Here is a 104787-nt window from a genome sequence, read left to right on the forward strand (position 1 = left end):
TCAAGCAGAGGTGAAACACTGGGGAATAGAGTGGGAGTCAGTCTTCTGAACAGCTCCACCTGTTGGCAAGCACACTGTGATGCCACAAAGAGAGGCTAGGGTGGGGTAGAAAAAGAGGAGCCTCTATGCTTGGAAGAGGAGGAGAAATAACCCACGTGTAATGGATCACCCAGCATCCAGTGCTCATGTGGGAGGATCCTCATAAGGCTGAGAGCTTCCTATCAGTGTAAGTTTCCTTCAGTACCCTACCACCAAAAGGCTGCAAGCACCTCCTGCTCCCCAGACACCACCTCCCTTGACCCTCCTTCCAAATTTCTACTCTCCAGTTCCTCACCCACTAACTCCTCTTCCGCTAAAACATACCTTAGTGTAGGGCTGCCAACAGTCCCATATTATAACTTATTTAGATTAAAAAATTGCCTGTCCCATACTAAATTAGCACAAGATCCTGTATTTTGACATATTAAAAATAACATCCCTCTGAAAATATTGCAAGCCAGTTTTTTATTACCTTATTTTCCAATGATATTAAGTTTCTAAAACTAGACAATGTAGCACAGAATCAATTCCATGATTTACTGAGCCAATGTACCTACTTAAGTTGAATTAATAAATGGAAATTTTGCCTACCTAGCGGCTAACATTAGCTGCAGCACCATTTACACACATCAGGTAAACAGATTCAGCAGGGTAAATGAAACAGCAGGAACTTCAGACAGTCCTGGGCTTAAACAAGAAAAAATGAGACTGTATAGATATAAAAGGTCAATGAGAAAGAAAGTACATCAGAGATAGTTCTGGCAAAGCCTTTTGTACATTAATTTGCTATTGGGCATAGAGGTGAAACTGATGTAAGGCAGCATTACAGCAACTGATAGACATAAGAAAGCACAGAGGCCAAAAGTATGACAACCATTAGCAAATTTTTGGTGACTGCAAACACTAGAAGTGACAGAATTGCAGCATACTGTGGTGTTACAATACATAGGAAATTGCAACCTTTTACCATACAGTTAAACACAACCTGCGTTGCAACAGCATGGTCAATGGCAATTAGCTTGCAATTCAAATATTGTTAAAACCTTGTCTTGTGCAAGAACCAAGGCAGAGCTATTAGTGACCAATGTTTTGGCCCCAAAGTCTACAAGGGATTGTTTACAGGATTTATCACCATCACCACCAGAACATCTCATGTCCTCAAGTAAAGGGAACAGAAAGATGTGCTAATGTGCTTGTGATACTCTACCATGTCACATGGCATTCAGTGCAAATTGTTCAATTTTTATGAAGACGGTGATGAATATACAATAGGTGTTCATCCACGCCAGCCCTGGTGACCCCATTAAAAGGGGGTCGTGCCCACAGTTTGAGAACTGCTGCAGGAAGATCCAGTCTGCTTCTCACATCTGGACCTCCCTCACAGGCCAGTTAAGGAGAAGCAAGAACTGCTGCTGGGCAGGTGGGCTCGGTCTCATGCCTGCCTGATTGAATTCTCTGTTCTGTACTCAGAGCCAGAAGGGGGCATAGGGAGGGAGCTAAGCCAGCTACTAGGAGAATCTTTCTGCCTGCCAATGCAGCTGCCTCCTCTCTGATCAGTGAAGGATGAGGGAGAAGCATGCCGAGTGTCACGCTAACAAAGCTCAAATCCCCAAGGTTACCTCCCTTCCCTCCATATGGGGGGGGGGTGACAGTTAGCAGAGAGAAGCAGCATTGTTCTCCATCCCCTGTGCTGGAAAATAGTGCAGTATAATCTATGGGTGTACATGAGTTAGTCAAAGCCATGATTAGTAACATGTGATACTAAGGAATACTACATTTATGACAGACTAGCTGGTCCACAAGACTTCAGTTAGAGACAAATGGAGACTAGCCCTCCTTTACCTGTAATCCTCCAGATTAGAAAAGCATTAATTTTTCAGCATTTTCCAGATGCATTTTTATTTATTTTCTTAAATGATACAATACAATTACTTGAAATAAAATTCCTGGGCTATGTATGAGTTTGGTAAATAATCTTTGGTTACTCTGGGCCAAATTTTCAATAGTGCTCAGCATTTTAATCTGGACCCAATTAAGTTCTAGGCACTTTCAAAAAACTGGCCCTTCTACATTAAATTTTGAAATGCCATATTTCCAACTCGATAACTAACTATAGTATTAATCTATTTATGTAAGTTATGACAACCAATCCTATCACAAGTTTGCTATTGCCATGTAACAACATTCCAAAGCATCTGAACAGTGACAGAAAAGTTCTTTATAAATGGAATGTAATAAATGAGAGGAAAAGTGAATGGTGTGAAAAGCAGGAGTGGCTTAATACAGTACAGTGTATTCTGTATGTTATAACTTAAAACATACCACCAAGCTGCCTCTTATTAAATAGGACTGCCAAACAAGCTGGGAACTCATAATGCCAATAAATCAAGTACAGCTATAGTATATAGATACCATAAACCATTTTTTAAAATGTGTCAGTATATATTTTTTGTTTAGGTACATATACCTCTGGCGTTCAGTGAAAAATTCCAACAAGAAAAAGCCAAATTCACTGGCAAATCAGGAAACCTTTATATGCAGTCAGCAACAATCTGGAGGTTATATATTAGTGGAACCGGCCAAAACATTAGAAAGTTTTAATTTCCCAGAACAAAAAGAGAAGGGTCACATGCTTTTCTGTAGGCCACAAGCATTGCACACACCAGGGGTTCCTTGCATTCTTCCATCTCCCTCCTGCTGCCCCCAAACTGCTTGTGTCATTCTCCCTCTATTCCAGGGATTCCTCCTGTATCCCCCACCCTGCATCTCAGGGCTTCTGTATAACCTCATTCCCTTCTTGCCCCAGGCCAGGGTCCCCCATTCCCTGCATGCCCCTCCATTCTTATGTCCTTTCTTTCTGTCTGGGAGATAAATCATTCAGAGTGTCGATTTTTTAAACTGCATCGGAATGAATGGTAGAGCTGAGATGGGGGCGGGGCCAGGGGGAGGAAGGTAGCTATTCTTGTGCTGGAAGGTGTTAACAGCTGCCATCAATCATTGTTTTGAACTATGGACCATTACGTGCTTATGTGCTCTTTCCAAAGAACAAATTATGGACACATTAGTCCCATCAGTAGCCCCAGTGCAGTGTGGAAAGCCCATTCTCTCAAAGCCAGCAATTATTCTGATCACCTCACAAACCTCCATCACTACAACCCCTCCCCAGTTGACTTGCTATCACCAAAATGGTTAGCCATAGACCTGTAGCAGTCTGGGGATAGCCTGCTTCCAGACAGCTATAATAATCTGCCTCTGGACCTGCCTGGTCTCCCCTCATGCAAACTGCTCACACCTGCTCTAGGAACATCTGCTTCTTCATGAGAAAGTTCTGGAACAACTGCTGGTCATTCCAGGTCTGCATGACAATGCGGTCCCACCAGTCTGTGCTTGAGGCCCTACTCCAGAAGTGCCAATTGACATATTGTGAATCTGCAGCTATGGCAACAGGCACGAACTGCTTCAGCTGGGTTGCAGATGCCATAGCTATACCCCCTTCCAAGAAGTGCTTTCGATAAGACAGATACCACTGCTGAAATGTCCACCAGCACCTCACAGCTGCTCTGCCAGATTCCTGAAATAGGAGTGAAAGTGCAAGCAGGAGAAGGTCTTTTATCAGTGCTGGATACATGGTGTTGTCTCCAATTATAAGGATTGTGCACACCCAAAAAATGGCTTGGCAGGCCAAGAGCACTTCCAGTCAAGTGTGGTGGGTTGGACAGAAAGTCTCTAAAAATGCATTATGAACCAAGCCCTAGGGCAGCTACAGCTAACAAAGGCACTAAAAACCTTGGATTTGCCCCTAGAAATCACAGTGTCTTGCAAGCGCAGGCTTGGAAAGAACGGGTTTGCGAGCACAAGTCACATGGACCCAGTGTAGAAATAAGCTTCAACAAGGTCGATAAGGCTGTGTGTTTAACCAGATGCAAGGGACTCCATGTGTTCCTCATTTCTCTCTTCTGATTTTCAGCAAAATCACTAGGGTTCTGACCATTGATATCAAAAACATTCCCTGAAATTGATCAGATATTGCATTCCAAAGTTACAGCCAAACAAAAAATGCCATTGAGTTGAGCATAAGACCTCACTTCACTCGGCCATTTATAAAATAACCTTGAGTATCTTCATTAATTCTACCAGAAATAGGTAATATTTTTTTTCTAAAATGGAAAAAAAACATGTCTTTTGTTACTAGCCATTGCAAGTTACTGTTGACCGGAGAAAAGTCAAAGCTTGAAAACTGGGTTTAGGAAAATGTGAGAAATTTTAGCCTTGAAGGAAAAACTAACTAAAAAATTATGCTTATTTATTTCTGAAAATATAAGTGGGTCTTGGTAGCCAACTAGCATCAACCTTTTCTCCTTAACAGAGTTTTGTTGCGTTGTTTATATTTTGTTCCATTTCTTATTTCACTTATTTAAATCTATATAATGTATTTCGTTTGACCCATGTAGCCTTACTTATGTCTTGGCATATAAAACACTTAAGTGAAAGTCATTTACATAGTTCACTCGTTCTAATAAAATATTTTATTTTTAAAAATTGCATGTGTTGATGGCGAGGGAATCCTTGTTCTGTGAGCTACATGAGATGCTACTCATCAGAAAATAAAAACATCTCCTCCCCCCACACTATATTTAACTGTAAGGAGGAAGCTCTTATTGGTAACAGAACCAGTATTTTTGGAAGCACATATATCAGAGATTAAATTGTTTACTGTCCTAAAATCCCAAAACTCTTCTTAATCCACCATGTTTTTTGTTGTTTTATATTGCTAGCTTCAATATCTTTTCCCCACATCCCCCAAGATGTAGAACAGCGATATCCAGAGGACAGCTAACCCTCACTTTTTGCTTAGAATTCTCATGCCTGGGTTTCTGAACAAGTTATTTTTCACACTGTTATTATATTATCCACAACTGAATGGTATTCAGCAGCATAGTGGAAAAAATCCATCATCTTGTTCAACACAAAGATAAAACTGGTAATCAACCAGTAAGATGAATGGATGACTTGGACATATGGAAGACCTTGTAAAAGATGTATTGACAGACTGCCAATAAGGAATTACTTAAATATGAAATACATAAATCAGCTAGTCCAGTTGACATACATAATTAGGAATGGAAAGAACTGGCTAATGAACTTACCAACAATTTACTTCTGTAAAACAGATGTGGGAGGTATCTAAATATGAAAAGAAATCATAGTAATACAATACTGTGTCAAAAAACAAAAAGGGATGGTACTTATTTAAATGCATTATTATTGCTGTTCAGAGATGAGCAATAAATATGATGTGGGACCTGGTTTTATGAGAAAAGATTAAAAGAGCTAAGTATGTATGACTGCTGAGCAAAGAGGAAGAGAGGGGAGACAGCAATCTACCAGTAACTAAGGGCCGTAAACACGAAAAGAAAGGAATTATTTTGGCAAGAGGGAACTACTAGGAATAATGAGATGAAATTATAAAAACAGTAAACGTAGAACAAACACCAGGAAAAGCTTCCAATCAGGATGTGGAATAATTTTCAAAGGGAAGTGGCAGAAGCCCTATTTCTTGCGACACTTATGATTAGACTGGAGAAAACATTAACAATGAACTGGCTGGCTAATCTACAACCAGTAACTCTTTTCCATATCTGGCTTATATGTTTTAAGTGCAAAGGTTTTTGAGCACACATCTATTTTAAACCACAGCAAAAATGAAGATGAAGTGAATAGTATTACCCATTACAACTTACCAGTCCTCAGTGTAGAGGGTAGCCTACTTTGTTTAAAATCAGGTTTTTATAAAACTGCAGAAAAATATTTTAATTAATGTTTATAAGGGTTTGAATTTAAACTGTCCCTTGCAGCGCACACAACCCAAATATTGCAGCACTATATTGGTCACTGTACACGGAAACCAGAAAGTGGAGATGACTAGTGTTTTAATGGCCCAAACTGAGCAAAAAAATAAAACAGCATAAATAGCAAAGAGGACTTTAGATGTAAATGTCTATCAGTCACCATCAGTAGGGATCTTTAAATGTATTTTTAATCGACTGTGTGAACATCTGACCTAGTTTGGTAGTATCTTCTTTCCATTTCTTATTTTAGGATGCTCAAGATTTGGATAAATCTAATAAGCTCAGCCCCATCCTCTTCTCAAAGATTTGGAGCAGAAATGCAAGTAAGATGTTCCCCCCCCCCCCCCCCCCGTTTGTATATATCAAACTTCAACAGAAATGTTCAATAGACCCTGATTCAGCAAAGTACTTTAGCATAGGCTTAACACTGTCTCACTGGCAAGAATTTATTAAGTAACATTTTTTCCATATGAACACTATTTTATTCAACCCATTTCTGAAGAACTTTCACTTTAATTTGCCTCTTTTTGAATTAGTTGTTTCTCAGGCAGTCATGAAACAAGCGATAAGTAAATTACATATTTTAAAAACAATTTTATAGTGAAACAACCAAAACCAGGGAACAGTATAGGTAGAAAAAAGCTTTAATATGAATTTGGAACTTTTTTTTTTTCAATTATGTACATTAACACTTCAAATGTTGGAAGCATAGGCTTAACCACCAGAGATTACCTGAAAAAGGGTTTTAAGTGGCAGTTTAAGTCAATTAAAAGGGTCCTTCACTTATTTAACCATTATCTTACATTTTCTTTTAAACAGGGAAGGGGTGTTACAAAGTACTCCCTTCCTCCTGCCCCTCTCCAACCTTCACCACCAGGGCTGAACATTCTGAAGTGTAGTAGGTTTCAAAATAGTTCCATTTTGATTTCACTGTTTCCAAACCTAAGGTCTCATGTTAGCTACACAAAGAGCACTAAATGCAAAAACAAACAACAAATTAAAACCTTAACATACATTGGTTTTATGCATTTATTTTTTTGCTAAGGGAGCAGGTTTTGGACTATGGAATAACAGGGAAAACCAGTAATTTCAACATATATATTGCAATCCTTTGCTGTCCCCAGAAAACCTCATGCCTGCAATTTTTTTATATAGAGAATGAACAGACGAATCTGTTTCTATTGTTGAATGCCCATAACATTTAAACAAAAATATTTTTCACTTCCTTGCAGTTATGAGTTTGAGACTTTTATTTCAATTATAGCACTGATATTGCACTGCATTTTCAAGTGTGGAGCACAAACATTAAACATCCAAATGGAATGAAAGTCAGAGTGCATAATTATCTTGTGAACTGATAAATTGTGCAATGTAGAAGTCAATTGCCTCAGTGAAGCAGTTGTTAGCCACATTAAAACACTATGAAGACAGACAAATCCTTAAAAATCCCACTCTTTTGCAAGACGTAGACTTGCTGGAAGACTTAATACTTTAAAAATATCAATGAGATGATTATGAAGGAGACTCTTAGGTTGTCAAGACATTTCTATACCAATATTGCCTACAAACACTATGCTTTATCATGCAGTTGACACTACTTGGTTTAGAAAGCAGTGTTCAAGGGCCGATACAAGCATAGTTAAGTTCCAACTATTTTCACTTCCCCAGAACAGGATTTTTGCAGAAAATCAGTCTTTTCTGCTGCAGATACCCTCCTTCACAACACCTTATGTTAAACCCCCTTAATATTCTATTTAGCTGTTGAGGTTCTATCACTTGCAGAAAGGGAATTTACTTTCTGGTCTAGTTGCATTGCCCCCAGACAGTGAGTTTATTGAAATTTTGGTCTTTAGTTGTTTGAACTACAGCTGGTTTGGTCTTCAGGAGATGCAGAGACAGGAGTTTCATCAGTTCTGGGACGTTTAGATGCTGGGGGATTGTGCACAGGATCATCAGAGGGAGAAGGTATCTCTGAAATATTGGGAAATAACGAAATTCACTTAGTTTGATTTCTTGTTTATTATTTTTCATTTAAAAAAATTAAAAGTTAATTTAGCACTCATGAAAGATGCTGAGTTGACAGCCCTGTATACAAAAGTCTTTTATCCACTGTACAGGCATCGTGCAGGAGCAGCAATGAAAGCTGGCTTGTAAAACCCACCAGTCTGATGCGGAGGTGAATAGCTCAATGCCAATTCATTCCTGGGTGTTGAGACTGACAGCCAAGATTTTAATTAACATCAACTGTGTTGCTGATGACTAATGTGGACATCTGTCCACTAGCAACTGGACTGAGAACAATAACTCACTTTATATTGTCCAAAATACCATCAAGCAGCAGCTTCCAAAACTGAGTTGGAGACAAGTTTCTGAAATTGTCATTAATCCCTCTGTATTCATGTTTGAACTAAAACTTTCATATTTAGCGAACTAGTCAAAGATCCATAATAATGTAATTTGGAATGAAATGGCTGAGCAGCAAGTCTTATATATTATGACCAGAAAGTGGCTTACCATGTTGAATTGCTTCTGAGGAGGAAGGTGTGGACACTAGATTTGTGTGTGTTGAGTTTGACATGTCTGTCTTCAGAGGAATCAAGTTTATTCTCCTTAAAAATAAAACAGAGATACAATTCAACTGCTTTTAATACTTCACTTCCACAAATTCTTCTTTGAAAGGTACTGTATAGTATATTATTTATAAATATATTCCACATGAGGATGGACTGACTACAAGTTGTCAAGATCAGTATCACTGATGAGGCACACCTGGTGGATGAACTTCGTGACTTTGTCCTCACTCACAACCATTTCAGATTTGGGGACAACTTTTACCTTCAAGTCAGCGGCACTGCTATGGGTACCCGCATGGCCCCACAGTATACCAACGTTTTTATGGCTGACTTAGAACAACGCTTCCTCAGCTCTCGTCCCCTAGCACCCCTCCTCTACTTGAGCTACACTGATGACATCTTCGTTATATGGACCCACAGGAAGGAGACTCTTGAGGAATTCCACCTGGATTTCAACAATTTCCACCCTACCATCAACCTCAGCCTGGACTAGTCCACTCAAGAGATCCACTTCCTGGACACTACAATGCAAGTAAGTGATGGTCACATAAACACCACCCTATACTGGAAACCTACTGACCGCTACACTTACCTACATGCCTCCAGCTTCCATCCAGGACACATCACATGATCCATGGTCTACAGCCAATCCCTAAGACACAACCGCATTTGCTCCATCCCCTCAAACAGAGACAAACACCTTCAAGATCTTTATCAAAGATTCTTAAAACCACAATACCCACCTGGGAAAGTGAGGAAACAGATTGACAGAGCGAGACGGGTACTCAGGACAGGCCCAACAAGGAAAATAACTGAACACACTGGCCATCAAATACAGCCCCCAGCTATAACCTCTCTAGCACATCATCAACGATCTACAACCTATCCTGGAAAATGATCCCTCACTCTCACAGACTTTGGGATGCAGGCCAGTCTTCACTTACAGACAGCCCCTCAACTTGAAACAAATACTGCCACTACACAACATACCACAGAAACACTAACCCAGGGACCAATCCCTGTAACAAACCTTGTTGCCTACTCTCTCCCCATATCTACTCTAGTGATACCCAACCACATCAGCCACACCATCAGGGACTCATTCACCTGCACATCTACTAATGTGATATATGCCATCATGTGCCAGCAATGCCCTTCTGCCATGTACCTTGGCCAAACCGGACAGTCTCTGTGTAAAAGAATAAATGACACAAATCGGACATCAGGAAAGGTAACATACAAAAGACAGCAGGAGAACACTTCAATCTTCCTGGACGTTCTATAACAGATTTAAAAGTATCCATACTTGAACAAAAAAACGTCAGAAACAGGCTTCAAAGAGAAACTGCAGAAGTAAAATTCATTTGGGCTTGAATAGGGACTGGCTGGCTCACTACAAAAGCAACTTTCCCTCTCCTGGAATTGACACCTCCTCCTCAATTATTGGGAGTGGACTACATCCACCCTGATGAATTGGCCCTGTCAACACTGATTCTCCACTTGTGAGGTAACTCCCTTCTTTTCATGTGTCAGTATAATAATGCCTGCATCTGTAATTTTCACTCCATGCATCTGAAGAAGTGGGTTTTTTACCCACAAAGCTTATTCCCAAATAAATCTGTTAGTCTTTAAGGTGCCACTGGACTCCTTGTTGTAATTATTTAATTACTGCTTCAATTAACTACAGTGGTATAGATGAGGTTTACACACACACACACACACACACACACACACACACACTTACTTTCCCTGGCTACCTTTGGTATGGGATATTCTGAACAGAAAATTTAACTCTTAAAGACAGAAATGTTTTAATTTTTAGATACACTTTCCTTGAATGAGTATGTGGATATAGAGCAACACAGTACTTGATTCTTGACTTCAAAACATGTTATATATATGAAAGACATTTTTAAAATTAAAATTGGCTGCTAAGACCAGGTTTCTACTCTGCGTCTTAAGAAAGTCCTTCCACTGTACGGGCAAGTCCTTTAACTGTAGTTGAATCTCTTATCTATACCTCCACTGGACAGTTCTGACTTTGCACCTTCTGGGGGAAATGCCAATTTTCTGCTGGATTACCCTTTCTTCTGCGGATGTTTGTTGACAAGCACTGTTTAAAAAAAAATTACACTTCCCCAGCAACTTATTGCTTGTGCTTTTCTTCTGTTAATTTTTAAATGGCGTATCTGGTAGATTTAAGTATAAAAAATGGGGCAGAGTGTGACAAACAAGGTAACTAAACACTTCAATGTTTTATTTTTATTTTTGCAGACAGCTATCTCTATGTTATGGCACAGAGTCACAGAAATGTAAGGCTGGAAAGGATCTCAAGAGGTCATCAAGTCCAGCCCCCTGCACTGAGGCAGCACACATATACCTAGGCCATTCTTAACAGCTGTTTGTCCATGCTGTTCTTAAAAACCTTCTGTGATGGGGATTCCACAACCTCCCTTGGAAACCTGTTCCAGAACTCAACTATCCTAATATCTAACCTAAATCTCCCTTGCTGCAAATTAAGCCCCTTACAACTTGTCCTACCTTCAGTGGATATGAAGAACAATTAATCACCAGCCATTTTAACAACCCTTCCATACTTGAAGACTTACCAGGTTCTCTCCCAGTCTTTTCTCAAGACTAAACATGACCAGTTTTTTTAAACCTTTTCTCATAGGTCATGTTTTGTGAACCTCTTATTTGTGTTGCTTTCCTCTGGATTCTTTCCTATTTGTCCACGTCTTTCCTAAAGCGTGACACCCAGTATTGGACACAGTACATCAGCTGAGCCCTCACCAGTACAAGCACAGTGGGGCAATTACCTCCTGTGTCTTACATATGACACTCCTGTTAATATACCCAAGAATACTATTAGCCACTTTCTCAATTGCATCACATTGTTGACTCTCATGCAATTTATGATCCACTATAACCCCCCAGATTCTTTTCAGCAGTACTGTTGCCTAGCAAGTCATTTCCCATTTTGTAGTTATGCATTTGATTTTTCCTTCCTACATGCAGTACTTTGAACTTGTCTTTACTGAATTTTATCTTGTTGAATTCAGACCAATTCTCCAGTTTGTCAAAGTCATTTTGAGTTCTAATTCCATCCTCCAAAAAGTGCTTGCAACCCCTCTCAGCTTGGTGTCATCTGAAAATTTTTAAAGCATATTCTCCACTCCATTATCCAAGTCATTAATGAAAATATTGAATGTACTGGACCAAGGACTGACTCCTGAAGGATCCCTCTCAGTTTTAAATGGTATTTATGGGATAATTATTTGAAATCACTTGAGCTCCGTTTATCGATTAACCCAGTATATAAAGTTTTACGGGGAGATTTTTAAAGACAGAAGTTGGAGGAAAGTGCCCAACTGGAGCTGGGCGTTTGTGCCTTTGAAAATCTCCCTTTTATGGCAAATATGCTTTTAGTTTTTGTATATCTTCAATTTGGAGAATAATCCCACGTAAAGCCTAAAATGTTAAGCCATCAAATTCTTTGAACTACAATTCGTACAATTTCTCCTTAAGCTTGACTGAGCATGTTTATATCCTTGTGTGTACATGAAGGAAGAGCAGAACATAAAACAAGCTTGCCTGGTCTTGGACACAGTTATCGGAGTAATTTATTGGACTAACACTACCTCAAAGCCCACCTGGTCTTTTTGGAATGCATTCCTTCTCAGGTCTCAGGCCTCTCACCATCACCTCTTTAGGAGTGGAATCACGCAATTCTCCCACTCTCAGACAGGGCCTTACACTGTAGTCCCCAGGTGCCATCTGTGATTACCTCAGCAGGCCTGATTTACATTCAGTTTCTTTAGTTCTGTTACCTTCAGGAACAGTGGCCAGTGGTTAAAACAGTGACCACACAACTTTCTTAAAGCAAAGTATTTATTTAAAACAAAAGTATTTCAGAGTAAAAGTCTTAAAACTATAAACTGAGTGACTATATTCATATCTAACTTACCAGGAGTCTATCCATCTTCCCCATGGTGATCCTGGTAAGTCTAAGATTCCTATGGACACCTCCAAGCCCACTAAGCCCTGGGTGGCATATCTGTTTCCTTAATAACACAGTTCACACCCCTCTTCTTCAGGGAGTGTCCTTAAAAAGTTGTGTGTTCGGCAGGCATCTTACAGCTTTTGACACACCATCTGTCTTGGAAGGTGAAGCACTGTAAACCAGGAAGGTAGATGATGTTAGGTTATCTTTATTATTAGCTGCAAAAAAGAAATCAGTTGAAGACTCTCCCTTTGCAGATAGGCTACACTGTACTTTTGTCCAGTTAAGGAGCTGAAGCAAGTGGCATTCCTGATGGTTTTTTCCCCTGCTGTACTGTTAAACCTGCAGGTTACTTATCAGTCCACAGTGACAGAGGCTCGAGTGGCATCATTGTGTGATGAAAAAACCATCAGGAATGCCACTTGCTTCAGCTCCTTAACTGGACAAAAGTACAGTGTAGCCTATCTGCAAAGGGAGAGTCTTCAACTGATTTCTTTTTTGCAGCTAATAATAAAGATAACCTAACATCATCTACCTTCCTGATTTACAGTGCTTAAAAAGTTGCTCAGTCTTTTTGATCACCCCCTTTCCAGAGATTAAGTCACTTGTTAACTATGTACAACCCTTTGACCTGTTAGCTCACAGGACTAGCAAAACAGCTATGTATCTTTGAGCTGGAGCCTGGAAGTAGGCCATTGTTCTCTAATTACCCCATGTGTTTGCTGGGAGGCTGCTTATCTAGAGCCACTGTATTGCTTTCCTGATTGTTTTTCCAGCAGCCCTCTATTAAGTTAGATCAATATATTCACAACCGTAAGTCCAAAAATCCTACATAGTATATATTAACTTTGCCAACTGCCTCACTGAGATCACATGCAGCATTCATAAAGCTATTACATATCTGTATTCTTAGATTATTACATAAAAGCTCCACATCCACTACAGTCTGCATTACTGTCACCACAGGTCTACATTATTGTCACAAAAAGGGACAGTGGATATTTTCATTTTAATGTTCTAATAACATTTCCAACTTAATTTTAGAAAAATCTCACCAACTGCACATCAAAGTGGCACATGTAAATAAACCAAATGAATCTGAAGCTCCCGACTGCAAACTCATGCAGTTATTCTGTGACTACATTCCCGCTTGTCTCCTATTTGATAACTTGAAATAAGACATTCACTGAAGTACCTGTGTATACCACTGAAGATTCTGTCTTTGATTGTGGGAATTGGGTCAGAGAAAGAACCAGTTGCATCCACAAGCACCAAAGAACAACATGCAAGTTAACTTCAGTGTTTGGATAAAAATATATTAAATGGCAAAAAAAAAAAAAAAAAAAAAATTAACGCAGAATTAAGGTTGCCCAGTAATAGCTCGTGTCCTTCCAGAATGTTGAGTTCAGCAAAACTCAAACTTCAGAAAACCAAGAAATATAGAGTTAACGTAAACACCCATGTAACCTTGACTCAGACCTGCTGGAGCTAGTAATAGCCACTGGAAATAATCCGTGTGCACTGCAGCTGCATTCAGCGTGCGAGATGTAGCTGTATTGAATGGTGGAGACAGTAGGTGGCGCAGGTTGGTAGAGGTGTGTTTGTGAGCTGAGGAGATGAGGATTAGTTTGAGGAGTGTCACAGAGAACTGTGCTTGTGATATGAGGAGATCAAGGTTTGCACCCACCACATATGTACAAGTAAAGGAAAGGGGAGCATGTGTACCCTCCGGAGCCAGTCTGCATCATTTTATTGCAAAACTGCATAGGTTTTCTCAGTAGCAAGGCATTCGGGGGGTGGGGGGACAGCGAGCAGGTCTTGCCATTAGACTTGTCAGTAGTGAAGTGAGATACGAGAGCAGTCCATGGGTTTACTGCTGGGTAAGGGAAAACATAAGTGCAGATGCTATCCTTTGAGTAAGTGTAAAGTGGTTGTTAAATTTCACAAATGTAGTGGTGTTAGGAGAGTAGGCTAAAGTGTTTGAGTGCAGGGCAGGTAGATTCTTTCCTGTACAGTAAAAAGTCAGAGTGCTACTATGTGTGTTATGGGTGTCTAGGGGCATCAGTATTTCTGTACTTCCTGGTTTTCTGCAGTTTGAGTTTTTCTGAACTCGAAGCTCTGGAACGATATGAGCTGGCACTGGGAAACCTTAACTCTTCATTAACGAAGGTTTTTTTGCTATTTAATTTCCTAGATTATTTTTTTTAAACAGAAAGTTGCAGTTGTAGATAGCATGCAAGCCAAGTGGTCTACCAATCCTGGCCCTATACCTTTCTCCCCCCACCACTCAGCCCCACTAACCAGCCCTGTCCCTTCCTGTCTGGCTGCCCTCCCAGCTGGCCCCCGCACTCTATTTTGTCCAGGCTTCCCCCCCACACACCATATGCAAGGTGAGTGGGGGATATTTCTGGTATGTTCATGTGCCAGTGTACCCAGGTTTGCAACTGGACCTGGTCTTGGAATCCAATCTTCCCCCTATGGATGACCAGAGGACCCCAAGGTTCTTTTGATAGCCACCATAACTTTCTGAAAAGGAGCTGTATTCTGTGTACTGTTTGTCAGTCTGGGTTTTCCCTCATGGCTCCCACCCCATGTATTCTCAGTAGGTGTAGCATCTACATATCGACCTGTAGCATAGGCGGCTCAGAGAGGTATAAAGTGGCCCATTTATCCCACTGTGATGGTCTCACCTGAATTAGAACACCTCAAGGAGATGAATACGACCTGAATCAACAGCTCTGAGACACGTGAACTGGTCCATTCATGTCAGTGGGTGTTTCCATTCCCCCATTCCCAATGCTGGAGAGTTTCTGATGTGTGTCATGCATGCCCATCCTCAGCGTCAGAGGTGTGTTCAGTGTTCTTGGTGCTTTGAGTATGCCTATTCTGAGCTCCCCACATCCTGGTTCACAGAAGGGGGTAGGGAGAGTGGCTCAGACTGCCTCAGTAAGGCAAACCTGCCCCAGAACATGGCTCCCATTAGGGAGGCAGACCCCCATAGATGGGCATGGGTCCCCAGATCCTGGTACACACATAGGGAGCAGGGCTCAGACACTCCTGGGGACAGGGACCCCCAGATCACAACTCACCTGAGGAGGGGACAAGGAGAATGGTTTAGACCCCTCCCCAGAATCTGGTTCATGTGAGGGGCACATGGAGGGGGTCAGCCCCTGAAACATGGGCAGGGATTCCCTAGATTCTGGGCACATGCACAGAGGGTAGGAAGCAAATCTCAGACACCCCCAAGGAAGCAAGACCCTCCCTACCCCAGCTCACATGAGGGGGAGCAGGGAGAGGGGCCTCCATACCTCTAAAGAGGCAGGAGGCCCTCAGATCTTGATGTACACATGAGTGGGCAGGGAGTGGGGCTCAGACACCCTGGGAGTAGGCTCCCCCCTGCCAGAACCCAGTCTCATGGAGGGATAGGGATCCCCCCCAAGATCCTAGCACACAGAGAAGTGGAGCATGTGGACTGACAGGTATCCCATCCCTATTCTCACTAGACCCCATGCCATTCACACCATGTATCCCTCACCTGCTACCCCCAACTTTTCACCTCCCCTACCTCCCATCCCCACTTATCTCCCTTCCCACAATGCAATCCTAACCTGTCTCACCATTGCCCCACACATGCTGCCCCAGCAAGCATTTTTCACCCCCCAAAATAAATAAAACCTCTAAGATGGATTTTAGCTATATGCCACCAACCGCTTCTAAATTTCTGTCCAAGGGAGGGGGGTGAGGGACTCAAACTGACATTGTCTGGGTGGATCAAGTTCATACAACTACTGCTTATCCCCTGGAGCTATCCAGCTAGTGTGAAACTTTGAAGGCTAATAACTAAGACTGCGAATTTTGCACCTCTGTGAATTTTGCAGGCTGACCCCAGGATCACCCCAGTAGCTGGGGAAGCCCCAAGGCCAGCTGCACTGGCCGCTACTCTGGCAGCCGGTCCTCAGTGCTGCCCTGGAGTATCACACTCCCTCCAGCAGAAGCACTGCCTGCTCTGCTCCCCTGCCCCGCCTTCCCCCAGGAGCAGTCTTCAGAAGCACCCCCATCCGTGCAGGTAAGATTTAGTCACAGGTATTTTTAGTAAAAGTCACGAGGCTATGACTTTTTGTTTATTGCCCGTGACCTGTCCATGACTTTTACTAAAAATACCAGTGACTAAAAAGTAGCCTTACTATTAACCTGTTAAATCCTCTGTCCTTTCATGCGTGGCACAATCTATTAGTCGTGTAGATAGATTGGTGAGTTGTCACATGTCTAACTGCAGAAGTAAAATCTTTTTCAAGTAACGTTTTAATTTGATTTTCCCCAAAGGCTTGTGCTCTGCTTGGGTAACCCTCAGCGTCTGGGATTCTGAGCGATGATCTGAGCCTCGATTTCATCTGTATTTGATGTTTACAGAATTATAGGTTGCCAGAATCTGTAAATTTTAAGAAAAGCTGGAGAGAGGGGTTGGGAGAATGGACTATATGTCAGAAACCCCTTAGTTAAATGGCCCCAAATTTGGATTGCTAACAGAATCCCACATCCCCAAGAGATGCACCAAATTTCAAGCCAATCTGAGTAACTGTAGATTTTAGAACACTTTAGAGTTGAGCTTTAAACAAAAACGTGTCTTAACCATAACCATAGCAGAGTTGTCTCTCTGCTATAATTAAGAAGTCATTTTGACTTTTCACTTGGAGTATAAACGGAACATAAGTGTAATGAAAAATAGCTATAGAATTACTTTTAAACCTCGATACTTCTAAAGTAGCACAAGAACAGCTTGTTTTGGCCTTCACATTTATCACAGGAAACTGCAATATAAACCTTACCTTGGCGTCTTACTCCAACCGTGTAAAGCATTTAGAGTAATCCTCCTGGGTTGGTTTATTTTAGCACTATGGCTGGCTGGCTGCATGGTTTTCCTCTCGTCTGAGGATGAAGCTGGAATATTTTTGATGCCAACGGGTGTTGAGGGAGAATCCCTGTTGATTATTGCTGCTGGTGTTTTAGGCTGGAGAGTGAGATTACTTGGATCCATGGTCCTGTTTGGAGGGGTTCCATCAACTGGCCTGGGGACTGGGGAGGCAACCTTGTGTGACTGACTCTTCTTCATTTTCTTCTCTGTTGCACTAGCTGTCGTGACACACACCACCGGTTTCTCTTTCAATGGTACTCCAATCTCACCCTCCTCAAATGTCACAAAAGAGCAGTATCCATCCGTGGAAGAAATAGCAAGAAAGGATCCATCGCTGGACCTGTTTTTTTTTTTTTTTTTTTTCAGAGGGAAGAAATCTGAGAAACTGACCTAGTCCTGACCACTCTCCCCAGAAACATATCCCATGTCAATCATACAAGTTGCCCCATCTCCAGCTAAACGTGTAAATGTAAATAAACCTGAAATGACCTGAAAGACATCATCTAAGTCAAACAATCAATAGTTCAAGAAGCACAGCCTTGACAATTGATTTAGTTCCTCTGGCTTTGTCTGTGGTATGGAATAACCCATTACTAACAGCAGGTGCGTGCAGCCGAAGTGATACTGAATACAATTTAACTGCAGGTATACAGTTTTAACCATGATTTCTGACCTGGTGCTGAATGCGGTTTGTCCTAATTTACATGATAGTTAAACTGTGTTCAGCATTGGTTTGGCTGCATTTCTTGCCCTTTGTGCTGGCAGTGGGCAAAGCACTGCGGCAACAACATGAACAGGCCCTTGCAATTCACTTCACCAAACAGTGACCACTGGTGAATTAAGAAATCTTAATTTTCTGTTAACATTCTCATGCATCCCCTCGTCGTCATCATACATGAGCATCACTGACAGGTTTTGAAAGAAGCCCCGTATCCAGTCCTCAGCTGGAAGGATAGTGACTACAGTACGGACCAGTAGTTCTCAACCTGCGGCCTGCTTGCAGCGCAATCAGCACACAGCTGCGACATCCTCAGGGCCATACAAGCAGTATATATACTGTGTGGATGTGGCCAACATAACACAGGCATATGCAGTCCACAATGGTAAACAGGTTGAGAACATCTGGTACAGACCCTAGAGAGGAAGGATGGTCCAGTGATTAGGGCTGCAGTCTGGGCCATGAGAGAGCTAGGTTCAATTCCCAGCTCAGCCACAGACTGTGAGAGATCTTGGGTAAGTCACTTGGTCTTTTGGTGCCTCAGTTCCCCATCTGTAAAATGTGGATTATAGCACTGCCTTATCTCACAGGGGCGTCATGAGGAAAAGTACATTACAAGATGGCAAGGCGCACAGGTACTATGGTAACCATACAAGTACAACTGATTGATAGATGTGTAAAGCAAGAAATAGGAGGATCCTCAGGGTTCGGAGAAGATAAGAGTGACAACTCACTCTACCATGACAAATCTAAAGGATCTGTCAATTACCTACCATGAAATGTCACTCAGAGTATGATAATGTATGTTGGATACATAACCAAAGGGAAAGGACTGCTGTGTATCATAGAAAAGCACAGAATCTTCTGAAGCAACAGCGAACACCAACCGATAGGGCAGATTTATTAGAGCAGGGATTGACGTCCGTGAAGCTTCGTCTAGGAGTACAAAGAAAACAACACTGAGAAAAATCACAAAGAGACCACCAGTCCATTATAATGATATTGCTTGTACCTACTTAATTAAGTGCTTGAACAGAGTTTTTATCATTGGAGTGTATCAGTACCAACATTCTGGCTGAGAAGATGGAACTTGTATTATATAACACTATTTTCAAGTATATACAATTTTCTGGAAAAGCTACTCTTTGGACTTAAGTTTCTCCTATTTAGTCTTAGCTTAAAAGGTTAATGGGTGGGGCAAAGTTCGGTCCTTTCAGCCTTATTTAAATTATTCAAGTGGGAATGACAATCCTCTAGTTAAACTATTCAGAAGCTTTTTTTGTACTTTAACTCAAAGTCTGAATAATCAAATCTCAAAATTTACTTTAATTCACAATCTTACCAAATTTATATAAAACACAACTTGATATATAATCCATTTTCTGCCATTTCATTTCCTTTTGTAATTTTTAAGTTCAACTGTTGTCTAATCTTCTGGGCTAGGATTAGTTCTTTGCATGGCTAGAGGACAAAGATACCAAAGCAAGTTTTTTCCAGCTGGTGCTAAGAAGTAAGCACTAACTGGCCTTTATTTGCAGCGGTGCTGAACACACAGGTCCCACCGACTTCCATGATGATGCCTTTGAAAATCAGGCCACTTATTTAATTTTGGGCATCTAAATTTGTACATTTCAGCCCTAGTCTGGATCTTTTGCTTTCATGAGAGTGTTGTGGAAGTAGCAGCGACATCTCTGCTTAATAAAGGACTGACAGATTGACAAAATCCCATCTAGTTCTCTTCCAACAGCATCTCTGAAGATTATGCTGGAAAAAAAATGGCACTAAGTAATAGGATCCTGTAAGGGATACTATACTTTGAGTTATAAACTTCAAAGGAGAGGGCCTTATTGTGTTCCAGTTAGAATTGAGGAAATCTGTGCCTTTTAGCAAGAATGGGAATAGTCTTGTTTAAAAACCCTAGGGTAAAATCCCGGCCCCACTGACTTCAGTAGGCTCAGGTTTTCCACTTCCTGACAGCCAGTTATTGTGCAGTTTGTGTACAAATTTCCCCTCACCACATCTCGGCCAATGAATCCCAGTCTTGACCAGCAACACTAGTGCTATTTTAGTCTTAGCTCTCCTGAACAAATATCTCCAACTGTTGCAAACTGTGACAAATTTTGTAGTGGTTCTGTGATGTGTGTGCAATCAGGACTAAAAAAATATTTTACTAGGCGATTCCTTAATGCTGAGCCAAGTTATTTATGTTTATTCACACCAGTGAGTTAAAACATTGTAGGAAAACAGCACACAGTGTTTTTGCAGCATAAGAGGCCAAGTGAGAACATTTATCCACTAAACCAAAAATCACTCAAAAGCACTTAGTGAATTTAAAGCCTTAGAATCAGCAAATAGCTTCTTAGATGTGGTACAACAGTTAACATCCTGAAGGAATGTTAAAAGGCTGGGACATAAAATAGTATGACCTGCAGCTACATAGTCAGGTTTGCCTTCCAGCAGATTTCCTGTAAAAGAAGCTCCCCAAAAGGATTACGGTACCTTTCTTATATGCTGGTCTCAACTCAAAGTAGACCGGACAGCAGCGAACAGCTAGAGTTGCCTTTCCAGGACAGGGCAGGTGAGCTATCGGCCTATTAGAAAGAAGAAATGTTTTAGAAAATGGCATGTGAAATGGATATATATACACAGACACAAACACACACACACCTCCCCCATATATATATTTTATAAAGAAAATGTAGGTATATTAAACCCTACCTTTTAAGATTTTTTCTTGAAAAAACATATGTAGTGTTGGTTACATTCTCTCCTGATTCAACACAGCCAGCTGAGAAAATAAAAAAAGTTTCAAAGCATTACTCATCAATTCAAAGGTACTAAGCACACAAACTTACATTTATAAACATTTTATTTCCCAAGCATTAGCCTTAGGTCAAAGGGCCAGGTTTTTGTGATCTGACCACAACTTGAAAATAGAAAAGGAGTACTTGTGGCACCTTAGAGACTAACAAATTTATTAGAGCATAAGCTTTCGTGAGCTACAGCTCACTTCATCGGATGCATCCGATGAAGTGAGCTGTAGCTCACGAAAGCTTATGCTCTAATAAATTTGTTAGTCTCTAAGGTGCCACAAGTACTCCTTTTCTTTTTGCGAATACAGACTAACACGGCTGCTACTCTGAAACTTGAAAATGAATCCCAAATACTACTTTAAAATCTATTTTAGTTTTCCTTATATACTGCTCCAAAACGAGCTTCTCTTTACTTTTGCAAATGGCTGCCAAATCAATGCCTATGCAGATAACAGACCCCGCTTTGCAGTGTTGGTCTTATTAATAGATCAGAATGCTTTTAAGAAGAAGGAGGACAAAAAGGAGTAGAGTCAGAATAAGTCAAAAAAGAAAATACTCCTTTTTTGGGGGGGGAGGGATAACTCAGTGGTTTGAGCACTGGCCTGCTAAACCCAGGGTTGTGAGTTCAATCCTTGAGGGGGCCATTTAGGGATCTGGGGCAAAAACTGGGGGGTTGGTCCTGCTTTGAGCAGGGGGTTGGACTAGATGACCTCCTGAGGTCCCTTCCAACCCTGATATTCTATGATTCTATGATTTTCAAGTTGCAATGGGGGAGGTTTAGATTGGATATTAGGAAAAACTTTTTCACTAAGAGGGTGGTGAAACACTGGAATGCGTTACCTAGGGAGGTGGTAGAATCTCCTTCCTTAGAGGTTTTTAAGGTCAGGCTTGACAAAGCCCTGGCTGGGATGATTTAACTGGGACTTGGTCCTGCTTTGAGCAGGGGGTTGGACTAGATGACCTTCTGGGGTCCCTTCCAACCCTGATATTCTATGATTCTATGATTCTATGATTCTGACAGTGCGGCATTATTGATATACCAGGAATTTCATAAAGAATGCCTCATGCAAGTGTTAACATGACATTGAAGGTCTGAGTTTCCTGCTGTTGGTTAATAAAATGTCAAACTGATTGCAAATTTATACAGAGAGATACACTGAATTTAGCCTACTCTGTAAAATAGGGAACCACAGGTGGCTACCAGCAGCAGCATGTAACAAGAACAAGATACTGTTAATCCCTCTTGCTGCTGTAGCAGGTGGCTATATTCTGCAACATGTCCATATTTCTCTGACATTTCAAAAAGTGATGTTCCTGACACAAGGGCAAAGTGCCCATCCAGGGCTGCCACATGCACCGGTACATCTTCCCTTCACGTACCTGGAGTGAGAAGCAAAGAGCCGTCAGGAGTAAAACTAAGCCTGCGGAAGAATGATTTCATGCTGTCATCATGAAACATCCGATAGCTTCTCACCTGTAACATTTCAAAAGAATAATTTTTTTTTAAATATCATCTCTGAAAAACACCATTAATTCCAGTCAATACCTTTATCTTAAAGTGTGACAATCAGCTAGTTATTCGATCGAGTTTAATGGGTCTTTAGTGAGTCTTAAAATAATTTAAGATTTTACTACCTCTAAATTGTTTTTGTAAATTATTATTTTGGGTGGTTTCAAATCTCTATGGCTAATGGTAGTCTCCCTGGATCCCTCTTCATATACTGATTAGCATACTTCAGAGGCATATTAGACTTGACTATTCCTGTCCGTTCCCTCTATTATGTTATTATAGCTATTTAAATTAAATTAAATTAGTCACCAGTAAGGGAAACAGATGAAGATACATTTTATTTACAGAGTAGCACTGTTGCTTGGGTATAATAATACTGAAAAAAAAAGGAAAAGAAAAAAATGCAATGGAAAAAAATGCAAGTGATGGATGCAAGAAATTCAAATATAAAGAGAACCAAAAATTAAATAAAGACATGGGAAGACTATTTACTATTTTAAGTAAATAGTCAAGTTAAATTAACTGAAACTAAGAGCCTGTCCCTTAGGTAATGTTACTTTAACTCTAATCCTAGAGATTTAAAAATGCCCCCTCAGATCCATGTTAGAGCTGTTTTTCAGTATAACCAAACCTGCTTAAGATTACTTCCCAAAGAAAAGAGATATGCATTCTTTTACAGACAACTCTAAAAAGTTATTTTACTATCATTCAGAATTAATTTGGGAAAAAAACCTCTTCTGCTTCTCTCTTGGGATTTTAAACTTTTTACCAATATATATTCACTCAAAAATTATATTACACCCACTAGATGACTGCAAGCTACTGCAGTAGTAAAATGTTAATGCAATATAACTAGGGCTGTCAAGCGATTAAAAAAATTAATCGCGATTAATCGCGCTGTTAAACGATGGAATACCATTTTAAAATATTTTTAGATGTTTTCTACATTTTCAAATATATTGATTTCAATTACAATACAGAACAGTGTATAGTGCTCAGTTTATATTTATTTTTATTATAAATATTTGCACTGTAAAAAAAAAATAGTATTTTTCAATTGCAAGTACTGTACTGCAATCTATTTATCATGAAAGTTTAATTTACAAATGTAGAATTAAGTAAAAAATCCCCTGGATTCAAAAAATAAAACAATGTAAAACTTCTAGAGCCCACAAGTCCACTCAGTCCTACTTCTTGTTCAGCCAATCGCTCAGACAAACAAGTTTGTTTACATTTGCAGGAGATAATGCTGCCTGCTTCTTGTTTACGACGTCACCTGAAAGTGAGAACAGGCATTCCCATGGCACCGTTGTAGCCAGCGTCACAAGATATTTAGGGCATTTGGCACGTAAATATTCATACGTCCCTTTATGTTTCAACCACCATTCCACATGCGCCCGTGCTGATGACTGGTTCTGCTTAATGACAATCCAAAGCAGTGCAGACCGACACATGTTCATTTTCATCATCTGAGTCAGATGCCACCAGCAGAATGTTGATTTTCTTTTTTGGTGATTCGGGTTCTGTAGTTTCTACATCAGAGTGTTGCTCTTTTAAGACTTCTGAAAGCATACCCCACACCTCGTCCCTCTCAGATTTTGGAAGGCACTTATTTGGGAGGCATAGATTTTTAAACCTTGAGTCAAGTGTCATAGCTATCTTTAGAAATGTCACATAGGTACCTTCTTTCAGTTTTGTCAAATCTGCAGTGAAAGTGCAGTCAGTGGGTCATCATTCTAGACTGTTATAACATTAACTATATGACAGAATGCAGGTAAAAGAGCGCAGGGGACATACAATTCTCCTCCAAAGAGTTCAGTAACAAATGTAATGAATGCTTAATTTTTTTTTTTAAACAAGCATCAATCACAGCATGGAATCATGTCCTCTTGAATGGTGGCTGAAGCATGAAGGGGTATACGAATGTTTAGCATCTCTGGCACATAAATACCTCGTAATGCCAGCTAAAAAAGTGCCATGTGAATGCCTGTTCTCACTTTCAGGTGACATTGTAAATAATAAGCAGGCAGCATTATGCTCAGTAAATGTAAACAAACTTCTTTGTCTTCACAATTGGCTGAACAAGAAGTAGGACTGAGTGGACTTGTAGGCTCTAAGTTTTACATTATTTTGTTTTTGAGTGCAGTTATGAAAAAATACCTACATTTGTAAACTGCACTTTTACCATAAAGAGATTGCACTACAGTATGTGTATGAGGTGAATTGAAAAATACCATTTATTTTGTTTATAATTTTTTACAGTGCAAATACTAATCAAAAACAATAATATAAAGTGAGCACTGTACACTTTGTGTTCTGTGTTGTAACTGAAATCAATACATTTGAAAATGTAGAAAAACATCCAAAATATTTAATAAATTTCACTTGGTATTCTATTACTTAACAGTGCAATTAAAACTGTGATTAATTTTTTAATTGCAATTAATTTGAGTTAATTGCGATCAATCGACACCCTAATTATAACTATTAATAACCTTAAGAGCTGTTGCCTGACAGATATCTTTGAAATTATTCCATTTAAAAGAAATTCTCTCTGTACAGACTATTTTTTGCTTCTCACTCCTTGAACTTTACTCAAAGGCATTAGCATTGTCAATTTGCTAAGTTGTAGGAGCAGATGAACTTGCAAGAGGCAATCACTAGATGACGATGTTATTTGTGATAGTCACTTCCACAGTAAACTAAAGTCAGAGAAAACAATAGGAGGAAACATCATCTATTCCACACATTCATATAGCAATAAATGAAAAGACAAAATGCAAAAATATCTGATGTACAAGTAAATTATTTCTAAAACTGAATAGTTTTTTCCAAATTTCACTTTCAAAGAGAGCAGCCCTTGTAAAAAAAGTAACAAGGGTTATCTCACAACATTGTTAGTATTAGAACAGTTTACCTCGCCTTCAGCTCCTGATGGCATCTTGGTAACATTGAATGCTACACGCTTAGTCTGTGTACTGTACACCCGCAGCACCCTACATAATGGAGAATATCGTTACCCACAAACAGGTACCTTCCACATTGAGCAATATCCTTGTCTATTTCATACAGAGTTACAGCACCTTCCTTTACAATCAGAACGTTCTGGATCCATTTGACAGTTATGTGACAAGAGGACTTCCTACTAAAGGGTAGGAGATTACTACTACTAAATATTACAGGACACGACATTAACAAATAACCACTAAGGGCATCTTTACCCTACAATTTTTTGCTGCCCCAAGTTATGTAGCATATAGCCACAGTTAGCATATTGCCTGTGTGTGCGCATGCTGAGCTCCCTGCATCAGCGCTGTGCACATTCACCAGGAGTGCTTGTTTCAATGCAGTGAGGAGCATCATGATGTGCAACTTGCCACTGTCTAGCACACTATCTTTTGGGAAGTTTTGGCAATGGATGATGGGGCAGAAACGATGATTAGGATTGTAGGGTCAAGTTCCCATCATGCAACTTTCTCCACTTCCATGCCATCTCTATCCCATAATTTTCATGTCTTTTAAAAAAATTCCATGTACCTGTGTGACTCTTTTTGCTGTCCACCATCTCTGACAAAAACATGGAGCCTGCACAGCTCTGCACTACTTTGTGAGCACTGCAAGCAAAGGACACACGATCCTCTGGTATTTGCAGAGCCACAAGAAGAGCTGCAGGGAACACAGACCTTTGTTGATTTATTCACAGAAGCTTATCTGTGACGTGTGTATGTGCCCTTAAGGAAAAATCAGGGCTCACAGTGAGGTGGAAAAGACCTGAACAACTTCCTGGGACTTCCCTGGTGACTCCCATTAATTCCTACAAAACATGAACTTTCACTGAAAAAATAAATCATTTCTAGCCATTGTTATTGCAGTTTCCTTACAATGTGAATTGAATGCAGGCTTGTGCAAGATTATCTTCCTACATCTGCACGGGAGAAGTGTGAACAGAATTCATGTTTTTCAGGGTATGAACTCTGAAGTCTAAAGATAATTTAAATTGTCACTTTACTATTTCATAGCTGATAGTTTTTTAGAGAAACATCTAAAGATCATGGTTATCCCATGGAGATTCAAAAGGACTATTAGGTCTTTCTACTTGTCCTCTCTCTGAGCCACTTGCAGGATCTGCTCCAGGTGAGATCAGTACCCTCTGTAATAGAGCCCTCATCATTATGAAGTCTTTCCAGACATACCCATACTGTTTTCTGTTTCTTAATTTCATCCTGCTACTACTTGTTACACCTCTGGAATCGAGGCTAGTAATCTAGAGGCGAGGAAGAGGGGGAGGAAAGATATAAGTAAAGAGGAAGATGAAGGGGGAGGGGATTTATTAAAAGGGCATCACTTTACACCTCCAGCCCCTGGAGAGAATAAAACCAATAAAAGATGTAGGTTAACATGTATCCATCTTTTTGTCTTCAACACACAATAGAGACAAAGGGATAAATATAATTAAAGGGGTAATTGGTGATAAAAAGGTATCTAAGATCAACTAAACTAAGGAACTAGCTAAACAACGCTCATGTAATTTCTATGTTCTATGAAGACAGCCCATTGATATGCTATTATTCTGCATTATAGAGATTCAGAACACTTTGGTACTAATGAAATCTCAAATCAGGGATCACTCTCCCAGAGGTTTATTAGCCAGTTGTGAAGTCTATCAAAATAGGATGCGTATCCCCAAACAATTTAAGGTGAACTGCAAAGTTAAAATGAAAAAAAAAATTGCATTAAACACAGATTTGTTTGCCAAATGACCTTACTAACCAGGCTGCTGAGGGTTGGGATATGGTGTGGGATGAAAAGAGGGACATTCAGCCCAAAAAAATGAAACTTCTGGTATCTTCAGTGATTCAAAAATGCCCAGTGGAGGATAATTTGTTTAAAAATTTAATTAAAATTATTTCTTTGTTGAATGTTCCCTCTAAGGACTCGGATGGCATTCAACACAGAAATAAATTTTGAATTAACACCAATTCTCACTTCACCTTTTGCAGTTCCCTTTGAAGGACCAATGTGAACAGCAATTAAAATTCACATTTCCAGATATTGGTAGTTGTGAAGTGAAAAGCATTCAGTTCTTTTCTTGACTTAATTAACATACAACAAAGAATAGTAATAGGAAACACTTAAAACAATAACTCACCTATCACAGCTAAGAGTTGCAATGTACTGGCCTACAGGATCCCATGTTATTCCTTGTACATAACTCTTGTGCTCATTAAAAATTGAAACTTTTTGCCCTGAAAATACAAATAATTTCTAAATTCCAAAACTCAATTTCTATTTCATAAAACATTTTTCATTTCAGAAATAAAACAAGGCCAAGTATTTCAGAATGTAAAGTCATATATATTTTTACACTTAAATAGATAACTTTCTTGTAAAGTGTCTTATAATGATGGTAGTGGGAGAAAAGGCTTTCTAATGATATAAACTCAACCCACAAAACTTTCCACCAACCAGGATGCCCTGGTGCTGGGAGGTCTGAGGGGCTGCTGCGAGTCCCCCAAGTTACACTGCAGACAGTGGCACCATTGACACTCATGCTTAACGTGTATGCAGAGGAATCAATTAAAAATATTACAAGAAAAGATTCCAGAGTATTACACCTGTCCAACACACTGACTCCGTGAACATTGCCAGTGTCACAATGAAGAAGCTACTGTCTCATACTTGCATGGAGGACAACTGTGTACTTTGCAGGAAAAACACTCCAGCATGAGAAGAGGTGCTCGAAGAATTTTGTCATCACATGGCACAAAGAAGCTGCTGCCTCTCACAGTGAACTTTCTTAATCGTTCCCATGAGGAGGCTGACACTAAAATTATCTCGCATGCCTTCAATGTCACAATGAAAGGTGTGCACAAGACACATATGAGCTAGTGTCGTGAGATGCTACCCAAAACTTCCGCAACATTCTGTTTTTGTGCCTGCTGCTAGGGAACAGAATCGCTGTATATTCCTTAGAGATGTGTTCCTACCACTCAGACTTTTAAATGCCACCACACTGCCAGGATGGGACAATACTGGAAGACCAAATTATCTTACTAGAAGTATTTGATTCACCCTCCTAAGACTCTCTCCACCCTTTGAAGGTGCTTGGAATGGCTGAGACAATCACTGATGAAGTCATAAATATACTGGAGGCATTCATATGCCAAGTTTACTATTTGAAGACCAATATTAAAGACACTTATAGAGCTACGTTGATGGATGTTTTCCAAGAAGAAGAAACACAGAAAAATTGCCACTGACAAGGGGTGCATTTATACCTGCTATCAAGAGGGGCAAATTATCATCAAGCAGTGGAATGGCTCTGGGACGATCAAGCACATCCAAAACTATCCTCCCCTTTTTGGCATGGATAGGTCTTGGATGATGGACTGATCACACCAGTGTGTGAGAAATGCCATGCACTCCAGAATCAACCCTTCTGCTAATCAAACGCTCACAAGTGCAAAGACCAGATGCTCACCACCCGGCAAACATTTGGCCAGCAGTCTGCTTTTTAGAGATGTACGAGTGCAGTGCAGACGAGAATCAGTGCGACATGTCTAGCAGTGGTGCCCTAGATGGAGACAACATTGACGATGACTGATGAATAAATGTTTTCAGGCCTATGTGTCAAGGCTAGCTTCCCTAGAATTACTAAAGATTAATGTCTTTTTTATGTAAGCAATGAATCTCTGTCTTAATGTATATATTTGAACATTTTCTCAAATATACATCTATATAATTGTTCAAGATTTATCATGTTTGGTACCACTGTGGTTGTGGGAGAAAAAGCTTTCAAAAAGATACCCAACTCGTCCTATCCCTGACAACACTGTATTATCAAAATTTCCAGCCACCAGCGGACCGGGAGCTGGGAGGGCGCTGAGTCCCCCTGCCATGCCACAGAGTGTGACTCCATGGAAACTATGATTCTGTAGATTGTGTGAATCAAATGACCTCTCCCTGACACTTTTGTCTCTAACCTGTTCACAAAATAAGATTTCACTATGTCCTGCTCCCAGACTAAGAGGTATTCCTCACAAATTCAGGAAATAATTTGACCATATTGTCTTTAAAAAAAAAAAAAAAAAAAAAAAAATGCTTTCAGTTATTTTTTAAGCATGAAGCAATTCTACTTATCTCAGGATGGATGCGACAAAGAAATTAGAAATTTAGCAATTACCTTTATTGACATCCCACATTATAGCTGTGTTATCTACCGATGCAGATGCCATGCAGTTTCCATCAGGGGTCCAGCAAATATCATACACATCTTCTAAGTGGCCTCTGGAATCCAGGGTAGTAAATTGTGATCATTAGTTATAGCAAGAACAAGAGTTATGAACAAAGAGTCAGATTTTTTTTTAAATGTTAAAAGCCTATGACCAAAGGTGATCAAGTATTGCAATAATGAGATGGCCAACCACTGCTTTTTATTTTTAAACTATATATATACCTGCTAGTAGGAGTGACACACCCCCAGCTAACCTCTGTATAACACTGCATCTTTCAAAGAAATAAAAACCCTGAATTCACAAATGACTTCAAATGATGTATAATTAAAGATGTGAAAAAATGAACATCCCCAGGATTGTGTGCAATACAAACAACACACAATTGTTCATGTATTAATAAATTATATAAATACGAGAAAGGTCACTTTTTCAGAAAACTTTCCTTTACAGATAAATTTTTTCACAAGTAATGTTCAATAAAATGTTTGCATATCAAATCTCCGAATCTAAGTTTAGTTCATATTGCATTTGAACCAATGTCTTCTGATATCAAGCCCAAGTTAGGAGAATCTCCATAAAAAATAAGTTTAAAAAATGGTAAGAATCACTAACATTATTTTGTAGATTTACACCACAATGTGACTTTCCGTATGATAAAATATATGTTACATTCCCATTTTTAAAGATTCCAATTTTTTTTTAGAGAAATTAATTCTAACTAATTTATCTTGGAAGCTGTTTCAGTCTTGTATGGAAATTATACGAGCATTTTTAAAGGCATATTTTATACTATACACACTTTGTACCTATTCAGGTTTATCAGGTATTGAGACTAGATTTTTTTTGTAAAACAGTGTGAATTACTAATGAATGTAACGACCATAAGGGATGCAAACTGAGAGAACCTGGAGACCAAAGTGCTCTTTATCCACAGATGCTGCTCAAACAGGGGATAGCATTCCACATATTGTCCCACAAAGGGACAAAAGGTGATTTCAGTTTCCACAGCCTTTCATTCCTTTGCTTCTCCACAAGAGTGACAACAGGCTGCCATTCGAGTTCCCACTGTGGTAGTGGTGCCCTGATGTCTTGCCCAGTAGGAACTGGACTGAACCCACGACTCATTTCACTTCGATAAATTAACTATTTTAACTGTGAATACACATACATTCTAATAAGCATCATATATAAATGTGAAATAAAGACTATTTTGTATTATATGAATACATAATATAATTGTCACTTTTACTTTTTCTTTTAATTATTGTAATTTGCAAATAATATTTCCAGACAGCTGGAAAAAAGCTTTTCAACAACTCTAAAAACTAGTTTAAAAAATTTGGCTGGGAGTGACATTTAGCAAACAGGCATGAACCATTTTAGCTTTTGGCACTTGTTTGTTTAATATTCATTATTAAATTATGTTCACTATAAATTCAGTAATTACGTTCACTATAAATTCAGTGCTAAAAATGTCTGTTTTCTTTGTCCCTGTGCAAAAGTGGACAAAGACAGAGCTTTTGACGTAAATGAGCATATAAGTAGGTGCAGAGAGCTATGCCACAGGTGTCAGATCTTCTGCCTTAAAAATCTTAGAAGACTGGGGAAACAGACTGGTACAGAACACCAGCACGACTGATACTAAATGGGGGCAGAAGCATACTAGGAATACGCTATGGAGCAGGTGAGTTTTGCAAAAACTGTGAAGAGGATTTGCTTATGTTGAGTGGAAGGCTGTTCCAGACACAAGGAGCATCATGGAATGAAGAAAACTCTCCAAAAGCCCAATTAAATTACCTTAAAGTTTTAATTACTGTCCAATTCTCTTTGTTCAGCTGAGCTTCATCTTCATCTTGAAATGCTATTGGTTCTGGTTCTTTGTTATCATTCAATTTCCACAATAAAATCACAGCATCTGTGGAATAATTTGACTTGTTGATAAATTTTTCTGGTTTTTTTTATAATGAATTATTATATTGGCCTTATCCTACTATTATGTTTCATGTAATGTGAAAGTCAACCAGCAAAAATATTTAGACTAGCCTTGGAGATTTTTTTAGGTGATTGACCTAGAAATGCTTTTTTCCCCACCATTACCTTTATTACGTAGGAACAGGAAACAAATGTATATGTTTGTTTAATGAAAAAGGCTAGATCAACATAAATCAAAACTATCTGATTAAGAAGGAAATTTCCAAGATCCAAGTGGGAGTCAGCTTCCCAACTTTCGAATGACTTTCAAAGGGTACCTAACTGCCCTTTGTGCCTTTGGAAATCTTCCCTTAAAATATTACATATGTGTGTCGAACCCAATAGAGAGCTATCCAATCCCTTTGGTCCTGAGGATAAAGCACTGGTCTGGGACTCAGGAGATGGATTTAATTTCCAACTCTGCCACAGAGTCCCTTTTTGATATTGGGCAAGCTGCTCAATGCCACATCCATAAAATAGGAATAATTCTTTCACATCTGTAAAACACAGAAAATACTTCTCTATCTCACAAGGAGGCTGGAGGAATACATTCATTAGGATGTGTGGGGCACTCATGAATTATGGTGATAAGGAGAGCAGTGGTTAATACAAACCCAAAGATAGACACTTTCTGTGCTCATTTTTACATGAGATGTATGTATCTTCTTTATATTGGTCTTTATTATAATGTTACTCACCATCTCCTCCTGATGCTAAAATCTCACCACTGGGAGAGAAACGCACAACATTCACTGCTTTGGTATGGCGAGCTAGATTGGACAAAAATTCCACAATTGCTTTCCCATCTGGTCCTTTTTCCACTTTCCATATCTAGTTATAAAAGTATTACAGATAATAAATTGGCTTCTATACCTGAAAATTGATCTATTTTCAGTTTTGTAATTAGTATGTACCATTTTCTTCAGTTCAGTTATTTATATATTTTACAAGGAGGCAGGAAGAGTGCAGTCACTCAAAAATTTCAAAATTCTACCCAAACTAGACAGGAAGAAGCAGATTAGCCAGAATTTGAAGACTAAACTCAAACTGACAGATCTCATGCCCCACTTTCATATAACCGTTCATCTGAGTCACTCACTGGTAGCCCATGGAAAACCAGAAGAAGGTGAAATTTTAAAGTAAAATTAAATTCCTTGGTAGTTATTCTGAACACACTAAAATCAGGGAAAGTTTGGAACTCACACGAACAGCTGTGTCTACTCCTGCGGAGGCCAGTCGATTGATTTTCCCATCTGTTCCATGTTGGAAGTCTAAGCTATACACCGGCTCTTTGTTGTGCCATGCTATTTCACAAGTGATGACCTTCATTCTTTCTAAAGAAAAACATGGCAAGTATTAGATATTTTGCATTTATTATGACAAAAATTATAATCAAAGTTAACAATACGGTGTCCACAAGCACCACAGAAATAATATGAAAAACATTATAGTAAAGCACAAAAGTTTACTACGTTTAAGGAAAGTTGTTTTAAGTAACTATGGTTTATAGTAACTAAAGTTTTCTGTAAGAACATTCTCTGAAAACGTACATTTGCTGTGGGCATATCATTTTTCCCATTCCCAGACCTCAATATGATTGAATTCTTCATGCTGCTCTGATCCCTCTGCTCCCTGCTCTAACTGCAGCACAAATTATTGCATAGATTGGTGTTTGAGTCACAAACGTTGTCGAAGCAGCACAAGTAATTACTCCTGAGGGCATTCTGCACCAAAAAATTAAAAATTCCACGCTTAAAAAAATAAAAATTCTGCACACAATATTTTAAAATTCTGCAAATCTTATTTGTCAAATAAACGTGGAGTCTCCAGCATGGCACTGGGGAGCACTGGCCACTGGCTGCACAGAGGTGGGAGATCACTGTGCCATTTTCCCCCACGACACAGACTCAGCAGTGAGGCTATACCCAACCCTAACACAGCACAAGGACTGGGTCTGCACCAGAAACGCCCCAGGGCCCTGCCCCTCTGTGACAGGTGCCCCAGGTGTGGGCAGGCAGGCTCAGCAAGGCAGGATCCAAGTGTGGAGGGTCTTAGTATGGGGGGACCCAGGTGTGGGTTGAGAGGGTTCTGTGTGGGGCAATCTGGGTGCGGGTGGCTCAGTGGGGGATCCGATGGGGGGAATCTGGATGCACAAGCTTGTTGGGGGGTTCTGGGTGCAACGGTAATGGGACTCTGAAGAGGGGGTCAAGGTGAAGATAGTTGGAGCTCAGCAGGAGGGGTGTTTGGGGGGGGAGAGCTTGGCAGGAGGTGTGGGGGGGCTAAGTGGTGGTGTCCAAATACTGGAGGAATGGGGCTCAGTGGGGTGGGGATCCAGGTGCAGCTGGTTGGGACTTGGTATGGTGGGGATCTGGGTGTGGGTAGCTCATTGGGGTGGTCCAGGTGCAGGGGAAGTGGGGCTTGTCGGAGGGGTTCTGGGTATGTGGGGGGGAGTGAGGCTTGGTGGGAGGGTCTGGGTACGAGGGGGTCTGGATGCAACGGGGTTGGGAGGATGGGGGAACAGCTCCCTGTACAGTGATCCCTCCCCCAGCAACTGAGGTGCGATGGGTGCAGGAAGCACGGGGGTTATGGGGAGAGAGTTTGCAGAGCTTCCTACAGTCAAGGGAGAAATCTGGGGGTGGATCTGAAACAACCCTGTATGCTGTTCAAGGGAAGAGGAAATCCCATCCTCCCCAGCCCAGCCAGAACCAGCATCTGAGCCCAGTGCAGAGTAGGAGCCACCAGCTGGGTCTTCCCCAGTCCCAACCCACAGTGATTTACCTCTCTGCCGGTTGCCCTGGACACTCGAAACATAATGCTGGGGAGGGTTGCATGACTGTTAGTGGCTTCCTTTTGCTTTCCCATCAGAAAGTCATTTTTCTGCAGGGAAGCTAAGAAATCTGCAGGGGACATAAATTCTGCACATGTGCAGTGGTGCAGAATTCCCCTCGGAGTAAGTAATGCTAGAAAAACGGCAAGCAGAGAGGGAAGAGTAAAAGAAGAATTCACTATTTAGTGCAGACCTCATAGACCATAAAAGTGATCTGCATTTTAAGGGAAAATTACCAAGAAGGTAAAATGAAAAGAAAAAATTAGCACGTTGGAGTGGGAAGGGAGATGAAAGGCTAGAAGAAAAAGGGGAAATAGAGACAGAACAGAAGAAAAATCATTCCTCCTAGGAACACAGGGGCTCCTTAGTCACAGAAAAGATACTGTGGCTCATCAATAATAAAACAATGCTCACTTACCTAGCAGCTTTCTTCCAGAGGTCTCAAGGATCTTTGCACATCACCACTATTCTGCAGAGAGGAAGACTGAGGCACTCAGCAGAGGAGGACTGTCACACACATAGTTAAAGGCTCGAACCAAACTCAGGTAAAACATGCACTCGTTTGCCAAACTGAGTATGAAGTTTGAAAGGAAGGGGAAGCAAATCAAGCTGGCAAATCCCTGCAAATGAAGAGGCCCCCTTCAAAATACTCCATGTCTGAGCAACACCCTCCCGCCCGGAAATATTCGCCTGACCCTGGAGCGACACAAACCCACCAGTGGGGTACGGAAAACACCAGGAAGTCACAGCAAGGCTGAATTCCGCCTTTTAGCTGCCCCTCACCAAATCCCATCTCAACAGAGCTGGGGCTCTGTACACCCAGCACGTCGCCTCCACACCGCACCCTGCAACCCACCGGGGGGGCTGCACCGCACCCTGCCGTTCACTGCTGGCACCTCCTCCTACGCCCCGCCCCAGCACCCCGTACCCCAGCTCCCGTCCGTAGCGCCGCTGGCGGGGGACGCCCCGAGCCCGCGGCCGCCCCTACCTGAGGCTGGCGCGCGCGGAGCAGGGCAGGCGAGTCCGGCCGGCAGGCGGGGCTCACCTTTCCCGCGCGCGCCGCAGCTCCCCCACAGTGACCGCGCATGCGTCCGAGACCGGCCGGGTCGAAGGAAAGGGACGCGCCCGCCGCTGACTCGTGCCCGGGGGGACATTACGGGGCAACAGCGCCACCTGCTGGGCAGCGCCGCTGTGTTCCGCCTCGGCCCAAGCTCCGAGGCACAGCTACAAGTGGGGGCTGTATTACGTGTGTGTGCGTAGAGGTGGGTGGGAGCCGGGGGTGCGTGTGTAAGGAAGGGAGGGAGCAGAGTGTGTGTGTTTCGGGGAGGAAGGGAAGGAGCAGGGTGCGTGCGTGCGTGCGCGCATAAAGGAGGGAGGGGTCAGGGTGTCTTTGTAGGGAGGATGGGGAAGCCGGGTGTCTATGTAGGAGGGAGCAGGCTGGATGCATTTAGGGGCAGAGCGTGTGAGTATTGCTTCACAGAGTGATGGAGATTCAAGTATATTTTCCTCTGTTCATTCAGTCGTGGCAAAGTGAAACTTTCTCGAGTTCAGTCGTTCCACTAGAGTGGGTCAGATAAGAAAAGGACCTTCCCCAGGCCCGCTGCAGCTGTCTGCTCCGTTCTTTCAGTCTCCCGTAAGATACTCCAGGTAGGTGGGCAGAGCCGTGGGGTTAGTGCAACTATAAGAATCCTACCCTCTATAGAGCAGAAGGGGTCTTTTTTGTTAGAGACAATTGCTTAAAGCACATTTTCCTATGTAGGTATTGGGGGGGAGGGCGCGCTAGAGCATACAGAAATGGTAACAGAATTAAGATGGTGGCACTATTCTTACGATTATTTAAATTAATTGTACCTAACTCAACATGGACGTCTCATCCATAGATCACAAAGCACTTCATAAAGCTGAGTATTGTCCCCATTTTACAGGGAGGCAGAGGGGTTACAGCACCAGCTCTCAACTTTGTTTTTGGAATTTACACAATTTCTTATAGCTGCCAAATTGTGTTAAGCTTCCTTAGTAACACAGTCTAATTTCCATTCTTGCAAGTTTTCATAGGACCATAAGCTTCATCTGATGGCCAACACACTTGGCCCAGAGCAGTAGCAGGATGTCTGGTGACATGAAATTGCACAAAACTTGGTAATTAGCCCCAGGGCTGCTAGAGTACATGAGTGAGTGCAAGAGGGTGCCTGGGGTGTGTAAAGGGTAGGTGCTAGGCCGTCAGGATGAGTGACTGCTAAAAGCTGTGAGAAGGTGGTGCTGGAGTGAGTCAAATTGCTAACAGGTGTTTGGGGGGAGGGGCTGGCTGTTTAGGAAGGAAGTTGTGGGAAGTAGGGGTACAATCCTGTGGCTTGGAACTGGCTGAGGGAATGGTTGGAGACAGCCTGGCACCTGTTCCTCACCTCTTTCCCTGGGTCTGCTGTTGGTGCCATCTGCATTTGTAGTGCAACAGGGAATATGATGTGGGGAGAGAAAGAGGCTGGGTGCAGACCCCTCGGCAACATCTGCTGTACTCAGTTAATGGTGACAGCCCTTTCTGTAGCCCAGGGGTGGGCAAACTTTTTGGCCCAAGGGCCACATTGGGGTTGTGAAACTGTATGGAGGGCCAGGTAGGGAGGGCTGTGCCTCCCCAAACAGCCTGGCCCCTACCCCCTCCCACTTCCTGCCCCTGACTGGCCCCCTCAGAACCCTGACCCATCCACCCCCCCCACCTGCTCCTTGATCCCTGACTGCCCCCTCCTGGGACCCCCCCAGAACTCCACCCCCTATCTAACTCTCCCTGTCCTGACCCCTATCCACACCCCTGCCCCAACAGGCCCCCTGGGACTCCCACACCTATTCAGTCCCCCATCCCCTGATCACCACCCCAGAACCTCTGCCCCATCCAACCGGCCCCTGTCCTGACTGCTCCCCAGGACCCCTAGCCCCCCCCTTACCATGCCACTCAGAGCAGCAGGAGCTGGCCGGAGCCAGCTACGGCACTGCACTACCCAGCAGCAGTGGCAGGCCAGAGCGCGGGGGGCATAGCGAGCTGAGGCTGTGGGGGAGGGGGGAACAGCAGGGGAGGGGCTGGGAGGTCAAGGGCCAGGCAGGACAGTCTATAGTTTCCCCATCTCTGCTGTAGCCCATCTGAATGCATGATATAGTTAAGTATTCACAACCCCCTATTCAAACCTTAAAATTGAGGGTTTTTTTTTTTACAAAACCCCATGATTATGTGCCAAAGATTAAATAGTGTTTTGGTCTGTCTGCTGCATTCCTTCTGCCCACCCCCAAATATGTGTATCAATTACAAAATGGCCAACCCTTGCAAATTTAGGTCTTGCTATGCTTAACGAAGCTCATGCCAAATGTGTTTATATGGGAACAATTTTTAAGCTCTTGTGGAGCTGGGCACAATTCAAGCTAGTGACCTAGTGCTGAAATGCTCTGTAGCAGTGGTTCTCAACCAAGGGTAGGCATGCCTGTGGAGGTACGCAGAGGTCTTCCTAGGGGTACATCAATTCATCTAGATATTTGCCTAGTTTTATAACAGGCTACATAAAAAGCACTAGCAGAGTTAGCACAAACTAAAATTTCATAAGAGATGTTTATACTGCTCTATGTTCTATACACTGAAATGCAAGTACAGTATTTATTATCCACTTGATTTTATAATACAATAAAAATGAGTAAGCAATTCAGTAATAGTGTGCTGTGACACTTGTATTTTTGTCTGATTTTGTAAGGAAGTAGTTTAAGTGAGGTGAAAATTGGGAGTACATAAGACCAATCAGACTCCTCAAAGGGTACAGTAGTCTGGAAAGGTTGAGTGGCAGTACTTGAGCTATAGAGCAGTAATGCCCTGAGACACTCAAATCTCCATTAAGTACCAATGTTACCCCTTTCAGAATGGAGGATTGCTTTCTGGAAAGGTAAGTTAACTTAAGTTCTGGCCTTTTTGGAGCCTACACAGCAAGAATCTACTCTTTGGTTACACAGGGAGTCTTCCATGCATTACTCTGAACCAAACAAATAAAAACACAGCAGTAAAGTATATAGTACAACATCCAAATTCACTTCTAAATACAATTTTGCAATATAAAGGCATTCCAACAAGTGCTTAAGGACTCTTAAACTGAGTTTTATATACAATTTTTTCCACTCAATCTGTGTCATCTGCAAGGTTAGAACCCACCACGTCCCAGTCCACAGCACAGACCTCTTCCATAACTGGTGGTGGTGCTGGTGTGTTCATGCAGGGATTATGGGGGTGGGTGAAGCATGCTGATATTCTTTACATGGACAAGCCCTTACAGGGAGGGATGGCACATTGCCAATGGGTTACACAAGCTTTTGTGGAACAGCAGTGGAGTGCTGGACATCTGGAATCTTGGTTTCCATTGCTGGCTTTGGAAGCAGTGCATGGTCTAGTGGTTAGACTCAACCAAATGTACCTGTGACAGATTTGTCCAGGGTATTGCAGGAAACTGCCCAACCTTCTTGAAGTAAGTTTATGTTTCGTAGGCTAGGGACTGTATGCAATTCCATGTGGGGAGGGAGACCCAAGTCTTCCAGGAACTAAGATGAGTGGAGTTAGGCAAATTTACTCCAGTTGTAACACTTCCAGAGAGCTAGCACTGACTGGAGAGTCTTGCATAGACTTGTTCAAACTGAACTCTCCAGGGACCAGAAAAAAGGACTTTAGTTTAAATAGTTAATGGAGGGCTTTCCTTCTGATCCAGCAAATGGATAGAACCTTCTATCCAAGTGGAGCGCCCCAATCCTCAGGGAAGTGTTGAAAGGACTGACAGACTAGAGCCCTTGTGGAAGATGGGGTATGATCTCTACTAAGTTTAGTGTATGTTTCTGTAATTTTACCTTAAGAATAAATGTGCTTGCTTAGACAGAGCTGTGTGGTAACTTAATTGTGGTACTTGCACTGTTTATGGTCCCTGATGAAAAAAGTAAAACTGCTTAGATAGTCTGACTGCTGGGGAATTCACAGTATATGTGCAGCCCAGAAATAACCTGAGTAGGAGGGAGACAGATGTGACAGCTGAGGAGCTGGGAGCTTAGAATGGGTGTCCTTGCTGGACCACAGAGCAGGAGCAGAGATGCAATTACTCTGAACTGTGACAGTACCAACACCCTTTGTTTGAGAAATCTGGCATTGAACCTGGGACTTCAGAACATGAAAACACTAGCCTCCAGTATTTCAGTTAAAGAATCAGGTCTCTTAGCATGGAAGTAGAGTCAAACAGCTATATGTGATTTAACTGCTAAAGAGAGTGACAGAACTACACTTAGTGTGGATTCCAGAAGCAAGCAAATTGACATTTTTAAAGGCTGCAAGGTAAAGTGGATGCCAGATTTCTCATAAGGATGAATATTAAAAAAGCCAGAGATAGCTATTATGCGTATTCTTATTTAAAACAAAATTAATTTTTTATTGACCAGTTAAAAGTTTTGATCTGACAGAAAACCAGAACGTGCTTTTTACAAAAAAATACATCTATGTACTTTAACAAGTAAACCTACTTCCATTTACCCGCTGTTCCTCAATTTAAATGTACAGTATAAATTTTTAATTTTCAATATAGACATTGTATTTTACCAGTCATCTATAATAAATTCAACTACAGAAGTATCTGGACAAAAAACAGAAAATAAATAAGACAATGAAAAATTGCACACCAGTTTATAAAAAAATGACTTAGGTATAGGAACATTGTTATATTTCAGCTACCTGTTCAAGATTAAACATTAAATTTAACCATTATAAGCACAATAGTATTTCTTTATCCCTACTAGCATAATACTAGATCAGGTATTCAAGATACTTTTAGGCTAAACAGACTAGCAAAGTACAACTAAGGGAACGCAACCTAATTTAAAACAGGACAGTAAAGTTGCTTAAGCCAAAAAATGTAGGTTTTGTAGAAACAGATGTTTAATATTAAAGGGATGTTTTCATGATTGTTCTAAAGGTTTTAATTGAAACAGATTTTGTTTAGATCACTAGTCATATGAGGATGACACCTCTGTTGGCTGAAGTATACCATCACTATCCCTATATGTCCTCAGCACTTAAAACATTCACCTGTTTTGCAGATATTGCAGCACTGTGCTAATACATGAGAACCAGGAAAAGAGACTAGAAACAAAAGGACTAGCCCCTTTTTTGTCCATAAAAAAATGTGCAAAATTTAAAACAGCATAAACAGTAAAAGCAAATTAGATTTAAGTTTTCAGCTTTAATAAACTCATTGCTCATTAACACCAGAAGTAAGGTAATTTGTTTGCTTTTAAAAGAATCTTTAACTTAAATGCCCTTTTAATTACATAATTCCTCTAACAACTGAGTAGCCCATTGTAATCATACAGCATGCTGCATTATTGGTATTTTCATGGGAAGGTAAATTAGGACTGATTACAGTAATGTCATTTCAAAAAAGCTAACCAATGGGTTTCTATGGCAGAATCAGTAATCAATATCTCAACAATTCAATGGTTGAGGGGTTTTTTAAGGACATATTTTGTCCCTATTATGTATTTGCCAACATCACAAAACCACTATACAATTTAACATGATTAACAGTCTTCACTCAAGGGGGTAGTATTAAAATGGTAGTATTTCTGGTCAGTATTGAGTTGCATTGGCAGAGCTATGAATATGCTCACAGCACATACCAAAACTATGCCTACTTGTAGTTAGTACCACAGCAATATGCTTTGAGTGGTATGAGCATCTGCAATTCCTACTAGCTTTGGTGGGAATTGCAGGTATTAGCACTTGTTGTGCCAAAAAAAAAAACCCACAACCCATATTGCTACCAGGGACCACAGCCCAAAAATTTCATGTACCAACTATATTTTATCATAAGTAAAGGCAAACTCACAAAAACTTGCCTGGTTCATTATTGTTTACAAGCAGAATACTTATATTTACAACCATGCTATTGTGGTTTGTTTTCAAAGGGGGATCAGAGAGGGTAAGTTTAGTTTTGGGGGAATAAATACATTTAAGGATCACTGAGAATACAAAAGTTAAAAGCCAAATGAAAAGCTCTGTAAAAACTGTTTAAGATTCTAAAGTAATAGAAAATATTTGCAAGTTTAATTACAAACATTTATTTTTAAAACAAAATTCTTAAGTTAGGTACATCCACGGCCTGTCAATGTTGACTGTTCCTTTTAAGGAGAAAGTTAAAAGGTACGTGAAAAGTACCCACAGTATTTGTGACACCTGAGTGCACACAATATATATATTTTACACTGAGTTTGTATCTAAATCACTCAAACATAAAAACAAAACCAGTCTTTACAATTTGGAAACCATACAATATAGTGGAAGATTCAGCAAGTTTCTTAATGTCTTCAGTAAAGGATATTAAGTAGTGGTAATTTCATGCATTTGTTCCACAACTTGTCCTAAAATTTCATCAACTATATCAACATCATAATTTACTTGCTGCAAATCTAGATCAGGCATAATTATAGCCAGTAGCTGTCCAACGTTAACTCGGAGGGATCGCAGTTTCAGGCTGTAAGGAAATAATGTTGATTATATTAAGGAAGATTTTTTTATCTAGAGTGCAGATAAATTGAGATTACAGTCCATAACATTTTATATTGAACTTTATAAACAATGTGACTATTTTACTGAAAACAGAAGGTTCTACAAATCTGAGTTTTACAAAGAAATGTATCAACCAATATAAGACATGATGAAATTTAAATTTAAAGTTATCTATGAAGTAACTCAAGGCAAGGAACTAGCTGGACTAGTTTTTCTAAGGTTTGAGCACCACAGTTCCTGAGCTGGAGAATTACATGTTCATTCCGTTTTAAACAAACATTAAGGGCAGAACTTGGTTCCATCCTCATTGCCACAAAATAGAGGCTCTTTTGAAGCAAAATGAGAGAAATTGTGTTAGTTTGGGTAGCACAAACCCAAATACTGACCCAGATACCTCACTTCAATCTCAATTTTGCTTTCTCAAAATAATTCCAAAGTATTAAAAATTGGAAGTACATTCAGAAACATGATAAAGCATGGCACATCCGGCCCAACAACTCTGAACAGACTTGTATGGAATGGTAACTCAATCTAGTACTACAATTTGCAGTAGCATTTGAGGAAGGGTGTCAGTAATCTATAACAAAACATTTAAGTCTACTCTACAGAGTTAGGTCAACATAGGGAAGCTTACACTGACGTAATTTTTTTAAGCATCTACACTACAGTAAGTTGTCCACTACGCTGACCTAATAATTTCACCTCTTTACACGAAAGAGTGTGCTTAGGTTGATGTAGTTAAGTAGATGCAGTGTCTGTGTAGACACTTGGTTGCTTAGATCACCTGTTACTGCCTTTGGCAGCCCGAGCCCCGTTGCCCCTGCATGGAGCCAGCCGCACCAGCCCCAGACAGGGCCAGCGGCCCCAGCCCTGCCGCTCCCACACGGGGCAGGCCATGTGGGGCCAGCGGCCCCAGGCCTACCCTGTCGTCCCTGCATAGGGCAGGCCAGTGACATCAGCCCTGCCACCACTGGCCAGCAGCCCCAGCTCTGCCCCATCGCCTTCGCATGGGGCAGGCAGTCTGCCATCAGCACCAGCCCCACTGATTGGCCCACCGCCATCAGCACCAGCCCCACCACCCCCATACAGGGCAGCAGGGTTCCTACAGTCAGCCCCACACCAACTGTCAACCTTGCAGTGGTGGGGCTCTGGCTGTCAGCCCCCTGCAATGCCCCCACTTAAGTTGATGCAGGCGCTCCTGATGAGGATGCCCACCATTGGCACAAGGAGGGTAGTGTGGACATGAACAGCCTATTTAATTACTGCACTGGCTGTAGGTCAACATAACTTACATTGACTTAATGTTGTAGTATAGACATGGGCTAATATACATTTGGAGTAAAAATGCCTCAGAAAATGTCTTCTGTGCATTGTATAGTAGTAAGAAAGCTGTTAACTCCAATAAAAAGCCATTGTTCTACCTGAATAAAGAGAAACTTTTTCTTCTATTTTTATTTTATTTTTTTAGGATTTTCAGACAAACTACACATTTAGATTCTTTAACACTTGCAATCAGGACACATATAGATTAATCTGAAATATTTTTGGAGGATAATAAAGTGTGAAAATTAGTGGGGAAAGGAAGGGGTAGTGAAGATTCAGAAAGCCACAAAAGGTCACAAAATCAATCATGAACTTTGACAGTGTTTTAAAGTACAAGCCTGATAGGCTATTCCAGGCAAATTTCTGGTTTAAAAGTAAGAAAAGTGATACCTTTCTTCAACAGAATAATTGACAGGATCTTCAATGTTACTGGTTGTAGAATCATTTGCACATGCTACCACTTGAGGAATTGTAGCTTTTAACTGTGCAACTTCTCTTTTAAGCTCTTCGCACTGAAAACCAATTTGAGTTTTTTCCATTTCCAGCAGTTCAATCTGAGACAGGTAAATCAAAGTAAGTTAATTTTATATTTCTGAAGTCACGGTGGAGTAATTTAAAAATAAGGGGAATTAAATCACTGGTTTAACTAATGTTCAAATCACTTGATTTTTAAAAGTTTACTGATGCTTTAAAAAAACTAATCTGAAAATTTGTTTTACTTCAATAAATTAAAAATAAACTAAAGTATGCTTTTAAAAATCATTACTGGTTGAGTATCTTATCTATTTTACAAAATTGCTACAGGAAAACAAAATACTGAAAATTAAAACCATGATCCTGCAAACACTTAAGCAGGTACGTAATTCTGCTCACATTAATATCAGATTTTCTTCAGTGTGACTACTCATCTGCTTGAAACCAACATGTGTACAAAAGTGTTTGGTATCAGAGGTTAAAATTGTAGTTATTAAAGAGTCTTAGTGCCACAAAATCTTTCCGTTCAAAACAAAATTGCTTCAATATTAATAAGAAATTATATTAGTGAACATATATTAGTGTATATATTCAATATATTAGTGAACCTACTTTACGTATGCCAAAATTTTCAAAAATAGAAGCCTAAGGTTAGGCACTTAAAGCTAATTTAGGCACCTAATAATTAGATTTTCAAAAACACTTAACTTAGGAGCACAAGTTCCATTGATTTCACACTGCATACCCTGATGGTTGAGTATAGACTGGACAAAGCATTTCAGCTTTCTTGACTTGTGGAAATTCAGTACATCAAAAAGTGGAGTTTAGTGTGAACACAGCATGGGCAATTTACTTATCAATTCTGTATCTGCGTGCATGTTTTCAGATTAAGGCTATTAATGAGGCTCTTGACTTTCAGTATAGATGAGCATTTTAAGTATAAAACTTGGAAGGGTGCAACGTATAAAAACTGAAATTCTATGAACAAATAGAAAGCTAAAGAAACATACAAAACATCCACATTAGCAATTTAATACTAGAAGATAGGGAAATAACAAGTAACATTTAAAGAACTGATCTTTTAAAAACTAATATTTTTATCCATCCTGTGTGAATTCCAAAAGAATTGTTAGTTTCTAAAGATAGCTGTCACTTCCATGGTTTTAGCTAATTCTTGGTGACCAAAAAATGATAAGAGTATAGATACTCTCCTCTAAAAATATTTTGAAAAAGATGGAGACAAATTACCCAAACTGATCAATTTCCATAACTTATATACACATTAAACTATAGCAATTTTGTTTAGAATAGTTTTTTTAAAAAAATAATGGTTTCTCTCCAAAATGAAAGTTTTACTCGTCACAAAAGACGCCAGATTGGGTGGATTTGGCTCAGAAGTGTTCGATGACAGCTGATCTAGGATAAGGTCAACTGATGATAAAAACCACAGCAGGGTCAGCCATGAGTGGGCTACTTAGCTCCTAGGTTCTTGGTGTGTTCTTTGAATGCAAGTATTTAACACGTAACCAACACACTTTTCTGGGTAACAGTGACAAATTGGCAAAGTCCTGGGACTATCAACTTGGAATGTAGGTTCACTTAGGGGTAGCTCAGGAGAGGTGGTAGAGGCAATGGCTAGAAAGAAAATCCATATACTATATCTGCTGGAACCTACATGGTGTGGAGGCAGAAGTATAATCTTGGAAGATGGATTTAAAGTTTTTTGGTTGTGAGAAAAAAGAAAATGAAGGGGGTAGCTATCATCATAAGCTCAGATCACTAATGTCATGAGGGTAGAAAGAAGAGGAAAACGATTGATAGTAGTATGGTTGTTGATAGATGATAGGGTTGTTTGATGTCAGTTTGCCCCATCATCAGGTAGACCTATGGAAGAGAAGAACAACTTTAGAAATGAGCTGGCAGAGTTGGTGGTTATGGTTGAGAGTAACACCTTGTTACCAGCAATCAGGTTGGTGAAAGGAGCCCAACAGAAGGAGCGGTGGGTAAATTTGGCTTTGGTAAAATAAATGCAGGAGGAGAAAACTGGGTTAAGTGGTGTTTAATGGGATTTCAGTGGTGAATACTGTTTTAAAAAAAAAAATCCCAAACGATGATATATTATAGTGGAAAAAGCAAAGCCCAGGTAGACTACTGGTATATTTTGGTAAGAGAACACATGAAAATGTGAAAGACAAAGGTTGTTCTGCCACACATTCACTCAGTATAGCAAGTATTAATAGCTAAAATGTATAACCTAAGAGGACAGGAAAGAACGAAATTGAGGAAGAAATTGCACTGGTAGTTTATGTAAGGGGGCAGAAAGGAAGTTTGCCAAAACAGTAAAGGAAGGTTTTCATGCTTTGCCAAAGACAGTGAAGTGAGTGGAGGGAGAATTAAGAACATAAGAACGGCCATACTGGGTCAGACCAAAAGGTCCATTTAGCCCAGTATCCTGTCTTCCGACAGTGGCCAAAGCCAGGTGCCCCAGAGGAAATGAACAGAACAGGTCATCATCATCAAGTGATCCATCCCCTGTTGCCCATTCCCAGCTTCTAGAAAATAGAAGCTAGGGACACCATCCCTATCTATTTCATTAAGGCAGTGAAGGTAATGTGGCAGAACGAGTGGTACCTTTTGGATAACAAGCTGGTGATGGAAGTCTGATTTACAAGAGTAATTAAAAACAAAATTCAAAGTTTGAGAAAGCAGGTTGTGATGAGAATAAAAAAAACACACAAAACATGCAGTTGCTAAGGTGAAAATGGAGGCTGAAGAGGAATTATACAGAAAGCTGGAGGAAGATGTCAAGAAATTGGCTTTTAGGTTAGCAAAAAAAGAACAAATGCAGAAAGCTCTATCTTGTGTTTCATGAAGGATGGGAATTGTGTGATGATTAACTCTAAAGGTATAGTAGAGGTATAGAAAAAAATATTTCCAAAGGCTGTGAAACAAGAGAACTGCAACTGCAAGCACCTTCAACAATTATGGAGAAGCCTCAAAGAGGTATTGATCTCTGTAGAGGAGTTAAAAGCACTGAATAAGATGAAGAATGGTAAGGCAGCAAGTGAAGATGAGGTAACTGTTGATATGATCAAAGCAACTCAGATACTCACTTCATACATTACTATGCGTTTGCTGGGATCCCACTTAACTGGAGAATGGGATAGATCAGGGACTGGCAACATTTGGCCTATGGCCCACCAGTGGGCCGGGCCGGTTTGTTTACCTGCCGCATCCATAGGTTCGGCCGATCACAGTTCCCACTGGCTGCGGTTTGCCGCTCCAGGCCAATGGGGGCTGTGGGAAGCAGTGGCCAGCATATCCCTTGCCCTGCACCACTTCCTGCAGCAGCGAACTGCAGCCAGTGGGAGCCACAATTGGCTGAACCTGCAGACGTGGCAGGTAAACAAACTGGCCTGACCTGCCAGGGGGCTTACCCTGGTGGGCTGCGGGCCAAACGTTGCCGATCCCTGGGAAGGCACAGGTGATGCAAATGATCCAAACACTTATTGGGCATCATTCTGTTAAATCAGATTCTTAAAATCCTTTAAAGAATTTTGGAGGTAAGGTTTTGGTGCAACGTGGAAGAAAATATAGGAGAGGAGATTTAAGAAGGGAAGGAATACTACAGACATTTGCAATGAGACAGAAGTTTGAAAGAATTATAAATGGAGGGCATAACTGCTACGTAGCATTTATTGATCTTGACAAAGCATATGACTTGATTCTGCATTGTCTGCAGTATTGAAATCAATGGGACAGGGACTACTGAAATGGATATAATAGAGGAGCTTCACTGAGGATCAAGAACTATGGTGGTAACAATACATGGAATTTCAGAGAGTTCTGAGGCAACAGTGGGAGTCAGACAAAGTGTGCCGAGTCCACTTTTCTTCATCCTAGTTATGGAGTTAAATAATAGAAGAACCAAACCTGTGGAGACAGAGAAAGGTAATCTACGCTGACCATCTGGCCCTTCTGGCTGACAGCAAAGAGGAACTGGTAAATATGGTATCAAAGTAGGCATCTGTGTTTTGAAGATCATGATTTGAAAGTAAACACAGAAGACTGCAATTATGCAAGTAAGGAAGAGTGGTAGAAGAGCTGTTGACTGAAGTTTCTGGAGAGAAGAAAGAATCTGTATTCTTGGGAAGTATACTTCATGCCATTGGACTGAACTGAAAAGAGCCCCACAACGTCCATGGATGGCAGTGAAAGGCAGGAGTACTGTGGAACTTGCAATTAATTCACAAACAAAGGAAAAGTTCACTGAATTTGTCTGTCCCTGCCTGTTCTGATTTGGTAACACTGGGTAGTACAAAATAATATACTGAAGAGAATGGCAGGCAAGCAGAGAGTAAACAGAGTGCACATGGAATGAGTTGGGGGAAGATGAATTTGGGACTCTCAGTGATAGCAAAGAAAGCATTGGAGAAAGAGAACAGCAAGAAAGGACATGAAAGACAGAGGACACGATGGAAAGACTGTCAAGAGAAGTTTGAAGAGAAAAGGACTGGAACTCCAAGACCTACGAACCTGTGCCATGAACTAGAAGGAGTAGTGAATAATCATAGGCACCTCCAACCCCAAGGAAAATGGAAAAGGCGTTGAGAAGTGAAGTTGAAAGATGGCTGATGTAGTCCCCTGCGTTGTCTATCCTGTTTATTCACAAAAACAAATAATGAACTACCCAAAAGCAATGAGAACTCCTGTATATTTGTCTATCAGGGTGTCTCAAGCTTACTCTGGAGGGATCACTTCTAAAGAGAAGAGAGAGTAACTCTATGCCGATTCAATGCTTGGTATCTTTTCTGGCAGTTTTTATTAGTTGTGTTACTTGAACATAGTATGTGATAAATGTATTTACCAGAATTGTTAAATTAAAAAACTATTTTAAAAAATTCATACTTAAATTTTTGAAATAAAAAGGTAACAGTATACTAAACAAAAAGGTATTCACCCCTCTAGCAATTTACAGCAATCAAGATCTAGCATATACACAGGAGATGTCAGCTAATGAGATAATCCTAATTTATTTCCAATTAACTGATTTGCAGCTGGATAATTATGAAAATTTGTATGTGCAATTGCATCCACAAATTTTGACCCTGATCCTGCAGCGTACTCAATGTGGCTTTTCTCTTTGCTCATAAGGAGTCCCATTGACACCATAGGGAGCTGTGCGGATCGAGCTCATTACAGGATCAGGGCCTTGGTGAATAATTTTGTAGCTATCTTTTAAAAAGAGACAGGTCCTGTATATTCACTTTACCTTGCCATAAACCATATTAACAAACATACCTCACTTTTATATTGATCTCTCTCAGTATTACATTTGTCCAGTTGTCTGAAGACATCATCAAGTTGCACAGCAATTTCATCCACCTCATTTTTATTTTCATTGTTAGCACATTTGCTGCATTCTGTTTTTAAGTTTAGCAAAGTACTACACTGTTCTTTTAGCTTTTCCATCTCTTTTAAGGCCTGCTCATATAAAATACCCACTTCTTCTGGACTTTTCTCTTTAAAATTTTCTAGTTTGTCATCTGGGAATATAATAGTCTCAGTTGACTGATGACACATTTCCTTTTTCACATAGTTATCATTCATTTCTAGTATCTTCTGCTCTAGTATTTTCATCTGGTCGGTTAACATTTCACACTGTTTTCGGTAATTTTCTTTTTCTTGGTTTGCTACTTGCAGCCGATTTCTTAGTTCATTTAATTTGATGCTAAAATCCACAGAAGATGCCTCAGAAGCATTAATGATTTCTTGTTGGCTTGTTTCCAAAGTTGATCTGGGTAGCTGCATATCTATATCTTCTACTTCTTCTTTTTTAACCACTAAACTTGGGATCTCAGTTTGGGTTGATGCAGTCCACTGCTCATATTTATCTTCTGAACTACCTGCACCACAAGGCTCCTCTTGCATGCTGCTTTGTTCCACGTTAATATGCTCAGTTTTTACTATTGTAACATCACAGTCTGCTGCAGGCTTTGGAGTACTGCTCTCCTCTAAGATGATGACGTCCTCATCATCATCTTCAGTGTGATTGTCAAATGTGTGGTTATTTAATCGTGGTGTCTTTAAAGTAATAGGCGAACAACCAGAAATCTTCCGTTTAAGGCTGGTTGGGGGAGTGGGGGGGAAGAAATGAAATATTCAGGTAGTGCAAACTACTACATTATTCAAAATAATTTCTATTTTCCCAACTGTGTAATTTCAAAGTTTGTGTGAACAGTGCTTAAGAAAATAAAGTACACACTTGTTGGACTGCACTGGTGATGCTAGATAATCATGTGCACTTTTTAATTTCTAAATTTTGAAGTCAACTTTAGGAGTCGTAAATCCTACATTTTGGAGAACTCCTGAAAACTGGACATTGAGTGAACTGACGCTATACACAGTGAATAAGAGAGGATGTCTTTCTGCTCTTCTATTGTAGTGACTGTTGGTTGTGCTTGGTACAGTTAAGAACATTAGGAGAGATCAGGTTTCATAGCTGAACTGAATCAAAAGGATTCATCCAAGGCTATTTGAGACAATGGAAGCAACAACATCTTTATTTAACTAATTCAGAATTACAAGTAATTAGCTGAAGACAGGCCAAGTCAAGAGAAAGGTGTTCTCTCTGCTGACATCTGTTCCATTCAAGAGGCTCTGACTAGAAAGACTGTTACATTAAGAAAAAACTACATATCACTAGTCAGGGTACATATCAACCACTATTTTTACAGTAAGCTAGCAATTGACTTGTTTTCACACAATATCCTGAAACAGACTAATAAATTTTGGGCCAAGAAGTGAAAATATAATAAAAGGTGACCTGAAATGGAAGCTTTTTGAGAAAAATATACTGGAAAGATAGCTAACACAAGGCAGTCTTTCCTGACTAAGAGAAATAGGTAATCAATCTTCCTCCTTGTTAGCAAAATGCTTCCTACATTTGCTTTCACTCTTCAGAAAGCCTCTGATCTAATGGCTGACAGCTATCATAATAGCTCAGATAATAAATCAATCATTATTATGGTTGTCACAGCCTGGCAACTGACATATTACAAACACCATAGTTAGTTTCATTTGCAAATTATTTATTCCTGAGATGAATGGAAAGCTACTTTGTGCTTATTCACTAACCTTGTTTCAGGATCCAAATGAGGTGAAGATACTAATCTATTATTTGAAGTGTTTATAGATCTTGTAACAGAAGTGTTCAAGGCTTCTGTTAAGTGTGATCTTAGAGCACCCTCCTTTCTACTCATAGATGACAATGCATTTTTGATTGAAGAGACAGAAGGTGTTTTAAAATACATTTCATTATTAACCTGTAGAAAAAGCAATATTTAATTAGACTAAGCACAGAAGTTTTAGACACCTTGAAGGTAGGAAGGGGTATTTGAAATCTAAATTTGGCAGAACTATGTACCCTATTACAGAAGTTCACAATGGTGTCCCATACCTGGGCTACCCTCCACATATAGCTATAAACCTGCCTCACATTTAGCGATATGAGAAGGGCAGGATGGTCATGAGCCCCTGGTTGAAAACTCCTGCTCCCATTAGAACAAAACCCCAAGCTGACTCGTACCCCAACCACCAAAACCTTATTCAAAAATGCCATCCATATTCCGTTTCCTTTTAATGTGTTATATTTATGGATGATGGAGCTACTTTGAATACTTTGAATTCAAAAACACTAAAACATCCAACCATTAAAATCCTAGCCAAAAGTTCTGCTTAACCATGAAGTAAGAATATACGTTACTCAGGGAATAAACAAAAAAACCGTATGGTGGAGTTTTGGAAATAAAGATTAAAATGTCCTAGCTTGGAAACAGGTCCAAATGGTTTATGGTTAAGACCTGTTAAGGAAATATTATAAATAATCTGAACATCTTTGTTATTAAATTTTACTAAACTGCAGTTACCGTAAAGAACTGTGCTCACTAAAAATAGGTAAAATATGCTTAAACACCATTAAAAAGACTCTCATACATTAATGTGCAAGACTGCTGCATATTAAGGGGGGGCAATTATACTGAAAGAAACTTAACAGGACTGGCACAGGAACTAGACTGTTTGAAGTCACTATTTTGCTAACACATGCTGTGGAAACAATCAAGCACTTTGACAGTAGATAGCAGCAAAAGTACTATTTCCATTAAATAACAAAGCTTAATGAATTATTGGTTTTGCTTAACTGTATATAACATGTGAGATCTTGTAATTGGCTTTTAAGGAAGTATGGAATTAAGTCAATGTATGCTAATAACATGTATGTGAGGGATATACACATGCTATACAAAGTAAAAGTGGCCCTAACTTATATGAAGCAAGAAAACTTATCCTCTTACCACAGACAAGTGAAAATTTGGTACAAGAAAGATTCCAGTTGGTGCAGTGCAAAAATAAAAAACTAACAAGGGTCCAATTCCATGAACTTAAATGCAAAACCACTGAAACCCATTATAGTGGGGAAAAAAATTGTTTTCCCTCTGTTGCAAGACAATGCAAGATCTGGAAAGCCCCAGGCTTGTACTGCTGTTTGCACCTGGGAGAGACAGTGTGCAGCTTTAAAGTCTTACAGACAGAGTTGCCCGCATGTGGATTCACTTTGGGGAAAAACAGTCTCCAAATTGCACAGTATGGCTGAAATGCTGTGACGCTGATAAAGTAAAAACTGTCTATGCGAACAACAACTATTGTGTAGTGGCTAAAAAAAAACCCACTTCTGGTATAAATGCAGAAAATGTTACTTTAATTGGTCTATGTTCTGTTTCACATCTAATAATAGTAATAAATATTTTGAACCAGTTTATAATATAATTATAAGAAAAATTAGTGTCAAAAATGCTTTAAAGACAAATCAAGCTTATAATGTAATATTATACCCTAGGAGGCTTTTCCATAAAAATAATCTTGCACCCCCGGTTTGTGCTTTAAGCTAGTATTAATAGTAATTTAAATAATAACTGCTATAATCTTAAAAATGAGTTGCTAAATAATAAACTTTAAAAAGGTACACAACAAAAATATAATGCAAATAAAACAAATACCAATATAAAAAAGAACAAAAGTAGTGGAATGTAGACAAGGCATTTATTGGGAGGGACAGTTAGGAGTCAATCCTTTAAACCCTACATAAGGGTTTTTCTTTGGCTACAAGGACCGATAACTATTAACCCAGAACAAGCAAGTCCACAAACAGGTCAAGTCCTTCCAGATCCAACCATTCTCAGGAAGGACTGCGTCTCCCCTTGGACAGAAGGTCCTGTCCATTTGTTAGATCAGAAAGGTGGTCCTGCATCGGTTTAAACTGAAGTAGTACAGAAGACCTTTCTTTGTTTGCAGGTCTCCAGAGAATCAGTTTGAATCAATATGTTCAAACTTGTACAGGTGGTGGTACCTTTTGAGAGATGTGTTGAAACCTGAGTGAGCTAATTTACCTAATCACCCCCTCTTAGCTCCTGGAGGGCTGTAGTCCCCCTATCCCCATAAAATTACATACAATCCCTGGCCCACAATGATATATAAACTTAATACAGTAAGGCTAAACTTAATCCAATAATATTTTTCCAGGGTACTGCAGGAAATTGCCATATGTCACAGTGGACATCACTTCTCCTATAGCACCACTCACTTTTGGGGCTGCACTGGCCCCCTTTCTTCTTACTTCAATCATGAATAGCAGGCTGATGCTTTCTACCACTGCAATTTTCTCCCAGCATATAAGCTTTTTGTCACTGGGGCTCATGGTGTTTTTTTCGAACGGGCAGGTTGCACCTAGTTTTATAGCTAGTAAATCCTCAAAAAAAAAAAATACTGTAAATTAGCTTAGTTGAGAGTGACAATAATAACTACAAGAAAAACAGGTTTCAGAGTAGCAGCCATGTTAGTCTGTATTTGCAAAAAAGAAAAGGAGTACTGGTGGCACCTTTTTTTATTTTTTACAAGAAAAATATAAGCCTCAAGACTGGACACCTCATTTCTAAACAGAGGTGCTCAGGTGTCTCTACTCTACAAGCACTACAGCAGCAGCACTGCCACTGTAGTTTAGACATTTTACAGCAAAAAAGAGTTTTTCCTATCACTGTAGTAAATCTACCACTTTGACAGGCGGTAGCTAGATTGACGAAAGAATAGTTCTGTAGACCCAGAGGTATCTACACTGGGGCTTAGGGTTAGCTTAACTGTATGTTCCAGGAGTGTGAAAATTTCATTCCCCTGGAACACCATAGCTAGGCTGACCTAAATTTTAGGTCAAGACCAGGCCTATGTTTGACTAAAGTAAGAGTTTTTTATTGAACGCAAAAGGGGACTGATAGTGCACCCCATAAGGCTTTATGGAAATATGCTTATGAATGGTTTCAGAGTAGCAGCCGTGTTAGTCTGTATTCGCCAAAGAAAAGGAGTACTTGTGGCACCTTAGAGACTAACAAATTTATTTGAGCATAAGTTTTCGTGAGCTACAGCTCACTTCATTGGATGCATTTGGTGGAAAATACAGTGGGGAGATTTATATACACACACACACAAAGAGAACATGAAACAATGGGTTTTATCATACACACTGTAAGGAGAGTGATCACTTAAGATGAGCCATTTCATGTTCTCTATGTGTGTATATAAATCTCCCCACTGTATTTTCCACCGAATGCATTTGATGAAGTGAGCTGTAGCTCACGAAAGCTTATGCTCAAATAAATTAGTTAGTCTCTAAGGTGCCACAAGTCCTTCTTTTAACTGTCAATGGATCTTGGAAGGCTCCAATCCACATCAGAAGTCTACATGAGGACATTCAAGGTAGCATGTGAATCATGGCTGCTACCTGTAAGTTCAGAGTCATGCATGGACATGCTACTTGCCCATGTGACTCCAAAACTCCATCTTGTAGCTGGGATTCTACACAGGGGGAGGGAGGGGTATCTACCCACAAGAAAAAGTCTATGTAAACCCCTGGGAGACCCCTCCATTTTGTCTTCAGCAGGCTCAAGAGATATCCTTTGGGGGTGGAGAGGCTACCTGAAAGAAACTGGATCAAAGGACAGTAACCACAGGGGGTGCGAGTGATTGTTGGACCCAGACTAGAAGGAGACTAGTTTGTAAAAAGCGGCTTACTGAAACTCCTCTGAGGGTGAGGTTTTTTCTGTATTCAGTTTTCTTACTGTATTAAGCATAGACTTGCAGGTTTTATTATTTCATTTTACTTGGTAATTCACTTTGCTCTGTCTGTTACTACTTGGAACCACTTAAATCCTATTTTCTGTATTTAATAAAATACTTTTTACTTATTAATTAGCCCAGAGTATGTACTAATACCCGGGGGGGGGGGGGGGGGGAACAGCTGTGCATTTCTCTCTATCAATGTTGGAGGGCGAACAATTTATGAGTTTATTCTGTATAAGCTTTATACTCTGAAACTTATAAAGTTTGTGGATGATAAGCTGGGAGGCACTGCAAGTGCCTTGGAGGATAGGATTAAAATTCAAAATGATCTGTACATACTGGAGAAATGGCCTGAAATAAACAGAATGAAATTGGACAAATGCAAAGTACTCCACTTAGGAAGGAACAATCAATTATACACAGTCATTCCACAGTACTCCCTTCCTACTCATACAAAATGGGAAAAGGGATCTGGGGGTTATAGCGGATCACAAGCTAAATGAGAGTCCACAGTGTTGCAAAAAAACCCATCACCATTCTCGGATGTATTGGCAGGAGTGTTGTAAGCAAGACACAAAAAGTAATTGTTCCACTCTACTCCGTGCCGATAAGGCCTCAACTAGAGCATTTTGTCCAATTCTGGGCACCATATTTCAGGAAAGATGTGGACAAATTGGAGAAAGCCCAGAGGAGAGAAGAGGATATAAACTGGCTATCAGCAAGTTCAGGCTTGAAATTAGGTGAAGGTTTCTAATCATCAGGGAACTGAAGTTCTGGAATAGCCTTCCTAGGGGAGCAGTGGGGGCAAAAAAAAATATAACTGGTTTCAAGATTGAGCTTGATAAGTTTATAGAGGGGATGGTATGATGAGACTGCCTACAATGGCATGCAATTTATCTATGACTGCTAGCAGCAACTCTCTCCAACAGGCAGCGATGGGGAGGGCTGAGTTACTACAGAGAATTCTTTCCCAGGTGGGTGGGGCAGGTTCTGCGGCCGGCAATGTATAGGAGGCCAGAGTAGATCAGGGTCTCAAACACGCGGCCCGCAGAGTTATTTGCTGCGGCCTGCCAAGCTCCCTGCGCACACCCCTCCACCCCCAAGTTATTTCCTGCAGCCACCAAGCTCCCCTCCCCCGCTACCTCCCCTCCCCCACAGCACGCCATGTCCCCACTCCTCTGCCTACCTCCAGGTGCTTCCCACCACCAAACAGCTGTTTCAGGAGGGAGGGGAAAGAAGTGGGGACCCGCACGCTCAGGAGAGGAGGCGGAGAAGAGGCAGGGATTTGGGGAAGGGGTTGGAATAGGGGCAGGGCCTCATGGAAGGGGTGGAGCAGGGGCGGGGCTGGGGGCAGCGGGGGAGAGGTGTCAGTGATGCAGCCCTTGGGCCAATGTACTAGTCCTCATGTGGCCCTCGTAGTGATTTGAGTTTGAGATCCCTGGACTAGATGATCATGATGGTCCCTTCTGATCTTAAAGTCTATGAGAGCAACAAAAACGATTAAAGGTCTAGAAAACATGACCTAAAGACGGAACATTGAAAAAATTGGGTTTGTTTAGTCTGGAGATGACAAGACCGGGGGGGGGGGGGAAGAAGAGAGATATGATAACAGTTTTCAAGTACAAAAGAGATTATTACAAGGAGGAGGGAGAAAAATTGCTCTCTTTAATCTCTGACGATAGGAGAAACTGCAATGGGCTTAAAATTGCAGCAAGGGCGGTTTAGATTGGACATTAGGAAAAACTTCCCATCAGGATAATTAAGCACTGGAATAAGTTGCCTAGAGAGGTTGTGGAATCTCTGTCATTGGAAAATTTTAAGAACAGATCAGACAAACACCTGTCAGGGATGGTCTAGATCAGTGGTTCTCAACCTATTTACCATTGTGGGCCACATATGTGGCTCGCTGTGTGTTATGTGAGCCACATCCACACTAGATATATTATACACACACACACACACCCTATATGGCCCTGAGGATGTAATGTAGGCTGCAGCCGTGTGCTGATTGTGGGCCACTTACGGCCCACAGGCCACGGGTTGAGAACCACTGGTCTAGATAATACTTAATCCTACCACGAGTGCACAGGACTAGACAAAGACCTCTCAAGGTACATTTCTATGATCCTACAATTCTATGATCTATCAGAGCATATTTTTAATTTTACCTGCACATTTTTATAAACTTTTTCTTCAAGAAAGCTATGCTTGCTTTTATATATTCTCTAGTAATTTCAATATTTAAATAGTTCTATTTACATTGGTTCAATTACTTTGGAAAGTACATTTTAATACTTTGATAATTAATCACTGAACTTTGAATTCTGCTCCCAAAATATATCTTCTTACTAAATGTATTTGAAAATTTGGTACATGGGGAGCAAAGGGAGACATGCACACTATTTTATGCACATCATAACATATGCATACTAACAGTGTTCTTGCACACTAAATTTGGTTATTAAAGTAAAAAGATGATCTGAATATATATGGGACCAGGTTTTCAAATGTTTACACTTTTTATTTGTTAGCACTACAGTGTTAATATAGTTATGCCAGAGAGCCTGTATTTTTTTTTCCCCAATCTAATGAATCAACTGAAACACTAACTAAGTTTGAAATAAAAGGACGAATTCTGCAAATAGCTTTTATAGGTAAAACTCCCACTAAAGATAAGTATCATGGGGTAGCTGTGTTAGTCTGTATCCACAAAAACAAGTGGCTGCCTCATTACAAAAGCAGCTTTGCCTCTCCTGGAATTGACACCTCCTCATCTATTATTGAGAATGGACTACATCCACCCTGATCAAATTGGCCCTGTCAGCATTGGTTCTCTACTTGTGAGGTAACTCCCTTCTCTTCATGTGTCAGTATATTTATGCCTGCATCTGTAATTTTCACTCTATGCATCTGAAGAAGTGGGGTTTTTACCCATGAAAGCTTACGCTCAAATAAATCTGTTAGTCTTTAAAGGTGTCACCGGACTCCTTGTTGTTTTCACTAAAGATAAGGTTGTCTGTGCAGAATGGAAGGCAGACTTTGGCCAGAGGAACCTTTATTGTGAGCAATAATACAGATCTGAGGTTGAATTGGCAGGACTGACAATTTTTTTAAAAAAATTTTACTTGTAAATTAAGCAAGTTGAACCTAGAACACACAACATAGAACCTCTCAATGCAGTTTTAAATACCTTAATTTGATCAAATAGTCAAAAAGTATATGGTTTCTTAAACAAGCATAATGTGATCAGATACAGTATGTGTGCACTTGCATATATAAAAAAACAAACATGAGAAACGTGAATATTTGTTTACACATCTTCTAAATAAGAGCAGTGGGCTCATTTCCTTTAAAATGTACTAGTAAAACAAAATGCATATTTAAAAATATAGTGTTGTGTAAATTGTTTGAAGCCCCTTTCAGAATGTTCATGTAAAAATATTTAAATGTATTACAAAGTAGTTTGAGTAATCTCCCTTATTTCCTCTTAAACAAAATTGGACACTAAGAAAAAAAAAAATATCCCGAGCTTCTGAAGTGTGCAGAGTTTTGAATTTACAGCTTTCGCTAAATGTACATTAGCAGCTACAGTGCAATATACTGCATGTATATTCTTGAATGAATTACATCTGGGAAATCATCATTCAGGTGCATTTACAGCCAAAACTACCAAATTCAAGAGCAAATCAAGATTGAGAGAGACAGTTACCTGTTGGCTGTACTCCAGTCGCCTCCTTAGTTTTTCCCTGTCTCTTTATACATTAGGGGAAGAAAAAGTTTAAATCAAAATATAATTCACTGTGAAATCAATTTCGAGCTTAAAACAAATACAATACTCTTCACCTTTCAAAGATGAAAAGAATGGACAATGGTTTTCACTAACATTCTGAATTACTGAATATAATCTATGCATGAAGGTTATTAGGAGTTAAAATTAGCATAACCTCAATTACTTGTCAGATTTGACCACTGCAAATAATCCTTTTTAAGCTAACCCTTTTCATCCGTACTCAAAATGATAGCCTTCCTGAACTGTCAATTAAGGTCCTTTTCATGCTCAAAATTACTACTGTGTTGGGGCAGTCTGTTACACCCAACTGTAAGTGTAGGGTAGACCAGGGATCCTCAGTTTATGTAGCCTGCACTACACTTAGTGTGTCATCTTCCCATTCATTGTGTGGACCACCTTCCCCACCCCCCAATTAAGAATTATGCAACATCCCTGAGCCAGTGCCAGCAATTGCTCTAATAATATTAGCTTATGAGAGTATTTACATTAATACATATTTAGCTGTCAATTTAGCAACTGGAAAAGAGGAGAAAGAGCATCACGTGATCAGCAAACGCACACAAAAATGACACCAGTGGTCCACAGAACAATTTGAGAATTTCTGCATCAGTCCATGCTAAAAGGAGATATATATATAAAAATATAACATGACATTTGTAACACTGTTCCCTTACAATGGTTTGGTCTACTCTTTTAGGGCACAAACCATGCTGTAACTTGGTAATATCCCTACAACAGTGGGTAAATTAAAAACTTAAAGGTGTTTTACTTCTTATATTTCAATTCTATAATAGGTACATCTTTTCACACAAGTCTTTGGTACTCACTTTTTCTTACAAGTTTTCTCATATGTCGGATGTATTAGGTCATCATCTTCAGGTTCTTCTGGTACACTGCAATTCCTGATTAAGAATAGCGAGACAAATGGTGCTCTAATCAACCGAGAAAAGTCAAACATGCAATAGCATCTAGATATTCCTCCAGATCCCACTTTACCTGAATTGTGGATCAGGATTCAACGAACAGTACCACTTCTCTGGCAAGCGATCTATTCCATCTGGAAGCTTCCGCCATTTCAGACAAGAATCACATTGAACCCATGTCTGGTCAGGTCGTTTTCTGTAAAGAAACATTAAAACATTCATATGAAAATGTTCCCCTCCCCCGCCCCCCACTCCTGTGCAATATCATGTAGGAGTAGAGAAAAGAGAAACATGCATGTATTTTAGTATTGAGGCCTTTACATTATAGCTTTAGAGGCATCTTACTTACTGTAGATCCTCTACTGGCAAATCTAGAGGATATTCTTCATTTTTCTTTGCTTTCATTTCATTCCAGTAATCATTAAGTTTTTCTCCCAGTGCTGCTATTGTAAGTCTAGCAAACAAATAGTGCCTCATGAGAAACATTTTGTAAAATGTTTATTAGCCAGGCAAACATTTACAGATTGCATAGAAGTGTTAGTGTGATTATAGCAGAAAGTTATTCAAATTAAAAAAACCCGTAGTTTTAAACTAAAGCACTGGACTTGTGTGAAGCCTTACTTGTCAATAACTTAGGGCTTGTCTACACTACCCGCCGGATCGGTAGGCTGTGATCGTTCCAGCGGAAGTCAATTTATCGCATCTAGTATAAATTGATAATCGACCGCTGACTGCTCTGCTGTCGACTCCGGTACTCCACTAGAACGAGGAGCGCAAGCAGAGTTGACGGGAGAGCATCAGCTGTCGACTTACCGTACTGAAGACACCGCATTAAGTTAATCTAAGTAGGTAGATATCAGCTACACTATTCACGTAGCTGAAGTTGCGCATCTTAGATTGATCCCACATGGTAGTGTAGACAAACCCTTAGTGCTATGTTTCTGGCTTTGATTTGGGCAAACTGCGCGTTCAAATAGTGGACAAGTCTTTGCACTAATAGTGAAAATAAAGGTCTCTAAAACCCAGTTTACAAACGACTTTCAGAGAAGAAATAAAATTAGAATTGAGTAACCTGATGGCCTGTGGGAATGAGTCTCTGGTTAGGTATGAGGGATTCTGGGCAAACACAGTGGTGGTGAAAATTTAGCCCAAAGTATAATTATAGTCTGTAGAAATAGCAGCAGTTGAACAAAATAGCCTTTGATTCAAAAGAATGGTGAAAGATTAGGCAATACAGCTATTGAAAAATAATTTAAGTAGTCCATTTGGTAGTCCTATTAATACTTGTTCATGAATATTAGCCCTTTTAGTCCTTTTCTTTTTTGTATATTGATTCAACTATAATATTAACAAAGATTCTAAAGAATAAAGAGTATGTGGAATTCTAAGGCCCAGAATATTGGTCCTTGACCTATAAGTAACCCTATTCATTAACTCTATGCATTAGGATGCATCTAATAATCCGTGGTGCTTCCATGTCTATAAAACTCCAAATATTCATGGAAACCATTCCTTTAAAAAAAAAAGTTACAATATAATATAATGCTTATATAAGCATATATAAAATGGATTGATGAGGGATGATTATTACAGCAGATGTTTCCTATTGGGGAATCAACAGGGAAGAATCCTTATGGGGGAAGAACAACTCCCTGAGAGATATTATCTTGAAAAATGTTGGTCCTCAGCTGTAAAAAATTATGCCTTCACATAAATCAGGAAAACTAAGAATGTACAGATATTAAAGGAAATCCCATCAGAACATAAGAAATACCATCCCAGAACTATGTTCTGATGTCATTTTGGCAAAGAGGGGTCATGGGCTAAAATCCCTATACAACAACAGAAGTTTTGGAACTTGGTGGGGAATGAAACTGTGCATCCCACCAGTAACAGTGAAGAAGAGACACAGCATCAGATCTTTACCTAACACCTCTAGGGTAGTAATTATCTATTCTTTCTGTAGAGTGCTGTAATAATCTGATTGAACATCAATTCCAATTGAGCCTGTTATTCGATAGTCTTGGATAGTCCTTAAGTCAGACATGCAAAAGTCCTCAGCAAGATCACAACAGACTTAGAAGAGGAAGAGAAGTTTTGAGATTGGATTTAAAAATTTTAAGTCAGAAAAAGAAAGAACAAATGAATGTTCCAAAGAGAGGTCTAGAAAGACCACCACAAATGTAGACAGCCACAAAAAAGCGAATCATAACATGAAGGAAGGAAGAAAACTGGAAGGCAGGAGTAAGTAGCATAGCAAAATGGATAAGAAGCCAGTGAATTGAAGAGGCAAAGATGTGGGAATAAGCAAGTTGGAGCAAAAGTTTAGTACATGAATTAAGTAGGATGGTTTTGGACCAAATGAACAAAGAATTCTACAAGACCAAACATGACCTGTAAAAATGAAAATACTAGTCTAATGGGAAATACAGATGAGACTAGTGGGAACAATTATGGGTATACAAGAAAGAGACAGTAAAGGAGGAACAGAGTTGACATCATAACCAAAGTCAACAGAGCTCCTACATGCAGAGAGGTTTTCAGGAGCATATTCAGTTGCAGGGTTGAAGCCTAAGGGAGGACAAGGAAAGCAGACTTCATAGGGTGATGGGAGCAGATGCACAAAAGCTAGGTGTCTTTGGAAAGGTGGGGGGGAGGGCAGGTAAGATATCACTAAATGTTCATATACAATTGTACTAGTGTATTAAATTTATTTCAATATTTTTCACTAAATATTTACCATTCAGCTCAGTTAAGTGAATTATTTCTGAAGTCTCCCAAACTCCCTTCAAATGAGAGAAAATATATACATCTCCACTGTTTAATAAATACAAGCAGCACAATTTTAGATAAAAGTTGAGGAAAAAGTTACTGTCATTGTACATAAGGGTTACCCGAATCTCTGTTCCCAGTCTGGTCTCTCTGAATGCAACCCCCTTGTGTTAGGCCTTGTCCCTTTACCCATCTTGTGGTGTGTTCCTCTATATTATATATAGTTTGTATATATTATACAATATATTAGAGATTGCATACATCCCATTAACGGATATTATCTATACAGTTTGTTAACATATCTTCCCAACGCTTTTTGTATATGTAAACTGAATACATCATGCTCTCCCCACAATTCTGTTCACAAGAGCACAGCTTTGCAAAATTTAGTCAGCCTTGCCATTAGAAAATAGGAAGCCTGTTAAGCTAAAATACAAAGAGTGGTGGGTCCTACCACAGATTGGAATGCACTTCTACACTCAACTGGGGTTGGAAAGTACTAGCCAAATCAGAAATAAGAAAATAATAGAACAAAACAAATTAAAAACTGTTACAAACTGATGGATTAGATTTTAGTGATGTGTAAAAAGCTCTGTAACTTGTAAAATCATATTACAAATATTATCTGATAAGCCAGAGGTGGGCAAACTATGGCCCGCGGGCCACATCCGGCCCATGGGACCCTCCTGCCCAGACCCTAAGCCCCTGGCCCAGGAGGCTCGCCCCCGGCTCCTCTCCCGCTGTTCCCCCTCCCCCACAGTCTCAGCTTACTACACTGCTGGCGCAGCGAGCTCCTAGGGCAGCATGGCTGCAGACCCCGCAGCACAGAGCACCAGGTCAGGCTGGGCTAAGGGCGGGCTGGATAGAGGGCAGGGGAGTGGCCTGTGGGGTGGATAGGGGTCGGGGCAGTTAGAGGGCGGGGAACAGGGTGGTTGAATGGGGGCAGGGGTTCTGGGGGCGGTCAGGAGACAGAGAAGGGGTGGTTGGATGGGGGCAGGAGTCCCAGGGGGGGGAAGAGACATGGATAGGGAGTGGGGGCCGAGCCACGCCCCCCTCCGCAACCAGCCCTCCATACAAATTTTCGAAACCCAATGCAGCCCTCAGGCCAAAAAGTTCGCCTGTTCCTGTGATAAGCTAAGCTATCTTAGAAGCACAAGCACATTTTCTGTGCAAGAATAGCTTCCCAGAAAGAAGGCATGTATGTCTCCTTCCCGTACGGCTGCGTGTTTAAACAATAAATTTGGGTAAGTTTGGTTATTTGGTATCTTGAACATTTAAGAACAAATCATGAGTATAATCAAACAATTGTCTACTTTCTGTCAATAGGTGGGATTCTGAAATTCTCCCATTCTTGAGACTAGGTCCTGGGCTACAGTATCCTGTGGATCAATTGTACTTAACAGGTCCAAGTGAGTTCAGGTACCTGTACTTCTTCCCTGAAAGTAACCTAAGCAGGCCTAACTTCTTCAGATCCAGAAGGATCCAGGGTTTTAGTCTGGTTCCCCTAAACAGCAATCCTCCCTCTTGAAAAAGAGAGAGTTCTTTTTGAGTTTAGATCCCATTGATCAAACGCCTTTTTCTATCCTGGAATTGTCAGACACTTGACTAGTTATGAGACAAGTGGCTTATCTTGAGCCATTCTTTCCCTTTCTGCTTGTTCTCCATCCACCCCCACATTGTATGAATACAGTGGTTTAGTGTAAACATCCCAATCAGGTCAACATGCACTATTCATAAACTATTACAGAGCAGCTCCAAATCCACAGTTACCACAAACCTATGTGGCTGAGAAATCTGAGCTGCTTACTTTATGGTTCATCTTTCAAATCTAAGATTTAACAGAATTTACATTCTCATGACCTATTCAATTCCTTCGGTTACAGGTGATTGATATTGCTCAGCCTGCCAGAGAAACAGGAAAGCTGTATCTCAGAATTTTAAAAAGGATGAGTCAACTTTTATTATTAAAATGGACAAAATTACTAATTTACAGCTTTAACTATAGCATTAATTGAGACTCCTTAAAATACACTCTCCAGTAAGTCAATTACTTAATTATCTTTGCATGTAAAAAACAAGGAAAAATAGCAACTCCAAAGCATCTTCAGATGTAGATGACAATATATAAAACTTTTCTTGCAGATATTACTATTAAAGAACACACAATAGCTAATAAATTAACTTGGCGATTTGTTGTTTCTATTTCCCCTCACTTTTCCCTCAAATACACATTCAGCATTTTAAATACTCCACTGGTTAGCATATGAATTCAGCTTTTCAGCCAGTTAACTCTATCCATAGAAAGATGTATTTAAAGAGAAAAGCATGTAGGTGTTTGAAAGATAAAGTAACTTTTTAAAACAGAACTAACTACCTTTGTTTTCAATTTGGTAGCTATTATTGTCCAAAATAGTGGTATTATTTCATGACAATTTCAGATTACAAAGTACTTATGCAATACTTAGGAAAAAACTGACATTTTATAGCCAAGAAAATAGCATGCTATGAAAAATATTTAATGCACCCATTGTAAACCCATTTGATAATATGTCTAGATAAAATACATATATATTCACCTGTATTCATTGGTATAATCAAAATCTTGTTTATTATGAGTTGGTTTTAGGAAGTTACATTCTATAACCCCAACTACACCAACACCCATGTTGTTTGCCTGTAAAAGATTAATATAGAAATTAGAAAAAGATGCCAACTTTTATACTGAAACATTCCTATTTACAAAGAGAAAAAACAATTGATAGTTTGGATTTTACAAAATATATTCAATTTAGCAACACATTTGTTGGAAAAGTTTACAAGCCACTTTAATTTTGACATGTAGTTCCTCTTGGGGAAAAAAACGGAATTGTCTTGTTTTTGTTTTTTTTTACCTATCATGGGTGAAAACATATCCAATGTGGATAAAGGAAGGCTTTAAAATAGGTCCAAAGTGGGCAGGTGACAAAAGCTCATAGGTAAGCATAAAAAACCCATGTTAACAGGGAGCTAGATGATTGGGGGAAGGGAGGAAGACATGGAAAATTACAATAGGGTCAAAGGAGCAACAAGAGGGAAATCAGTGGGGGAATCTGCTCAACATCTCAGATGTCTACACACAAATGCAAGGAGTATGGGGAACAAACAGGAAGAATTGGAAATATTAGTACATAAGCTAAACTATCACAAAGACTTGATGGGATAAATCTTATGACTGGACTATTGGTATAGAGGGGCATAATTTGTTCAGGAAGGACAAGCAGGTGATGTAGCATTATACATCAAGAATATATACGCTTGTTCTGAGGTCCAGAAGGTGATAAGATAACCCAGGGAAAAATAAGGGTAACATTATGGTATGGGTATATTATAGCCCACCAAATCAGGAGGAGGAAGTGGATGAGGCACTTCTAAAACAAAACAAATATCAAAACACACATCTGGTACTAATGGGGAGATGTGAACAACTCAGACATCTGTTGGAAAAGTAATACAGGCAAAGCAAAAAATGTCCAATAAGTTCTTGGAAATGTATCCAGGACAAATTTTTGTTTCAGAAAGTGGAGGAAATAACTATGGGGACAATCATTTTAGACTTGATTCTGACCAATAGGGAGAATTGATTGTGAATCTGAAGGCAGAAAGCAATTTGGGTGAAAGTGATCATGAAATGCTGATTTCATCATTCTAAAGAAAGAAAGGAGCAAAAGCAGCAGAATAAGGACATAAAAAGGTAAGGGAAAATTCCAACTTCAAAAGGATCTTTGATGTAGATGTCAATATATAAAACTTTTCTTTCAGATATTACTATTATAGAACTCAGTAGCTAATAAATTAACTTGGTAATTATTTGTTGTTTCTATTTCTCACCTCACACCTCCCTCAAATACATGTTCAGCATTTTAAATACTCCATTGGTTAGCAAAAAAAGCAGACTTTAACACACTCCGAGAACTCATAGGTAAACTCCAATGGGAAGAAAATCTAAGGGAAAAATTAGTTCAGGAGAGCTGGCAGTTCCTCAAGGTGACAATATTAAAGGCATAACTACAAACTATTCTATCTTTCCTTCGTAAGAGGCCAAAAAGGCTCCATCAGGAGCTCTTTAATGACCTGAAAATCAAAAAGAATTCTACGAAAAGTGGAAACATGGTCAAATAGATAAGGAGGAGTACTAACGAACAGCATAAGCATGTAGAAACAAAAATCAGAAAGGGCGAGGCACAAAATGAGTTACACTTGGCAAGGCACATAAAAAGGGAATAAGAGGAGGTTCTTTAAATACCTTAGGACCAAGAGAAAGACTACGAAAAGCGTGGGTCCTCTACTTAGCGGAGAAGGAGAGCTAATAACTGATGACATCAACAGAGTTGAGGTGCTTAATGCCTATTGTTTTGCAGTCTTCATTAAAAAGGTTAATGACCACCAGATACTCAACACACTTAATACCGACAACCAGTGGGAAGGAATGCAAACGAAAATAAGAAGAGAACAGGTTAACGAATATTTAAGTTAGATGCATTTCAAGTCAGCAGGGCCTGCTGAAATTCATGCTGGAGTACTTAAGGAATCAGCTGAAGCCACCTCGGAGCTCTTCGCAATTATCTTTGAGAACTCCTGGAAGACTGGAGAAGGACAAATGTAGTACCTATCTTTAAGAAAGGGAAACCAAAGAGGACCTGGAGAATTATAGACCCGTTTGCGTAATTTCAATACCTGCAAAGATACTGGAGCAATCATCAGTCAATTTGTAAGCACTTGAAGGAGAACAGGGTTATATGGAATAGTCAGCATGGATTTGTCAAGAACAAATCATGCTAAACTAACTTAAATTTCCTTCTTTGATAGGACTACTGACCTAGTGGATGGAGGAACACAGTAGACATGATATACCTTTATTTCAATAAAGTTTTTGACACAGTTCCACATGACATTCTCATAAGCAAATCAGGGAAATGTGATCTAGATGAAATTACTGTAAGGTGGGTGCACAACTGGTTGAAAGACTGTACCCAAATGTTATCAGTTTGCTGTCAAATTGGGAGGGCATAATTACTGGGGTCCCAAAGGTCTGGTACTATTCAATATTTTCATTAATGACTTGGATAATAGAGTAGAGGATATGCTTATAAAATTGGCAGACACCACCAAGCTGGAGGGAGTTGTAAGTACGTTGGAGGACAGGTTTAAAATTCAAAATGAGCTTGGCTCAAAATTGAAGAATTGATCTGAATTCAACAAGATGAAATTCAATAAAGACAAGTACAAAGTACTGCATTTAGGAAGAAAAATATCAAATCACAACTACAAAACGGGGACCATCTAGGTAATAGTACTGCTGAAAAGGATCTTGGGGTTACAATGGACTACAAACTCAGTTGTCAATGTGATGCAGCTGCAAAAAAGGTTAATATGATTCTGGGGTGTATTAACAGGACTGTTGCATGCAAGACACAGGAGGTAATTATCCCACTCTACTCGGCACTTGTGAGGTCGCAACTGGAGTAATGTGTCAAATTCTGGGCACCATACTTTGGAAAAGATGTGGACAAATTGGGAAGAGTCCACAGGAGAGCAACAAAAAATTTTAAAAAGGTTTAGAAAACCTGACCTATAAGGAAAGGCTAAAAAACTGGGCATGTTTAGTCATGAGAAAAGGCGGGGGGGGGGAGGGAAGGGACCTGAGAGTCTTCAATTATGTTAAGTGCTGTTATAAAGAGGACACTGAAGGTAGGACAAATAGTAATGGGCTTAATCTGCAGCAAGAGAGATAGGAAAAGCTTTCTAACTACAAAGGAAGTTGAACAGTAGAATAGCCTTCCAAGGGAGGTCATGGAGTCCCCGTCATTGGAAGCTTTTAAAAACAAGTTGGACAAACACCTGTCAGGGATGGTCTAGGTTTACTTGGTCCTGGCACAGTATAGGGGGCTGGACTTGATGACTTTGAGGTCCCTTCCAGCACTAAATTTTTATGATTCTATAAAGACAATAGACTTAAAAAAAAAGGGAGGGGGGATTTTAAACACACTATGAGAACTGGTAGGTAATGTCCCCCGGGAAGAAAATCTAAGGGCTAAAAGAGAACTGGCAGTTTCTCAAGAAGATAACATTAAAGGCACAACTTCAAGCTATCCTGATATGCAGGAAAGAGGACTATAGTAAGGGGTCAACATGGCTCCATCAGGAACTCTTGAATCACCTGAAAAAATAAAAAAAAAATCCTACAAAAAAAGTGGGAACTTTGTGATGTTCTTTTGTACTTAGCAATTCGGGAGAAAATCAGAAAGGCTAAGAGACAAAATTATTTACACCTAGCGAGAGATATAGAAGGCTAAGAGGTTCTTTAAATACATTAAAAGAAAGACCAAGGAAAGCGTAGGTCCTCTACTTGGCAGAGAAGGAGAGCTAATAACTGATATCAAGAAGGCTGAGATGCCTATTTTGCTTCAGTCTTCACTAAAAAGGTTAAAAGTGACAACACAACTAATATTAACAAGGGGTAGGAATACAAACCAACACAGGGAAAGAACAAGTTAATGAATATTTAGATATGTTAGATGTATTCAAGTCAAAGGGCCTTATGAAATTCATCCTAAGGGTACTTAAGTTACTAGCTGAAGCAATCTCTGAATCATTAACAATTATCTTCAAGTTCACATGGAGGATGGGTAAGGTCCCTGACGGCTGAAGGGCAAACATATTACCTATTTTTAAAAAGGGGGAACAGGGAGGTCCTGGGGAATTATAAACCAGTCAGCCTAACCTTGATACCTAGAAAGATACTGGAACAAATTGTTAAACAACCAACCTGTAAGCACCTAAAGTACAACAGAGTTATAAGTAATCGCAAACATGGATTTATCAAGAACTAATCATGTCAAACCAACTTAATTTCCTTCTTTGACAGGGTTGTTAGCCTCATGGATGTAGGGGGGTAAGTAGATGTGATATCACTTGATTTTATTAAGGCTTTTGACACAGTCCCACATGACCATTCTCGTAAGCTAACTAGGAAAATGGGGTCTAAATGAAATTACTGTAAGGTGGGCGCAAAAGTGGTTGAAAGACCGTACTCAATGAGTAGCTATCAGTGGCCCTCTGTCAGATGGGAAGGACATATCTAGTAGTGTCCTACAAGTGTCAGTCTTGGGTCTGGTCCTATTCAATATTTTCATTAATGATTTGGATAATGGAGTGGACAGTATGCTTATAAAAATCATGACAGCAAGCTAGGAGGGTTTGTAAGCACTTTGGAGGACAGGATTAGAATTCAAAATTACCGTAACAAATTGGAGAATTGGTCTGAAATCACACAAGACGACATTCAATAAAGACAAGTGCAAAGTATCTTACTTAGGAAGGAAAAATCAAATGCACAACTACAAAAGTGGGGAATAAATGGCAAGGCAGTAGTACTGCAGAAAAAGATCTGGAAGTTGTAGTGGATCACAAATGGAGCATCACTCAACAATGTGATACTGTTGTGAAAAACGCTAATAACTTGGGGTGTATAAACAGCAGAGTTGTATGTAAGAGACAGGAGGTAACTGTCTCAATCTACTTGGCACTGGGGAGGCTTCAGCTGGAGTACTTGTCCAATTCTAGGTGCTACGCTTTAGAAAAGATGTGGACAAATTGGAGAATGTGTCCAGAGGAGAACAAAAAAAATGATAGAAGGTTTAGAACCTATAAGGAAAGGTTAAAAGAACTAGACATGTCTTCTTGAGGAAAGAAGATTGAGGGGAGACTTGAGAAGTCTTCAGGTATGTTAAAGGCTTTTATAAAGAGGATAAATCAATTGTTCATGTTCACTGAAGGCAGGGTAAGATGCAATGGGCTTGAACTAAAAAAAGGGAGTTTAGGTTAAATATTATGAAAAACTTTGTCTACAAGGGTAGTTAAACCTCTGGTATAGGGAAGGTTGTGAATCCATATTACTGGATGTTTAAGAACAGATTGACTAACTTGTCATGGATGGGCTAGGTTTACTTGGACCTGACTCAGCACCAGGAGCTGGACTGATTACTTTGAGGTCCCTTCCAGCCCTACATTTCTATGCTTCTCGAGTCCCTCTTTTCTCCTAAAAGTGACACATTCTTGCCTACGCTTTGTACATCAAGCTTAGTACTAAAGCAAGCATTTATCATGAAGTTCTTAGTACAGCTTTCAGTATTAAACTGATGCATTGACACTACAGAAACCAAGAATTTTACTAAAGCTACATCAAAGTATAACATTTCTTAAAAATCAGTATTTTATTACTATTATATTTCTCAATAAAACAAATTAGGTAAACTGTTTTGAATTAAAACTAGTTTCTAATTCACAAATATTAACAAAAAAAAAGAAAAGGAGTACTTGTGGCACCTTAGAGACTAACACATTTATTTGAGCATAAGCTTTCGTGAGCTACAGCCACAAGTTACACAAGCTACAGCTACAGCTCTAAGGTGCCACAAGTACTCCTTTTCTTTTTTGCGAATACAGACTAACATGGCTGCTACTCTGAAACAAATATTAACATGTTTTTCAAGGTTAAATTCTTACCTTTAATTGACAGCCAACCCTTTCATAAGCTTTGATGAGTCTGTTTTTGTGGTACATCATTATTCCATAATGGTCTTTGTTTCTACAGTTAAATCCAAAGGTGATTCTTACAGTTTTAGCCTTTTTTTGGATGTTAAGGATAATTTGATCACCCAACAGTTTCTTCATACTGAAAGTTCATTCAGAAATGATCCAATACTTTCAAACTGGAACAATTCCATCAGGCCCCAGGTTTGGTATAGCATCTTAATGAATATCTGCAACACAACATTTTGTCACAGAATTGACAGCATACTTACATCATGTCTTCCCATTCAGCATGCAATGATGTACGTATCAGTAAAGGATACAGCCAAAAATTTTGGTCTATAAATATCGCGTTCAATGTATGCAAGACTTTTGGAAATCAGCTGCGTTTTCACTTTTTGTCCTCTGATAATGATTTGCATTCTTGGCTTCAAATACAAAATACTGCTGTAAGCCTGCAAAACACATGGTAATTTCTATTATGCAAGCCAAACCAAACCAACATGAATGATTTATAATACATTCTCTCTCTATATAGAGTAAATGCTACTTAACAACCACCCTGATGATAACTACTTCCTGTTAAAAACATTATGCCTGGAACTGAAACCATCCAATTAACTAGAATTGGAATTGGTCTGGATATTGGCGACACACTTGCTGCTTATTGACTTTTGTTGCCTGCAGCTCCACAGGCTCCCAGCACTGTCATTCCACATGGAAAGACCCAGGCGTAGGCAGGGTTGCAGGGCTGCAGTTAGGGACAGAAGTGTTAGGATGTGTGGAGCCCAGGCCCCAGGGTTGCTGCTGCCTAGATGCTGGGGGCTGCACGATACCTCTCCCTGTCCTCTCTGGGCTGCATCCTGCTCTTGCAACAGGGGCACGGCCTTGGCACTCTCAGGCACTTCCCCTGGCTGCAGGCAGGTTTTCAAGTGGTGGAAAGAAGACAGACAATTCCTTCACTGAGGAGACAAGCTGATAGTATGGCTTGCCTCATACAAAAAGGATCACCTTTTGCATCAAGCTTGGTTGAAAAATAGTGGAAGGTCTTTGGGGTGAACTTTGCTTTAGAAGGCATTAAATAAGTCTAGATTCTAAGAGCATTGTGATTTTATTTTATATGTAACCATTTGTTTCCAATACTTCTTCTCACTTGAATCTCTTTCCTTTGTTAAATACACTTTTTCTTTGCTTTCACTAGAAACATATCTAAGTGCTGTCTGTTAACGAGAACAGCGATCTGCAGGAAAAAACTGGAAACTGCAGTGTACTGCAACTGGGAGCACCAAATCTGTGAATACTGAGAATTTCCAGTGGAACAGGGGCTGGGTACTAGGAAGACATACAAGGGCCTGGAGGTTGGACCATATCTATCATTGACCTGCAGAGAGAGGGTGAGTGTGAGTGTGGAGCAAGCATAGGCTGAGAGGGAAGTGCTTGTGTTGCCCATGACTGGCAGAGTTAGGGAGCTGCCATACACTAAGGGCAGGTTATAGTTAGGTGCCTCACAATCCTGGAGAAGCTGAGATGCACCCTGGGGAAGCATCACAGACAAATACTGCAAAAGCAAATGGATGGTCTTCAAAATATTTTATGGCCAATGCTGCTGTAGGATAATCATTCTAATTGAAAACAAATATTTTAACCTACTTTCCAGATTTGTCATTGATGTTTTTGGGGTGTGTTTTTTTTTTTTTTTTTTTTTTTTAAGTAAAGTAAAGTAAACAGTATACTTACCCTTAGCGAATAGTCACTTTCAGGCACAATCTGGTCCTGTCTCTCTTGTTTTTTATACCCTCTTTTCCCTGTTGCTTCATCTAAATCTTCTGGAATTCTGATGTCATATTTATCCTTATCAAAATCGAGTTCCGTTTCTCCATCTTTATCTCTGTGGAAGGCAGTCCAAAATATAAATAAAATAAATTTATATTAAATTATTTAAAAAATTAAAAACAAATAACCCAAAACAATTACTGAAGAAGGCAGAGCACCACAGAGGGGTGGAAGAGGAAGATTTTAGCAGGCAAGCTTATTTCAGCTGGAGATTCTGAAGTATGGTTGATTAAAAAGGAACATATCTTCGAAGAAGAGTTCTCTAATATTTATCAGGTAACACTGCAATGACATTCATTTGTTCTAAATGAATCCCAACAATACTACTACAGAAATACATCCTAAAATATTCAAGGAGCTGTCTTAGGACATTATTCTGAGTCATTAGCTATTATCTTCAAAAACTCATGAAAGATGGGAGAGATTCCAGACTGGAAGAAGGCAAATATAGTGCCAATCTATAAAAAGGGGAATAGGGACAACCCAGGGAATTACAGACCCAGACCATAGTTATCAGTCAAGCTGAAAGGGCATATCAAGTGAGGTCCCACAGGGATCCCTCCTGGGTCCAGTTCTGTTCAATATCTTCATAAATGATTTAGATAGTGGCATAGAGAGTACACTTAAAGTATTCAGGTTTCAGAGTAGCAGCCATGTTAGTCTGTATTCGCAAAAAGAAAAGGAGTACTTGTGGCACCTTAGAGACTAACAAATTTATTTGAGCATAAGCTTAAGCATAAGCTCACGAAAGCTTATGCTCAAATAAATTTGTTAGTCTCTAAGGTGCCACAAGTACACCTTTTCTTTTAAAGTTTTCAGACAATACCAAGATGGGAAGAGTTGCAAGTGCTTTGGAGGATAGGATTAAAATTCAAAATGATCTGGACAAACTGGAGAAATCGTCTCAAATAAACAGAGTGAAATGCAGTAAGGACAAATGCAAAAATACTCCACTTATGAAGGATCAACTGCACACATACCAAATGGAAATTACTGCCTAGGAAGGAGTACTGTGCAAAGGGATCTGGGGGTTATAGTAGACCACAAGCTAAATGAGAGTCCACAGTACAACACTTGCCAAGAAAAAAAAAAAAAAAAAAAAAAAAAGAAGGCAGCGCAAACATCATTCCAGGATGTATTAGTACAGGGGTTCCCAAACTTGGCTTGCGGCTTGTTCAGGGTAAGCCCCTGGAGGGCTGCGAGACACTTTGTTTACCTAAGCACCCGCAGGTACGGCCACTTGCAGCCCCCAGTGGTTGCGGTTTGCCGTTCCCAGCCAATGGGAGCTGCAGGAAGCGGTGACCCGGCCTGCACCGCTTCCCACAGCTCTCATTGCCCAGGAACAGCGAACCGTGACCACCGAGGGCTGTGAGCGGCCGTACCTGCAGATGCTCAGGTAAACAAAGCACCTCAGGGCCTACCAGGGGCTTACCCTGAACAAGCTGTGAACCAAGTTTGGAAACCCCTGTATTAGCAGGAGCATTGTAAGCATAACACGAGAAATAATTCTTCTGCTCTACTCTGTGCTAATTAGGTCTCAACTGGAGCATTTTGTCCAGTTCTGGACACCACATTTCAGGAAAGATGTGGACAAATTCGAGAAAGCCCAGAGGAGAGAAGAGGATATAAACTAGCCATCAACAAGTTTAGGCTTGAAATTAGGCAAAGGTTTCTAATCAGAGAACTGAAGTTCTGGAACAGCCTTCCAAGGAGAGGAGTAGTGGCAAAAAACCTAACTGGCTTTAAGACTGAGCTTGATAAGTTTATAGAGGGGATGGTATGATGAAACTGCCTACAATGGCATGTAGCCCATCTATGACCGCTAGCAGCAAATCTCCTACAGCCAACGATAAGCAGGGCTCCGAGTTACTATAGAGAATTCTTTCCCAGGTTTTGGGGCAGGTTCTGTGGCCTGCAATGTACAGGAGGTCAGACTAGATGATCATGATGGTCCTTTCTGACCTTCAAGTCTATGATAGGAACAAAAATGATTAAAGGTCTAGAAAACATGACCTATGAGGGAACATTGAAAAAATTGGGTTTGTTTAGTCTGGAGAAGAGAAGACTGAGGGGGTGCTGATATGATAACAGTTTTCAAGTACAAAAGAGGCTGTTACAAGGAGGAGGGAGAAAAATTGTTCTCCTTATCCTCTGAGGATAGGAGAAGCAGCAATGGGCTTAAATTGCAGCAAAGACGGTTTAGGTTGGGCATTATGAAAAACTTGTCAGTAGTTCAGTATTGGAACAAATCTCCAGGCAGATTGTCTAACCTGTCTGTAAAAACCTCCAATGTGAGAGGTTCCGCAAACATCTGTCAGGAATGGTCTAGTTATTACTTAGTCCTGCCTTGAGTGCAGGGGACTGGACTAGATAACCTACTGAGGTCCTTTCCAGTCCTACATTTCTATGATTCTATAGGGCACAATCTTGAAGAGGCACATGTATGGAGAAGTTGACCAAACAAATCTGTTCTCCAATTTCTACTGACTTTGAGAATATGACCAATTAAGCCTTTTATTCTGCTATGGTAAATATGTGGGGAAATTCTGGATTAGATACTGTAAGCGTCAACAAACTAGAATTAAACTTGAAAAGTTCCAGGCATTTTAAGTATACTACTACTAGGCCACAAGAAAGTTTAGTTAAGGAGCTGCCTGGTTTCTCTCAAACATCCATTAAAATATTAAAACAGATAAGATTTAGCAAGATATCACATTTTAGGGCTAGTTTTCAACTGCAAAAAAACTTTGCAGGTATAGCAATGCCAACAAACCTCTCTAGCAGCGCTCCAACTTTTTCTAGCAAAAGTAATTCTCTTGCTGGCACAGTTAAACTACCTCCTCAAAGGGCATAAGCTATACCAACGAAAGTATTTTGCCTATATTAACTGTGAACACAGGGTTTTTTGCTGGCATAACTAACAGACATAGCTATGCCACCAGAACACTGTAGTGTAGACCTGGCTTTAGTCTCTTTGCCTCTGGCTATTTTACTTGCTCCGTTGTGATAGTTTAGTGGTAGTGGATGAACGACCTTGTAACTCTCAAGTTTATCAGTCTGATTCCGCATGTTCCCACTAAGTTACTACCAACTCATGCTCATTAGCTTTATAGCTTTAGAGAGTTGTTCCACCAAGACTTCTAAAATCTAGCTGCTTACCACCAAACTGATGCACACTTAAGTTCACAATTTAGCAGATACTGGACTTCATCTTACCTTCTAAGGTTCCAAATGATGATTCTTGTTCCTTTTTTCCCCATGATAGCATCAAGCTCTGCTAGTAACTTCTCCTCAGTAGAGAACAAAGAATATGCTTGGATAGCCTTTAGGCTGGCTTTGTATTCTACTGGATTAATTATTTGCCGTAAAAATTAAGTTAAAGACTTTAACATTTCACAAATTAAAATAAATTTCTAGGTGAGCTTCTTTGGCATAGCCACAGTACTCTGGGCTTTCTCTGTAACATGTCTCAGACAAGTGTTTTGTTGCTATTATTCAACCCCATAGCCCCCATCCCTCCTTATATACAAGGAGGACATCAGCAATACTGCAATTTCCATCTCTTGAGAGGGCAAGAAGCATTCCTGAGAGTCTCTTCACATCCTACTTTTACATATGCAAGTGCACCACTTTTTATGTCTGAAAATACTTAAAAGGATATGTTGCCTGTTAAATGATACTATAGGAACAATGACATGTTCTGCCTTTGTAGCTTCTAGGAAGGTCTGAGATAACAGGCCAACGCTCATGGTCTCTCCATTTTTGGTGAAAACAATTGCATCTTTTCCCAGGCGCATAGATCCCGATTTAAATCCATTTCCATACAGTCCCACTGGAATGCGGCCATTTATCGTAACTTTGTCACTGAAACCAAAGCTGAAACACATTGTTAGAACATTTTGTAAAAAGTGTAAACCCACAAAAGATTGATATCAAAACAGGTTTAAACAGATGTTAATCTCTACTTTTGACATCAGTGACTACAGCACAGCTAAAAGATGTATTTGCTCAACAACTAGACAAAGGCTGAGGATCAGATTGATGTTATAATGCTAAATTTCTCCCTAGTGTCATCTATTGCCATCTTTAAATATGTCCAAGGGGTATAACCTGTATGGGATTATACAAAAAGTGCTCCCAAATCAGTCTAATAGTCAATTATAAAGACTGAACTGGACCTTGGTGAACAGTTTTTCCACTTCTCTCAATTGCTTTTGCAGTAATTTGTAAACAAACGTCAATTTTGCATTGGTAAATGAGACAGACATTTCTTTAGAAGTGATGATCTGTAGTTGTGCAGTGAATTTAGCATTAAGCCCTTAACTCACAAGAAACAGTAATTAGAAAAAACACAAAAAGAAAATATACAACTGTTCATTACAGCAATTCCTCAGCCCTTAATTGTTCTACAGTACCTGCAATTTTGAACAATGTGCAAAATCTTAATTCTAATACATTTCACCTACAACCCACTAAATCAAAGGAGCAACTGAACGGTTACGTGGCAGTTAATGGCACTGAGCTAACTACCTTTCAACTTTGGCTACGTGGGTTTATATTCACACAAACTGAGTTTAACAAGTATATCCTTCTCTTCTTCCCCTATCCTATGCCACTTACGGACATTACAAAACTACATATTTCAGTATTGCTGCTGACTCTAAATAGGCTCAGGAACAGACAAATGGAGATGGGTGATTCAGGAAGAGGAATTATTTAAGCTCAGCACCAATGTGGACACAAGAACAAATGGGTATAAACTGGCCACCAGGAAGTTTAGACTTGAAATCAGACGAAGGTTTTTAACCATCAGAGGAGTGAAGTTTTGGAATAACCTTCCAAGGGAAGCAGTGGGGGCAAAAGATCTATCTGGTTTTAAGATTCTACTCGATAAGTTTATGGAGGAGATGGTATGATGGGATAATGGGATTTTGGTAAGTAATTGATCTTTAAATATTCAGGGTAAATAGGCCAAATCCCCTGAGATGGGATATTAGATGGATAGGATCTGATTTACTATAGAAAATTCTTTCCTGGGTATCTGGCTGGTGAATCTTGCCCATGTGCTCAGGGTTTGGCTGATTGCCATGTTTGGGGTCGGGAGGGAGTTTTCCTCCAGGGCAGATTGGAGAGACCCTGGAGGTTTTTTTGCCTTCCTCTGTAGCATGGGGCATGGTTGACTGGAGGGAGGCTTCTCTGCTCCTTGAAGTTTTGAACCATGATTTGAGGACTTCAATAGCTCAGACATGGGTGAGGTTTTTCATAGGAGTGGTGGGTGACATTCTGTGGCCTGCGCTGTGCAGGAGGTCGGACTAGATGATCAGAGTGGTCCCTTCTGACCTTAGTATCTATGAATCTATGAATCTATGAGGAACAAAATGTACTGAAGATCTTGATGAATGCTTAACCAGCATCTGCCTATCGCTTGGATCTAGCTACTAATCTTAGTCTCATTTTCACAGGCACTAAATTAATTTGCAGATTTGATATAAAAATATGCAGGAATGAGCAGAACATTAAAATCTGAAACTGGAAATTGGAATGATTGTGGGAGACCATAAAAATATCCACAAAACAGTTACCCACCTGAGCATTTTGTGCAGTTTATCTGAAGTCATACCATTTCCATTATCAGTAAATGTCAAACATATGTTGCCCTTTATTACTGTTTTGTCTATCCATATCTGTTTTGCATTCACATCTGGATCATAAGCATTGTCTGAAAGTCAGGGAAGTGTGAAATTAACAAGAGCACAAATTAAAATACTATAGCATCCATACATTCAAAAATACATCATTCTGGTGAAGGGCTTATATACCAAACGTTCTATGAAAGTATTTCCCAGGTAAGTGGATTCAGGATGTCCCATCTTTTACCCATAAAACATTAAATTCCATACACTTCTTTCCTTCACCCTCCTTTTAAAACCAGCTAAAGCCATTTTTAAAAGTTAAAATATTGTACAGGGTCTACAAAATGATTGGCTTATAGTTGTTGTTTTAGGATCAGAATTGAAGGCCAGTCCCCACTCCGTGTACAACAATTTTTATAATCACTCATGTAGACAGATACCATATTATCTGGGCTGTTTGCTGATGACTTTCCACCACTAATCACTCAGAAAGATATAGGGTTAAGCTATGAGTGCTGGTTACCAAGTAGCTTTCAAACAAAAGGCCTTTCCAAAGACTAATGAGGATCTGCCATTTAGGAACCACTTAAACTATTGCTGGCAATCCTGATGAGCAGCCACTGGAATTAAATGTAAACCCTGCAGAATTTTAGCAATTTGCATTAAGGCCCATTCTGAATTTGTGAGTGAACAAACATGTAAAAGCAAAGGTGCATAACAAAAATGTCCTTTATCAATTTATATTGTCAATTATATATATTTCTTCACAGTGTAAATATAGAGTGGTACTTTGCAAAATTAAATTGTAGTAATACAATACCTCATAACAGCATCTGCCACAAACTAATTTGGGGAGAGGGGATAAAATTTTTTCCTTGACTAGCGCATACAGTTTTGTAAAGCACTGAACAGCGAGATTTTGCTACTTTGTTTAAAAATTACCACAGACCCTAAACAAAAACCATAAATTGAAGATGTAATTGATGATGAATGTCAATTCTAGAGTTAGAAATGCATTTTAGTTTTATTTTCATCTTTTTGATTAAGCCATCAGCTTATATGTAAAACATGTAAAAGTTGATTAATACCCCCCAAATTGACTCAATTTTAAATAAAAGGATTACCACCACCCCATCCCCTATCACAGGGGTCAGCAACCTTTCAGATGTGGTGTGCTGAGTCTTCATTTATTCACTCTAATTTAAGGTTGTGTGTGCCAGTAATACATTTTAACGTTTTTAGAAGGTCTCTCTTGAAAAGTCTATATTATATAACTAAACTATTGTTGTATGTAAAGTAAACAAGTTTTTAAAAATGTTTAAGAAGCTTCATTTAAAATAAAATTAACATGCAGATCTTATCAGTTTTGTGCAGTGGTTCTTAACATGGGGGACGTGAGACATGCGAGGTTTTTTTAGAAGGTAAATCATTGAAAAAACAAATTAAGCACAGACACACAAGTACAATTACTTTGTTTCATCAAACCTATGTATTTATTAACATACATTTTTAATGATTACTGTAATATACAACTTTTTAAAGTTTTCAAGCTAATTGTAGCGTAATTTTTGATAAGGGCTGCAAAGCGCTGGGCCCAGGCCAGGAGCAGAGCCCTGGGATGGCTGCCAGTACCCCATGCTGACAGGAGGGCTGAGCAGGCCCGGATGGCTGGAACCCCAGACCAGCAGCGAGGTGAGCGGGACCGGCGGCTGGTATCCCAGGCCAGCAGCAGGCTAAGCAAGGCTGATGGCCGGGATCCCAGCCGGCAAGGGGCCGGTAGCCAGAACCCCAGACCATCAGCAGGTTGATTGGGGCCGGAGGACAAAACCCCAGACCAGCGGTGGACTGAGCGGCTCAGGCTGCCGCCCGTCTGGGGTTCTGTCCACTGGCTCCTGACAGCCGGGATCCCGGCCTCGCTCAACTTGCTGCCAGCCTGGGGTTCTGTTCACCCAGGCAGTGGGCTGAGCAGGGCCGGCGGTCGGGACCCCAGCTGGCAGCAGCGTGCCAGTAAAAATCGGCTCGTGTGCCACCTTTGGCACGTATGCTGCAGGTTACTGACCCCTGCCCTAGCAGGAATATCAGCTCACATTAGAATTGGGTGAACTATGGTTTTAAACATATGCAATATGCCCAATGCATGTGGTCAAAATGAATGAGATCATAAGAAGAGTGGTGTTAAACTTTCAGTAACACTTCAAAATACCTGTGTTATATTATTTAAGGTTTGTGCTGAAATAATAGAAATAAAACCTGGTTCATTGGGTTCTGGGTACAGTAAGTAATTGTCTATATCAGTTTGTTTAATGGATTATAAAAAACAGCTTCATCTGGCCTTAGCTAAGGTCCCATATTTGGCAATGACATCACTTGTTTGTTAAAGTGTATTAAAAAAAGTAAACTCTAAGGCAGGGGTGGGCAAACCTTTTAGCCCGAGGGCCACATCAGGGTTGCAGAACTGTTTGGAGGGTTGGGTAGGGAAGGCTGTGCCTCCCCAAACAGCCTGGCCCCGGCCCACTCCCACTTTCCATTCCCTAACTGCCCCCCTCAGAACCCCTGACCCATCCAGCCCACCCTGCTCCCTGTCCCGACCCCTATCCACACACACCGGGACTCCCACGCCTATCCAACCCTCCCCCCATTTCCCATCCTCTGACCGCCCCCAAACCTCTGCCCTGTCCAACTGCCCCTGCTCCCCGTCTTCCCCCCCGGGACCCTCTGCCCCTTATCCAGCCCCCCCCCCCGGCCTCCCTGTCCCCTTACCATGTGCTCAGAGCAGCCAGAGCTAGCCATGCCACCACACTGCTCAGCAGGAGTGGTGGGCCAGAGCTCGGGTGGCCCAGCAAGCTGAGGCTGCGGAGGGGGGGGACAGTGGGGGAGGGGCTGGGTGCTAGGGGCCTGCGGGCCATAGTTTGCCCACCTCTGCTCTAAGGGTTCATTGCTAATACCTGCCTGTACAAGTTGGAGCCAAACAATATGGATATAAGCATCCCTGTAAACCCTTTGGTAAATATTTGTAATCAAATGCTCATAAAAGTGTTGTTATTGTTTGGATGTTTATTATTTAGGCTTTTAGACCTATTTAGAGCAATTACAGAAAAACCATTCGGCCTTTAGATTTAATAAAGGAATTTATGATTGAACTGGTGTCATGGTAGTATCCTATATTAATAATTTCAATACACACAGCCCCAAAACCATTCCCTCTACCATACCGCCCCTATTTATAGTTCAAGATATAGCAAAGGTAAAATTCCACTGAAGACGTCGTCATAAGCAAAAAGGAAAATAAAAATCTTGTTTTCTAGTACCTTGTATAAAAAAATGTTACTAATTTGCTGCCTACTAGGGAAACAGCTAACCTATTTTTAAAAATCCAGAGATTGTAATGACTGATCTTCACACAAAACCAGATGCTAAAAATTAAGATTGACCTCAGTTTCCTTCAAACCACCACTGAATGGCAGTAGAAATGGGCAGTTTCTCCCACTCACCCTACTTCTTTTGTCCTTCTCAACCAGCTATACTCCTGTCAAAAATATAAAGGGAAGGGTAACCATCTTTCTGTATACAGTGCTATAAAATCCCTCCTGGCTAGAGGCAAAACCCTTTCACCTGTAAAGGGTTAAGAAGTTAAGATAACCTTGCTGGCACCTGACCAAAATGACCAATGAGGAGACAAGATACTTTCAAATCTGGGGGGGGAGGGGGAGAGGGACAAAGGGCTCATCTGTCTGTGTGATGCTTTTGCCGGGAACAGATCAAGAATGCAGTCTCAGAACTTCTGTTAAGTTAGTAAATAATCTAGCTAGAAATGCTTTAGATTTCCTTTTGTTTAATGGCTGGTAAATTAAGCTGTGCTGGATGGAATGTATATTCCTGGTTTTATGTCTTTTTGTAACTTAAGGTTTTGCCTAGAGGGATTCTCTATGTTTTGAATCTGATTACCCTGTAAGGTTATTTACCATCCTGATTTTACAGACGTGATTCTTTTACCTTTTCTTTAGTTAAAATTCTTCTTTTAAGAACCTGATTGATTTTTCATTGTTCTGAAGATCCAAGGGTTTGTGTTCACCTGTACAAATTGGTTAAGGATTTTTATCAAGCCTTCCCCAGGAAAGGGGTTGTAGGGCTTGGGGGGGGAAGACATCTTCAAGTGGGCTCTTTCCCTGTTCTTTGTTAACACGCTTGGGGGTGGAAGATTAGGGTTCAAGGACAAGGCAAAGTTTGTACCTTGAGAAAGTTTTTAACCTAAGCTGGTAAGAGTAAGCTTAAGGGGTCTTTCATGCAGGTCCCCACATCTGTAGCCTAGAGTTCAGAGTGGGGAAGGAACCTTGACAGCTCCTAACTAAGCTGAACTGCAATTCAGGAAAAAGAAGCATATGGCTAACAAATAAGGCTATAAAATATTTTCTTGTTCGACAACCAAATATGAGATACAAACTGTCCTGAGAAAACGTACCTTAAAAAAGGTAACACAATCAAACTTCTAGCTTTTATAAAACTAGAAACTGAACAAAGATAAAAGCAAAGTGCACTTTGGCTTACTGGCAACTGTTATTACAAGTAGACAAGTCCAACATTTAGGTTTTGTGATTGAAAATTGAACAAAAGCCTAAGAAATGATTTTATGGATTTTAAATGAGAAAAAAAATGTCTTAAATTTGAACATTTCCCTAGCAATGTTCAAAACCTTAATTATACCACTGTGCTACTGTAAATGAACCTGACAGATCTATTTCCAAACAAAATAAACCACAAATAGCGTACATGGCAAAAACAGTTTTGTTTTTTTTAAATAATAATACATGTGTTAATACAGTGTAAGGAAGTTTTAAATATGATTAAATTGAAACTTATTGCTCTCAATGTACCACAGAAGCAAAAATTAAAACCTTATTTCCCCTTCACTTTCTATTACTATAATTATTTTAGCTGAATTTAACTTTTAATGTCAAAGTCACTGCACAATTTAAACAAAAACAAAGGGGTCAAGTATTCAATAAATGAAGTGCTGATACCTATAAGTTCTGCAACTGCACTGAACGGCCAAGTGTGACTGGTAGAATTTGTGTGCAAGAACTTTGGACAAAGCTGAAACAAAAAACAAAAACACAAAAGGTTAGTGTTAACTCAGTGTTTCCCTCTACACTATAAAGTGAAAGACAATATCTATTAAATATTGTGACATTTACAGTAGCTATTTTATACAAATGAGTGTCAAGTTACCATACTTAAAAAAATCTGAAGAATATTTCCAACATTTATTATCAATATTCTTCAAGAAAGTGACATGATCAGCAAGATTTAGCCCTTGTTGTTATGCTGTGTTCTGGACTAGAGTCCTCAAGGTCATCCTATGAAGTTGGTTTTTCTTTTTCAGAGAATCTTACACGGAGGTGCAGAGCTACATAGGAGGCTGAGTGGGGGCACAGAGACCAGTGGGGACAGGGGAGGGGTGCAGAGCTACATAGGGCCAAGGGAATGGCTGGGTGAGGGCACCAACACACATGGGGATGTATACAGGGACACATAGGGCCAGGGAAGTAGCTAGGTGAGGGTACAGAGACACATGGGGACAGGGGCAGATGTGCCTGACTGAACAGGAGAGGTTAGGCGTCAACCAGGGTCTGCATGGGGGAAGCTCCCTAACAATCCCTCCCTGTCCCCTACTTTTCCCATCCAAACCAAAGAGCCCTCCAAGTTCACTCCCAGGCTCCTTCCCAGCAATTTACTTCCCTCTCCCTCAGCTCCTCTGTTACCCCTAACTCCCCCAAGCCTTTACACTGCTTCTGAACGGTGCAGGAAATATGGTTCTGTATTGCGGTTTAAATGAATTACTCAGAGTTCTGTATTAATATGCCTAGTAAGGAATCTATTTGTCAAAAAACATTTTCTGAATCTTTGTCGTCTGTATTGTTACAGACATACTTGCTGATAGGTATTTTGAAATAAATGACTAAAAATAATTGAAAGTGGTGTGATTATATTGTTATTTTGACAAAATATGCAGAATTTTAAAATATTCTGTGCAAAATTTTTATTTTGTTGTAGATTTTTAAACTTTTTGGCACAGAATTCCACCAGGAGTATTACATTTGCAATTACAATTACATGCCTACTGACTCTAGAGGTCATTAGAGGAACCAAATCTCAGCTCTCCAGCACAAGCCTCAACCACTTGAGCTAAAAGAGTAATCTTTTCTTTAGGTATGTAACAAGCACTTATTCTTACTAGGGGCAACCACCAAGAGGAGCAATACACTGGCTTAGGCTTTGTCTATATTACAAATGCTTTGCCAATATAGCTGAACAGGGGAGCCCCCTAGTGCAGACATAGCATATACTAACAGATGGAGTTTTTCCACCAGTATTGTAACATCACCTTTCTGAATATTTGCTTCTGGCGGCATAGCTATCTTCTGTCAGCATAGTTGCATCTAAACTGGAGTTTTTGGTGATATGATTGTGTTGACAGGGAGTATTGTTTTTTCACAGGCTTGAAAGACAGCTGTCTCAACCAAACTTTGCAGTATAGACCTGCTCTTAGTGTGTACAAACATGTCTCCCTGTAGTAATTGGGTCAGTTTGATGAAGACTTATTTACCCCTAGCCAAATAGCTCCTTTAGGTCAAGCAGTGGCGATTCTTGGTTTGGATAGTCAAGCTCCTAAATTCTATCCCAGAACAGCTATACCAGGAAATCCTTTCTAGTGTAGTCAAGGCCTAAGTCACCCTGTCCATTATCTTCACAGATATAATGCTGTTGACCTTTGCCAAGAGAGCAGAAATCAGGACCTTGTACGTCAGTTTTCTGTTTGGAGCGGAAATTAGTGATGCAGAGTCAGGTATTTTCTTCAGGTAACTTGTTTATTTACAAAAGACACAACAATCCTATTTCCTTGAACGGGGGTGGTAAATGGCGCACAAGCAACTCACTCTTGCAGAAACCTCAAGTAAAGCATTTCCACCTGTTTCCAGGACACACTCACCCATCAGCTTAACAATTTCTGAGAACCTCTCTCTCACTAAATACCTCTGCACTTCTACATGTGAGAGCAGGTCTACACTACAAACTTGCAGTGGCACAGCTGCACCAATGCAACTACTCTGCGGTAGCGCTTCTGGCGCAGACATTTTAAGCCAATGGGAGCGAGCTCTCCTGTTGACTTAACTCCACCTCCATGAGAGGCCGTAGCCATGTTAGTAAGAGAGCTCTCCAGCCGACATAGCACTGTCTACACTAGCGCTTAGGTCAGTATACCTACGTCATTCAGTGGTATGGATTATTCACAGTACTTGTGGCACATTAGAGACTAACAAATTTATTTGAGCATAAGCTTTCGTGAGCTACAGCTCACGTCATCGGATGCATTCCCCGTGGAAAATACAGTGGGGAGATTTATATACATAGAGAACATGAAACAATGGGTGTTACCATACACACTGTAAGGAGAGTGATCATTTAAGGTGAGCTATTACCAGCAGGAGTGTGGGGGGGGGGTGAGAAATGGACACACACCTTTTGTGATGATAATCAAGGTGGGCCATTTCCAGCAGTTGACAAGAACATCTGAGGAACAGTGCGGGGGGGGGGGGGGCGGGGGGAGGCAGGGGGAGAGAGAACATGGGGAAATAGTTTTACTTTGTGTAATGACTCCCAGTCTCTATTCAAGCCTAAGTTAATTGTATCCAGTTTGCAAATTAATTCCAGTTCAGCAGTTATACCAAAGTAATTCTGTAGTGTAACCCAGGGCAGAGAAACTCCTAGTCCCACACTGCTCACGGAGGAGACCATAAGGCCCAGAAAGCTGGGCCATCAACACTTTTATACAGCAGCTCTGCAAAACAAAGGCAGCTTAGAAAGGTCTAACCACCTGTACAAAGGAGAGCGATTTAGCTCACACAATATCCTTAAATGACTTTCAGGGAGTGGTTATTGCATGAAACCTTTAACTTTCTTTGGAGAGCTTAATCCTGGGTGCTTTTATATTTTTGTATATGTATATGTAAATGCACAATCCTCTCATGGGCAAGCCACCAGTGTTGTTAAAATACTAAAAGTTGGTCCAATAAAAGATATTACCTCACCCACATTTGTCTCTAATAACATTGCTCATCCCACATGAATGTTGTAAAGCTTGTTTGAAAAGCAATTTTTACATACATAGAAGAGTTAAAGGAATCCAATGCACAAAACAGGAACATATCCGCATGATGCATATTCTTGAACCCTTTTCTATTGATTAAATTAAAACTAACTCACTGTCCAGCAGGACTCAAAGGTTTAACGTGTCTTTGGCCTGGTCTTCACTGCAAAGTTAACTTGAGTTATACTTGAGCCATCATCACACATAAAACCCCTTAATTTGAATGCAGTGGTGCTTTTAACTCAAAATGGCAGGCCCAAGAGGAGGTATAGGCTAACACAGAAGTGAGCACAGCTCAGCAACTGTACAACTATTGCAGTTTGGACGCAGGTTAACTTCGCTGTGGTGCCATCATTAGTCCAATACCTTCCAACAATTTTCCCCATGTTGCCAGAAAGGACAGACAAGAAATAATTCATAGAGCAGCTTTAATTTCTACATTGCTAAGAATCACAGAATTTGCCCCCAGAAGCTGTAGCACTATTCAATGAGTGGGTACAGTAACTCGTCACTTAATGTCATCTCAGTTAACGTTTCTTGTTAACTGCTGGAATTAGCCTACCTTGCTTGTTACCATGAAAGGTTTTCCTCCTTTCCCACCCCTGCTGCTGGTGATGGCTTATCTTAAGTGATCACTCTCCTTACAGTGTGTATGATAAACCCATTGTTTCATGTTCTCTCTGTGTGTATATAAAATCTCTCCTCTGTTTTTTCCACCAAATGCATCCGATGAAATGAGCTGTAGCTCACGAAAGCTTATGCTCTAATAAATTTGTTAGTCTCTAAGGTGCCACAAGTACTCCTTTTCTTTCTGCGAATACAGACTAACACGGCTGCTACTCTGAAACCTGTCAGTTAATGTTGTTTCAAAAGTTGATCTATTAGAGAACATAGTAATTAAAAGTTGTGCAACGTTGCATAACGTCATTTGGCCACCGCCTGTTAGCGGGTGGTGGCTTGGAATAAGGGTGGGCCGAGGACGCAGTACACTCTGGGGGGTGGGTGGGGACAAGCCTGGGGCAGAGCCGGGGACTGAGCACCCCCTGGCACTTTGGAAAGTCAGCGCCTGTGCAGCCGTACATGCGCCTTCTGGAGGAGGGAGTTGTGCACTCCAGCAGGATAGCATGGATTCATCATCATGTTTAGTTTCCACAGGGAAGTGTTTGCAGCCACTGCCCTATGCCTATTGTGTCTCCTCCCTCATGGCTCCCTTGGTGCTGCCTTGTAGAGCGTGAGGCTACATTAACAACTTGTTAACCCATGATGGCTCAGCCGAGTGCTAGTTCATCATTTTGCAGCAAGGCATTCCCTGGGAAATATCCTACCTGATATCAACAATGGTTGCCTTTGCCTCAACGTACCAAACAGATGAAAGCTTCCCTACCCCAACTACCCACTTCTGTCAAGAAACTACATCTTAATCTATAGTCCAGATCTATCACTACACCAACTTACCCCACCCAAAGATCCTAAACAAACTGCAAATCTTATACCTTCCCTATTCAGAGGTTATGAACAATGGACTCACCAGGCCAAATTCAAGTCACATATCAATGTTTCTACATAGCCAGGTACTCAGAGTACATATTCAGGCCAGGCCAGTGAGATTACAGATGACAAAAATCTTTATTGTAAAAACAATTAAGGTTGTCACACATGTAACTTACTGGACACAAAACAAGAAGTTAAGCCACTTAACAGTACATACCACCTACTCCTCTACCCACAGGCCCACACCTGAGTATTACTATTGTACATCAGAATCTTAACTTTGCCCCTTCAAGCTGCCCTCTGCAAATACTACTTTACTGCATTCTCCACATCCCCAATACTATCAGTGGTCAATGTCTGACGTAGTTTAGTAGGCTGGGAGAGAATATTTGGTAGAGGATGCTGGAAGGCTGGCATCCTTAGAGGAGCAGAGTTAAGGTTGTGTTGTGCATTGTCTATCATTCGCGGTAGCTATGGTAATGGTAAGGCAGGCCTGTGGACTACAGGATATGTACTGTTAGACAGCTAATTCTTCCTTAATCACGTAAGAGAGCCAAGGTGGATGAGAATCTCTGACTGGACCAACTTCAATAGAAGACATTACCTCACCACCTTGTGTCTCCAATATACTGGGAGGGACTAACAGCTACAACAACAATGGGCATGCATGTTGATTATATGTCGGTATATTACATGAGTGGCAACCATAACTGCTTTACAACTTGTGTGTTAATTGCTTAGGCTTTTTAAAAAAATGTTTAAGCAGGAAGAAGAGGTTCAGTAGGGGAGGTGAGACCTGAAGAAAACTGAGTCCCCTAGTTCTGTGACAGCTGCTCTTCAGTGGCATAAGATTTTATTTGCTAGAGAAGTACAGTTGTTGACAGAGAAGATTGTATCCATTAGCAGTTGCACTACTCTGAAAGATAAAAATCTTTTATACTGTCAGAGAAATGGAGTTGCTGACAGAAAATAATCTGTCAGCAGCTACACATAAAACTCTGTTACAGGATAAATTTGACAGAAAAGCATTAACCCATAGTGGCTCTTTTTTGATCAGTTGATTCCTTCTCTCTCACCCCCAGCATGCGCTCACACACAAAAAGTCAGGCTACCATGGATAAATTTCAGCCAGAGCCCAATTTAAAGTTTATGAAAAGAAATCAAACTACTCAGAATACTCAAAGTAAAATTTCACTCTGAAAGCTCACCTACATGTAGAGAAAAATACATAAACACATAATTTCAGAATGCAGCCTTATCTACGGAGCTGCCACCAGTGTTTCTATAATATCATACGCAGGAGAGATTGTAGGAGTTAAAAGGCTTGTAAGATTTATTATAACTTTCATTTGCAGTGAATTCTTTACATTTCTGAAGTTGTTATAAATCTTTCCCTGTTGAATGATGGGTAGTTATACTGGATATATTTATGATGATGTTTGGAATACACAGAATATTCCACTGAATGCATCCGATGAAGTGAGCTGTAGCTCACAAAAGCTTATGCTCAAATAAATTTGTTAGTCTCCAATGTGCCACAAGTACTCCTTTTCTTTTCACAGAATACCGTGCATGTTGTCAGCTATCAGCATTTGATAGTGAGTCAAGACACCAGATAATCAGGATCAATCAACTTACTGGTTGGAAGTAAAGACAGCATAATACAAAAAGGTCACTATGCTACCAACATGGAGAACACGCTTACAATAGTTACATTTTCCCCTTTGTTTCAACTTTATAAACTTAATTCTGCTCATCTTTATTTTCCATTTGTTTATGACAGATAGAATTGAAAATTCCACAGATTCCATTACCACACCTTACAAACTTTTTCTAGCTTTGTACATAACATTCCAGATGAAAATAAACCGCGGAGACATCTGCACTAACAGTACGTACCTAGCACAAAGTGCATATTTAGCAAACTTCAACAGAATATACATCTTGCTTTTGACAGATTCTGCATATTCAAAGAACAGAGATTACAACAATTTAAATAGTAGTGAATTTCCACAATAAAGCTGAACATGAGTACGAAAGATTCTGGGAGATTTTAACTAGTTTAATGCACTGAATGTGTATATTTGAGATTATAAATGTTTATCTTCCTTCATCTATTCAGTTCCATACTTCTAAATAAATAGGTTTCTGAATCTTCATCTTCCTAATTATAATTTTACTTCATATATACAGTAGTAATGTTAACAAAATTTCCATTCTAAAAAAACAGAGCCACTATAGATTTTATTAAGTTCCTTCTGAAAACAAACTAATAGAACTGCTTTTTGAACATAAGATCCGTTTGTTTTGATTATCTTGTACATTGCATTTGAATGATATTTAATTGTGCACAAAGTTTTAGAATCACTTTTCTTTTGGAAGGACTCAAATATTAGAAAACAATACTACTAGGGTTGCCAACTGTCTAATCACAAAAAACCCAAAACACCCTTGTCCTGCCCTACTCACTTCATCCCTCTTCCCTCCATTGCTCGCTCTCCCCCACCAGGCTGTGGCAAATGTATCCCCCCTGCTCCCCAGGTATCTTGTACGCTCTGGGCTAGGGCCCGAGGAGTTCAGAATTTGGGAGGGGCTCCAGGCTGAGCCTGGAGTAGGGGCGCAGGAGGTGGTGTGGGGTGCAAGCTCTGGGAGGGAGTTTGGGTGCTGGAGGGGGCTCAAGGATGGGGCAAGGAGCTGGCGTGCGGGAGGGGGCTCTAGACTTAGGATGCAGGAGAGGGTGAGGGCTCCAGACAGGAGGCACTTACCTCGGGCAGCTCCCAGGCAGTGCCACAGTGGGGCTAAGGCAATCTCTCTGCCTGCCCTGGCACCACCCCACTCCCAAAAGCAGCTGGCACATCCCTGCAGCACCTGGGTTAGGGGTAGGAGGCTCCATGCTCTGCTCACACCCACAAGCACTGCTCCTGTAGCTCCCTTTGGCTGCTGTTGCTGGCCAATGGGAGCTGTGGAGTCGGCATTTGGGCAGCACACAGAGCCCCCACATCCCCATGGGCCGCAGGGATATGCTGGCCGCTTCCAAGAACATTACGGGGCCAGGGCAAGCAGGGAGTCTGCCTTAGCCTGCTGCACCTCCTGACTTTTACCAGCCTAAAATCTCCTGGTTTGGTTTCAGTAGCCTCTGGGAGATAGGGCCTGATTCCAGGAGACTCCCAGCAAAACCAGGAGAGTTGGCAACTCTCAATATTACTAGTCATTTTTAAACATCCAGAACTTTGAAGTGATTTGGTCAACTGGTTTTAGCCCTTGGTTATAGCTACAGCCACGGACAATGCTAATTGCCACTACCATGGTTAGCTGTGCCTTTCACCCCTTACAGATCTCTCCAAGTCCACTTCTCAGGTCTCATGCCTTCTCCCCTAGACAATCCTGCTAGTCTCCCACTCATAGAATGGGTTCTAAGCTCCAACAGCCTTCATATCAACTGTGCTTACCCAACTAAATTTGGTGCCTACTGTCCTTCCTTGGGGAATCTGTGACCAGTGGATTACAGTGACCCAAAAAGAGGCTTCTTAAACAAAGTATTCTTTTGTCTTAACAGTAGGAACACCAAGAATAGTGTAAGAGGAAAAAAAAACCCCAGAAGATCTACATGCCTGTCTATTTTATCTAAGCCTGAGTTCTGTTGGTGAGAGAGAATCTTTAAAGCTACACAGAGCTCTTTTTCAGATCTGGGAAAGGTAGTGAGCCCTAGTCTACACTAGGAACTTACACGGTTATAACTATGTCACTCAGCAATACAGTACAGACCAAACTTCCTTTGTACACAGCGCTAGGTCAATGGGAGGGCTTCTCACCTCGACTTGGTAACTGCCTCCCGGTACGTACCTGAAATGCAGACAAGCCCTCAGAGCGTCACAGCTAAATACAAGATAGTTCAGCATAAATTGATAGCACATATTCTAAGGGAGCAGTGAAGGTGAAGGGCCCATTAACACCGTTGTAGTCATTGACAAAAACTGGGGTTAGTGGGTAATAAGCCACGAAGCCAGTGCCTTTATTATAACCATGATTTTTCCTGTCTAACAAACTTATGAATTTAAGCTCTCACTCATCTTTTGGAAGTGCTGTGCAGGTTTCCTTTGAGGATATAACAAATGATAAATCAGATACAGAATGATCGCTTCATGAAAAAAAGTGTTCACCACTGGTGATATGGCACTTTTGTCTTTTCTCCTTGTTCAACAGAAGCTGGTCCAATAGAAGATATTACCTTGCCCACCTCGTCTCTTCAATACCATAGGAGCCACACAGCTACAACAACACTGCATATTATCTAAGCTCTTCCATCACGTGAGAAGGGCACAGGAACGCCGAGCTGTTTAAAAACCCTGCAGGTATCTGTGGGTGCCAACAGGTTTCCCCTGAAGAGATCCCTGACAACTGCCTACCCCAAAGAACGATCATGTCCTTTTAAATCTAGCCAGCGTTTTTGTTCGCCGCCGCCTCCCAAACTCGGGCTTCCTGCCCAAACCTGTCCCGTGACCTCCATAGGCAGGGCCAGAGCATCAAACCGAGAGGCGTTTGCATCGTCTCCCAAGTCCCCCTCCCGGAAACACTTGAGTTGAGCTGAGGCGTCCTTCATTACCTCGCCCACCTGACTGTTTCCAAACAGCCCCGATGGCACCGCCCCCAACAGCCATGCGGTGACCATCCCCGCGGCCAGACCGGCACAGAGCGCCGAGCCCCTCCCGCCCACCCGGACTCCCCCAGCGGAGGGTGGAAAAGCCCCTCCCAGCCAGCCCGCACTGCCCCAAGGCGGCGCGGACCGAGCCCCCGGCCCGTCTCTCGGGAGCCGCCAGCAGGCTCCGCGGTGTTTTGGTTTTCGGAAGCGCAGGTTCCCCTGCCCGGGGCCAGGCCTCAGCCCGCCCCTTCGTGTCTGGGCGCCGGGAGCTGCCGCCTGCTGGGGGGACCCTTTGCCGCCCCCACCTGGTCCCCAGGGAACGGACTCGAGACAGGGGGGGGGGGGAGAGAGATGGCGGGAGAAACCAACTCACGGCCCCCCCGGGGCCGCCCGCTCACCGCGCTGAGGCGAATCCCGCTCTGCGTCTGCACCGCCATCTTAACTCCGGTGCAAAACTAACGCAGCAGCGGAGGCTTACGTCCCAGCCCGCGCCCGTCTCCGCCCTCAAGCACTTCCGGGGCGGGGCCGACCACTTCCGGCCCCGAGTTGGGGGCAGTGCCGGGCGCTGAGGAAGAGCGGCGAGCGTCAGCCCCGCCCCCTTGTGCGTGCGCGGCACCCGCCTGCGGGGGCGGGGCGAGGCGCCGAGGCGGCGGCGGCGGTTTGTGCCCCCAGCTCGCGGGCTCGTGCGCAGCTGTTGGGGCGGAAAGGCTGCCGAGGAGCCGCGCTCTGCCTGGCCGCCCCGACCCACGTGACAGCGGCTCGCGGACACCCCCGCCCGGCTGCATGGAAAGGGAGAGGCGCCGCCGCCGAAACCTGAGCCCGGCCCCTTCCGTCCCCTGCGTGCGCACCCAGCCACCCACCGTCCCTGCGCACGCGCCTCTCGCTCGCTTCCCGTGCGCACGATCCCTGCCCGCACCCTCATGCGTATAGCCTCCCCGTGCAGTCACTGCTCCTCCATAGACACACCCTGCGTACCGTCATCCTCCCACCCTTATGCGCCCCCTTTACACACGCACTCACCCACATCCTCTGCACACACTCCCCCTGCGCACATCTACCCCACATCCCCTGCGTGCCTACACGCTGTGCACACAGACACCCACACCCCCCCGCACACCCTGTATGCACATATCCTCTGCACGTGCACCCCCCTGTGCACCCCCACATACCCTGTAGAAACACACCTTATACACACCCACTCCACATCCACTGCATGCACACCCTTGTACACATCCACCCCCACATCCCCTGCACATACACATACCCTGTGCGCACACCCAGCCCCACATTTCCTGCATGCACACATCCTGTGCACACCCAGCCCCACATCCCTTGCATGCACACATTCCCTGCACACACACACACTGTGTACAGACTCAGACACGTTATTTGAATGTTGCCACATTCAAGGTTTTCCTGTGGAATTGGGATTTTATGCATGCCAGTTGTGGTATTTTTTGAGCAGTCAGGGGTTGCAGTATTTTGGCCAAGTTTGCTTATAGTCTGCTGCATTTGGGGCTAATTAAATTTAATTAGATGAAAAATATATATATACTGTGTCAGGGGCTCTCCTTAGAGTACCTCGCTGCCCGCTGGCCTTTCCTGGCTAAGGCAAGATTTCCAGGCACAGGGTGAGCCTAGAGCTGCGGCCATGGTGAGTGCAGGCGGCACTTACCGGCACTGTTGCTCTCTGGTGGGACATGAGCTGGATGTGCAGTGCCTGTGTCCTGGCCTCTCCCTGATGGGAGGCTTCAAACTGCCTGGCTCTGGGCCCCTGACGGGTGAGTGTTGAGGAGAGCGGGTGGGGACCAACGTTCCCTCTAATTTTTGACAGACTGTGTGAGCAAAAAATTTCTTCTGTGCAAATTTTTGTGCGTGCGGTGTTTCGCCATGTGCATGGGGTTTAGGATCTGTGTGCGCGTGCACATGCGCACAGCTTAGAGGGAACAGTGGAGGGGACTGGATTCTGCGGGTACATGTGGGGTGACCAGACACCTCACTGTTCTGCTCCCCTCTCTGCTTTTGGTGGCCTTTGCTATGAGCAGAGGACATTTGGGCTCCTCTTATAGCTCATTTTATCTCAATATCTCAGAGTGCTTTATACACACCACATTTGTCATCACTCATATAAATGTGAATCCCATTTTACAGATGGGGTTATTGAAGCTGTGAGAAATTAACGTGATTCTGTAAGCTTAGACTTTTAAAATAAAATCATTCATGTTTTTGACAGCAAATTTAAAAGAGTATTTCTGTTTTGTTTAATGTCCATACTGTCTCTACAGCAAGATAGAAACTGATTGTACAGGTACTGTATACACTGGTACTACCTATACACAAAGTACAGTCTAATGCACAAAACAAACTAAAAGGGAAAAAGAGAAACTTTTTGGTTAACTTCTTTCAGTTATAAAAATCTTAGGTTTTATAAACAACTGTACAATGCTGTCTCTAAGTAGACTTTTTTTTTTTTTCTGGGGGACAACTAATGAAATAACAGGGACAGGAGTGCGGTCAAAGGGTCAAACGAAGGGAACTGGATGGGGACACCGAGCAGAGAACCCCGGACAGCGCCCACTGCTCCTCAAAGGCGTCAAGGGAGTCAGAGGACGCCGCCCAGAGGAACTCTGCCCAGATACGTGAATGGACCGAGGATAGGAAATAGGCCCCACAGTCACAGGAGACTCCATCAGCCAACCTCCTCACTCTGGTTTTATAGATGGCCATTTTAGCTAGGGCCAGGAGGAGGTTGACCAGGAGATCCCGTGACTTTGTGGGGCCACGGATAGGGAGTGCATAAATGAGAAGGTGAGGGGAGAAGTGTAACCAAAAACGTAATAAAATATTGGTGAGGAGCCGGAATAGGGGCTGCAGCCTGGCACACTCCAAGTATATATGTGCCAGGGTATCCCTCACGCCACAAAAGGGGCAGGTGTCTGGGACTGAGGTGAACCGCGCCAAGTACACGCCTGTGCTCACGACTCTGTGAAGGAGCCGCCAACTGACATCCCCGGCGGGCCTTGGGACTAAGGTGAAATATAGGCTGGCCCACTGGGGCTCCTCACCCTCCAAAGGTGGCAGGAGATCTGCCATTTTGTATCGGGGCGGGACACGAGGGTGCGGGCGTGAACGGTGTGGATCATGAGCGTGTAGAGATGTTTTCTTGGCGCGGTTTGAAAGCAGACCGGCTGCATCTCGTGCAGCCGGCTTCCAGTGAAGGGGTGAAGGGGTCGGTTGGGTTCACGGGGAAGGGGTCCAATTAAAAGGTCCGGCGGGCCTGGAGTAAGGGCTGGGCAGGGCGTGCCCTCGTGCAGGACCCGGTCGAGATGAACCTTGACTCTTGTGACCTCTGCCAGGACCAACCTCTGGCGCACCGAGTGGGACTCCGCCACCTGCACACGGAGCTGGGGGTTGTGTAGCAGGGGCTCCGCGAGGAGATCTGCCCCCTCGGTGGCCGCCACGGACCTGGTCGTTGAAAAGAGTTTCCAGGTCCGGAGGAGGTCCTGGTAGAAGACCGGCAGCCCAGCGAGGTCTCGCGGAAGACTGCTTGGATGGAGATAAAGGAGTTGCCGGTCGTATCGGAGCCCTCGGAAGCGGCGCAGGAAGGCGTGCGCCAGTATGCTCCACGCCGGACTACCTGCACCATAAAGGAGCCTCTGCAGGGTCTGGAGGCGGAAGACATGGACCTGAGTGAGCAGACATTTTAGGCCCTGCCCTCCCTCCTCCAGAGGTAGATGGAGAACCCCTGCAGGGACCCAGTGCAGTCCTGACCAAAAGAACTCCAGAATCGATGTCCGGAGGTTGGCCAGGAAAGCCGGGGCCGGGACCAGGGTGTTGAGCCGGTACCAGAGCATGGACAGGACTAATTGATTAAGCACCAGCGCTCTCCCTCGAAGGGAGAGGCACCGGAGTCGTCCTGTCCATTTCCGGAGCCGCTCTATCACCCCGCCCTTTAAATTCTGCCAGTTCTCCGGCGGAGAGGGATGCTTGGCAGAAAGGTAAACGCCCAGATAGAGCAGCGGACCCGTGCTCCACCGGATGGCCTGAAGCGCGGGTGGGAGGGAGCTCGCCTGCCACCAGTCCCCTACCACCAAGCCAGAGCTCTTGACCCAGTTGACCCGCGAAGAGGAGGCTGCCGAATAGATGGCCTGGCAAGCCTCCACCCGCGCCAAATCGCCCGGGTCCTGGACCACGAGGAGCACGTCATCAGCGTACACCGACAGGACCAGCCGCAGCTCCGGCTCCCACAGCACCAACCCTGTCAACCTCCTTCGGAGGAGACAGAGGAAGGGCTCGATCGCCAGAGCGTACAGCTGGCCCGAGAGGGGGCACCCCTGCCGTACTCCTCGCCCGAACCTGACCGGTTCGTTCATGGTCCAGGTGAGCCTGACCAAACACTCTGTGGAGGCGTACAGCACCCAGAGAAAATTCACAAACCTGGGTCCGAAGCCAAACGCTTGCAGAGTGCTCAGGAGATACCCGTGATCCACCCTGTCGAATGCCTTCTCCTGATCTAAGGACAGGAGGGCGAACGACAGACCATCCCTACCCCCAAGTTCCAGTAGGTCCCAGACCAGATATAGGTTGTCGAAGATGCTGCGGCCCAGGACGGTGTAGGTCTGGTCTGGGTGGACCACGTCTGTCAGCACGGACCCTAGCCGCAGCGAGATGGCTTTTGCCACGACTTTGTCTCTAAGTAGACTTGCCAGGGTTACACGATAAATCATTGAATTGAAACTAAAAGAGCAAGTCAGGAATTGAAACTGAGAGCTGACTCCCAGTCCTTTATGATTGGTAGATGTACTGCTTTGTAGTGAATACTTGGGGCAGCAGCAAAACATATCTCCTACTGTGTATACAGTTTAAAATTATGAACCATATCACTGGATTAGTGAGTATGCACTTTCCATTGCAAGCTTATCTGAATATTTTGCCTGATGGCTGTCATATAAAACTGTGATTTGGGAGAGGGAAACTATAGAGAGCCTGTTAAACACATTTGTCACCGGAGGGAGGGAATCTTAAAATTTCCTAACAAATTTATCACAAAGGATGGAGTTGTCCTCTTCCCCCAAATGAATGCAACAGCTCTTTCTAGCTCTCCTCCACTATGTTAGTGATCACAGTGTGAGTAATAGAAATATGTCCACTTTAGGGAATTATAGGGATACAGCAGAGAGAGACCAACAGGTTAGCTATCACACAAATTTTTGACTGAGTATGGAGTTGCTACTGTTGAGGTATGTAAGGGTTAAATAAAGACCTAGGTAACCACTATCATGGTAATAGGGAGTAAGGCACAGGCAAGCGCTATTTCTTCGCTTGATAGATAAAGTTGCCATCCTTTTCCCTTCCCTTCTGCTTGTTAAGGATAGATAAGCGTTGCAGTTGCATAAGGAATATGGTTGTCTGAAGGATACCCTTTGTGTGAAAAAGTGTTATCTCCCCCCTTCCTTCCTCTCCCGGCTACATAAACAAGCTCAGAGTCATGTCCCCTTCCTCCCTCCCCTGTGAACTGCTGATTAAGGGAACTTGTGGCTACAATTACTGCAAAGAAATGTATCTTCAAGGTAAAAATGTCTGTATAATATGCTTAATGCTGTAAACGGGGCAGGTTTTATTCAGTATATAGCTATTATTCATTTTATTCAGTATATAGCTATTAATATTAATTATATGGTCATTCATATGATTAAATAAGGGGTTTGGGGGTGTTGTAGTAAATGTGGGTATTTACATATTAACTTAAATAAAAGAGTGTGATGTAATTAATTAGGGGCTTACTCAACAATTGGGTCAAGGGAAACAAGTACTGCAATAGATAAGTCCATTTACTCAATCTGCCTCTGGGTCCTCCTGCTCCTTCTTTCCATCTCCAACAGCTACAATCCTTCACTCTACTTCTTTTTGGTAGAGGAGAGGTTTTAGCTGAATATTAAATATGTTGTGACCTCTGTATACATGCAGTATTTGAGAGGTTGGAGGAAGGGGAGGGGAAAGGATCATGATTTTTATAAGAAAGCCTTTGCAGTGTGGGGTTAAATAACACTTGTCACTGTGTTTCTGAGACATTCAGAGCCAGGAGGGAAGGAAGTAGAGACACAGCTGCATACAGTATCTGGGAAGTGAGCTTAAAGTTGTTTTACGTTCAGTACCTAACAACTTCATTCACTATTGTAGTAGAAAGAGAGAGCCTGAGACATGAGGCCTGGTATAAGGAGCCTGTTGAGATAAAGCAGAGTTAACAAGAGTCAGGCCCTGCTGCGTTACAAAACAGATGCTGCCTGCTTGCAGGTTCACTGTCCAATACATGAAATTGGCAAGAACTCGGGGGGTTGGCACTGCAAAAACACAAGCACTCCTAGGCGTGAAGTATTTGTGTAAATACATTCCAGAAGCGTAATACCAGAACACCCCGATACAAGGTTATGATTTAAACACACTCCCTGAAGATTATACAAAGACAAACTGACACCCTCTTAAAGATAAGGTCAGCATGACACCTTGATGAATAGAGATGTTTTGATCGAACCAACTTATACAAGGTAAAGGGTGGTAACTAACCATGGCAGAGGGGCACGTAACTTGTTTGTATCAGTGTACAAAATAAGGCTCACAGAGAGGATGTCTTTGTCCAGTCAAGGGGGGAATGGAAAGTCCCACCATTCACTGAGCTTAGTCCATTGTACCGGGCATGCATGTCTTAGTACCCTCATAGAGTCTGCCAGGTGCTATTACCGTGCTTTGTTGACAATAAACCTGACCAAGTGCCTTCACTACAGAAACCAAGTCTGTGGTCTTTTGAGCAGTTTGATTGGAGCCTGCTGTATCAGCTATCTGGCCAGAGCCAGTGCAGCATGCAGAGAGAACACACATGCAGCCAATGACTGACTACAGCCTTTTTTTGTCTGAGACATCTGCCAGCCCTCAGTTGGGACACAAGTTCCAATATTGGGGTTATGATTCTGCATTTGATTGTCCTCTCATAGCTTTGTGGCTAATGTGGATGAACTCCTGCTGGGGCTTGTAGGGTTGGGTTTTTTTTTAAATCATATCTATACTAGGTATCTAACGAAAGCTGTTATTTTGTGTAGAGACCAATGTGTTAATAAAAAAAAATTTGTTTCAATAAATGAATTGGGCTAGTTTTCAACAAGTGACTTTGGTCTATTAATGCAGTAGAAATCTGGCAACCCTTTTATTACGTAACATGTTAGAGTGGGTGGGTCCTTACTTTGCATGTTTGTTTCAGTGTTACTAAGTGGTAAAAGGTTGGGTGGATGATTGGGTCTTGAAAAGCATCAAAAGTGCATTACGTAATTTATGGACAGCCCACACACACCCTGTACATGCCCCCACACATTTTCTGTATACACTGTATCCAAAAACCTTTTGATGACAACTGGCAAAGGGGTTACAGCAATGTCCTGATTCTGGTACGTACATTCTGGTTCATCAAAGAGTGTTATGTGAGATCTCAGATGAAAGCCAGGGTCAGATTGATGATTAAAATCATTGTGAAACGTATGTACAAAGAAGTTATGCATATACCTGAAAATATTTTATTAAGTCTGTATCAAGGTATGAATCACCAGCATTGATGAAAAACTGGTTTTCTGTCAGACAAGAGATATTTATTCTATATATTCAAAGCGCACTGAGTATTGTCTTATTTACAATGGGCTTTTTATAAACAGTTTGAACTGGATGCAAATGAAGGATTGTGAGGACTTCAGAGTTAAAAAATGTAGCAAGAAAAGCAGGAGAAGGAAGGTTTCAGAGTGCTAGTCATGTTAGTCTGTATGAGCAAAAACAACAAGGAGTCCTTGTGGCACCTTAGAGACTAACAAATTTATCTGGGCATAAGCTTTCGTGGACTAAAACCCACTTCATCAGATGCATGGAGTGGAAAATACAGGAAAATCATGATTTCCACCCCTTCTTGTCAACTGTTGAGAATAGCCCACTTCAACCTTAATTGAATTGGCCCTTTAGTACTGACCTTCCACTTGGTAAGGCAACTCCCATCTTTTCATATGCTGTATATTTATACTGCCTTACTGTATTTTCCATTCCATTCATCTGATGAAGTGGGTTTTAGCCCACGAAAGCTTATGCCCAGATAACTTTGTTAGTCTCTAAGGTGCCACAAGGACTCCTTGTTGTTTTAGGAGAATCAAGGTGTCACACTGTATGGAGTGGCTCACGACTGTGAGTACCTACATCAGGTTAGACTGTCAAAAACAGGGCAGATGCACCAAACTGCTGGTGTGTTCTATACTTAGATTTCACCAAGCCAGTAACAAATATGAACTTCTTGATCACTATGACTTTTTTACTATGGGGTCACAGACAGTCCCCTTAGACTCTCCAATCTATCTTGCCACCCAGTGATAAATGGCCACTTACACCAAAAATTACACCACATTAAGGTTGTTTCCAGTCCCAAGAGACAGTCACTTACCCCAGATCAAATGGTATCCTAGATCTTAAACCAAAGACAATGCCTGTAGCCAATCCTGTTATAAACTATAAAAAGGTTTATTAATTAAGAGCAAGAAATGGGAGTTATTTACAGATTAATGCAAGCAATCATATACACACACAAATGAGTTAATATTGAACTCCTAAGAATGACAGAGTTGTGATCTTTCAATTCAAAGTGTCTTTCAGGGCAGACCCAGGAGGCAGCCCTAGAGCTCTCTAGCTTCAGTTGAGAGTCTCTGGTACTTCAAAGTTCAAAGAGCCAAAAAGATGCAGTTTCGTTTTGTTAGGGGTTTTTATTCCCTTCCCACAGAGTTCAAGATGATGGGACAAGTTCATGTGCAGGTCTCCTCTCCATGGGGGGTGCAGGGTGGGTGGGAAGCAGTCAACAAAGTCTTTTGTCCTCTGATGTTCCACAATGGTTTGTCTGGTGTCTATAAGCATTCTTCGGTGGACAAGAGATCACACCTCCAGTGGCAAACTAGTATTTCACTCTTGGTAATAAGAAAAGGAGTACTTGTGTCACCTTAGAGACTAACACATTTATTTGAGCATAAGCTTTTGTGAGCTACAGCTCACTTCAGTGTAGCTCATGAAAGCTTATGCTCAAATAAATGTGTTAGTCTCTAAGGTGACACAAGTACTCCTTTTCTTTTTGCGAATACAGACTAACACGGCTGCTACTCTGACACTTGTGTAATGTTTCTCTCCTGACGGTGGGAGTTTACAGTTACTGAGAAAACACTTAACTATCACCTTATAACATGGGATATAGATATTATAAATGAGATTAATGCACACAGCAACATACAAATATTTCATAGAGTCTAAACACTAAATACATTCTTATAAGACTAATACCTATTTTGAGCAAAACTAACACACATGTGACCTTGTCTGGTCAGCTACAAAGTTTTCTGTTCTTAGCTAATGCCTGCAGCCTGGGAAAGTACTGGTATCTGGCCTGCCAGTGTCACCGGGGGAACCCTACCTGGTGGGTGCACTTGACTATATTTGGGATGCAGAGAAGGTGCCCAGGCACCATTCCCTGAGGTAGGAAAAGGACAGTACTTTTGATTCATGAAAAAGGGGTCTCAGCCAGCCTTGGCTGAAAACGCTGGAGAGAACTTTGGGTGAGATAAGCTTCTTTAGACAAAAGAGTAACTTGTATACAGTGTTGTAGCCATGTCGGTCCCAGGATATTAGAGAGATAAGATGGGTGAGGTAATATCTTTTCTTGGACCAACTTCTGTTGGCGAGAAAGAAAGGCTGGTCTCTCTCATCAACAGAAGTTGGGCTAATAAAAGATATTACCTCACCCATGTTCTCTCTCTAAGAGAGTAACTTATTGAGTGTCTAGAAATCATGCTATGATTTTGTTTATTATGTAACCATGTTTCCAGCATTCTAACTATTACTAGACTCTGTTTTTTTATGATAAACATTCTTGTTTTCACTATAAATATATCTAAGTGCCATGGGGTTAAGCTAAGTGCTGGCTCTGAGTTGAATATTGCAAGTTGATGTGTAAAATGTTCCCTTGGGACACTGCAGGAAAAGCTCTGAGAACTTGGGGGTTGGTATGTGCCTATTACTGCTTGTACAGAGATAGCAAGGACTATGGAGGCTTGGAAGGTAGTGCTTGTGCTGCCAGAGGCTGTTGGTTCTCAGAAGCTGATCCATAGCTGGCAGAGACAAAACTCCCCCATGCTATGGACAACTGGTGGGGAGGTGCCTCATAAACGTGGGTACCCTTGGAGAGCAACACACACACACCGAACGCAGAGCCCTGGAGGGAATAGAGTCGTGCTCTGGGGAGAGCCAAGAAACACGTGAAAGTGTAGCCCATAGGGCTAGCTTGCCTTTATTATATTCAGCAGTAATGCAAGGAATCTACATGCCTGTATCCTCTAAGACATTGGCTTCAGCAGTTTTAGCATAAGGCTTGAGGCCTATGAACTTTGACACAGATAAATGGCCTAATGGAAAACATCAAGTATTGGGGAGCTGAAAATAGAGTGTTTAAGGGGAACTTCTGACCACAGAAACATGAATCCAAAGCAAAGAGTGTCATAGCAACAAATTAATGTACATAACAATAACAGGTACATGAGCTACATCTTCAAATACCTAACCTCAAAGAGCCATGGCAACGAATTGGTGTATATGATAAGTTAAGATCATTGATCTACTAACCTATAGCAGAAGGACAGTCCAGCGTTTGTAAGGTGAGGAAATACAAATAAGGAAAAGGGAAGAAACCTCTACTGATTATGCATTAGACATAGTGGTGTCAGCCTAACATAATATAAAAGCTGCATCCCAGCCTAGGGGCAGTAGGACAGAGAAATCTAGAGCCCTTGGGAGGTGCCAAAATGATGACCATTGGTGATGAGGGGGGAACGTGATGGTGATAAAAAAAATAATGGCTAACATTTCAGGTTCTTCTGAAAGAGATGGTGTAAGTATATGGATGTGCCGATGTACATTCTATAGGAGCTCCTACCTTAGTGGGTTGGAGTGTTTGTGACTGTGCTAAATGTATTAATAAACTATTTGTAAATATAGAAGAGTTCCTATAATATGAGTGTTGCAACAGGGCACATCAGGGTTCCCAACTATACAATAATTTGATTAATCCTGGGCCTAAACTTGGAACAAGAACCTGTCAACCCTCAAAGTGTTAACTGGAATCCTTAAGTAATCAATATAATTAATACATAACCTATAAATCAGGCTACAAAAGGGAAGCTCAGCCTATGGTCCAGACAGTAGGAGTAGAGGGGAACTGAACAAATGAGAAGTGGAAATGAAATGCTTAACGTTAACTTTTTCAGAGGACAACAAAATAATATTTGGAATTTTTAGTACTTTCTGTTCTTATGGCTGGAGAATTGAGAAAGGAGAAGTGATCTGCCCACCCACAATCAGGCACAGAGCCAGTGTTAGGGCGCAGAACTCTTCCTCTTTCAAACCTATGTTCCTTTCTGCATGCCACACCAGTCATGAGATGCTGCTTGATTATTAGTAGGAGAAGAGGTGCTCCACAGGAGTTAGGAATCCTCTAGCTTTTCCATGATAGGAATCACTTTTTAATAGAAATATTGTCATCCCTCTTTGTGGACACCTCGGTTCATGATTTTAAAGCCTCATCCTTGGAGTCATATGACATTGCTGTGGCAACTATAGGAATGACTTACATGAAAAAGTAATAATTGTTGGCCCGTTGACTTTGAGTGATATGCTTTGGGGGGTCAAGGATTTGCTTAATGTAACTGGTTTGTTTACAAAATGTAGACGTTTCATTTTCTTGAACAGAGGGAATAACAGACTGTATCCACACACTTGCCTCTCTGCAGAAACCTCAGAGAAAGCACTGCTGCCTTAGGCCTCTCTCCAGGCTCCACACCACCCTTACTCCTTAAACTTTGTGTTTCTTTTCCCTCCTCATCCCCTATCTTGTATATATGATAAACCTCTTATCCAATGTTACCTAGAGGCTCTGTGTTCTTGGGGAACCAAAGTGCGGTA

The 104787-nt window shown here is 41.2% G+C and overlaps 2 protein-coding genes and 2 long non-coding RNA genes across 9 annotated transcripts; 2 read left to right on the forward strand and 2 right to left on the reverse strand.

Annotated features, from left to right (window-relative positions):
- Positions 1 to 6516: 6516 nt before the first annotated feature.
- On the reverse strand, positions 6517 to 35679 carry CHAF1B (chromatin assembly factor 1 subunit B). Of its 4 annotated transcripts, XR_006278726.1 has the most exons (16): positions 35439 to 35589; positions 34869 to 34957; positions 32827 to 32957; positions 32322 to 32454; positions 31450 to 31567; positions 29601 to 29704; positions 27567 to 27663; positions 25335 to 25413; positions 22288 to 22381; positions 20813 to 20882; positions 20594 to 20685; positions 18868 to 19030; positions 17291 to 17716; positions 12115 to 12291; positions 8403 to 8497; positions 7838 to 7859 (listed from the first exon to the last, which is right to left on the reverse strand). XR_006278726.1 is itself a non-coding variant. In XM_038388581.2 (15 exons), the coding sequence occupies exons 3-15, from the start codon at positions 32950 to 32952 to the stop codon at positions 7738 to 7740; spliced, it is 1719 nt and encodes a 572-aa protein (XP_038244509.1). In that variant the 5' UTR covers positions 32953 to 32957; positions 34869 to 34957; positions 35439 to 35679; the 3' UTR covers positions 6517 to 7737. The 4 variants fall into 4 exon arrangements, 3 of the variants coding, with proteins under 3 accessions (XP_038244509.1, XP_038244492.1, XP_038244474.1); XM_038388581.2 differs by lacking the exon at positions 12115 to 12291 and having other exon boundaries at positions 6517 to 7859; positions 35439 to 35679; XM_038388564.2 differs by lacking the exon at positions 12115 to 12291 and having other exon boundaries at positions 6517 to 7859; positions 34869 to 34919; positions 35439 to 35566.
- Positions 35615 to 49053, forward strand: LOC122458634. Of its 2 annotated transcripts, none has more exons than XR_006278728.1 (3): positions 35615 to 35696; positions 35971 to 36097; positions 47551 to 49053. It is a non-coding gene; the product is annotated as an uncharacterized LOC122458634 (long non-coding RNA). The 2 variants fall into 2 exon arrangements; XR_006278729.1 differs by having other exon boundaries at positions 35624 to 35712.
- On the reverse strand, positions 40969 to 93441 carry MORC3 (MORC family CW-type zinc finger 3). Of its 2 annotated transcripts, none has more exons than XM_038388501.2 (17): positions 93171 to 93441; positions 83515 to 83587; positions 78450 to 78582; positions 76525 to 76739; positions 76080 to 76227; positions 72768 to 72918; positions 71354 to 71485; positions 71004 to 71123; positions 65036 to 65133; positions 60037 to 60141; positions 59761 to 59883; positions 59592 to 59666; positions 58684 to 58726; positions 50946 to 51133; positions 49110 to 49935; positions 43725 to 43888; positions 40969 to 41976 (listed from the first exon to the last, which is right to left on the reverse strand). In XM_038388501.2, exons 1-17 carry the CDS (start codon positions 93207 to 93209, stop codon positions 41823 to 41825), a joined length of 2787 nt encoding a protein of 928 aa, XP_038244429.1. In that variant the 5' UTR covers positions 93210 to 93441; the 3' UTR covers positions 40969 to 41822. The 2 variants fall into 2 exon arrangements, with proteins under 2 accessions (XP_038244429.1, XP_038244463.1); XM_038388535.2 differs by lacking the exon at positions 93171 to 93441 and adding an exon at positions 91946 to 92004.
- On the forward strand, positions 63553 to 92823 carry LOC122458635. The gene is made up of 4 exons (XR_006278730.1): positions 63553 to 63878; positions 66070 to 66189; positions 80073 to 80188; positions 92337 to 92823. It is a non-coding gene; the product is annotated as an uncharacterized LOC122458635 (long non-coding RNA).
- Positions 93442 to 104787: the final 11346 nt, after the last annotated feature.

The sequence above is a fragment of the Dermochelys coriacea genome, chromosome 1 (genome assembly GCF_009764565.3).
Source record: "Dermochelys coriacea isolate rDerCor1 chromosome 1, rDerCor1.pri.v4, whole genome shotgun sequence".
Taxonomy (NCBI): domain Eukaryota; kingdom Metazoa; phylum Chordata; order Testudines; family Dermochelyidae; genus Dermochelys; species Dermochelys coriacea.

Excerpts from the sequence above, each read along its gene's own strand:
- MORC3 (XM_038388501.2), bottom strand. The coding sequence starts at position 93,209 with ATGGCGGTGCAGACGCAGAGCGGGATTCGCCTCAGCGCG. Across the intron at positions 78,583-83,514 it reads TGCAGTTGCAGAACTTATAG|ACAATGCTTATGATCCAGAT; the intron begins GTATCAGCACTT and ends CCTGACTTTCAG. Across the intron at positions 71,124-71,353 it reads ATAGACCAAAATTTTTGGCT|GCTAAAACTGTAAGAATCAC; the intron begins GTATCCTTTACT and ends ATCCAAAAAAAG.
- CHAF1B (XM_038388581.2), bottom strand. The coding sequence starts at position 32,952 with ATGAAGGTCATCACTTGTGAAATAGCATGGCACAACAAAGAGCCGGTG. Across the intron at positions 20,883-22,287 it reads CTCTTTGCTTCTCACTCCAG|CTGGCTGTGTTGAATCAGGA; the intron begins GTACGTGAAGGG and ends TTATTTTCTCAG. Across the intron at positions 20,686-20,812 it reads TCAAGAAAAAATCTTAAAAG|GCCGATAGCTCACCTGCCCT; the intron begins GTAGGGTTTAAT and ends TCTTTCTAATAG.